The sequence below is a fragment of the Lacerta agilis genome, chromosome 1, assembly GCF_009819535.1.
Source record: "Lacerta agilis isolate rLacAgi1 chromosome 1, rLacAgi1.pri, whole genome shotgun sequence".
NCBI classification, from domain to species: domain Eukaryota; kingdom Metazoa; phylum Chordata; class Lepidosauria; order Squamata; family Lacertidae; genus Lacerta; species Lacerta agilis.
Window position 1 is genome coordinate 75,326,157 of NC_046312.1, and position 135,947 is coordinate 75,462,103.

Below are 135,947 nucleotides of genomic sequence, written 5' to 3' on the forward strand. Positions count from 1 at the left end.
TTGTAGAAAAACAGGCACCATTTGTGAAATAAGGTTGTCTCCTCCTGCACATACCCAAACCTGCCCTGGAAGGTTACGGTGACCCTCCAGAGCTGCTGGGTGGGGATGAGGGCTGCATGGGAAAGGAGAATGGGGGGGGGGGTGTCTGCTCGTGCAACACTGGATATTGCTCTTTCATTAATAAAATATATCTTTAAAATATTTTGAAAACAATTCTTAGAAACCTGTAATTCTGACTTTAACTGGGAATTAGGCTTATGATAACGTACAGCTAAGATACCAGTTTCAAGTAACTTTTAAAAGATTGTTACATTCTTTTGAAATTTTCACTATAAATGCTTATGCATAGTATGATACAGTACAATAACATGTGATTTAGTTTCACTGATTCCACTGTTAAGACCACTGAAATGAGTAATCACCTCAAAGAGCTGCAAAAATTAATCACAAGAGTCTGGCTATATTTATTTTGAGAGATGATTCAAGCTTTATGAAGCACTTTATTGCTACCTATCTACCATGTATCTTCCCTAGAACAAGAGGTCAATGCCTCTAATCATATGGTATACACACACCGGGGAACTGTGGGTAATCCCTAGGATCTGTCCACAGCATGAATTTCTACATTTGTAGAAGCATATTTTCCTTGAAACAATGTGGTGCTCACCAAAGGCAGGCAAAAGACAAACAGCAAGCTTGTCTGCCACAAAAAATGTGGATCAGCTTTGATTTGAGTATCAACATTTAACTCCAAACTTCAAAGCAGAGACCACCACTAAATAAGCTATGCTAAGAATAACCCTGCAGAATGTGTTATATGTTAGTTCATGATGGCCTCATGGAACTTTGCAATGTAGTAAGAACAGTTATGGAAGTGTTTATACTCGAGAACATCAAGTCCATGTACTTTTACAAGGATCAATTAAAAATCTGTATTTCTTCTTTTTGAAGAAAATACAGAAGATAGGTTCACCACAGATAACAACGTGAGTTAACTGACAAATGCAGCAATGGCTATGACTTGCAGGATTGCTTCAAGTCCACATGTGACAAGCAGTACAACATTAATGATGACATCTGCTCGCAGGACATATGTTTGCCACACCAGAAAGTAGATGGATAGGATTATGCTGCCGGCAGTGATCACAAGACTGATACCCAATGGATACTCTTCTTCTGTTAGATTCCCTTTGGTACCTAGCAAAGTTAAAAAAAAAACAAAAACACAAGCACAATTGACAAATGATGAATGTGATAGCTCACAAAAATACAAATTCAAAGCGACTATAATGGCCTTTTACTAGCTGCACCTAGCATGATAGCTATGATCATTCTTGGGCCAGGAGAGCCTTCCGAGGATAACACAATGTACACTGGAGTTTATAAGAGAAATACCAGTGCTATTCCTTTTTACAGTGCTTTTGTGTTGATATAGCTAAGAAGCAGAGCCTTCCCTTTCATTGTATCTTCCCCTTTTCAACCACCATGATCCACAGAACCCAGCAATACTCTCGGGTACCTAGTGCAGTAGGGCTGTTGCTGCACCCCCCCCCCTTCTATCAACAGCATTCCATCTACTTACCAAGAAGGGCAGGGCAGGGACATGGGCAGGGCTGTGTGGGCACACTGGTGAAAGCCAATTTGGTGCTTCTGCTACTAAACTGATACAGACCCAATCTCTCTGCCCTGTCTTAGTAAGTGGCAGTGGTGCCACTGCTAGGATAGTAATGGCACAGCACAGCCAGCAGCGGAGCATATGGCCGTGCTGCCCAGGGCAGGCGTACTCCCAAGGGGGGCGTGGCACAGAGGGTGCCCTCCCAGGCGTGGGATAGCCACTTGGTTGTGCATGCCCTGCAGCCAGGGGTGGAGCGAGCCGCCCACGGGGGCGGAGCAAGCTGCTTGTGGGGGTGAAGCGAGCCGCCCATGGCGGACATTCGGCACGCCGCCCACCCGCGACTCCCAAACCTCCCCCAAGCTGTCAAAATGGAGGAGGAAGCGGGGAATGCCGCTGACAAAGCAGCACAGCTGCCCCCTTAGGCTGACAGTTCAGGGTAAGCTTGGGAGTCATGGGTGCACCGAATGTCACCCCCTCAGTGAGGGCACCCAGGGTGGTCCGCCCCCCTTCCTACGCCCCTGAGCACAGCCTCTGGTCCTGATTTTTATGGTTTAGTAAAATTGCCCTCTTTTAGGATGCAACTGATAGACACTTACTTTAGAACTTACATCCAGGCAAACATGCATTTGACTGGAGTGTGAACTTGACAAATATATCCCTTATTTAACTAGCATTTAGCAAAGTCTCATTTGCACTTTTACCCATGTAGGTCAGTCAGCCATTTTAATATTTAACATTAAAAGTATTTAAATGTGTTGTAAAATAATTGGTTAGTTGTCATGAATCAGCATGTTCCAACATGTATCCTTACCAAAGGATTAATATTTAACCATGATTCTAATGTGCATGCTGCTATCCAACTTACCAAAGTATAGCCTGATTGCTTCAAGAACTGCCATAATGAACAGCAATATGAGATCAAGAGCTAAGAAATCATCTGGATACGTGAAAACCTGACCTGCCAATGAGCAAAGTATAAATGATGAAAAAAGACAAGTAACAAGAGGTCCATAATACAGCTATTTTAGCTGTGTATTTGAATTAACTTACTTTTATAAATAATCATCATCAGGGTTGCTAAAAAATAAAATATATAATAAACTACATTTAAACAGAAAAGAATCTGTAAGGGAACTGATGACAGCTGGCAGTTTCTGTCAAGGAAATTGGTTTTAATACAATCAGATCATGTCCCACCACACACCCCACACACTTCAGACAGCAACACTCCAAGGTTTTAGATAGAGAGGGGTTTCTTAGCCCTGCTAGTTGAGATCCTGTTAACTAGAGGTTGACCAGGGACCTCCTGCATAAAAAGCATGTGAACTGCTATAGAGCTATGGGCTCTCTCAAGGTATGACAATGTAAGCCTTCGATGAAACATTTATTGTGAAAACTGTTGATACAGAAGGTCTTGTTAAAGTTAAAAAAAGTTTTTAAAATGGTATCTGTATAAAACTATTTGTTCAAGCCACAGGCTTTGTTTTACAGGGATTTTATAAAGGCTGAGAACAAGATCAAAGGCAATTTAACTTTCACAGTCCATTAAGAGGAAGACTATTCCTGCAGTGGCTTTATGAAAATCCTGTATGATTTGGAGTATGAATTTTCAAGTGACAGAAGCCTTTGTTGGGTTATTTACACTTTCAAAATAATGTACACTGGTATTTCAGTCCTCAAAGTCTTAGAAAATAAAATTACTGGCCATGGACTGGAAATACCCAGGACTTTACAATCCTGGCTCAGCCAAATTCCTATTCTAATTCCACCCTACATCTTAAGATTCCAACACACTAAATATTATAAGCACCATTCTAGTTGTAAGAAGAACCACCCACCTACTTGAATTTTATTGACTAGTATTCAGCTAAGGTTTAATCAGAGTGGACTCACTGAAATGAACATGACTAAAAGTTAGGTTTGTTAATTTCAGTGGATCTATACCCAGAAAAACTGAGTTTAAATACCACCCATTAAACTTGCAATGTCTACTGACCGAGATCAGAAAAACCTGAGATGGCAGTGCTCATGACAGCTGGCTCATCAGATCTGTAACCTTGAAGCACATTAGGACTGGATTTGGAAGCTCCCAACTGAATCACTAAGCTCACCAGGTGGCCTTCAACACAATTGTTCTGCCACATTCTAACCTTCCTAAAGGAGTTGGTGTGAGGAAAAATAAACTGCATTGTATTTTATAGACTGAAATGTGCCACAGAACTTAATAGCAATCTAGGTCAGGATAAACTAAGGTTTCTGCAATACCTCCTATGAAGAAATGATAATGGTTTAATGTTTTTCTGCTTCTTCTAGCAATTGTAAATCCATAGATTTAAAATTGTAATACAATGAAATACAATATAAGAAATATAATAAGCAATAAAAATACAATTAAAAATCAATAGGCATATTCAATCTGATAGATGCGCCTTCTCCAACTGCAAAATCCACAGACATGCCGTGGAGCACCTGAATGAAGCTTGTGGTGGTTCACAGGCTGGTTTAGGAACTCCTGACATAAGAGTTTGTGTTGTATCTTCCAAAGATTTCTGTGGTGTTTTGCTTAATCGAAAGTGTGAGCTGAGCTGCATTCTAGCAGAGGGGACTGGTAATGGAGAGTAAATGATTCACATGTGGAGGGTTTTGCCATTCCATTCATGACAATGAGAACCACGTGTGCATTTCTCCATCCAAATGTATAAACCACGCTGAGCCCAGGTTCAGGGACAATCTATAAGCAAGGTTTTAACTGGGAAATGCAACTCACGCTATCATGCTAAGAAAATCTCAGCTAATTTCACACTAAGAGGTTGGGAATAACCCAGTATAAAGTGGAATAAGTTGATAACATCATGGTTATCTTATAAATTCCTTTTTTAAAAATTCAATCTTTATTGGTTTAAAATCAACACATACACACAAAGAAAGCTTAGAAAAAGAAGAAAAAGAAAAACAGAACAAAAGAAACACAATGCATCTCTTACAAACAAAAAGAAATAGAACAATACATCGCAAATGCACAAAAATACTCCAGCCCTCAACTTCCGACTTCCTTGATATGGGTTCTTTGTTTCCTTAAATACTTGCCTCTATTTATTCAATAAGCTTAAACTTTATTAAATCTTGTTTGTGTTCTTTATACCTTATTCAATTCCAAATGTTATTCAAAGCATTCTAAAGTTTTTATATGGGGACACTGTTCTTTTAAATATTGTCTGAAATCTCCCATTCCCTTTCTTACTTTTGGGTCAACCGATCTCTGATCTTTTCCTTCATATATGCTAGTTCCATATATTCAAACAGTTTTACTTGCCACTCCTCTTTTGATGGAATTTTACTGTATCTCCTTTCCACCCCTTGGCAATCAGCATCCTCGCTGCCGTTGTTACAGGCAAAAAGATCCTTCTTTTCTCTCTTGGGGTTTCTGGTGCCATTATGCCTAAGACACGAAGGCTTCCGTTTTTTTATTAAATGTTATTTTGAACAGTTTTAAAAAGTCATTATATATATACGTTCCCAAAAGCTCATTATTTTTTTTGCAACCTCACCCTATGTGGTACATCGTTCCCTCTAACTCTCTACACCTCCAGCATAAATTTGAGTTGGTTCTGTACATTTTGGACAGTTTGCTGGGAGTATGACCTGTATAGCATAGCATCTTCATAAAGTTTTCTTTTATAGTGAAGCAAGCCGCGAATTTCAAATCCCTACTCCATAAATTTTCCCATTCCTCCATTTGTATATTGTAAACAAAATCCTTCGCCCACTTAACCATGACTGATTTTACCTCTTCTTCCTTTACTTATCTTATAAATTCCTGAAGGACACCTGAAATGCACAAACACAAACAATTGCTGATTTCTGTCATTTTTCTTCAGTTCTATAAATCCAACAACAACACATAAGGAGTCAACCTTCCAAAACAGAGCAATGCTTAAATAGCTGAAGTGTGCTTCCTCTGCATTGTTTTCATGGTCCCTTTCTATTTTTACAGAAAAAAGCATATACACCAGTTTTGCTGGAACACATGAATTCCTGAAAGTGCTGTACTTGCTCTTGGAAACAATGCCTGTAGGCACCCTGCACACTCATACAGTCATATACGGTATTTATTTGAAAGAATGAATCTGAAGCAGCCATGCCCATTTAGTTAAGTCCCACTGACTGGAATGAGACTTATTTCTGAGTAGGCATGCATAAGGTAAAGGGACCCCTGACCATTAGGTCCAGTCACGGACGACTCTGGGGTCGTGGCACTCATCTCACTCTATAGGCTGAGGGAGCCGGCGTTTGTCTGCAGACAGCTTCCGGGTCATGTGGCCAGCATGACTAAGCCACTTTCTGGTGAACCAGAGCAGTGCATGGAAACACCTTCTCGCCGAAGCAGTACCTATTTATCTACTTGCACTTTGATGTGCTTTCAAACTGCTAGGTTGGCAGGAGCAGGGACTGAACAACGGGAGCTGAACCCGTCACGGGGATTCAAACCGCCGACCTTCTGATCGGCAAGCCCTAGGCTCTGTGGTTTAAACCACAGCGCTGTAAAAGACCTACAGATAATAGCTACATTCCAGCTTGTGGAGTGGACATCAGTTCTACTGAAACAGAACTGAGTATTCACATTCTCCAGACTGAAGGAATGAGAATGAAAATGAAAATGAAGGAATTGTAGCAGCAGAAATATTTGAAGACTGTCTAGAATGCCTTTTGGGGAACTTGTTACAAACTGTATCACCCATGTGTCCGGAGTGTTGGGGGACCCTCCAGAGCAGATTTGGGTGGACATGGTGGGGGGGGGATGACTGCAATGAGAGGAGAAATCAAAGAAAATTGCTTCCTGATCCATTCTGCTGATATAACCCTTATCATCAGCTGAGTAAGACCAATGGATACAACTCTATTTTATGGAGACCACTCTGATTATTTCATTTTTTAGTTTCCCAGACTATAGATTAATCAGGTTCTAGTACTTATACAGTAATCAGTGACAACATATACTGCTTTCGTATATATTAAATTTCACTACGAATTTACAAACTAAAACTTATCGGAGTATAATGAAACATAACAGTAGTTTTAAAACTTTCCACCTTCAGTAATAATAATTATTTATTTATTTATTTATTTATTTATTTATACCCCGCCCATATGGCTGGGTTTCCCCAGCCACTCTGTGCAGCTCCCAACAGAGTATTAAAAATACGATAAAACATCAAATACTGAAAACTTCCCTAAACATGGCTGCCTTCAGATGTCTTCAAGTAGTATTCCCCATGTCAATTTGTTTGCTACTGAATACCTGCATCACATTATATTCTGCAACATGCTTGACAGTCCATAGTCCTCATTGAGGAAACCCAAAGAAGCACCCACATAACACATTACATTTGAAAATCACAGATAGAAAGAAGCAAAATTATTTCATCATCTGAATGAATAAGAAAGGATACAACAGATGCTGCTCTTCCTGTATATAAGACAAAAATAATAATTAGCTGAGTCTATAATTTTTGGACCAAAGATTAAAAACCTAAGAATGGCTGAATACATGTTGTACAGCAGAAATTACTTTTTTTCAGAGCTACTGGGAAAACAATTTAAGCTATGACAGTAGCCAGTTAGAACATGAACAGCTCACTTCAGAGCTGTAAACACAATGCTGAAAGATGTATTTCATACCACCCCTACTCCCTGCAAGGATAATGCTGCAATTTACAAACCACTTAAGTCATCTTGGGCATATTTTTCAGTTTAGGGCTACAGTCCTAAACACACTACTGAAGTAAGCCATAAAGAACACAATGGAACTTATTGCTGCACAAACATGCACGGAGGTTATAGAACTAAAGCCTAAAACTGAGCAGAATGTTACGTTTTAAAGCAAGAAGTAACAAAACTAGGAAGGACATAAATAATTCAGTCATTCATCAATGTCATACATTATTACAGTGTTTTTCAACGTTTTTTGGGCAAAGGCACACTTGTTTCATGAAAAAAATCACGAGGCACACCACCATTAGAAAAGTGGAGGGTGTCCCCCTAGGGAGCGCCAATCGGCGCCCCTGCTGGCCAAGGGTGGGGTCAAAAACCCCACCCCCCATACCCAGGACACAGTCCGGCGCCCACCCAGTGGGCGAAAATTTGACTTTTTTTTTTTTTTTTTTTAAAAAATCTTTCGAATTTTTCAATTTTTCCCACGGCACACCAGGCAACATCTCGCGGCACACTAGTGTGCCGCGGAACAGTGGTTGAAAAACACTGCATTATTAGGCTTGCATAAAATGCTTGATGTAAAGCCTAGTTACACAAAGCAGTTCTCTATCCCCCTCTAGTGAATTAAGCATGCTATGGTTTCTAAGTCTGTGAATTATTTCAACAGGGGCCTAAGTCAGTCTTTAGGTTGAAACAAAATAAACCTTTAGATGTAGTTGAAGTTACACATTATAGTGCAAAAAATTCATAAGATGTGGGCATGACTGTAAGATGGAGGTGTAGCCTGAAATTATATTTAATGTAAAATAGCTTATGGTACACTATGTTTAAGCAACTGATAGGTATGGATACCCTCTCCATCTAATCAAACATCTACAGTCTGATGAATGCCACTTAAAAATAATAATACATATCTCTGTGAACAGTCCCACATGAGAGTTTATATTATTCATTACATTACTAATGCCATCTGCACCCCTCCAACCCATAACTATTACACACACACACACACACACACACAGCCCATGTATTTCAAGTACATGGTCACAGAAACACTCCCAATAAGAATCACAATGCCTGTGTTATTGGCTGAATTATTTTTGTGAACCCCAAGCACCTAATAATATAGTGAAGCAGCCATATTAAACAGCAAAAATAAAGGGCTAAGAGTAATAAGGGTTGTAACCAACAAAGTAATGTTGTAAGAGAAACTTCCACACATGCAGCAGAGCACCCCCTCCATCCACACCATTCCCTGATTTGCTCAGGGTTCCCTTCCACTGGCCCTCCAGAGCAGATATGGAGGAGTGTTCAGTTGTAGGAGAGGGAGCTCTGTTGCACAAATCAAAGTTGTTCTGCTCATGCAATGGCTTTGCTGGATTTGACCCACAGCCATTAATGTGTGGTCACTCTTGACTGCTCTGAAGTGACAAATGTGGCATCCCATTCAGTAAGCAGAGGGGCATTTCCCACAAATACATCTCATTTTGGGGGATACATATTCATCCCACTTTTTCTCCCCTGTGCTCAGGGTACATATCCTCTAGCCCAGTGTTTTTCAACCTTTTTTGGGCAAAGGCACACTTGTTTCATGAAAAAAATCACGAGGCACACCACCATTAGAAAATGTTAAAAAAATTAACTCTGTGCCTATATTGACTATATATAAAGTAATTTTTCCATTTTTCCCACGGCACACCAGGCAACATCTCGCGGCACACTAGTGTGCCGCGGAACAGTGGTTGAAAAACACTGCTCTAGCCCACCCCTTTTATCCTTACAATAAGCTGAGAATTAAGTTATTATGACAGCAGTTGGCTCAAAGTCACCCATGTTTGGACCAAGGTCCCAGGTATGTCCAGTAATCTATGCATCAGCCTTCCCCAACTCCAAGCAGCTCCAACCAACATGGCCAATAGCTAAGGATGGTGAGTGCTTGAGTGCTTAAATAGTGCAGGGGTGGGGAACCTGGAGCACCATAGGTTCCCCACCCCCACACTACTGTACAATTTTGCTCTCCAATAATTCTGTGTACTTTGAAAGTCAAAACTGCTTAGAATAATTGGATGCTTAAGCTTTGGTTGCTGTAGGCAACAGTCTACTTCATCACTCATAAAAGCTCACAGTAAACAGACTAGATAGTCATTCAAAAAGCTGCAGGCCTGATCACAATTACTAGGGAGAAAAAAAATCAATTTAATGTAATGAGATTTTGGCTCTGTTGTCACTTGAGGTGGCAAACCTGTGTCTAAGGTAGGGGTGGGGAACCTTTTTCAGTTTGAGAGCTGCATTCTCTCATAAAGAACCATCCAGAGGCAGGACACCAGTGATGGGCAGGGCAGGAGGCAAAAATGGGCGGAGCAACCGCTAGGACTCTCACTTTTGTACAGGCTGCATTCTAGACACACAAAAGCCAGGGGTGTACACACAAACACATACACCTTTCAATCCAGGCAGCCACAGTTCAAGGCCACATTCCAGGGAGGTAAAAAAAAGAAAAAGAAAAAAAAGAGGAGAGCGCAGAGCAGTGCCTCTGTAAAGGGTGTGGGCCCAAGGCTAGCTGCAGGACAGGAGGGCTGCATTTGACTCCAATGCTCACCACCCCTGAACTATACTGATTTAATTATGGCTGTAGGAGGGGGCTTTTGCAATTAAATGAATTACTTCTCGATACCGAAAATCCCCTCCATATAGAAAAGAAATGTCAGGTAAAAGGCTAAGCTGAAACACCACCTTTCACCCTGATATCTAGTTTCCTATGTAAAATAATTTTATGTTGGAGGGTGCCCATTGGAGAAGCATTCAATCAGGCTAACACTCCGCCCCTGTCAGAGGCGATAGCGCTCTGCTTAAGAGACTTGCCGCCTCAATGAGAACTAGACACCTAAGCCCTAATCACCAACACTTACAAAACGCAGAAAAATTCCTGCGTGGACGTACTTAAGAACGGACTGCGGGGTTGCAATCTGAGCCTCGTTTACTGAGGAATAAAACGCCACTCCGAGCAAGAACGCGCATTTTCGCTTCTCTGTTGCCATGGAAACCTAATACCAGGCAAGGCCAACGCAGCCCAGTGAGCAACCGGCGGCCTCGTCACCAGGCTCTGGAGCCGCGCGCATGATTAGGGGAACCGGGCCTGCCTCCCCTCACTCGCCCTGGTGATAATAGCGGCGCCTTAGCAGCACTAAGCTCACCTCGCCTGACGGACGCCATTTTTTCGCTCCCCCCCGCCTCCCGCTCGCTCTCCGCCCCGCCTCAGTTCCTCCAATATCCCGATAGTCCTTGCGCAGCCTCACTCGGGCCTCGTGAACCTCCGCATACTGCCGTTCGTTGCTTTTCGCGCGGGCGGGATTGCACAACAGATTTCGGAGCTCAGGCATTCGGGCTGAATCGGACAGCTCCGGTGGCCTGGGATTGTGAGGGGCGGGATTCAGAAATGCCTGTTCGGCCTTTCCCGCTCGCTTCCCGCTTACGCCCTCCGATTCGGTTATAGCCGGAAAGACTCGGGTCTCTTCGGCAATCGCCGTCGGTCGCCGGTTTTGAGAAGCCGAGACGAACTTGGACCAGTTCGGGCGCCTTCGCAAGCTTTCGGCCTCGTTCTAGATCTCTTCAATTGGGAATTAGGCTGATCGGAAGAGGTCGGCTTAGATCGGGAGCTATTCGGGATTTTTCGGGTGAGACCGAAGCGGGGCTCCGGAGGCCTCGGCCAGGGTTGCCATCGGCAGCACTCGGGAGGGTACTCGGGCAAGATCGGAGAGGGCCTTGGGCAGTTCGTTTCGTCACTCGGGAGCCGTCAAAGAGGCGCTCGGGTGAGATCGGAGACGAAATCTCAATCGGACGGCCTCGGCTCAGCTCGCTTCGCCCCCCCACCCGCGTCCCCCTCCAACACCCCCGGCTAAAGGCCTTTTCGGATGGAGGACTCTGACTCGGCCGCGAAGCAACTGGGCTTGGCAGAGGCGGCGGCGGTAGCTGCCGCCGCTGCAGTTGCTGCTGCGGCGGCAGCTGCCGCGGCCGCAGACGGGTCGGAGCACCAGCAGCGTGTGGAGTCAAGCAGCTCGGGGGCGGAGCCACCAGAGGAAGAGGAGGTGACGGCCGTGACCGTAATGGCGGCGGATGCCGAACACATCGAGATGGGAGCCGAGTCCCTGCCGAGCAGCGACGAGGCCACCGCGGCTGCCTTCGCAGGTCAGCGCACCCGGCGCATGCGCAGAGGCACCCACCCAGCCACTCTGTTCAGCTTCGTCCCTGACGCTTGGCTGGTTCGCGCTCGTGCGCTTCAAGGAGTGTAAATGGACCCCCATCTGTTTTTGTAACATCACGTTTTGAATGCTCGTATTGCATCAGACACCACTCTGCTCTGTGGAAGTACTTCGCACGTTCCTCAGCCGCTATTAGTCAAGTGTATAGAAATCACGTGTACACATGCATGTGTGAATCGGCTCCGATACATAGTAAAGTGGAGAAGTTGTCACTGTCATGGCTGCAGTGTTTCATTTCTACTGCTCCCTGAGTCATAGGGCTACTGGACCTTTAATACCGTGGTAGGGAGTCTTTTTGACCTTTTTGACCTTCCAGGTGTTGGCCCTGCTGTTTGGTGATGATGAGAGTTGGAATCTCAATGTCCGGAGGGCCACAGGTTTCCCATGCCTGCTTTGACAGCAGCTGGACAAGCAGAAATCTAGCAGATGTACGATTCCTCTATAGTTCCCAAGGGAGAGCTGTGCCTGTTTAATTTCCGCCTGTCAGCCAACTGAAGAAAGACACGGAGCCCTGCTTTGTAGTGGTTAGATGTGACAACCCTAAACACAGCAATATAACTTGTCTGTGCATTTATACGTTTTATTTTTTAGTTTGCCTCACTCAGGAATTATGGCTGGATGTCTGAAATGCATAAAATATCAAAGTAGCATACAATAAAGCTTTGCTCAGTTAAAAAAATAAACACTTGAAAAAGCAAGTGAAGTAGAAAGTTCTATAAATACTTGCATACATTGACCTCAGTCATACACTGGGACTAAATCTTGGCACTCAGTGGAATATATTTCTGAGTAGGCACACACACAGGACTGCACTGTAAAAGGGGAAAGTTTCCCACTGCATCTCACCACTTTACATTTAAGTGCAGTCACTATGTTTTGGATGTTTTACTGCATGGAATTTATCTGGTCCATGGGAGGCTGTAGCAGAAAATTAAACATTATTTTGGCCATATTTTACAGAAGTGACTACAGTAACTGTAGCCAACGTGGGTGCCTCTGCAGACAACGTATTCACTACTTCAGTAGCAAATGCAGCATCTATTTCAGGACATGTGCTGGTAAGGTCAGGATTGATTCATTCTTCTCCAGTATTTATTCCTTCATATTTAATATTTTGTTTGTGATAAGTAACATCAAAGCTGTGTTTGTATGTCGCTATGACAATTCATCAATCCAACTGCACAGATGTTGCTTTTATCCAGGGCTTGTGGGATAAATACATTATTGTGTACTCTTCCTTTTAATTACATTATGGGCAACCTTACACATTACACAGAGGAAAACCCAGGTTTGCCAACAAGTGTAGATTCAACATGAATCAGTGAGTAGCCAATCACTTGAAAATGTATAAAGCTGCCCTGATGTAGCCATTGACTCTACAATGGCCCCTTTTATATCACTTGTAAAAACTCAATAATGTAATACTGTTTAAATAGTTCATAATTTGCACAGGCAGCATCTAGAGTCTAGACTGTAAGATCCTTGGGACAGAGACCTCTCTCAATGTTGTATGCCAGGGGTCAGCAAACTTTTTCAGCAGGGGGCCGGTCCACTTTCCCTCAGACCTTGTGGGGGGCCGGACTATATTTTGAAAAAAAAAAAACATGAACAAATTCCTATGCCCCACAAATAACCCAGAGATGCATTTTTAAAAAGGGACACATTCTACTTATGTAAAAACACTCTGATTCCCGGACCGTCCGCGGGCCGCATTTAGAAGGCGATTGGGCTGCATCTGGCCCCCGGGCCTTAGTTTGGGGACCCCTGTTGTATGTCTTATGTTCTGCTTGTAGTTAGTTTTATTTACCTGTTGGCCCCAATCCAATCCATACTGGCCCAGGAATACTCTGGGAACTGTGTCTATGCAACTGCACAATGGACGCTGAGGAAGGGAGATGTAGATTTCTCCTCTCCCCTGTAAAGGTGCAAATCCACCTTAGATATTTCCATACTAACTTAGAAATCTATAGGCAAACTAATATAAAAGAATAACAACCCTTTCAAGTTGTATTAGCTAAAGCTCTTTCTTCTGCAGTCTGGAAGGACAGCTCTTCAAATTGGAGACAGCTTGAACACTGAGAAAGCCACTCTGATTGTGGTCCACACAGATGGCAGCATCGTAGAGACTGCAGGCTTAAAGGGCTCATCGGCATCTCTAGCATCAGGTATTATGTGGCCTTGCAAAGCTTTTTAAAGTGTCACTCCTCAAGTTTAGTTTCATGCCTTGCAATGATAAGGTTATTGTGACAGTTAACTCATCATGTTTGGCTTATCACCTCTTGACATTTTGTTGGTGTATTTTCTGACTGTTCACTTTTATATCTGAAATGACAGATGAAAGTACTTTGAGTTAGTTCAAGTAGCTAAGGGAAATTTCTAAAATGAGAGATGGAAGGCAAAGAGGATTTTGTGACAGGATGTTTATTGAATTTTCGCGAAATAAATACAATGACTTGGACCCACACTTCCTATAAGTGGATTTCCATTCATCGGATTCTCCCTTTGGGGAAAAGGGCAAGAGAGGTGATTTCTACAGATTCCTCCTTGCTCCTCCAACCATCTCTATACTTGGAAATCTTCTTTGGAGGTGGGGAAAACTTCTGGAATGTGTTGGGGCTGGAGGGGGGTACTGGTTAAAATCACCTGCCCCTTCCCCCTCTGTTGAACTGGAATCCTTCCCAGGAACAGAAGGTTCCCTCATGATCTATTGGAAGACAGAATAATAGAATTGTAGAGTTGGAAGGGGCCACAAGGATTATCTAGTCCAACCCCCTGCAACGCAGGAATCTTTTGCCCAAAGTGGGGCTCAAACCCATGACCCTGAGATTAAGAGTCTCATGCTCTACCGACTGAGCTATCCCACGGGTCTTGTTCAATTTAGTATTAATATAAATGTGCATCAGTATGTGTGTTTACTTTTTTATTACAATGATTACAACTATAGCAACGTAAATGTATTTCATATCATGCATAGAATATCCATCACAACTGTTTCCTTTGTCTAGTGTTGATTCCAATAAAGTGCAAAAGGACTCCAGATTTCCGGAAATGTCTCAATAGAGTTGATTCTTCCATTCCTTAATTATTTGTGTTGTATTATTTTATTCACTACTATTAAATCTAAAATTTTATTCTTCAAAAACTTACCCATTTCTTAGCCAGATATCTTCCAAATCTTATCCAGCCATCTTTTCCATTTCCCATGCTTCTGCAATCATTATACAAGCTAAATCTACATGAATCACCAAGATTTGTTTGTGCATGTGTTCTTCAGTCTCTCTCTCTCTCTGTGTGCTTTTATCTATAAACATTTATGCTTACAACTGTTAACTTACATACTTATTTTGTTGTTCTTTTCTGCTGTATATGTATTCATGTGAAACAATGAATAACAATAAGTAAAATGAAAGATTACTCAGACGTTATCATTGCGAGTACTATGTTTACGGAAACCACAGCTCAATTGGAGTTCTGTATAATGTGTTACAGTCAGGCTGTTAGTCCAAGTAAATGGGACTACAGGTATGTTGGCTTTGATCCAGTTATTCAGGTCTAGCATGTTTTTGGTAAATGACAGTTCCAGTAAATATTGGAAGCAGTAGGCTTTTGCAGGCTTGGAGAAGGACTTGTGCTTGCAAACTGTGAGTAAAACTATAATTTTGAACATTGAAGAAAAAGTATGGACATAACTGATAAGTTCTGTCTCTTTGTTTCTGTATTTAAATCCTTTTTTTCTTTTGAAAAGCCAGCAGGACTATCTAAATGACTGCAGGTGCCTTGAGTAATGACATGAAAGGAAACAATTCAGCTTCAATATCCCATTTGTACTGTAGTTCCAAGCTGTTCTTCGCCTGCTGTCTTATTGTTCTCCAGGTGGTGGTGCAATAGCTACTTGGAACACCCAAATGTTTTTTCTGTGCCATGCCTTTTTTTAAAGAAAAACTTCTCTTTCATTTGATGCAGTGTTATGAAATCAGTAAATCAGGGCCAGTTCATATGCTATGAGAACAATGTGATTGGCGCTTCTGCATGCTTGCATCCCATGTTGCACTAGTAATGGCCAAACTGGGGGAAACATGTGGAAGAATTGTATTGTGTGTCTCCTCTCTATGCCACTGTGGTTGAATGGAAAGCAACAATGACCTTTGCCCCATTCCACATGATTTCTGTATTTCAAACAGATATGCTGTTTGATATATAGAAATATTTGATTTAATATTTGTTTCCTCTTCTTTTGTTAAAGGAACTAGTTCCCAACTAGAGTGGGGGGTGGCAGGGGCTGCTGCAGTTGGACTGTCTCCACCACACCACAGAGTCCTCTTTACATTTTATATCATTTATTTGTTCTGGTACAGAGAGTCAGTTTGGTGTAGTGGTTAAGAGCGGTAGACTCGTAATCTGGGGAACCGGGTTCGCGTCTCCGCTCCTCCACATGCAGCTGCTGGGTGACCTTGGGCTAGTCACACTTCTTTGAAGTCTCTCAGCCCCACTCACCTCACAGAGTGTTTGTTGTGGGGGAGGAAGGGAAAGGAGAATGTTAGCCGCTTTGAGACTCCTTCGGGTAGTGATAAAGCGGGATATCAGATCCAAACTCTTCTTCTGCTACTGGGAAAATTGTGAACTGCTCTGGGTGCCTTGGCAGAAAAGCAGTATATGAATGCAATAAATAGTTGTTCCATTTTGTTACATTGGTCAGAAGTCACTTTGTGAATCCAGGATGTTCTAGTGGCATTTGCCTTCCTGTGGGAAAGGCAGGAGTTAGTACCTGAGTGTGCTGTGTGTGACTTCGTTTTCTTTCTATTAATCCATAGGTCCTCAGTCTCCTACTCCTTTAACATCTGGGCAAGAAAAAGCAGGAACAAAATACAACTGGGATCCTTCTGTGTATGACAATGAGTTGCCTGTGCGTTGCAGAAATATCAGTGGAATCCTGTACAAAAACCGACTTGGCTCAGGTAAGGTGTCTCTTCCTCTCTTTCTGATCTGAGGGTGATTATAAATCTTCTGTTTTCCTTCTTGAAGCCTCAGAGTCAACAGTGAGCAGTGTGGCTCAGCCTCAAATTCCTGTGGTTGTGGCAGGCCAGAATCTTGTTTTGTGAAGAACAGGGACTCAGCCCTTCCCTCTTCTCTGATAAAATCTGTTTTGAATGTCCTCTATCAGTGAAACGTACAGTCGTACCTTGGTTCTCAAACGTAAGCTGTTCCAGAAGTCAGTTCGACTTCCGAAAATGTTCAAAAACCAAGGCGTGGCTTCCGATAGGCTGCAGGAGCTTTCTGCACTCAGTCGGAAGCTGTGGAAGCCGTGTTGCATGTTCGGCTTCCAAAAAATGTTTGCAAACCAGAACACGCACTTCCAGGTTTGCGGCATTCGGGAGCCAAAACATATGAGTATCAAGGCATTTGAAAACCAAGGTACGGCTGTACAGGGACACTGGATGAGCGGAATATCCAGATTCCTCTCTTCTCCCTGGCTCATGAAGTTAGGCCAAGTGCCTGCTCTAGGCCCTTGCAAGATCTACAAATAGCAGAGAAAGGCTGTTTCCAAGCTCAGCTGGGCCATCTCTGCACAAAGCAATTCTTAAACAGGAGCTAAGCTTGTTGTTTTGCCCTCTTCAAGGTGGTCGAGGACGTTGCATTAAACAAGGGGACACTTGGTACAGCCCCACTGAATTTGAAGCCATGGCTGGAAGAGCCAGCAGCAAGGACTGGAAGAGAAGCATCCGCTATGCAGGAAGGCCGCTACAGTGTCTTATTCATGTATGGTGGACTCTCTTTCATTCTTTCTTTTATTTATTTCCTACAAAAGTCAGAAGCTCATTCCTCCCTCCCCCTCACCCAGGCACAGAGAAACTGGGCACAGTGGCAGTCCCAATTCTCGTCTCAGAAGAGTTACAACTCGACTCCCGAAAGACCACGTGCACATTTATAGACCTGTAAGATCACTTAGATCAATGCTTCCCAATTAGGGGTCCGGGGACCCCTGGGGGTCCACGGAATGCACGGGGGGGGGGGGGCTGCGACTCTAGCCCTTGCTTCTCCCCCAACTTTTTTGTCATTTTTGCATGGTAATATCACACATTTTATGGTCTGTTATAGCGCTGTGATTTTTCAATATATTGGCCAAAATCAGATTTGTAATCATACCGCGATAATGATTTCGACCTGGCAATATGCAGCAATATATTGTTCCTTGCACAAGGGAGAGCAGGGCAGCCAGTTTAAAGGCACCACTAATATCGCACGGTGATCACCTGAAACATGTTTAAATTTTTACTCTGCTAACTATACATTGGAATCTGCTCTAGATCAATATTGAGTAGTATTCCATGACACCCTCTAGCTACGCTCGTTCTACTTATTCTACTTATTCTACTTATTAGAATTTTCAAAAGTAGGGGGTCCATGGCTTGGCTTTTAAAAAAATAGGGGGTCCTCAGTAATTAACTAATTGAGAACCACTGACTTAGATCATCTGGGGAATTCTGCTCATGCCGCCACACCCTGCAGAATATCATAGGGTGGTTACCCGAAAGCAGGCATTTTCAGTTGTCCTTTTGTTTTAATGATATGCACTACTTAGAGATTGTTGAAATATTAAGCCGCTTTTAAATAAAAATAGAAAAAGAAAATGTTAATTCACAAGTAAGCCCCACTAAATGCAGTGGGACTTGCTGCTTGTTGTGTGTGCACAGGGTGGCATCAGTACTGTAGTAATAGTAGTAGTAGTAGTAGTAGTAGTAGTAGCAATAAAATTATTTATTTATTTATACCCCGCCCACCTGGCTGGGTTTCCCCAGCCACTCTGGGCGGCTTCCAACAAAAGATTAAAAATACATTAAAACATCAGTCATTAAAAATAATAACAATTAGTAGAGAGAACATGAAGAGAACAGAATGAGAAAGAACAGAATGTTAATTTTCTGGGCGGGTGGCTGGGAGGAATTCTAGACTAGGTCTTCTAGGAGTCAGTTCAAGAAGGTGCTGGGAACCCTGAACTTGATCTTTTGCTTTGTACTGTAGAGCATAGGATGGGTCTCCAGGCGTATTTTCCCCTGATACTGTTCTTTACTTTCCCCAATTTAGGATGGGATATTAAATCCTCATGCTGCCTCATGCACTTGTGCTGCCTGTTGTGATGACATGAGTCTGGTGAGTGTGCAGCTGCTGTTGCAGAAACTGGCGGGACTCTCTAATGGTACACTGTAGGGCCGTAATTTTATGTTATGAGCATCTCAAGAAAGGAATAACTGTAAACTTGATGGATCGAGGTGTGCTTTGCTTAGCAGGGAAAGGCAGAAAGGAAAGGTGGTCTTTTCATATGATGGCTCTTCACTGAGACTTTGTTATGATTGCAGTATCTGACTTTCTGATGGAAGAAATATTATTGAGGGTAATTTTTCTGTCAACGTACTTATTTAAAAATGCATATTCTATTTATTTATTTATTTATACATATATAATTTCTAATAAATTAATCTGTCAAGTGGCCTTCATTAAGAGTAAATTAAGCTTCAGCAATTATAATCTGTAAGCAACCTGTTCAAATGCACACCTCAGTAAGAACATTTTTACTATGTTTTCTAAAGATCACTTGAGATAAGTGTGGAGGCAGCAACAGAAAAATGCCTGCTTTCTGAGTCTTGTGTGATTGTATACCATGATAAGTGTAGGGTCCTTTCCCTAGGACTGTCCAGAGCAGGGGTGGTGAGCCTATGGGCCAGATTGGGCCTGCCAGGCTATTTCCCATAGTCTACTAGCCTCCAGATCAAATTTTACAATGTCAAGGTGGAAATCCACTGTGGCAGTGAAATCAGTCATCTTGTTTCCCTTTGTGCTACTGTTGCTAATAGGTTGGAGTGCTCTGGAAACAGGAAGGATGGCTCTCATCTGCTCCAGTGTTTCCTAGGAAAGGCTCAGGAATTTTATTGAAAAGATTGGGGTCTCTTTTCTGCTTCAGGAGCACTCTGACCTGCTAGCGATGATGGTGCAAAAGGAATAGAGGTGCCTTGCTCAACACTGATTCCACCATTGGTAGGAGAGAGGGAGGGAGGTGGCAGTGGTCTCGGACAGGACCGGGGTCTGCTCCTTAAAACAGGTTTTCCTTTCCTCAAGAAAATCACCCCCTCTCAGATCCAGCGGAAAGGTGGACTTTCTGGCTAAGGAAATGTTCCTTTTTTAAAACAAGCAAGCAAGCAAACAAACAAACAAACAAACCCTGCTTTCCACATTGTAAAGTACATTTGGCACTGAGGTCAAACACCACCACCCACAAGCATCTCTTTCCTCACTCTGGCAGCGCAAATACAATACTATAATGCTAAATTAAATAATTAGGGGTGGGATACAACATCCCACTATGACAAGCGTTACATCTGTGCAAACATTTCAGCTTGTCAAGCAGAATGACCCCCATCTCCTCCCACCATGTGCTGTTTTGGGGGTTCTCCCAACCCTTACAGGACCAGTTTCAGGAGGTGCAAGGGGGAAACCTCATTGCACAAGCAGAAGTCCATGTTCGGGACTTCCACTGGCAGGGGTCATTGGGTGAATAAAAACCAAATGCTGCCCTTGCATGATACCCCAAATCAGTTGCTTGAGACACAGAGCAAGACAGTTTGACAGAAACAGCCATGGCCGTGACAGAGAAGCTCTGAGCACCGGTGTTCTCTGCTTGTTACCAGAGTGGTCCTGTGAGACTCTTTGTGCCCTATAAAAGACGGAAAAAAGAAAACGAATTGCCCACAACTCCAGTGAAGAAGGATTCCCCAAAAAACATCACTCTGCTTCCTGGAACTGCTGCTACTACTTGTAAGTCATTCTTGGAATAAACAGCCTTGTCAAATGAATCACAATCATTCATATACGTATGTATATACATCCTTTGCCTGTTGAAATGTTAAAATAACTTTATAAATGTTATCCATATGAAATGTCCATCCTTCTTCTTTCTGCTTTCTCACTTTTATTCAGAAAAGTAAGCAATGTGAGGTTTTTTTCCCCTTCAGCAACCAGCAGATGGTCGTGGTATGCGTTGCAATGGCAAGCACATTAAGGAAGTACTAGCATAATAGATTATCTAAAATTTGAATATTTAGATGAAGGTTTTTTATATTAGCTTCTCCAGCTGGTAGGCCAAATTTGAGGTTTCCCTTCCAATGACTCTGTCTCTTTGTTCAGTGCAATTGGGAGGCCTTTATCCTACTTCTTCTGGATTGTTTCTTCTGTCAGTGGTGTCAGAGGAGGGCTGTGTCTGTTTTTTTCTGAAATGTAATGGAAGTTTGACTATGAGTTGGTGCAAGAGTGGCTGAGCTGTGCTTTCCAAATGTTGCTGGATTCCCAACTCCCATCAGCTCCAGCCAGCATAGCCAGTAAGTGGGGATTATTAGAGTTGTCTACAGATATCTGGAGGGCCACAGTCACCCCTGAGTTAGTGGGCTGGTTTCTGCAACTTGGAAGCAAAAATTAAGAGACCTCTAGCTGATTGGTATTAGCATTTCACTAATATTTGGAAAACGTTTTTACACTTTTTTTTTAGTCACCGTGACTCCTTCAGGACAGATCACTACCTCCGGCACGCTGACCTTTGACCGTACATCAAGCGTTGAGGCCACAGCTATTATATCAGAAAGCCCATCCCAAGGTGATGTTTTTACTGGTACGTCTGGTAAGTAAAATAAGCAATTGATGCATATATGCACATGTTATTGGGATACTTGAGTGGAATTATAGATGCCTAAGGCTTACATTTCTGATTTAGGGACCCAGCAAGCTGCTTCAGCCACTGTGATAAGCCACAGTTTATCCCACGCAACTCAAACAAGTTTATCCCACGCAACTCAAACAAGCCAAAGTTTGTTGTATCATTTGAACCTGGACCATGGTTTGTTTCAAACAGACTGCAAGGGATAAGCTCAGAAATAAACTAAGGGTTGCTCTTGGTTAATTTGTCCTGTACTGTTTGCTATTTGTGGTTTGCTTGTTTCAAAGGAACCATGGTATGGGTTTGAATGACATGAAACACTATGCTGTGGCTTGTTTGAGCCACATGGGGGGACCCACACAGCAGGAGTAGAGGTATGTTCATGAGTAAACCATAGTTTAAGACGAACTGGTTTAGACAAACCTGGCCATTGGAAGACAGCAGCTCAAATGACTTTACAGTGCAATCCTATGGATGTCTACTTAAAATAAATCCTAAACTGAGTTTAGTGAGACTTAATCTCATGGAAATGCATATAGGATTACAGTTGAACAGTGGAATCCTAGGGGAGTATATTCAGAAGTAAGCCCTATTGATTTCAATGGCATTTACTTCCAGGAAATTGTGTTTATGATTGCAGCCTTTAGCAATATCATAGTAAATATTATGCCCAATTTGCAAAGGACTTTCCCCCCCCTACATGCAAGCAGTCCTGACCTATACTGAGCCACATACAAGCCTGAGACTGCATGTAGTTGTGAAATTGGGTATATGAGAGCAGGTAACATTTTAATGAGTTGAAATATTTCTCCATATGCATGAGTATTGTCTTGAGACCACTGACCTTTATTGAAAAGGTTCTATGCTGTAAGGGTAAGTAAACTTAATAAAACATACTCCACATGAAATGTCAACATTTCAGAAGTGGTTGCAAAATTGATTTAGAATTGATAATTTTTTTAAAAAAATAGGGAATCTGATCAAATTTTAGAATGACAGGCCAGTGAAAGGGATAAAATTCTGGCTGTTTGCACAAGGATGTCTGCAAATCCTTAGTAAGTCATTTTGGATAAGCATTACCACTATTTTTTTTAAAGGAAAAACAGCAGATGCTAGAATTTTGGTATTTATAATAAGGAACTTATGTATCTGAATTTTTGATTGCCTACATTCTGAATTCCAGTTTTAATCCTCCATACTGAAGCTGGAACTTTATGCTAAACTATTAAACACATATTTTCAGTCTTGCTTGTCTTACAAGAGAAACAATTCAGTTCGTTACTGGTTGATTGCTGTTATGAGGGACCCAGCTATTTAAATAACACACTTTGCAAAGAAAAATCTGTGGATTCTAATCTAAGTCTTCACATTGCTCTTTAACAAAGAGTGATATGAGCTCTTCAGTTCACATTGTTTCCAGAATAATTCCAGCTGCTGCTCATTCCTTTTCGTACTGTAATCTTGCATCTTTGGTATTCATGTCAAAAGTGTAAAATCAAAACCAAATGATGAATTCCTTTCATGAGTCCTGATTTTCCTTCTCTCTCTCTCCCCCCCCCCCCCAGTAGTACAAGACACAAACGTTCAGCAGCCTTGCCGGGTCAGACATCCAGAGCCTCACTACCCAAGTTATCAGGACAATTGTCAAATCTCCGCATTCCCAGAAGCAGCACTGCCAACTTCTCATCCCAAAATTGGTAAGTTTCATCCCAAAGAGCCAAGGGAGAGATCAGGCATTGCAGAGCCAACAGGTGCAATGGAATTCCCCTCCCCCCTGTCGTTCCCCAGTCTGCATTAAGGCTGGGTGATAACTGCTTTCCAACATCGTAATATACTGCCAGCTAAACATTATGGTATGGCAAGTATATCACAATTTCAGAAAGGAAGTGGGAAGGAACAAGGCACTTGCTGGCCACCGCGCACAGCTTCTGCCTCATCCAAAGTGCCGTCTCCTCCAGCGCCCCCTGTCGCCCATGTCAAGGCAGCAGTGGATGAGGCAGGTGTGTAAACGCCAAGGCAGTGGCGGCAGCTAAGGCAGCATCCGCCGCTGCCTTGAAATGGGCGAGAGGCACAGGAGGAGGGATGTGGGGCTTGTTTGAGCTTCTTAGCCAGGGGTGGGGCAAGAAGCCTCCCGCTTCCCAGCTGAGCAGCCTCAATCCTTCTACTCACACGCAAGCAGGAGAAGAATCGGGGCTCCCTCAAATGGGGAGCGGGAGCACTTTAATGGAGCCCAATCCCGCTGTTGGGTCATGCGAGCCGGGGGCTAGTTGGGGGCTCCGTAAAACTGCTTGGCTAAGGCAAGGGCAGTGGCGTGCTCCTCAGCCAAGCAGTTCAAAAAAGCAAGGGAGGAACAAGCTGTATCAGCGCCTCGCCGATGCAGCTTGTTTCTCCCTCTGTGCCAGTATGAGGACTGACCGTGATGGCAGTTTAACTCAACAGTATATCGCTGGTAAAACTGCCGCTGTTCCTGAGTCCCTCTGCCTCCAGCACCTGGCTGCAGCGTGTTTCTCCTCTGGGTGCTGGTAGCAGAGGGACTCAGGAGGCAGCGGTTTCACCCATCATATACCGCTGAATGAAGCCATCATCACGGTCTGCCCCTCATACTGGTCCTGGGCGATATATTGATATATTGCCCAGGCCTAGTCTGCTTCAGGGAATTCCCCCCAAGTACCAGGTTTTGTGGGGGCTGCATTGGGAAGGGAGGAAAATTCTTGTCTGTGCAAATGGAAACTAATTGTGTAAGTGAGACATCTTAACAGGATGTGACCTTAGATGCATATGTCAATCTCAGCTTTCTTCCATAAGGGACTAGTTTGATTTTGATGTGTTTTCATCAAGTTCCCTTTTGCAAGTAATAAATAACACAACTTTTGGAGTGCTCAGTATGTTTTGCAGTGCTTGTTAGCTAACCTCTCCACTGATTGGAGGGGTGGATAGGGAATCAGGAGAAGGGTGGGGATGTGCGGGTACAGTTTCAGATACGAATGCAGCAGTGTTGTGGCCCAATACTTATAGCAGGGCATGTGCTGAGTGTTTTGTTGTATACTGGCCAGGAGACAGATGTCCTGGAGGCTAGAGGCCCTGTGACCAGGCTTTTATTGGGTTCAGACTGCTAACCAGCTCAAATATGGGTAACCTCCCAGCATCTCCAGCCACGCTGGCTAATGGCCAAGGAGTTGTAGTCAAACAACATCTGGAAGGCTATAGGTTCCCCTCCACTGCCTGAATAGGGAATCTCTTAATTTGGCCACCCCAGCGGATTTATGAAACCTGCCAGTTTCTGGAATACATTGGGGGCTGTTCCAGAGGTACCATTCTGTGCATTCTCTGGAGGAAACCTTGTTATTGATTCAACTGCATTTGGACTCTCTCCCACAAGTCTGGTGCCATGGTCTGTAGATGAACTGCAGGCTGAGGAGCAGTTTTGGAGTCAGCTGAAACATGGCAAAAATTCACACTGAGTCTGAGTGATTATGTCATAGAGCCCATAAGGTGGTGGTGGTGGTGGTGGTGGTGATAGTAAAGGGGTTATATTTTCTCAGCACCATGGCATTAGCAGAATCACATCCAGTCGAGTTCTTTAGGGTTATTCACTGAGCAAAGAGAGAACAAAAACCTCTGGTGGTGGCTATCCTATTGCACTGTGTGGATCTTAATAAGATTGTATTTCCCACATGACCTCTTAAACTTTCCTTTTTCATTCACTTCTGAGCACACTGTTGCACATTGGCTATTCTAAAGAGCAAGTGCCCTGGGGGGCGGGGGGGACCATTAACTGGGCATGACTACAGAAGTATAAACACTTATGGAAAGATCAGGCAATCAAATGTCAAGCTTTGTTCCTCACTGTAGATACTGGTAGTATAGTTGCTGAAAGCCGTTGCTTCTGCAGATATATGGAAGATAGGGATGTTTTCCTGAATCAAATTAACTACAATCCTATTTTGTTACTAAACAAAACATCTGTTACGTTTACTAACTTAATAAAAGCTTTGGGGTTTACATTTTGATTCTCTAATTCATGGCTTTAACTTTGAAACTTGCACCCATTGTAGTATAGTTAAAGTCTAATACATGCTAAATAATTGCTACACAAGTTTGTATTTAGAACGTAGTTAGCATTTTTAAATGATTTGGGGGAACTGGAAGCATACTTGGTGTAAATACATATTATTTCTTGCAGAGTTTTCTGAATGAAAACTGGAATTTTAAAATTGTTATTGATCTCTGCAGAAAGTGATTTCCAAAGCTTGGAAGGAACTACTGAGTATGCAGTAACACTTATAGTTTTGAAATCTGTGCTTCTGCAACTCACTCCAGGAACTGATCCTCACAGGTTTGCAGGTGGTATGAAATTTTGATTGGCCCTGTTTGTAGGTAATTCTGAACCTCTAAAGGGGCAGAGAGGTGAACCAAAGCAGTTACAGACTAAAGTTGCTACCATACAGTAAGCTTCCAATTAAACTCGAACCAAAGTATCCTAATGGATTTCTCTTGATTTTCAGTATTGACCTCACTTCCTGCCCTGGCTGTGCCACCTGCCACCCCCACCAAAACCATATCGGCTTCCGTGGTGAATGGTCTTGAAATGACAGAGCAGCGGAGTTGGCTGTACCTTGAGGAGACGGTCAACTCCCTTCTCAGCACAGCTCAGCAGCTGAAGACGCTGATCGAGCAAGCTAAGCAGGCCAGCTCTTCCTACAGAGAAGCTGCTGTCACTCAAGCAAAAATTCAAGCTGATGTGGAGAGGAAAGAGGTAACTATGCTTGTGGAATGACAACACAATTCTAGCTCTAAATCAGTCTGCAGCCGACTTGCTCAGGTGGCAATTTGATAACCTTCACAGTTTCTTTTATGCCATAGTGGAAGGCTGCCTATCATGGAACTTCTTAAATTTAGATTGTACTCTTCAGTTTGATGCAGAAAGTACCTGTACTTTGAATGACTGGAGTCTGATTTTAATGAAAATTGTAACACTGTCTTTAGCAATAATAAAACAACAACAACACCGTTTTTACATCAAGATCCACGGGTGTTTGCTATTTACCAGAACAGATCTAAGCTGTGGTCCACTTTCACAGAATCCGGCTGTAGCCAGAATAAATAATCATTGCAACTATTTTGCACAACTATACCATTTACTGAATATAGGCATTCACAGAAAATGACATTAATTTTTTTTTTTTTTACAAGGTTGGGGTGAGTGGAGCAGGACGAGGATGAGATGAAAATAGCCAGCACAGGGGAAAGAAACTATGTAATAGGAATAGGTTTAGGAACTATAAGGACACTACAGCCCCAGCCACTACCTAGTCCTAACCTTGGTCGTTTGTCCAGACGATTTGTGCACTCTTCTATGCAACCACGGTGGCTAAAACTTCATAGAGCCAGTGAGATGCAGTGGACAGAGTGCTGGAATTGCAGTCCTGTCTTTGGAGCAGCTACCAGCCATAAATCTTCCTATGCAGGGATATAAGACTCATGTCACTCCTCTTTTTGTACCAACTGCATTGGCACCTATTCATTTCCAAGCACAATTCTATGTGAGGGTTTTTGACCTATAAATTCCTTAACAAGTCGGGGCTAGGTTTCCTGAAGAATCACCTTCCTCCATATAATCCTGAGCTGAGATCTTGCTGTTTCTTCAGCTATCTGTAAGGTAACAGCATGCACAAGGCCATTTCTATGGTCTATCTGTCCCTTCCCACCCCACCTCTGGAACTACCACCTCCACAATATCTGAATGGCTACTTCGCTGCTTGTGTTAGAAGGACATTTTAACACTTTAAATATGTATTAAAATGCTTTTGAGCCCTCTAGGATTTTACTGTTTCTTGTTTTTGTTTTTTGTTTTATTTCAGGGCATGCCACTCTGAACTCCTATGGAATGGCATATAAAAAATTATTAATACAATAATAAACAAAGGTCACTCGATGGCCTTGGGCAGGGATGTCAAAGGATTGCTGACCAAAAATCCCCCAGGAACCTCAGAGGTCAGACGTGATGGTAGTTATTAGACCAGGAGTGTTTTACCTTTTAGGGGCCAGTGGTCTCAATGTCTTGTGATCAACCACCAGGGGCAAAGGGCTGTATGTCAAAGTGGGTGTGGTCATTTTTTTAAAAAACAGACGAACAAATCTAATGTAATTAAATTGATTGATTGAATAAAATGATAAAATTTGGGGAAGTCCTGGGTAATCACAAAAACATTTTGGCACCCCAGAATCGCAGTAGGGACCATAGGAGTGATCAGTAATTTTTTTAAAAAAAAAGTTGGTGGGCATTTGGGTGTGTGTGCAAAAAAAAAATGTTGGTATCACTGGGATGGGAGCATTCAGTCAGTAAAAAGTTTTTTTTTCTTCCAAAATAATAATAATAATAATAATAATAATAATAATAATAATAATAATAATAATACAAATTTGTGGGTAGGCTTTGAAGGTCTAAAAAAAACCCCTCCTGGTATCACAGCAGGGGACATACAGGAGTAGTCAAAAAAATGCAGAGGGGGGAGGAGTGGAATCTACCCTACCAACCCGACACAGAGGGCATTTGGGTTGTTGTTCGAAGACTGGTCAGCACATGCCTTTTTCCTCCCTTGAGAGTTGCATTGTCAGCTGATGCCTTGCACGTATCTCTGGGCATCGTGCCTTACATTGCACCAAACACAGGGCTTTACATTTGCTTCACAATTGTTGCTCCAGCTAGCCCTACACACGCAGCAGAATAAAAGGAAAGGCTCCTGGTAACGTGGGTTGCACCACTTGAGGCTGCAGGCACGGGGTATGCTGTTTTGGAATGCTCCTTTACATTAAAAACTTCCTGAAAATGGATAGCTAGCATGACAGGCAAAGGGACTAGACTTGAACCTTTCTCCTGTGCATTGGTGGGGAGCAGAGGGAAGTAATCAGAAGTGGCAGGCACACCCAGCCTGAAATCCCACCATATTCCTATTATACTTATAGACCCAGCTTAAGTGTGCAAGTGATGTGTGAACCATACAATGGCTTTTTTCCAGGATATTCATTGGCTTAAACATCTTGGATAGAAGAAGACAGCAACTCATGACCCGGAAATTTACGAGTCATATATGAAGGAGATAATATTGCCATGTAGATTAAGTTGTTAATGAGTGCAAATGAAACAAGCTGGTTTCATAAATGCAGGCATTTAATTGGAGGCAGAGAGAAAAGCTGCTCTTTTCTGTGCCACGGAAGTCATTTTCTCCTGTTTCGATACCTGGAGAATTCATACCGTCAAATGATCTTTTCTGCTTCATTTTATCTGGGACTCAAAAAAGATTTAATCCCGCTCCTTCCTGTACACATAAAAATATATAGCTGTCATTGCATAGCCCCCATTAGAGGATTTGCAGTGCCACATCACAATCCTGAACTTGAAAATTGTGGTTTTAAACAACAGAGCAGAGTTTACATTCATAAGGCCAGGGGTTCCTGCCACCCCCTCCCCATTGCTCTGGATCCTCCTGTGCCCCCTGGAAATCTGCTCCTGAGAGTTGGGTGGTCCTTTGGAATGTGTGTGTTGGGTTGCAGGTGAGGGGAGAGGCTGCAGATAAAGAGGAGAGCAGGAGGAAATCACCCACACATCCCAACTGCATGCAGTTCAAGAAATGTAAGACAATGTGCTTTATTACTGTGGTGGGACGCAAGTGGTGCTGTGGTCTAAACCACTGAGCCTCTTGGGCTTGTCGATCAGAAGGTCAGCAGTTTGGATCCCTGTGACGGGGTGAGCTCCCGTTGCTCGGTCCCTGTTCCTGCCCAACTAGCTGTTTGAAAGCACGCCAGTGTAAGTAGATAAATAGGTACCACTGTGGCGGGAAGGTAAATGGCATTTCCGTGCACTCTGGTTTCTGTCAGGGTATTCTGCTGCACCAGAAGCGGTTTAGTCATGCTGGCCACATGACCCAGAAAGCTATCTGTGGACAAATGCCGGCTCCCTTGGCCTGAAAGTGAGATGAGTGCCACAGCACATAGTCGCCTTTGACTGGACTTAACCGTCCAGGGGTCCTTTACTTACTTTTTTTTTTACTATTACTGTGGTGTTGCATTACATGAGGACTGTTAGAGCAATAGTTTCCTCACCAGTCATTCATGAAAAACATTGCTGCTACCCAGGCTGCTTCCTGTTAGGTTATATACCAGCTTGAGCCTGAGGATATGGTGTGTGACTGTTGTAATTACCTTCCAGAGTTATGTGCTTTAATAAAACAAAGTCAGAAACCGCCGTCCCAAGATAAGAGAAAAAAAGGTAGTTAGGTGACTATTCAATCTGGCATTTCTTTTAAACATTCCTCTATAGTATTTGAATTTTTCTAAGATAATTGAACACTTCATACATCTAGGCTTTCTGAAGGGGTAAATAATGTTTATAATGTTGGGTGGAAAAATCTGGACCATATTTTATTTCTGCCTCTGAGGTAAAAGCATTTCAGGGAGGAGGTGGCACACATTTCTCATCCTGCTCCAGCTTGATGTCGGCTTCTGCTGCAGGATGAGAAACGGTTTTCTCTTGTCCCTCTTGTAATAATCAGAGTTTTGCCTTGGTGGCAGCAAGAGATAGATGTGCTGGCTTGCATAGCTGGGCGACAACCATATTTGGCCCAGCACACTGTGGGTTTGGGGGGTACACTGGAAGAAACAGCCACATCTTGCTGGGGGTGGGGAGAGCAGAGCATAGGCATTGATCCCAGGTTGACCCTCCAGCTCAGCACCCAACATTCCTTGGATAAAACTGCATTTCTGCACAACAAATAGAAGCCTAGTGTTAACTGGTTTAACCATTATGGGTGTTCTAAAGGATGCCTGGGAACTGTGCATCTAGAAACTTCTGTGTCCTTCTGCATTCTAACAGTGACCCACCGGTAAATATTGGATTACAAGTGTCAAGGGATCCTCTATCTTCCAAGAGCTCCATAGCCCAGGAAAGCTTTTCTGTCAGGGCTGGGAAAATGCTTCTGGCAAAAATTTTCCCTGACTCAGGGAAAAATGACACAATTAAGGCTATAGATCTGTACCCACTTACATAGGTTCGGTCTCATTTAACTCTGAGACTTACCTCTGAGTATTTATGCATAGGATTGCACTGTTAGTCTGGAAGGGAGGTCTCATGAAAGAGAGATGCCAACTCCAGCACAGATTAGTCTGCACAGCACAGTTTGCGTGGATTAAAATGCCAAGCATCGTTATACGTAGCTGCAGAGAGGTAATTATAGGGTGGAAACACGATGACCACAGCTTTTATATATATTGGTTTTTTATTTCTACCCTCACATTTTAAGGCAATCTTGTGCAAACTGGCTGAGGATTAAAATGTTAAGAGCAATGCAACAATAGAATGGATAGCATATAATAACACAGCAGAGATAACATTCTATATAGCCACTAATAAAATCCAATAAAGGAACTCGGGATACAAAAAGTTTTTAGGGTCTGTTTAAAAGCCACAGAGTTCAGCTCTTTGGCAGATACGCATTAAAATGCATACATGTCACATATTTCCTTAGAGTTAACAGAAAGAAGTTCTGATTGAGATTCAGTTTTGTTTAATGTAACTGACACCCCTCCCCACAATCCTGAGAACAAATAGTTAACTGATGTACAGAGCTTGCTATGTAAGTGTTCAGGCATCCAAAGTTGAGGTACCCTTGAACCTAATGCCTCTCATGGGCTTCTCTTGCAGCATTTACAGTGAGGTCCAACACCAAGCCTTCCCACCATTTCTTCACTACAACTCAAGGATCAAGGCATTTCCATTATATGTACTGTGTTACCATTCTTAGAAAATAGCCTTACAAAAACTGGTGGGCAAACCCATTCCTTGCCAAGCAAAGCACAACTTTTACAGATTATTTGTTCTGACTAGCAAGCTCTTTTTGAAGCATAGAGACCAATATCAGGCCTTTAACAATTTTATTTATTTTAAAAATATATATGTATATATTGCTGGATCATAAAAATCTATCGCAGTGGTTTATAGAAAACATAAAACAGGACAGCAAAAATCATTAAAAAGTTTAAAATGAATAAAAAGCAAAAAAAAATGTTTTAAAACAAACATCAGTAGACCATTGTTAGGGTTGTGCGTTTCATTGCCTGTGTAGGCCTGGCGGAATAGGAAAGTTTTTAGCAGGCTTTTAAAAGTCTGCACAGAAGGCACTATGAACATATAAGACAATGATATGAATATATAAGCCAAATTATTAATACCAAGCAGCATCAAATCTGGTGTTGCTTAGGGATTCTAAGAAACCAACAAAACTGATTGCAGTTTTGAAATCAGTGGTTGAAATCAGTGTAGTTTGGAAAGTTTCCGTCTGCCATCTTGATTCAAAATGGCATCCAATTGTATCCCAACATGGCACAAAAACCTGTTCCTTGATCTCAGGAGCCATCATGCAAGATGGGGTTGCGGTATCTTAATAGGTGCCCAAATGGAAAGTGAGCAAACAACTTTCCAAAATATACAGTAGAGGCAGACACTACAACTTAGGAATAGTTATAACAATCAAATGAGTCATGACTGTCAAACCTGTGCTGGTAATTGGCTTTACTTCCTAGGCAAAAAACCAAAATAAAATCATTTTTTTTCTTGACAGTGCTTACTACACTTTAATGGCATTGGAATACTTGGGAGTGTTAATACTGGTATCTATGTTGCACAGTGTTTGAAGGCTGAAAGCTGCTTCTCTTGGCTTAAAGAGCAAGTATATCATAAAAAGTGTGAGATTTCCATCTTTTCCTCTCTGCCTAATGTGATTCTATGCCATGGTCATTTTATGTTCCTGTAAACTCACAACACTCCAAACCTTTAAATGCCGTGATGTCAGGTCATAAAGATGATCTGAAATTAAGCCTTTAATCTGCTTAAGTATTAGGTTCTACTCTTGGATAAATCTACTTTGCTTTAGATTGTTTTTGAACCGTTCCTCGGGAGATTTAACACCCTAGGCTGGTGCTGAATCTAATTTTGGCTAGTATCTCCAGTCTTGATACATTTAACTTAATTTATTTAGCACTGCTTAACAGAGTTCTTGTGCTTAGTTTAAGGCTCTCTGGAGCTTGCCTGCATTGTGAATTTATTGTGTGTTTCCATGCTGAATGAAGGGTATATAAATAAAGGGTTTGGTGTGAAAGGAATATTGAGTTAAGACCACAGAGGAAAGTGTTATAGCTCAAAAAATGTCCATGTGAAATTTTGCAATGCATTTTTGCCCTACCTTACGGCAAACCCAAACTTGTCCCCCTAATGAGCCAACCCCCCCCCCAGTTTAAGCCTTCCTATGGGTAACTAAGCCAAAATAAAGATGGATCACCCCAATGGCGGCAGCACTCCTTCTCATTATAAGCCTGTGGCAACTTGAAGCTTGTCAAAGGGGAACAGGTAGAGCAAAGAAAGAGTTCAGGAGACCTCAAAGCCTACTGCAACCAATCAATCAAATGTCTGGGGCAGGCAGGGGAGGAAGAGGACACCATATGTACAGATTGTCTGGATATAAATACATTCCTCCAAGATTAGCAAAGCTACAGACATATCCATTTCCTTTTTTTCTTTCTTTTTTTAACTGGAGGTGGGATGGTGGGGAAGGAGATTTTGTGGAGTAATGGAGAACTGGAATTTATGCAATACTTGATTTTCACACCTAAACTTCCTTTACCAGTTTAACTGCACAGTTTTAAAGCAGGGGAGGGGAATCTGGAGGCGGTTTGTCCACCTTATCCAATGCTCTGCCAGGCTGTCGTTGACAGATGGGAAGTGAGAGCAGTGGAACGCTCTCACGCTCCTCCATTCTTTTCTTCTTGATTTTTTAAAATTAACACATTGTGTCCCAACTACTGGAAACAATGGGAGAGAAGTAAAAATGCTTCCCCCCCCCCGATGCTAGATTACTATTGGGGTCCTCGTGGTTGCCTTCCTGCATCTTAAGGTTTTGAAGAGGTTCCAGACAAGGCAAGCTCAGGGGGAGGGTTTTATCCCTGGCCCTTTCAACCAAGGGGTCACATGTAGGAAGGTGAAAGATCCTGGAGAGATAGATTCCAGAATTGCTGCTGGCCACCATTGTCGGTAGTGATCTACACAGAGCCTGGTACCAAGGCAATGCCTTGTATCATCTTAACAACTTTCATCCAATGAATCAAAGCTGGACCAACAAGTAGAAAGCAGAAAGTCGCTTTCTGTCTTCTGTGTCATGATGCTGCTTCCCACGCTTGGCTCTTTAATGCTATTTTCTTGTTCTGGTTCTTTTTTTGCTTTGTTTTGTTTATGCATTTTTACAACTTATATATACACACCATACGGTATTCACCATTATCTCTTATCCTCAGACTTCCCAGTCCATCTCTCCAAGGCATTCTAAGTAGTCCTTTGTCAGCTGCATAATCTATTATTCCACCCTCTTTCATCTCAAATCTTCCTTTACTTAATGTTATCTGCTACTCATATGTTTATTCCTACTTTTAGGTTAAATTGACTGTTATACCCTCCACGATACTCTTCAAAGCAGCAAAGAAAGGGAGGGATATAGCAACCAATATAAAAGAAAGTAAACTACAGGCTGAAGATAGTAGATTAAAGGGCCCTGATATGGAAGAAGAGCACCAACTAAATTAATATAGTAAAAGCTGAGCTTCAAACCTAAAGGTGGAGCTTTTAAACTACTGTCTTGGGTGTCTCCTACCCCTTCAAAGAGAAATATAGACCAGAGAACGGTGAATCTAAGTACTTAAACCAAACTAGATGTATTAGAATGGCAGGAAGAAAAGTGGGAGCACCTGTACTCCCTAGGAAGCTCTCATTGACGGGAGAAGATGATAAAGATAAATCCTGAAATTCAAATTAACATTAATACTCTTTTTCTTGTTCTGAAGTTTATCAAATTGTGTCCAAATTAGCAGCTTTTGTGAGTGCAGCATTTTGTCAGCAGCATGTTTGGACGCCCTTGTGATTCCTTTCTTGCACACACACAAACCTAGGTACCTGCATCTTCCCCCCTGTGGGGCAAACAGCAGCTTTTAATCAGGTGATATTAAACAGCAGGTTCACTCCTGCTGCTAACCAATGCCTTGGCTCCAACCAGTGTCAGGTCCCTGCAGCTTCTATTCACTTTGCAAAGATTGCACAGGAGATCCTCATCACAGCCCTTCTGCATCACATCAAGTTCCCTTCTCACAGGAGTGTTGTTGTTGAACAGAAGATTATATAGCAGCAGAACACTTTAATGGGTTCATATAACTACACTCCAAAGAGCAGCCTGAGATGTCTATAAAGCTGAAGTTTGCAATGTCTTTTTCATTTTAGCAGTATCAGGGCCAGTTATTTCAACAAGCTGAAGATGTAGATGGAAAAACAGAAATCATCATTAAGGTAAGCACGAGGCACTGCTATCAAACAGCAGTTCAGGAACGTTCCGTTCTGTTCTGGAACAATTTTGTCATTGTCTGTCAATGTTATGCGTTTCCAGTTTTGGTTTGCTCCCCGCCCGCCCCCCCAATCCCCTGGTGGTACAGTGATGAAGTCTACTTGGGGTGGACTTTGGGACATTCTCTTACTCTGGCTTCAGTATCATGATGCTCTGCTGCCAAGACCACTGGCACAGTCACATAACACAAGCACAACTGGGAATTCCCTGTGACGAGCTCTGAAATGGCTGGTGCTCTTTGCCTCCTGTAACAGGCTTTGGGCCCCTGCTGCACACATGGCTCTGTGTGCTCAAAGTGTGCAGCCTCTTTCAAGTAATGCCCTCTGAAATTTGGGTACAGTGTAGATAGTAGCACCTCCTGGCGTGATGTATCACTTGATGAGTATTACGTTTCTTGCTTCTGCAGTTGCATGGAGGCTAAAACAGTGCATATGTGTCCTTTTTCCGACTCATAAGGAAACCACTCCTTTGCGCGTCCCACTGGCACTAAAGGTGGCAGAGCGGGAGATGTCTGTGCAATACTATCCATTCCCTGATCAGAGAACATCCCAGTTGCTTCCTTCAGTGTAGATCCCACCCAAACTCACAGCTCAGTGAGGATGAGGCAGCAGGCTGTTCTGCGGCTCTTGCAAGAGACAAATGCACTAGGGTGGGGGGCTTTATTCGGATTAGAGCTAGGGGGGTGTGTGTGTGTGTGTGTGTGTGTCATCCTTTCCATACAAGGACATTTTGCCCTGAGAGGCAAAGAGCAGAATTAAGGCTGTAATACCTATCAGGAAAATGGTACAAGGGAGGGTGAGTTTGAACCAGCCCGCCCAACGTTATAGCTTTGATCTACAGCTACATTTGCCTTTTTAGAAAACATAGGCGATCCAGTCTCGGGTCTCCTGCTGGCACATCTACTTTGGCCCTAGTCCCATATGCCGCTCCCATGTATATCAAACCTTGTACAAGCCGCAGTGTCAGGTTGTCAATGGCCTGCGTACATGAGTGGTTGCTGCCGTACCCCCCCCCCCCACTAAAATCAAGGTATATAATTCTCTGGCACCTGTTATATTTCAAGATTTGCAGATAATTTGCAAGCAGATGGTGCAAACAAATTAGGTGATAATGAGAGTGTGAATCAGTTGGGCCCGAAAGCTAGCGGATCCATCTGCACTAAATATGGCCTGTGTTAATGCTTTCACAGCATGTCAATTTATTCACTGCCAAGAATCCCTTCCTGTGCTGGCCTAGTTCAATTATACCAGGTTGTTAATCACACCTAGGTATGAGCTATAAGCAGATTGAGCTGGGAAACATTCCTTGCGTCCTTATTTTTGTTCAGGTTTTGAACAAGCCACCCCAGTACATAGAACTTGCTCACTTTAATGGGATCTTATGAACCAAAAGACATACTGACAGCTCTCCAAAGCAGTGTCCCGTTCCCCACCCCCCGCTGCCGCCGCCACCAGTTGTATTAAAAGTGTTGCCTGAGGATTTAATGCTTGTTTTTAGGTGAATGGGGGGGAAATGCAGTTATGCTTAATCAATTCTTTATTCTAATGCTTCCTCACAGCTCTCCCCCACCCCCTCCCTCATCACCTGCTCCTGGTTCTTCCAAGTGGCTGGCAAAAGGCAGATAGGGGGGAAATGGTCTAATGCAGAGCCTTCAGCTTAAAAAGTTATGACTCTCAGTATTCTTATTCTTGAAGTTACAGGTGGGTAGCCGTGTTGGTCTGCCATAGTCGAAACAAAATAGAAAATTCTTTCCAGTAGCACCTTAAAGACCAACTGAGTTTGTTCTTGGTATGAGCTTTCATGTGCATGCACACGAAAGCTCATACCAAGAACAAACTCAGTTGGTCTCTAAGGTGCTACTGGAAAGAATTTTCTATTTTGTTTATTCTTGAAGGATATTCTCCCAGTTTTTCAGTATTACAGACCAGGGAAAGGAAATGGTACGCTTCAGGTGTTGTTGGACTACAACTCCCATCAGCCCCAGCTAGTTTGGCCTATGGTCAGGGTTGATGGCAGTTGTAGTCCAACAACATCTGGAGGGCACCACATTGTCTCCCTCTGTTGTAGGCTCTTGTTACCTCACCTTGACGATCGAGAACTGTTGTTCTATTATTCACAGTTCAGCACCATATTGTATTCATGAGTTTTACTTATCTAATATATATATTTTTATTTACCCCTTTTCATATTTGAGCTCTCTCAGCACATGCTTGTGTCCCATAGTCAGAACTAGCAGTGCTCAAGAGTCCCTGAGAGCAAGTTACACTGGGAAAATGAAGCCTGAAGAGGTCATTTTTTTAAGATTCGCATTTTTGAAGAAAAATAAAGGATGGGTGATGACAAGGTCAATTCCTCCTGTTCTTTGGAAACTTAAGCTGTGAACCTGCAACCTATCTGCACACATTTCCCTTGCATGATGTTGGCTTTTTTTTTCTCTCAACCCCCCACCCCAAACTTTCTTTTTCATGAGGAAGCAAAGTTACAATTGATGTGTTTTTATCTATCTATCATCTATCTCTATCTACAGTATCTATCTCTATCTATCTTTTCCTGGAATTGGTATTTTGAGATGTGAAGAGGAGTAATTCATGAAATGAGCTTAGAAATAATGAGAGCTAAAAAAATAATAATCAGTTGGGACTTTGTGCTTGCCACTGTTTTCTGCCTCCCCCACAAATGGCCATGCGGCAAGCTTTTCTGCATCCATCATCATTAGAGACACGATGAAAGCAGGAGCCTAATGAGCCCTCTTATGGGCCGTCCTGTTCCATATATCAGGTTCAGGCTGCAGACCTAAGCACGTGTACTATGGAATAAGCCTCATTGAACAAAGTGGGACTTTTTTCTTTTCTTTTCTTTTGAGTCATAGACGCAGTCCATTTATTTATATACAGCATTTCCCACAAATCCACCTGTGCTCAAAGCAGCCAGACATAAAAAGCAATCTGAAACTCAGTCACACAATAACAGCGCATAAATTGATTGATTTAAGAAAATACATACAGCTAATTCATTAAAATAAATAAATCAAAGTGGTTCACAACAACTGTACATAAAGCCGTACAATTCTTACTTATTTTATATATAATATTTATATATCCCACTTTTTCCTCCAAGGCTCACCCATAAACATTCATAAGGTTGCAGAATTTGCATGAAATGCAATAGCTCTTGAAACCTATAATCAAGTTATATTTTTAATACGCTAAAACTGCTTGAACAATTCTTGCTTATGCAAACCTACCCAGTCATACAGAAGTTACATGTGTTTGATTTCTGTTTAGCTAGAGGTGATTTTAACCTTTTTAATATTTTTAATACCATTTTAAACTGTTTTCATATAGATAATTTCAATGTCTTGTTTTATATTGTAAATATAATAATAATAAGGCTATCAATGGCTACTAGCCATGATGGTTATGTTCCACCTCCACTGCCAGAGGAGCTATGCCTCTGGATGCTGGTCACTGAGTGTTGCAGGAGGGGATAGTAGTCTCACGCTCAGTTCCTGTTTGCAGGTTTCTCCACAGGCACCTGGTTGGCCACTGTGAGAACAGGATGCTGGATTGGATGGACCATTGGCCTGATCCAGCAAACTCTCCTTATGTTCTTAAATTAATAACATGTTTATTCATATCTAACCTTGTTTTGAACCATATGTGCATTTGAAGAAGTATTGGGATATACTGTTTCCTGCGTACATGGAATATTAAAGAAGATATGGTAAAAATCCACAATTGGTCTGTTGTATAAACACTTGAATATTTTTGGCTACATAAGGTCTTCACAACTGTAAAGTCAGAGGTATACCTCCAATGTGAAATCCACACACATATAAAAAAAACTTTCTGAAAAAAAATTTTTTTAAGCGTTTTAAAAAATACATTGAATTTTCCATTAGGCTCGCTATCGCCATCTAAAAAATAAAAAACCCTTCCAGTAGCACCTTAGAGACCAACTAAGTTTGTTCTTGGTATGAGCTTTCGTGTGCATGCACAGTTCTTCAGATACACACTGAAGAAGTGCATCTGAAGAAGTGTGCATGCACACAAAAGCTCATACCAAGAACAAACTTAGTTGGTCTCTAAGGTGCTACTGGAAGGATTTTTTTAAATTTTTTATTTTGTTTTGACTATGGCAGACCAACATGGCTACCTACCTGTAACATCGCCATCTAGTGTCACATTGTATGTTGCGCTTAAAACACACTTAAAACATTTTATTTTCAGCTGAGTCCCAAGTTGACTAGTATAGCCTTGGCTTCCTTGTGGTCCTTCAGAAAGACTGGATGGAACGGAAGTGCCGTTTAATACTTCCAAGTGCTCAGTTGCTGTAGGCAAGAGTCAATTTTATTTTTTTAATAAAAGTATTCCCTACACAGGACTCCTGTAATTGTGCATCACTTCTGCCCTTTATCATGTATATTGTGCTCTCAAGGCTTTGCAAGAGAGAGTGCTTCTTTCCTCCCCATTGACTTAGCCTCTGTGTCTGCATTGTCACAGCAATCCTGTGTAAACTGTGGTCGGGAAGCAATGAACGAGTGCACTGGCTGCCATAAAGTCAATTACTGCTCAACGTTTTGTCAGCGGAAGGTAATAAATTCCTTATACTCTGCACAGCCGGAGAAACAAACGCCCATGACCTCTCACTTTTCAGCTGTCACCACTCATTTGTTTCACTGGGGCTTGATCAGAAGGGCTGCTTGGTAGATTCCTTCATGAAAAACCCATCAATCTGAATGAAGGACCTCCTCTTCCCATGTGAACCTACCCAAACATGAAGATTATCTAGTGAGGCCCAACTGGCAGGTTTCATTGTCTGCTAAAAAGCCCATACCTTTTGATGGTAGCCCATTTAGGGAACAGTCCCCTCCCTAGTTTTATTCCCTGGCTCTTATCCTTTGGGAGCCACGTTAAAAATATTTTAGTTACTCAAGTCTTTTCATTTGGTAATTTTAGGGCTGCTTTTAATGTTTGGTTTTATTTTATTTTTAAGATGTGGGTTTTAATTGAATTGTTGCAAAATTGTTGTTTTTAGTTGATGCTCTTAAGTTTCCTATGAGAAAATGTTTTTTTGAGAGAGAGACAGGGTATAAATGGGATTTTAGTAGCTCCCTTTTGCTAAGTGATATTAGGATTCTGGTGTATGTACTGGGGGAAACTCAAAGCAGAATGTCACTTCATAAAACTAGAATTCCACGGCCCTTGCCCAGTGTTGCTACATTTTTCTTTTACTCGGTAACTGCTTTTATTTCACACTCTTTTCTTTTTGCCCCTCCTGTTCAGGATTGGAAAGACCACCAGCATATATGTGGTCAGGCAGCCACAGTTACTGTTCAGGCAGAAGAAGTGGATGTTGCAGACAATGTGATAGAGAAAGTTATTGTCTGAAGAGCCCTACCTCTTCCATCTATATGGACATGTGTTTGAAGCAGACTGGCTGGACCAGTAACCCTGCTGTGAAGTCCTACTGAACTGAACTCATCAGAAGATCAAACTGTGATGTTGTTTACATGTTGCTGGCCAACTAACTGTTCTCTAACTGTGCCGAAACTCACAAGACATGGACATGAGAACATCTAGGGGTTCTACACGTTTTTAAGAGAACTCTGGAACTTACATTATGTTTACAGTGCTCTGTGTGAAACCGCTGCAAAGTGTAGTTTGAATTGTTGTACCCTATAGCTCTGGTGGGTTCTTTGAAGTGACTTAAAAGGTTCTTTAAAGTGGTTTATGAGACCTGTTTTCTTTTGATGTTCCTCCAAAGTGGTCCACATGAAACTTGAATTGTTGCCATTGTTGTTCTCTCCCTACCTCTCATGTAACAAAACAAATATGGAACAGCCCAGCCCTTCAGTGGGTTTTGTGTGCTGACATTAGGGTATATACCTGGACTTTGAATCTATCACTGATTTTAGTTTTGGTTGTTGCATTCCTCCATCCCACCCCCTGCAAGACAAAGTTCTCCGACAGATTCAGAATTCTGTATTGTGCAGATATTGAGCAAACTGCAAAGCAGTCAGAAAACTTCCTGTAGCATTCACTCTGAGTGCAAATGCAAATCTGTGGTGTCTGAATGGCTATAAACAATGGTTGATTTGTCCAGTATCACCAAAACTTTGAGATTATAGCACAGCTAGACCTAGCCAATTCACACATACACACACCTCACATACAAAAGGCCAGCTTGTCTTGAACAAAACACCCTCTTATTTGCTCCTGAGGAGAAACTGAGAAGACTGCACTGTGCCGTACGGAGGTCACTATCATTTTAATTTTCACACGTCTGTTTGTTTTCTACCCCCACCCACTTCACTCCATAAAATAAAGGATAAAACATTCTCATATCTCCCTGCAAGAAAGAGCTCAGCACTAATCAGTAAGCAAATCAGTAAAACTAATACTTTATGAAGAGTTTACAGCTCTGATTTTGTGCTGCCAGAAATAAGTGAAAAGGTGCAACTGTGTGTTTCACTGTAGGAGAGAGGCTTCCATTCCTGCAATGGAATTGATTTGAAAGCAGCACCTTCCTGAGTGTTAAAATTGCAGGATATAAAATGAGCATTGGTTTTAGGCCATAGTCGTTCATATAAAAGGAAGAATGTTTTTGGTAGTCAGAGGAATGAGAGAAGCACAATAAAATGTTGCTGATATTGATAGCACTTGCCGTTTTCTTTCCAGTGTCTGTCCTGGTCTTTGTATTTATTTATAAATTTGCATTATACTTAAAAATAAACTTAATAAAATAAATACAGAGTGGCTGCGCACAATCAGATGCTCCCCAAATAGGGTCGTGCTGACTTTTGCTTCAGTGCAGCATTGAAAAGCACAATGTTACTCTGGCATTGCAAAGACATTCATGAGTGCTTTGCAAATGCATTCTATATATAGACTTTCAATTGCACCACGGTGTAATTTTAGGGAGAAAGGTTGTTCTTGATCATGCCAAATAACTCTGTTGCCAAATTTCCAGTCCTGGCTGCAAAGCTTTGAAAACTTCTAAGCAATGAAACAGCCCATCAGAAAGTCTTAAATAACAGCCAAATAGGGCATTTTTCTTTCATCCAGGGAAATCAGAGCTTTAAAAAACACGTCTCTGCGGTAAAGGAATTTTTCTTGCACCTTTTGCAGGTTAAATGTAATGAGCAGTATTCTCCTCGGTAGAAAAGTGTAAAGTAAGAGGAACTTGTGTCATCACCATTTTTGTCCTTATGCTGAGAGTAATAGAGTTTATAATCAGAATGTAGGGAAGTTACACATCTGTGTGTACTTGACGCACATCCCGCACAAGAGGAATGCTTCAATGTCACCTTGTCCATTTTGTGTTAACCACTCTTAGGGATATACATGGCAATAACATTACCTCGGTCTCCATTTCAGTGGGGTCTTTTGCAAGAAACGTTGGCTTGTGTCCAGTGCAGTTTCATGATTAGCAGTCAATGTGAGCAAGCAGTATGTCTCCAGCGTGAGAGGAAGAGGCAGAAACTAGGAAACGCCCTTAATTTGGATAAGGTAGGGGCTTTGCCTTGCTCTTCGAACTAGAATGTAAGCTCATGGGTGAATGGGAAAGCTATCGGCAAATGCTTTCAACAGGTGTCATCACTTTGTGATGAATCTTGAGCAGCAGGCTAAACTGGGCTTGTGATCCCAAATCACGAGGCAAAGGACAAGATGGCATCTGCCCAGTTATAAAATCAAATGGGACTAGCAGTTGAAACTTACTTGAACACGGGCAGTGGGGCAGCATCCTCTATCACACCTGGGACAGCAGGCTGTCAAATGTTTGATGGTGGGGAGAAAGAGGGAAGGGAATGGAAGAGAAGAGAGTAGCAAGGGAGGAACGTGTGCCAACGCATTTCCTTGGATGCAGATGAGGAGACATGGGAGAGTTAAGCAAGTGCTTCATGGCAAAACCAGGATTTGGAGGTTGAAAGAAGGGAGAGTCTTGATTTCCTACCTCTTTGGGGTTGTCTTGGTTATCATCTCCCTTCTGAATGGAAAGGCCACCAGTGCTATCTGCTGTGTTTGTGCCACCCTGACCTTTATCTGATGAAGATAAGAGCTGACTTCGACTCTTAATGGGTTGCAAAAGGAGATGGGCTTGGAAAAAGGAGTTGCTTCTTTTTCAGTCCCTTTCACATTCCTCATGTCTTCTGCTAGACTTTGGCCTTTTGTCAGAGGAGCAGTGCAATTCAGCAGGGAAACAAGACCTTTGCAAAGAGTAACTGGGTCCAATAGCATCAGGGTGACTGGGGAAACTGAGTTCAGCATCTCCCAACCTCTTCCACTTCACTATATCCATGATCATTATTTCTGTGGGGAAAAGTAATCAAAATTAAAATGAGACTGCCCTGTGTTAACTTTCAAGTTAACATCGCAGTGCCTCAGAGGAGCCATGAGATGCAAAGTTCCTGCATGGCCACTGGCATCTTACTGTGACACAAACACTGTTCAGCTGCGTGTCTAAAAGTCTCGTCCTTTCTTCTCCAAAGCAGTGTTATTTTTGCAGCGGGAAAGCAAAAGCAATAGTTGGCGTCCGTTTTGGGAATGGGAGGAGGGTGCCTCTCTTCTCCCTCACAATCACTCCCAGCTGGGTCTAGGATCTAGATTGGCAGTTCAAGTTAGACACAAGGAAACTTTTTTAAAAAGAGAGGGAGTTGAGTTGTTCTCTGCAAGAATTTTATTGTGCTGTTAGTTCTGCTAGAAGATCTGAAGTGGGAGCAGTGAGCTTTGAGGGTCTGTCGAGGCATTTCAATGCTCTACCTCCAACTATGTGCAACCAATATATTGGTAAGGTAAAGGTAAAGGGACCCCTGACCATCAGGTCCAGTCGTGTCCGACTCTGGGGTTGCGGCGCTCATCTCGCTCTATAGGCCAAGGGAGCCGGCGTTTGTCCGCAGACAGCTTCCGGGTCATGTGGCCAGCATGACAAAGCCGCTTCTGGCGAATCAGAGCAGCGCACGGAAACGCCGTTTACCTTCCCGCTGGAGCGGTCCCTATTTATCTACTTGCACTTTAATGTGCTTTTGAACTGCTAGGTGGGCAGGAGCTGGGACCGAGCAACGGGAGCTCACCCCGTGGCAGGGATTCGAACCGCCAACCTTCTGATCAGCAAGCCCTAGACTCTGTGGTTTAACCCACAGCGCCACCTGGGTCCCTAATATATTTGTAAATAAATGCAAATATTACAAAATGGCAGTTAGCCTTCAGTAACCTCGTTCCATAGGAAACCAAGCCCAGGGAAGTGCTAGAACCTCTTAAACATTTTGCCACCAAGAGAAGTGTAGCATGCAGAACAATATACTCCATGGCAGTTCAATCTTCCTTCCTTTCATGGTCAAGCATTTTCATGCACCTCTGGCTACTGACTTCCTTCTTACTTTCCTCTCCCCTCCTCTTTTTCCCAAGGCCCAACTTTTTCTTATCTGACCAGTTTAGGGGACAAAATGTCAGGAAGCGCCATGTAGCTTTGCCTAATCGCAACTCAGCAGTGCACAGCCTGTACAAGAGGCTAAGCGTCCTCGGGAACACACTTTGTGACTCTTCAAGGTGTCTCCCCTGCTGGTGCTGCCCTGCTGTGTAGTTCCGTGCTTACGCGATTATGCTAGTTGTCATTAGTTGTACAAAAAGGCAAGGCATGGGAGGGGGCCGCAGAATTATATGAGGCTTGAGTGTTGGGCATTAACAGAGGCAAATATTACCCAGCTTGTGTGCTGCTAGTTCTGCAGACTCTCCTTGACAGGAATCAATAGAAGCAAATAAACTTAGAATTGCTATAGTACCACCATCCAGTCTTGGGCTATGTAGACATTCATGTCTTAAAATGCAGCGAGACTCCTCTATTTCTCAAGTTGCATTTGCAACTCAGTGCACACATCAGAGAGGAGGCAGGGATGTCTTTACCTGAAGTCCCCTGGAACTCCTATTCATGAAGCTGTCATCTGCACATGTGCAATGGCTCTCTCAAAGGGCTTAGCCGTCAAGTGAATGTGGCTTACATTTTCAAATCAGATGGAAGCTGGTTTAAGGGGAAAATGCACTGAACTGTTGGCAATTTGGATGCAACTCAGCTTGCTGAAGAGAAGTTTGCATGGGATTAAGATAGAGTGAGGGACATCCACATTCCCAGACCACCCCTGATCCTTTAACCTATCACCTTATTTATCTCCTTGCAGAGTGATACATCTTACGTTTCATTCTGTTTACAGCTCCCTCCTCACACTTCCTCTCTCGGACCTCAATATTAGAAGTAATCTTTAACTATGGCTACCTTATTCAGCTCTACACTAGACAGACCAGAACTGGAAACTTTTCTATCCAAGATCTGTATTTCCTACAATAAACCACTTTATTATATTCTTACCTATGAGCATCTCTCTGTGTGTGATTGCAGTAGGTAAAAGTGTACACTCTAATCAAGATTCCCCAGATGAACATTGCTCACTCTGCACACTAAAGGGTAACTGGACCCTGTCACCTCAATACAAACAGTAGTAGTTCTCTAGAAACTGCAGGATAGATGTGGATTGTGGCTAATGTGTACACCAGGGGTGGGAGCATGCTAGAGTCATAGCAGACAGTCTTAATTTCTCAGTACGGCACTCAGTTTGAAGCTATTCAGAATAAATGTTGAGACACTGGAACAGATATAACCGAAATGATGTGCCATTTATTTGCCTGTACTGTAGTTTTTCCTTACATTTCTCCCCCCTGCAGTGGAAGCTGCAACAGGAGACCAACAGCTAGAGAAGGAAGGAAGTCTTACGGCCTCTTCCTGGATTTTTCTGCTAATAATTCATCCCTCTGCAGTGCTGCTTTTCACCCTATACTGTATATTTTTCTCCAAAGAGGGAAAATAGGAAGAGCAGTTTTAAGATCCCGCCTCCCAACACCAAAAAAAGAAGAAAAAGAAAAAACCTGGGTTAAGAAGCTCTACACCCACTTCCCAGTCTTCCACCCTAGTCTCAACAGCTACGTTTTGTAATTTCCAGCAGGGAACTGACTTCAATGTTAATTAGAAATCCACGTCAAATTGTCTTTTGATACTATCCCATTGGTACCATTGTGACACCTAAGCAATTCAGGAATCATCTCCAAAAGGATTCCCAAGGCAGAAGCTAGAAGTTATCATGGCTACAAGATTCTGTGCACATCTTTTACATGATTTGTGAACTGCCTTGGGACAACAGTCCTTGGTTAAATCTCTCTTGGTTGGCACATTCGAAGGTTAAAATTAGAACAGCAAACGTATTACAAAATAGCGACTTGATTTAATCACCTGCCTCTTAATTAATATCATTAGATGCAAATAACTGAATATATTACCTGGAGCTCCATAGTGTGTTTGCGTGTCTGTGTGTGTGTGTGTGTGTGTGTGTGTGTGTGTGAGAGAGAGAGAGAGAGAGAGAGAGAGAGAGAGAGAGAGAGAGCGCACTGGTGCTATTTAGGGAGGAGCGAGAAATTCAGTTCAGTTGCATTTGAAGGTTAATCTACTGAATTCAGACTTTTTGAAACGCTAGAACATAGCCACCTTTTGAAGTTTACATTCTTCCTATTTTGCAATGTTGGTCGCCAGCCAAGTAATATGTACAAAAATGCAAGTAGTGGAGTAGCATGTGCATAAAAATAACTACTGGGGGGGGGGGGAGACGACTTACAAACTGCATTATTTTAGGGGGAAATGCTCTCCAAAATGTATATGTTAGGCAAAATGGCATACAAATGTGTAATTGTGAGAAATTCACACTAAAATTATGGTGACTTTTCATGAGGACTTTTACACCACAAACTGATGTGAACTTGAGAACTGAATTTGAGATTGGAAAAAATGGGAAACTAAGAGAAACCAGAATTGACAGATTCTGCCATCCCAAGCATAATTCCAGCCAAACTGTAACTCCTATGTATGTATAATATCTGGAGATATTAGTCCCTGGGTGTACAAGAAAACCCTGCCAGGCTCTGTTTAAATAACCCCTGCTGGGCATGCAAGGAAGGTAATGAAGCGTGCAATTGGCCCAGCTTGAAAATTGGCTTGCTTCCCTTCTTTATTACCCTTCTGGACAGTCATGAATCAGCAGGAGTTCTCTTACAAGTGGATTGCAAGAGCTTATTGGGAAATAGAAACAGTAATTTTGAAATCTTCAGCAGGAAGCAGTACATGCCGGGGTTTATATGGAGTTAGTTCAGCAAAGCATGTCTTATAAACTATGTGTGTGTATGAGATTTTATCTTTAATCAGGCAGACATCCTGTTTGTGTTTTCATTTTGTCTGGAGCATCATTATATACGGTAAACTGGATGGGTTGACTTAAACTGTAGGGATAGAAATTCCAGGGATGAATGGAGTTTGATGTGTGGATTTGGGCCTTAGGAGAGCAGGGCAAACTCTACAAGGGCCTTTTTCTATATACTTTCAGTTTCTCGGCTCAGGTCAAAATTCTCTACTCTTGGTATATGGAGACCTTTATTTCAATATGGGGGAAAATATTTAAAAAAATATTATTTATTGATTCATCTGTCGAGTTCCTCTTTTTTTGCCCAGATTTTTCACATAATTTGTCTGTGATCATCAGGAAAAAGTCTAAAGATGCTAAGCAAAGTTTCCCTGTAGGATTTCATGATGAACTGGAATTCCTTGGACTGGGTGGGCTGAGAATAGGGCCGTCTCCTTGCTCAGTTGTTTTGATTCTTTGGTTCCAGCCTATTAACTTCCCACATGGGATGGTAGACTATCCATGGAAAGATGTCAAGAGGCAGAAATTAGAAGGAACTTTAAATTCTCCTAAAAGCCAAGCTAATGGAATATTACAAAAGGGGGAGGAGACTTTATTAAGTATGCTCTGCAGGTGGGCTTTCACAATGCTGGGTTTTCAGTATACTGAAAATATTGTGCATTTTAAAAAGAAAAATCAACTTTGTAGAGCTACTGCACAGCGTACTTAATACTAGAGGTCATCAGAGGGGTGCATCTGTCCAAGAATCTGCTCCTCTGACGACCTCTGTGTTGCAATGGGTCAGTGTATCTGGCTGTTAACCAGAAGGCTGGTGGTTCAAGCCCACCTAGGGAAAGCTGTGGGCAGGATTCCTGCATTACAGGGGGTTGACCCCCTCAGGGTCCCTTTCAACTCTACAATTCTATGATTCTTTAAGAGAAGGCATTCAATCATTTCCCTGGTCTATCTCAGGTTCTGTTCACCCACCACTTTTTTTTTTTGTCTTGCCTAGAATCATTCTGATGAGATTCCCAAGCAAATGAAGGGAAGTGGATGGGCCATAGCTCAGTGGCAGAGTACATCCCTAGCAGGTAAAAGATCCCAGCTTTCCCATCCCCAGGTGGGTTTGGGAAAGTCTCCTGCCTGAATTCCTGGAAAGCCACTGCCAATCAGGGCCAACAACAGATGGACCTATGAGCTGACTCAGTATAAGGCAACTTCTTACATTCCTATGAATTAATTGCTCTCCAGCTACCCTGCTCCAAGGATCATTAGCAATTAAGTGTCATGCCTGCACCATTCCCATAACATGTTCCACAGACTTGCCTTGTGGAGATCAATACAGGCAAAATAAGCAAAGCATATTAAACCTCAATCTCTGTTTTAATGCTGACGGCTGGCCTTCAGTGGCCACAATGTATGCAGAGGTGTACATAAACCCATATCATGCTTATCTGGACTCCACTGAACTAGGTTTTTTAATCACTGCACGCAGGTCAAACAGTGGTACCTTGGTTCTCAAACTTAATCTGTTCTGGAAGTCCGTTCCAAAACCAAAGCGTTCCAAAACCAAGGCGCGCTTTCCTATAGAAAGTAATGCAAAATGAATTAATCTGTTCCAGGCTTTTCGCCCCGGAAACAATAGCCGACAGCCGCATCGGACATTCAGCTTCCAAAAATCGTTCGAAAACCGGAACACTTACTTCCGGGTTTTCAGAGTTTGAGAACCAAGGCGTTTGAGAACCAAGATACCACTGTACATACATGACACACATTTTCCTGCCATGTGTCTTTCCCATGCTGCAGGGATTTTCAGAGCCTGGTGAAAATTGCGCTATGCTTCTGATCAAAGGGTGTGGAACTGGCCAATGTTGCAGGCTACAGTAGTGGAGGGGATAGATTGCTATAGATATGGTGGCTATGTTTGTTTTCTTCCCCCTTTGCTCAATTCCATAGCCCTTGTGAAAGGCCCCAGGCAGCGCTAAACATCTATTGGTGATTATCAGTTACATGGTAGTTATTATTTTATATCATTAAAATAAAAGGATTTTAAAACATAAGCGTTAGAACTAGGAAAGTTTTTATAGCACATCTGAAGGTGTTTGAATTCTTTTCTAGGGGAAAATTGTACCATAAATTAGGGTGGGGGGCAACCACTGCAAATGCTTCTTAGCACATGCTGGAACTTGGCATGTAGATGCACATTTGAAGGTGATACACAGGGGTGATGACACATTTGTTTTAGGCCACATCAGCAATCTCACCAAAAGTAGTAGCCTATCAGCAGTAGCCTCTCTATCAGCCTTCCCCAACCTGGTGCCCTCCAGATGTTATAGCTGCCAGCAGCTTTAGCCAGTATGATGGGAGTTTCTCTTAAAAACATCTGGAGAGCACAAAACTAGGGGAAGGCGGCGCCATCAAACAATAAAAGAGTTATTTGAAAAGATCATTAGTGCCGTTGATAAATGGCTATGTCCATAATTGTTGTGCATTCAAAAGAGAAACTGCATTGTTGTAGCATCTGTCTTCACCCAACCGGAGGAAAAAAGACTGAAGCACACAGTAATGTAGCAAGAAATAAAACTTTAATAAACTATACAAAGAAGTTAAATTTGTCTGACTCTTTGCCTTGTGTAGTACACTCTGTTCTATATTCAGAATCCATTTCTATGTTTAGAATCCAGCAGTGTTAGCAGAAGATGTGCAAAACTTTGCGGAAGTAGTTCCTAAATTCAGTGTTGAAGACAGTGTAGATGATGGGGTTGAGGGCACTGTTGACGTAGCCCAGCCATGTCACAATGCTGGTTACCTCGCTGGGGATGGTGCAGGAGTGACACAAGGCTCTGGTTATGTGGACCACAAAGAAAGGAGTCCAGCAGAAAAGGAACACACCTGTGACAGACAGAGAGACAAGGACAAACAAACTGAGTTCTGATGGCTGCAGGCTCCCCATGAAGCCAGAGGTCAGGTAACTTAAATCTTCAAATCTCTGTGCTTCCGTTTCTCTGATACAGAAGAGTTTCATTCAAGAATAATGTCAATTAGCAACTTGGAAAAGTGGAATGGATTCTACAATGCGAAGCGAAGTGTCACTAGTAAGCTCATGACCCCCAGTGCTATTTCTTTATAACTCCTGAATCAGGGGAGAGGCAGTGCAAGCCCTGGCTCAGTGTCTGGACCCAACGCTGGGCTGGATGAGGGTGAAAAAGCTGAGCCTTAACCCTGACAAGAAGGAGGTGCCTGTGGGTGAGCACAAGGCTGTCAACAGATAGATAGAAAGGGCTGGATTTGGTGGAGAAAGGAGCAGACCAGCAGAGGCCTCAGACTCTTAGCTTTATTAATTTTTTTTAAAGCAAGTCAATCAGGCAAAAATGAAGACAGCTCTAATGCTTCAGCATGTAGTAGGCAGCACCATTGCTAAGGACACTTAATCATTGTTGCTAAGCAATCAAAGGAAATAATGTTGACCCCTCCCAACTGGGAAGCTGATTGGAGTGAGATACTGGGGTATTTTGTTTTTGTTTTGTTTTTACAATATTGAAAGAATACAATTTATTTTGTTTAAATTGGTACCACTATCATCACTGCCACCTCAGCACTCAAATCCATACCTAAATAGCACTGAAGAGGCCACCACACAAGCAGAGCCACTTCTAACTCCCTGCCTAAGGGAACTCTTCTCATCCCATGTGTGAGATTATTAGCCATATCTTAGAGAATCCTCTGGTGTCTGGTTCAATTATTGCCCTGGGTGTGTAAAAACAACAAATCTTTTAGTGCATGTGTATTTCGCACATGCTCAGTGTCTTATTCAAACTGAGCCATTTTGCCTGTGCAAACCATAGTTTATTACTTAACTGAGGCAGGAATGGGAAACCTGAGCCATCCAGATGTTGTTGGGATTCTGTGTCTCACATTAACCCCAGCCAGCATGGCAAATGGTGAGGAATGGTGGGACTTATAGACCAACAACAACTGGAGGGCCACAGATTTCCCATACATGGCTTAAGGCATTTGTATACTGTCCTTCTTAGTATTTAGACCAGTAAGACTAATTGACTTGTACATTTTGGGAGGCAATTCCCTGAACACCAGCATAGGAATCTTATAAGCAAACAAAGGATCCGTTGGCAGGAGGATGCAGCTGGTAAGCACCAGCATTACAACCAAGTAGGGTTTTGGACATTATACACACACACACACACACACACACACACACACACACACCTGCATAACAAGAAATCTTCATTTAATACAAGCCAAGATCTTTGTGCTGAAGCCAGTGCACAATGGGGGGAGGGGGGAGATGGGGGAGATGTGCTTGAACCCAATAGTTGTCCCCAGCTTCATAAACCATTCTTTATAAAACACTGAATGACCACCTGAACCAGGTCTCTATCTTAGACGCAGGGGGCTGAGTCTTATTTTCATCCATGTGTGGACAATGAAGGCGTACAGGGGAACGGTGATCAGATTACCATATTCAACATGGAGCAGAGCTCCTACGCTTTTACAGAAGGGAGATGTAGTTCCTTTTGCTGCAGAAGAAGCTGCAACCTGCCCAAATCACTCTTGGGAGACTTGCTGAAGCTGTACACTGCAGGGATTCGTGGGAGAGGCGTCGTGACAGGTCGTAAAGGATTCACCCAACCCCTTTGTTTAGCCTGAGAGCTCTTCAGCACACAGGTACTCTTTACTACTCAACAGGAGGGAAGCTGGTTATAATTTTTAGAAATGGCTCAGAAAGATTGCGAGTTTAGCAGAAAAGGCTCCAAAGAGGCAAATTGCTGGTGGAGGAGAGGGAGCCCTTAAGCACTGAAGAGAAAGAAAAAGATTTCACAACTGCAAGGGTCCATTATGTGACCATTTTAGTTTGACCTGAATAAAGCTGGTCACAGAAAAAATGCATAGCCAGTCCTGCTACTGAAGGCAGGCTTCTGGCACAGCTTCTCACATAATTTCAAAAGGTTTTTTCCCCCGACAATAATGGATCCTATCACCACTCCCCCGCTCCAACCTATTGGCCCACCATTCTGCTGAATTTTCTCCTGAGATTGCTGAAATGTGCTATTGGTTTTCTCATTAAACACCTCCATTAAAACGAAATTTCCATTAAAACTTTCCTAATATAGCATTGTTGCTTGCCACCCCAATCTCCGAGCAGTGCAAGATTCCAGGGGTTCTAGGTGCTTACCCAGGGTTCGTGTTTCCTTTGGAATGAGGCACAGCAGAGACTGTGGTATCTTTAGAATAGATGGTTTATTTACACATATATACAACCTGAGCCTACGATGGAGGGAGGTCATAGCATTAACACCCCAAAGGGGTCTTGTTTCTGCCAGAACCACAGCAAAATTTGCAAAAGCTAGTGCACCCTCTGATAACAGGATGTAAATGCTCTAGTGCCTCAGTCAAAAGTCTCATGTATGCAGCAAAGCAAACAATGTACACAGCTTCCTCTGCACTGCACAGCCCTTTCCATGTACAGAACTATTCCCTTCACCACAGTGGATGTGGCAGCCCTTGTAGAAGAGGAAGCACCATGTGGGTGCCCCATATATACCCTCACCAGATCAGGTTGCTTCTCTGTAGGTGGTCTGACATTCTGCTAAGTAGGGTTTCTCAGCAGTTCTGAAATTCAGGCAATCAACCATGTCAAAGGAACTGTTATGACAGGCACTTTTGACAGATTTGAAAGGTTTTCGTTTTTGTTTTTCTTAAAAAAAAGCACACACTCAGGCTGAGTATGGTGTGTGTTCAATACAAGGGTGTACTTTTGACCCAGTACCTATTCTGTAACCACTTGGGATATTTCTAATGTCAGATATTATAGCACACAATCATTGACCACGGGTGCAAGCCAACCTACTATTAATTATACTATCCCTTTACAATAAAAATAAAAGAGATCCTCAGCTCATCCATACACTTATCTCCTTTGTCAGATAGCAGGTAGAGCTGTTCCCTTCCTCCTCAGCACAGCTGGGAATCTCTGCATGTCTTGAATGAAGCAAGAGATCCTAACAGCCATTCATGGAAGAGCCAGGCTAGCACATATGTTCAGAAGCAGAATGCCATTTATGGGTGGGGAGCCCTGATTCTTCTCTTTTGTCAGAGACTTAGACTTGAAGGCGAAGTCTGGATGGAGTCCAGAGGGGATGAATGAATCATGCAAGAAATTAAGCACAGCTGGCCTATGTTACTTGTGGAAAGATTCCTGCTACTTAAAAATTCAAATTGTAGCAACAAAGTTATGCTGTGCACTGCTCTGCCACGTAGGCCAGTTCTAACAGGACAATGCTGAGGAACCATTGGCCCTCCAGATGCTGTTAGACTCCAACTCCCACCAGCATGGTTAATGGTCAGAGATAATGGGAGTTGTAGTCCAACAACATCTGGAAGGCCAAAGGTTCCTCATTCCTGTAACAAGACATCCAGCAGCAAAAGGTGTGTCATATTCCCCCCCCCCCAAAAAAAAATATTCAAACAGGAGGAAGAGTTAGATTAAGATTCAACTGGATTTTTGTGGGTAAACACTATTATGTGAAAAAGGTGTTTTAGAGAAACTGAAATACTCTCTGAAAGGTGCCCACAAAAGCTTCCCCTTTTTTGTCTAATTTGCACATTATGCTAACCATGGCTTATTAAATTATATTTTATTAAACCATCACTTGGTGTTATGTACAAACCTTGCTGAGTGTGTTATTGTTGGTTTATGAATGTTGTTTTAATTATGGTTTGGAGCTACATGTGAACCCAGCACCTTACCTTAACAGCAATTTTTGGTTGTTGTTTTTTTGCTACCCCACCCCCAAACGCACCCCAGGCTACAAAGGAATATAGCAAGAGCTGCTGGGAAACAAAACAAAACTCTGAAGAAACAAGCCTTGGTTTGATCTGATCTCCTGTTGCACAATTCAAGGTCAACCCATTTAAATCAGTGCAACACCACTTTAAATAGTCATAGTTTCCTCCTAAGAATCCTGGGAATCATAGTTTCTTAAGGGTGCTGAGAGTTGTTAGAAGTCCTTGCTATTCCCCTCACAAATTCCAGGATGGCTTAACAATCAATTCCTCATCCCTGGGAACTCTAGAAAGGTTGGGGCTAGCTGAAGACAGACTGAGATAGGTGGCCCCATTTGCCCTAATGAACCAACCTCTGCTGCATGTGGTTATGTAGGTAGACATACAAAGGACCCAGTCTGCCACAGCTGCTTAGATAAGCAACACCCAATCCCATCAATTTGGTGCTTTTGTTTAACCAGCTATCAGCAGTGTGAGGTGAAGAAAGACAACAAGAGTAAACAAAATTAGGATAGATGTGCCCTATGGTCTGCATATTAGAATCCCAAATCCCACAACTGGTTACTGCCTGCTTCCCATTTCTGTTAACATGAGCCTTCTAAATTGTTTCCAATCCTGTTGATTCTCAGTCCTATTAAATAACCACTGAGCATTGAACACTCACCAACCACAACCGGCAGCACCTTCATAGCTTTCCTCTCTCTGCCATTGATCTTTGCCTGCTTCCTTTTGAGTCCTTTATGTGGTGGGTATCTGAGGTGTGGGTAGGACACAGTCTGAATCCCATTGGTCACGTAGTCCCTGGGAAAAGAGCACTCGGAGCAGGTATATTGGTTGCGCTCCTCCAACTTGACCTCAGCCTGCTTCCTCTCAATGACGGCGGGTGGACAATACAGTGGCCTGTTGCCCAAGTAGATGCTGCTCTTCAGCTTGGCCTTCCGGGCTTCCTCCCAACGCCTAAGTCCCTGGAACATGGCACAGTACAGGACCAGCATGACAGGGCAAGGAATGAAGAAGGAGCAAATAGAAGAGTACACAATGTAGTTGTTATCCTCCAGCTGACACAATGTAGGGTCCCGGTCTGGAACATTGTTGAGGCCAAAGATGACTGGGGAGGCCACAGCAAAAGCAAAGATCCATGTGGTGGAGATGAGGACCAGCTGCCTCATGTCAATTTGCCGCCGGTTATAGTTCAGTGGGATGGAGACAGCAATGAACCTGGAATGACAAAGAAGAAGGTGAAGCTGGGAGTAGGCTTGTGGGAGTGGGTGGCCTAGAGCATCTCAGTCTCCACCATCAGGTGGCCAACATAGTTGTTGCTGTTGACTCCAACTCACATCACTTCTGACTGTTGGGAATGTTGGTGGGAGATTAGGGGAGTCCAACAGCGTATGGGGGCACAAAGTTGGTACCCAAGCTCTAGGAATCCAACCAGGATGTATGAATGCACACACTGTCAGAGGTAAACAGCTTTTGCCCCATTAATCTGTTCTTATATCAAACATACCCCTGACTTTGTTTCTCCTGCTCCCATCAATCTATTCCCTGAAATTTGTTTTCTCCCTTGCTGCCCTCAGGAAACACTGGGAAGTGTTTCCTAGAACATCTTACTTCCTTCAAAACCCACCTTTTCTTTGAAGTCTTTGTCTGTACCCACTAGTCCCCATTGCCTGTTGTAGCTTGCCCCAACCTGGTGCCTTTCCGATGTTGTTGAACAATAACTCCCATCAACCCCAGTCAGCACAGTCCAAGCTTATGATCACCTAGAGAAGCCCCTTTCAGATGTTATCCCTCCACACACTGAAAGAACAGGTGTTGAGGAAAGAAGGTCCATGGGCACTATTCCTATGCCACAACATCCTTGCCAGCACCACACCAGTCTGTCACTTATTGAGTGGGAGTTCTGATGGGGGGTTCTATGTGTGTTTGGCTGATTGTTTTTCAGGTTTCCCCATGTGATCAAGAACTAGCTGCCTTGAATGGATCAAAGCTGCATGTTGGACTGTTGAAACTGATTAAAAAACAAACAAACCAGCATGTGCTGGACCAATTTATAATATATATCAAGGAATCAATGCAGAATAATTTGCTAAAAGTATTTTCAAGTGGATCGCCAAACAAAACAGTAAATTAACACTGGGAAATCTGTATCAATCAATGACCTAAAATGACTTCTGAACAGGGCATATTTGCTAATGGAATACTTGTATACTAGTTCAACAAAATTATAGCTTTTCAGTCTTTAGACAGGAGTTCTGTGGTCCAGAGGTAATACGGACAGATGCAGGCTCAGCACAAGCTTGGTTGACAGCCAGCAGTCTAGGGAACAGCTCTACTGAACAAAGGCTTTTGCTTTCACAGGACTCAAATTCCTTCTTTCCATTTGTGAAATCTGTGGAAGAGACATAAAGTGGTGCAATTGTATCAGACCAGCCAGCTCAAGAGCCAGCACAACTGACACCAGCACCAACCGTACGGGATCAAGCTTCAGCACCAAGATCTCGACCAGCTCAGAGAGGGGACCCTATTTGATAGATCACTGGTTTAACTGGTGGATTGGGACCCTTTGCCAGGACATGGCATAATCTAAGATGGGCTGCAGCAGTAGCAACACCATCATACAAATACATGGGTAAAAAGAAAAAGAAATGGGTCCCCAAATACATGTTTGGGTTAAATGTGAGTCTTGGATCTGAAAAGGCTGAAGACTACTGGGGTAGACAGACCAGGATATATCAAGTTCAGAATATACAGTGCCAGAACTCTGGATTGTCTAGATCAATCCAAGGATTTGAAAATGCTCCAAAATATATCAGACCTCCACTCTTGAAGCTACGCCATCAGTTGTACCCTGGGGACAAGAAGATTTTTAATCTGAAAGTGATGGTATGTATCCAAACTGTATTATTATAGGACGGCAAATTATTCCAAACGCCTTCTGAGGCCCCTACTGCAGTTCATGTGTTGTTGTTTATGAATGAAACTCAAATCCAGCTCGAAGCTGTTCAAGTGTTGGGATGTGAACACAGGAATGTGTGGATAGTGGTGGACAGGAATATAACGAAGCTGGGAAAACCCCAAAAGCTGAAATCCAAGGCAGGCAAAGGAGCTTACCGATCAACGCTGATTGCACAGAGGTTGAAAATGGAAGCTGTGCACAGCATCACATCCATGGTCATCAAGGCATCGCATAGGACTGTGCTCAAGGACCACACGCCTCCCTGGAACTGAAGACAGAGAGAGAGCATCAGCTGAGAGGGAGTTTTCACAGCACCAGCCATGACTAAGATGCCTACCCATATCCTCAAGAGATTCTAAGCTTGCTCTGCTACTTTTCTCCAAGAAAGTCCTCCTCAATGGTTGACTAGAGAGGTCACCAGAGTGCAACCAGGGGATGTGAGCTGCAACTTTAACACTACCAATAAAGTGAGAGGTAAAAGTAGCTTCTCCTGCACGTTCCTCGCTCAGTCCTTTCCTTCGGAATCCCATGCCCACTTTCCATCATACCCGCAAGTCCTGCTTAATGCAAGGGAAGGGATGGGTGAAAGGAATGGGAGGGAAACAAAGGAGAAGAGACTCTTCCAAAGAGTAGCCATGGCCGTAGTACTGCTTCCCACTTGACCAGTAGTTTTAAAGTTGTAAAGCAAATCTCCAGGTTGCAACCTTCTTAGCTACGGACAGGTGCCATTCCAGCAAAATGCAACCTTGCCTTGGGGTATATAAACCACTGCATATCTCACTTGCTTTGCATCAGAATGGGGGAGATTTGTTCAGACAGGGGTACAGGAGGCCATTGATACACTCAGTTGCAGAGAGAGTCTAATGCAATGGCTCTTCTGCTCCCTGCCCCCAACCCAAGATCAGCTGCAGTGGCACAATACTTCCTTTGTAACCAAGCAACCAGTGGTGAGCCCCAAAGCATCACCTCTTCATAAGATAACAGCATCCCAGAATCTTCCTTTTTCACCTTAATGCATATTAACAGGTCTCAAACACGCCTGCAAAATCTGGGATTGTCCTAGAAAGAAAATAAGTCACAAAACCCTGCGCTAATGTCAGCTAATCCTTGCTCTGCCGTTACTATATATCTCCCTCCGCAATGACGTTAGCGCAGGTGGATTATTCACACCTTTTGGGCTACAGCTTCCTTATCTCTTAACTTTCAAACTGACTTCAGGGTCAGGCTAGGTAGGAGAAGGTTAATGTTCTGCATAGCCTCATCAACTTCCCACACATTTGCAGGTAACGTAAGAGACTCCCAGGTTTGCTACACGCACATTAGCACAACTGCTTGTCTAGAACACACAGGTCCCTGTCAAATTAAAAGAATTCATGGAGCCAAGACAAAAATGTGGTTTGGTTGATATAGCTTTTACTTGTTATGTTACGTAATAGTTTGTTTTTAAAATCATGTTGTTAGATAAATGTTTCGGTCTGTGTAGAAGAGCTTTAAGGAATGGAGAACTCCCCCTTTACTTCACCAGTACATCAATTTTCTATGGCAGCCTTCCTCAACCAGGTTTGGACTGCATTTTCTTGGCCTGGGGCTGATGGGAATTGCAGTCCCAAACATCTGGAAAGTGCCAGGTTGGGGAAGGCCCTTCTGCGGGAGGCAGTTGCTGTGCACATGTTAGGCTTGGCGTTGTGCTGCTCCCTTGCTTTCTGTCAAGACAAAAGAGGGAGGCAGTGCAACAAGGGGAGAATGGGCAAATATGTCAGTTTGGGGGGCATTTCTTAGTTTCTAATTTTTAATTATTGTTATAAATTATTATTATTATTATTATTATTGTTGTTGTTGTTGTTGTTGTTGTTGTTGTTGTTATTATTATATGTATTACTTGCACTTCACCCCAAGTCTGGTTCTCCACATTTCTACATCAGTTTGCAAAAAAGGAAAGAAAAGAAAGGAAAGGAAAAGTACTCATTCTATAGACTCCTCACACATCCAGAATATGTTCTTGCTAGGAGAACCTAAGTGGAAGAGGCTGCTTTGATGCTCACTCTTATTAGAAGTTCAGAATTTGAAAGCAATTTCAGAAGTATTTTGAGCTTTTAATTAATGCACTGGTAAATTGTAAGGCAGTGTGCAGTTTGTGCTAAAAGAAATGACCAAAAAATATGTCCCAAGGTGAAGTAGGTCCCATGAAGTAGGTTAGACTTTGCATGTGTCATGTGCCCAGAACCACCTAATGAACTTTCCTTTGCTGAACTGAGGTTTCGGCTTAGTGCTTCCCATGTCCAAACTCATCACATTCTGGTGCTCATTATCAGTTGTAAACCACCAAAGCAATAAAATGCTGCTTATAGCAAACCTTCTGCACCCAAAAGGAGAAGCAAAATCCTGACAGCCCAATCCCCAGAGCTCTTTATATCCTTACCATTGCAGCACCAGGCTTGGAAATCCTTGCAATAAAAACTGCTGGAACCTGGGCAGCGCTTAAAGGCAAAGTGTATTGTGGGTCTAGAAGTAAAGCCTGCAGAATGAGCCCAAAGGTTTGGGGCATATATAACTATGGAGCCCCAGTAGCAAAGCCCAATGTGGTTTGTTCATCTGTAGCATGAGTGGAGAACCTGTGGCCTTCCAGGTTCTGCTGAACTCCCATCGCACCTGGCCATGGTCCATGCAGCTGGGGTTGAAGGGACCATGAGTATCTGGAGAGTCACAGGTTCCCCACCACTGACTTATAGTGTACAGCCAACAAACAAGCAGCTGAAGAGAAAACTGCCTAAAGGAGGAAATCTGGTCTCGCTCCTTGCTTTTCTGCAAACCAGCCCAAGAGAATTAAGGAAGAAAATGGGCAGGGGTGTGGAAAAAATTAATGTGCTTGAAGTGTAAATCTTCCTTCTCTCTTTTTAATCATTGCGTTGTTTCTTTCTTCTCAGCAAATAACAGACTCTTCCACATTCCAGCTTGCCTATCATGAAATACCCACTGAAGTCAGCCACAGCTGCCAAATTCATTTATAGTGAACATTTTTAGAAAAGTACTTGGCAAAGACTGGACTCTTTTCTTGGGCCTTGTAAAAGAGAAATGGGATCTAATTTGACCCGCACCTGGTTATTTTATAACAACACAATAGGGTTACATTAAGTTCTATAATTGGTTCTCTTGATAGAGCTATTGTAGTTTTAATCTCACCTTCACACTCCCTTCCTTCTTAAATTACATATTCTTTCCTACACTCTTAAAACTGTTAACAGGCCATTTGGTCAAGAGTCATTATCTGCGTTTCTCATTCTACTTTAAAATCCTTATGCTATCCTCTTAAATGGAAAAGTAAAAATGGTTTAGGCCTAGTTCTTCTTTGAGGTAATAAACCTGTGCCTAGCACTATTTCATTCAGACTGCAGTTGTGGGTTTCAGAAGACCAATTGCTCCTCCACAGAAAACTATTTGTTCCAGATAGAAAACTAGATATTAGAGAGATGGGTTTTAGGCTTCTTCCTGGCATGTTCGTTTCCTAGGTATTTTTTAATTATTTCAAAACATTTTTATACATCAAAAGCCATGTACAACCTTATTAAGACTGACTTATTGTTCAACCATATCACAATAATTCTAGTAATAAAACCAAATCTTCAGTAGGCAGCAGCACGTTCAGTCAATATCAACCATCAGGAAATGCCAGGGTAAACAAATGAGTTTTTAACATGCACTTAAAACATACTATGGACGGTGGGTGCTATATAGCCATAATAAGGCTGTTCCATATGCTTGGTGCTACCACCAAAAATACCCTTCTCCTGGTGGTCTGGAAACCAGGGGGTGGGGTACACCCAGAAGGGCTTTGTTTGCTGATCTCAATGTATGAACATGTTTGTAAAGGAGAAGATCTCAGATATACAGTATGAATGTGTTTTGTCAGTTTACAAAGCATGGTTACTAAGTACTGGTAACTTAGTTTGTGTTAGTGCCTATGAAATACAAAGCTCCAGTTATCACCAAGAATAAATAGTTTGAAATTGCTTTGGAGAGAGAAGAGAGCAAAGGTTCACAAAGCTGTTTCCTGCTTTTCGAACCATGGCTTACCACCAAGTATTATCTCTGTCTTTGTGCACCTGCACAGAATTCTGACCCTGTAGCAGCTTCCCCACCACAGGGGCAAAGCAAAAGGACAAGACCATACATACCGTTGTGATGATCTGATTAACTAAATCTGGCCTGAAAGGGTTTGGATGCAGCTTGAATTAGCAGAGACTAGAAAACGGGTGAAGGAAGAGGCAAGCAAAGGTGACTTTGGAAATGCATGCTACTGTTCATCCAAAAACAACCAGACGAAAAAGCCAGATGTTCAGCGGCCAGGTGCCATAAATGGCAACTGCCAAAACAGGGAATTGCACACACTGAGATAATCGGCTCTCATCTCCACAGGCTCAGCATCTGCTCCTCCCTCTAACCTTTCTCTATTGGGGGGCAGCAGTGGTTGAACTAGACAGGCGATCAGTTCAGCTGCAGATTTATTACCTCTGCCCCATTTTATTCTTAACCCAAAAACATTGCTGGGGGAAGCAGCTGGTTCCTCACTTGCAGCAAGCAATTCGTTTCCCCTCATCTCTCTTTCTCCAGGTCTCCTACAAAGACAGCCAGGTGCAGACAAGTCTAAGGCTCCTTTTATAAATCAGTGATGGTGGTCCCTACTCTCCTTTGCATTCAAGAAGTATAACCCAGTGGTGTCAGTCAGGGCCGTCTTAAGCATATCCGGCGCCATGGTGCAAAGATCCCTCCAGCGTAGCCCCCCCTTTCCCAGAGTTGTTAACCTTTTCCCAAGCCTCTGCGGGGATCGCTCTCCTCCTGCAGAGGCTTGGGAAGGAAGCTGCACACCCACCAGCCATATAGTTGGTGGGGCGCAGCTTCTATCCTAAGCCTCTGCGCAGCTTCCTTCCCAAGCCTCTGCAGTAGAAGAGCGATCACTGCAGAGGCTTCGGAGGCAAGCTGCACACCCACCAGCCATATGGTTGACGGGGCACAGCTGATGGGCATGCAGGAAAAGGGGAAGCCGCCAACAAAGACATGCAGCTCTCCCACTCACTGGGGTGCCCCTGAGAGGCCAGCGCCCTGGCACAATGCACCAGTAAGCCCAATAGGAAAGACGGCTCTGGTGTCAGTGGAACAGGGCAGGGCTGAAGTGCCACCCCTTATTTCACTCTGACAATCCAAAAGCAACACGGTAGGCTAATAATATACTTACAATACTTTTATATCACTACTGAATTATGTCTTAATTTACAATCAGATAATGCACAATATACACATAGTGACACCAACTAATATAAGTTAAGAAAGCGTTCCAAAGTGAGGGATTTTTAGGCTAGTATAACATCACAGAGAATCACTCAAGCTTGAGGCAACATGCCTTCCAGTCTTTTGCAGGGAGTGAGCTGAAGGTTGTTGGTGCTCCAAACACAGCAACAGGTCAGTCCTTCCAGGATAACCAACTGTTTCAATGTTCTTCCTCAGAAAGTAAAACATCCAAAAGGGTACACAGGATACATATGGTTCAGGTAACTGATCTCTAATATCAGAGACTTCATTTTGTACAGTGAGAATTTCAGCTTTCGATCTGTGTACCCTTCTGGACATTTTACTTGCTGAGGAAGAACATTGAAACAGTTGGTTACCTTGGAAGGGCTGTCCTGTTGCTGTGTTTGCAACACAGGGGATCTTTTTTGTTATCCCTTATTTCACAGCAGGGAGGAGGATGTCATCTCCTGGGGTGCTATTTGCCAGTTCCCTGCCAAATAAACTTTTCTCAGAAGCAAATCTGCCAAATAAACTTAAGCAGAGGAAGAGGTGAGTTGGTTGCATCAGCATTCATGGGTAATGGTGAAACTACCACTTCAGTTTTGAAAAATTCCCAAGTCACTTTATTATGACCAACCAAAATGTCACTGTAATGTCCCTCTAGTGGTCAATCTTGGTGTGACACTGAGAGATGCATAACTGGATCTCTTGCATTTCTCTCCTAAAATATGGTTACCAGACGTCCCTATTTCCCAGGGACAGTCCCTGGATTTAATTTTTTTTCCTCTTTTCAAAAAAAGAAAAGTGTCCCCAGATTCTGGTAACCTTATCCTAAAAGTAAAAGCAATTGGAAGTGTGTGTGTGGAATCAGATTAGGACAGCAGTATGCAGAGTTCGGGGGGGGGGAAAGGTTGAATCCTTCCTGCCCATGCCATTCTCCTGCTTTTATTTTTATTTCCCATAAAATACCTTTATGCGATTGAACACTAAAAACATCAGCAACAAAAGCAATTACAACTCATATGTAAACAATATTGTAGCAATTAAAAAAGCAATTAGAACACTTTTAAATATAAACACGGTTTTGACTCCAGTACCGGTACTGATATAGGCTGGGATAAAGCTCTCCACTTCAAAGACATGTTGGGAAAGGCAAAAGGTACTGCTGTGCCCCAATGCCCGATTCCTTCACTGTACAGAATGAACCTCCTGGTGAGATGGTACCTGCTGGAGGCCCTCTTCTGCAGAGCATGCTGATTGGTTGTGGGTGTGCAGGTATCTGAATTGCCCCCATTGAAGCTGTTTGCTGTATTGGGGAGGGGGCAGGAAAAAAAAGAGGTGCAGTTATCTGTATCTACCCATCCCCACACTGCAAGTAGCATCTCTGGGGAAGCAATTGAGATACCAAAAAGAAAGTCCTAGCGGAAAGCCCTGGCCCAGTAGGTCTACTGCAGCCCCATCAGACCCCAGCAGCTTTTGTGGGGGGGGGGGATACTGGAGATGCAACCATGGACCTCCTGACTTCAGCTGGGCCCTGAGACTCAAGCAGAACTAAAAGGAAGGAAAAACAAAACACCCAAGGTGAGAATACTGCATTCATTTCTAGCAGGCTATTGGGTTGCTACGGACAGGATGCAACTGCTGGAATGTTAAAAAAGAGAGGCCTGGGTAAATCATCATCACAGTTTACACCCCCATCATAATTATGGGCATTTTAACAAAGGCCTCTAAATACACAATGCGGGAAAGGCACAGGGGAAGAACATATGCAGCGCCATTACGAAGTTCAGACTCAAGAGATCGTGCCTTTGCTCCTGGGTGGCAAGAGAACGTATGGCATCTCCTCTCCTGCCTCTGTTCTCAAACAGTCTGGCCACAGTATCAAAGATCGACTGACTTTGCCTCCCACATGCAACATGGTGCAACTACAGCCCAAGAACCTTGTAGGTAAAAGGAACTGCTCTCCACAGGAGGTGCTGCAGTTGCATATTTCCTCCCTGTCCCAAAGTTCTTTAAAACTGCAAGCAGGGTCTGTAGGTCTGGACCTGATAATCATACAAGACAGCAAAAGAGCGCCTTGGAGATGCTGAGTCAGTGATCCATTCAGAAGGTGGCAGAGAGCTAGTAGGAACTTTTTGAGCACAATCAGCTTAAGAGTCCTCATGGCACTTCACCACCCTGCTTCAAGATGCCATAGCGGTGCACCGAGACACTGGCAGCATGTACTCAGCTCTGCGTTACAGTCACACCGGGAGTGTGCCTTAGATATATGCCCTGGAAGATATACATAGAGGAAGCTTCCAGGTATTTAAAATGGGTACAATGTATAATTTTGGCTTCAGATGCTTCATTCTAGGACACCTGCCAGTGGCATGGTGTCACGAGGCTTGTTCATTTTTAAAGCAATGTTAGTGGCAAAGAGGCTTGTCATAGGCAATTGGAAAGCTTCACATCCCTCATGCTCTCAAGTCTGGCACAGTTATTTGACTCTGGGCTCATCCACTCCACACTTCCACCTGTCCCACCACTTCCTCCTGGGGAAACTCGCTCCTTACCACTGAATCGGAACAAATGTCAACCTGGTTTTCCATGGATTGGCATTTGCTCCAATTCTATGCTAAAGAGTGGGTTTTCCTGGGGAAAGTGATGGGAAAAGAGAAAACCTCTCAGACTTCTGTGCCTAGAAAGCACATGACAAGTGGAAAATCTCTAGGACCTATGCTTTCTAGGCATGGGACAAGCAGAGTGTGGATGAGCCCTTATTAATAGGAAGGGGAGGAATAGTCTATAGCAAATCTAATAAACTGCAAACTTGCTCAGATACTGGAAAATCAGGGAAGGGGTTGTGAGGGAGAGGAAATGCAGGTTGCTGTTTTCCTTTTAGGCAACCTTTAGCCTTTAGCTAAAGATTTAACCTTTAGCGCTGTGGGTTAAACCACAGAGTCTAGGGCTTGCCGATCAGAAGGTCAGCGGTTTGAATCCCCATGATGGGGTGAGCTTCCATTGCTTGGTCCCTGCTCCTGCCAACCTAGCAGTTCGAAAGCACGAAGTGCAAGTAGATAAATAGGTACCGCTCCGGTGGGAAGGTAAACAGGGTTTCCATGCGCTGCTCTGGTTCGCCAGAAGAGGCTTAGTCATGCTGGCCACATGACCCGGAAGCTGTATGCCGGCTCCCTCGGCCAGTAAAGCGAGATGAGCGCCGCAACCCCTGAGTCGTCCGTGACTGGACATAACGTGGTCAGGGGTCCCTTTACCCTTTACCTAGCCTCCAGCCAGTCAGATATGGTTCATTACACACACTTCATATCTCTCTGTTCTGTTTCTAATATTTGGAAGGAAAACACTGGGTTAAGGCAAGGTACTGACTAATGGCGAAGTTATATAGAAGGGAATAACAACAAATGCTGTTGTAATGGGGTTTGCTAATCTGTCTGAAGCTATTTGTATAATGAAAATTCCAACACACAGTTAATAAAAAAGAGCAGAGGGTTTGCATTATGTTTGGGCATTTTCAAATTTACACAACTGTGATAAGGATGGTACAGATGCCTCAATAGTGTTTTGTCCCTACCTAATGCTGGCAATTAGAGAGTCATCAGAGTCCTGCTGCTCATTAATGTTTTGCAGTCAATTCTACAGACATTTATTATCATCTTCACTTATTATACACTGCTTTCATTTGTCTCAAGTGCATTTTTAATAAATAAATGTTGAGCTGTGTAGTGGAGTATTGAAGCCATTGCACATCCATCCTAATCCACAATAATCCCAAATTACCCCCTATCCATCTGAGAAAGGATGGAAAGATGGATCTAAGGAGGAAGAACCGGGTTCCCAACCACAGTCACTGCAAGTGCTGTTCTTGCTACTGGATTCCATACCACATTACAGGACTCTATGAAAGTGCTTCTCTTGTCTTAGTACTATTAAGAACATGAGAGCATGCAGCTCATGGACTGGTAACAGCTCTCCAGGGTTTCAAACAGGGAACAGTCTTACCTGGAGATGCAAGAGATTGAACCAAGGACCTTTTGGATACAAATCATATAATCATAGAGTTGGAAGGGACCCTGAGGATCATCTAGTCCAACCCCCTGCAATGCAGGAATATGCAGCTGTCCCATAGGGGGATTGAACCTGCAACCTTAGTGTTATCAGCACCAAGCTCTAACCAATTGAACTATCCAGGCTGACACTGAGCCACAGCCTTTCCCTGCACTAACACTTCCTCCACCCACAAACACAAGATGGATGTGAGTATTTCATGCATCCGATGCTGCAGATGTGATTGGTGTAATTCACATGCCTGTCTGGGAAGACCGTGGGAATGGAAGACAGCCTTATCTCTCTTCCATTGTGGGCACTGTTGGACTGTACTTTTGCTTTTACTTCTGTTCTGTTCTCTCCCGGAGCTAATGAGAGAGGATGCCATAATTCTTTGTCTGTACATAGTGTGTAAATAAATACGTAGATTAGCTCTATGATGTCTCACGCTTCTTGCTGTGTAATACTAGAAGACTAGTGTGCATATACCATCTGGTATATGTCGCTGAGCTTGCTGGAGAAGAAGTGAAATGCCTTTTCCAGAGCTGCGCAGGAGCACCTCAGGGCATTTTCCAATCAGCAGAGAAGAAGGGCTGGAAAGACCTGCAACCAAACCCTAAATTCCTACTTGTGGAGAGTCAAAAGCAGGGTTTGAAATTAGCAGGGCTCCAGGCACATTTTGCGCCTAAAGGTTCTCCATTTGCGAGCACCTCAAAAAGTCTGGGTATTTTTTTTTTTGCGCCTGGCTGACACTCAAGGATTACTGAAATGTATGTGCTTTGAAGCTTCAAAGTATATGTTAAGGATAGACAATATGTTAATGAGTTTAACAATAAAGAGTACAGTAGTGTGTTTTGAAAACTGAAGTACGGTACCAATATTTTTATTGCAAGCACCAAATTAAACATGTATTAACAATTTCTGCTAAAAATGTGACATTGTCAATGTGTCACTTACGTGAATTGCATATTAGTTCATGCTTATCAAAATAATAAATAAAAAGTTTTGCCACACACCCACCCCAGTGGCGACTAGGCATTCTGTTTGGGTGCCCACAACCCAGGTCCCAGAAGCCATGTGGCTCCTAGCTTTACTATCCCAGTTACTAACCTACTGGTCAAAAGTTTCTTGCTGCTTCCAATAAGAGAGGATGGCTGTGTGCTCCTGAGTGTGTGCTTTCTTGCACCATTATGACTGGCACATCACATTTCCTGGATTCTCAAAGCAAAGTATGCACTCACTGAACTAGCAGGTTGGGGGGGGGGCTTTCATAAATTTTATCTGGAAAGCTGAAGGAAATAATGAAACAATAATTGAAGACCTGACAAGCATTTTGCGTGAGCTGCTGAACTGATTTTAATGGCACATTTTGGCATACTGTATTACTAATCCATTCCTGCAAGTCAGAATTAGCTTCCAAGAAGTACTAAAAAGTAGCCCCAAATGAATGGCCTGGTAGCAATTCATTTATCATACATTAACTCAAGCTGTTCTTCTGCATATTTCCTTGATGCTGCACTATTCCAGGGTGACTTTAGACCTTAATCATATTCATATTTAGGATTGCATACACAGATCTCACTGCCTAATTCTCAGGGTACTGGATGAAATTCTCTCCCGATAATTGATTTTAAGTTACAATTAACTTACACACTCACAGCGCTCCGGTAGTCCTCTTTAGAGGAACTGTTCATTGTGTAATGTCATCACTCAGGAAGATAATTAACGGCATTTGCCCCTTACCTAAGACAGAAAACATAGGAATTGGTTCAGTGCTGATATCTATGGGTTGATAAAACTAACTATTCAAGTCAGAATCCATAATTACGGTGATAATAGGATAATAGTGAGTGCAGGCTTGGAGATTTTTAATCAGAGCTTAAGGATAAGAGTTCAGAGTTAGTTTCTTATCAAAATATTGTGTCTGCAATGACCTCCTAAAAATCTGACAAACATTAATTTCTATATACTACAGTCAGTATAAATCTCAAAATACTTCTTAATAAGCAAATAAGAAGATAGGGTCTGCTAATTTTATTAGTTTTCATGATCAATAGAGAACATCTTAGTTTTCAGGTATAAATTCCAGTTCCAAATCTATGCTTCGGTACGTATACAGGGGTTTGGGGTTTGTTTTGCACATAATGCAAAATGTGGTAAAATGTGGACTGGACGAGGTAACTGAGGTGGATTTGTAGCTGGTTGACTGATCAAACCCAGAGAATGCTCACTAATGATTCCTCATCAACCTGGAAAAATGTGACAAGTGGGGTGCCACAGGGTTCTGTCCTGGGCCTGTTGTTGTTCAACATCTATATAAATTACTTGAAGGAAGGAATTGATGGGATGCTAATCAAATTTGCAGATGACGCAAACCTGGGAGGGGTAGCCAATGCTGCAGAAGACAGAATCAGGAATCAATATGACCTTAAAAGATTGCAGAACTGGGCCCAAGCTAACAAAATGACTTTCAATAGGGACAGATATTAAGGTTCTACAATTGGCAGGAAGAACCAGCTGCACAAATATAAGACAGGGACACCTGGTTTGCCAGTAGTACCGGGGGTCTTGGTGGACCACAAGCTTAACGTGAATCAACAGTGTGATGCAGCAGCAAAAAAAGCTAATGCTATTGAAGGCTGCATCAACAGAAGTATAGTGTCCTGATCAAGGGAAGTCAAAGTACCACTCTATTCTGCCTTGGTCAGACCACACCTGGAGTACTGTGTCCAGTTCTGGGCACTACAATTGTAGAAGGAAACCAAGCCTTATGAGGAATGGTTGAGGGAGTTGGGTATGTCTGGCCTGAATAAGAGTAGACTGAGAGGAAATATGACAGCCATCTTCAAATGTCTAAAGGACTGTCATATGGAAGATGGAGCAAGATGGTTTATTCCTGCTTCGGGGGCTAGACTGCAAACCAATGGCTTCAAGTTACAAGAAAAGAAATTCTGACTAAACATCTGGAAGAACTCCCTTGGAAGGTGTTGGACTCTTCTTCCTTGGAGGTTTTTAAGCAGAGGTTGGATAGCCATATGTCATGGATGCTTTAGTTAAGAAGCCTGCATTGCAGGGGATTGGATGAGATTACTCTTGGGGCCCCTTCCAATTCTACAATTCTATGATTCTATGATCAAACTGAAAAATGAACAGCAGCCTTCAGAAACCTCTGTTGCAATTATGCAGAAAGCACAGGAAAGATGGTGGTTTGTATATTTCTAATTTCATCACTGCTTGGATCCAGGAACCAGAAACAGCCACACTGCAAATCAAATGTAGAAGAAGAAGAAGAGTTTGGATTTGATATCCCGCTTTTCACTACCCGAAGGAGTCTCAAAGCGGCTCACATTCTCCTTTCCCTTCCTCCCCCACAACAAACACTCTGTGAGGTGAGTGGGGCTGAGAGACTTCAAAGAAGTGTGACTAGCCCAAGGTCACCCAGTAGCTGCATGTGGAGGAGTGGAGACACGAACCCGGTTCCCCAGATTACGAGTCTACCGCTCTTAACCACTACACCACACTGGCTCCCAATCTGTGGTGTTTGAACAAAGATCCAACAAAGGCAGAAGTTTATTCCCAGTGTCAGTACACTAAATTCCTCTTTCAGTCGCAGATATACATCCCTATAACAGGTTCAATTATTACAGATACAAAACCAAGTAACAGATACCGACCCAAGTTCACATTGATATCAACTGGTCTTAAATGCAAACTAAACTGGACAACATTGCTCCAGATTGCATTCATTCAGAAAATGGTGCTAAGTAGATGCTGAAAAGAAAAAGGCTGAACATTTAAAAGGCCTGAGACAGATATACAGAACACAGCAGTTAGTTTTGAAAATCTTGGTCTGAGATTTTGGACACTAATTCTTTCCAACTGGCTTTTCACCATCATCACACACACCCCCAAGGGAAAAAAACACCTAAAGCAAAGTAAAGTTAGATCCCTTCTACCAAATATCACATATCCCCATTTTCCATGTTGTCTTTGAGGCTTTCAGGCAAGAAACTGTTTTATGCTTATTGCACTAAATGTATTACATGTTAACCAAAGCCACAGCCCTCTTAGATGCTTGACTAACTGGATTAACAGAGGCCAAACCCGCTTCAGCCTGGTCACATGGTTAATTGTTACCGATTATACTGAGTTGCTGGAGATTAGCATGCCAAGGTACACAGTGTAAAGCTTTAGAGATCTTAAATGTGCCAGGCCTCCTTTAAATAGTGCTCCAGAGCAAGAGATCCACCAGAAGCTCTTCTTTATCTTCTATTTTGTACAGCCAGAGTTTTCAGTGTTTCCATGACAAGCACCAATGGTACAGAGGCTAAGATTAGAAGGCTATAGCAAGTATTTCTCTGGGGAAAGGCACTCAATGAGACTCTTATACAACAAGCCTTCATGGAAGGGCCATAGCTCAATGGTACAGCACATGTTCTTCATGCAGAAAGGTCGCAGGTTCAGTTGTCAGCATCTCCAGGTAGGACTGGGTGGGGGGGGGACTTCTTTCTGAATCCCTGGAGAGCCATTGCTGAGTTAAATATGTTTCCTTCCTATTAGTAAGAAGTTCTACCATGCTGATGTTTTCCTCCATTCAAGCCCAAATCCTAGAATATGATATCTCTGATACCACATCATGCAAATCCAAATCATAGTTCTCCTGATGCAGTTTGTGGATGTCACTATTATTGGCTGGAAGATTTCATCTTTGTCACCTTTCCCAAAAGTAGCCAGTCCTCTCTGGATTTCACTGCAACTTCCACTCACCCACACCGGCCATAGGGAGGGCTGGCCCATCCATGAGGTGAGCTGAGCTGACTGCCTTGGCAGCAGATCCCAATGAATACCTTTATTCCCCACTTGTTCTTGATATAGATCTCACCCGTTCTTCCCTGATGAGGAGGGGGGCACCATTTTGCAGTTTGCCACAAGTACCAAAATGTCTTTGGCCAGCCCTGGTCACAGGCAGCTTCAGGGTTTTGTGTTCTCCCTCTAGCAGAGGGGTAAGGGAGCTCCAATTAGTTTCTCAGGACCCCAAACACCTATCTACCTCCTAACATCCAAAGCACATGCTCCTCTGGGCAATGCCTAAAGCTGACCCTCTTGCTGTCATGTGCCCACCCTTGGGATTACACAGTGAACTATATATCCAAGAGATATAATGTGCCCCAGATTGTATTTCCAAATTCCCTACATGCTGCAGTGATCCTAAAGCAGCAAAGTTTTCTCCTTAGACAACAAACACTTAAAGAAACCTTACTTTCCTAAACATTCCTTCCCAGGAGCAGGCTAGTCTGCACAGACAGAGAGAACATGAAGAATCTGTGAAAGAATTCATTAAGACTGATATTTCAGGTCATAATAAAAATTAGTTGCCACTAAAGAGAGCAACTAACTTATAGCTGTTGTCTTGCAAATAAAACACTAGCCTGCAACAACTGCATGCACCTATAAATTTTGATGTCTAGTGACTGAATCTTGTTAATTTCAGGTGGTTGATTAGTATATACCACCTCTTTTTTATCTCAACTGGCACAAGAGTCCTTCTCCCTTCTGTCACCAGACCAAGTGTGTATATAGAATCCTGAAAAAGCTGCCCTGTGCATCCCCCCCCAACTGAGGGAAGTTTGAGGAAAGCAGATGAATAAAGGTGGCACTGATGGATTCTCAGATGTGTGCTGAGAGGGAGAGACACAAGGAAAGCAAGCAGAAGCTTTGAAAAATGTGGCTCTTTGAAATTTCAGAAAGTGCATCACATTGAAAAATATCTTCAGAAAAATGACTATTCTGAAAGCCATCACAACCATTTACCAAAGACGTTCTGCAAACAATACAGACAATAAACTGATGAGAACACTAGGACTGTTAACTCATTTCATACTTCTTCAGAAGCAGAATGGAGAATCATTTGTAGATGGTGGCCATAAATCCCCTTCAATGCCTCTTTCTTTCAGGAATGTGTTATTCCTATTAATCTTCTTTTAATCTTCTATGAACTTTTAATCATTTGAGTTCAATCTGAAAGCTGTGGCTCAAAAGACTGTAATCCAAAAGTGAAGAAATTTAGAGTCCCAGGCAAGGAGTAAGTTATACCAGTATGCTGTTGTTGCTGAAGGAAGTACTAAAGGAAGTGGCAGAAAATTTGTATTTGCAATTTTGTAGTCCATATACAAATATCTACACATGTCCACATGTTGTTATAATTAATGATATCATTCATTTTCACTTGGGTTCCTGTAACTTTGTCTTTATATATATAACTTTGTTATTTATATGAACAGTAATGGAACAAGTCACCAAAAGTACCTAATCTCCAGGAAATAAGTTCATTTTTTAAAAAATTCTGTACACAGCAAAACCCATACATGCTACTAGGTGAGAAAGTGAATGGATTGGCTAAAGGAGAACCATGCCAATTCTTTATTTAGGTTTTTCAGAGATAAAACTTGTCCAACATGATGAATGAGCACTACGTGCACTTAAAAGGTTCCCTCTTATAACAAGTAATAAGAATAGTTGATGACAGCTTTGTTTAGAGCCTGCAATGAGATAGAGGAATATGCAGCTATTGGTTTAGAAACACATTGTCCCAGGTATCTGTTTTTAGTAGATAGCGGCCATGACAGATATTCAGAAGAAACTTGGAAAAAGGTCATTTTTGAAGGCCTATCTTCAACCATGCTGAATGAAGCAATCTGTTAGAAACATTTCCTTTTCTCTTCATTCAGTGACTTTTTAAACATATGCTTATGCAACAAAACTTGCTGCGAATGCAGTTAGCAGATCTACTTCAAAGCATGGTCACTTATGGGTTAGGAAATGTGCTGATCGAGTGAGATTTCTTGCAGATAAAGACTTGCAGAATGCTTTAACATGGCTGCAATTGTACATCACACTTATCTAAAAGTGAAAAACAGCAGCTGTGGAGCCAGGCATACACTTGGAATTAAGGAACAAGACACCTTAGAGAACAAGCTCAACCGAGGGATTTGTTTTCAGTACCACAACTGAGCTCACAGTTTTTGTCACTCACAAAACTCCTCATTTCCTCCCTAGGTTTTCTTCAATTCAATGGCCTAATTTGTGCTGGAAGAACCTTTCTCATTCACTGTCATTGATAAACAATTGGGACTCAGAAACTCTTACCTAGGTAAGCCCAGGTGAGCCTTGGACTCATACCCTCCTCCTTCTCTGCACTGGTACAGCTTTTGCATATCAGATTGTCATGTTATCTGAATTGACAAACTATGGCTAATGTTCATTATAATTTGTTTCAAACAAACCTTACTGAAGTCATTGAGTCAGCAGCTGACAAGGCTTACTGTCACCTCTCAGTTAAGAACCCTCAGTTGACCCTTTATAAAGGTTTGGAGGAAGATTTGCACATGGGGGGGTAGTATTAGTGAGGACTTCTCAAGGCAGATCAACAGATTGCCTGTAGCCATTTCAAGCATTCAACAGACTTTTGAAGCCAGTCCAGAAGAGCAGGACGGCAGATAAATAGATTCACTGGAAGGCACAAGTTCAACCTTTTTGTTTAAACCAGCTCTCAGGGTCCCATACATTTTTGTAGAAGAGGTGTGGTTTATGATGTCTTGGAGATGCTGATTCTGCCCTCAATTCAGAAGTTGGCAAAGAGATACTAAAAACCTTTAGAGCATAATCAATTTATGAGTCCCCATTGCATTTTGCCACCCTTCTTTTAAGATGCCAGAGCAATGCACGGAGACACCAGCAGCATGTACTCAGATGTGCATTACATTCACACCTGGAATGTGTTTTAGACATACATTCTAGAAGGGTACAGTTGTCCTTCTCTTTGGGGATGAAGTTTGCAGGTATTTTAAAATGTCACATTGGGTATAATGTATAATTTTCGCTTCCGATGCTTCATACTAGGACACCTACCAGTGGTATGATGTCACAAAGCTTGTTCAGTTTTAGAGCAATATCAGTGGCAAAAAGGCTTGTTGTAGGCACTTGGAAAGCTTCACATCCCTCAAGGCACTCAAGTCTGGTACAGTTAACTGATGGGAAGGGGAGGAATAGTCTATAGCAAATCTGATAAGCTGCAAACCTGTTGAGATACTGGGAAATAACTGAGGACATGCATGGGGAACCTGTGGCCCTCCAGAGTTTACAAGGCTACAGCTCCTATAATTCCTGACATCTGTCTATGCTGACTGTGGTGGATGGCAGTTGTAGTTCAACAGCATCTGAAGGTCCCTCACCCCTGACTAATGAAGGGCACCAGAATATAAGAGACTGATAAATTCCTCATTTATCAACTTTGATGCAACTGTGCTCCCTTTGTAAGAGACAGATTGCATACAGAGGGCTGCAAACTGCACTCTTCAAAACTACTTTTTCCTGTACAGTATAAGCATTGGGAGAGGGCCACAACCCAAAAACTGGAAGTTAATTTTAAAAAGGACAATACCCCATATCAAATTTTGATTGCCCTTATGCAAACACACCCAATATACCGGTAATTTTGTGTACATCCTATTGTCCTATCATGATAAAGCAGATAGGTAAAACAGGTAAAGGACCCCTGGATGGTTAAATTCAGTCAAAGGTGACTATGAGGTACGGTGCTCATCTCGCTTCAGGCCAAGGGAGCCGGTGTTTGTCCACAGACAGCTTTCCGAGTCATGTGGTCAGACTAAACAGCTTCTGGCACAATGGAACACTGTGACAGAAGCCAGAGCACATGGAAATGATGTTTACCTTCCCATTGCAGTGGTACCTATTTATCTACTTGCACTGGTGTGCTTTTGAACTGCTAGGTTGGCAGAAGCTGGGACAGTCCAACGGAAGCGTACCCCGTCACGCGGATTCAGCTGCCGACCTTCTGATCAGCAAGCCCAAGCAGCACCTTGGTTTAAACCACAGCGCCACCCTCTCCCCGAATCTACAGGTGAGCCAGGAGGGTGCACTTCAGCAAGGGAAGCCAGTGAGAGCTGTTTCAGGACCCTGGACAGAGGACAAGGAGCAGATTACGTGCTCCACAGAGAATCTCAAAAACAGAAATGATTATTGAGCACTAAGACAACATGGAAAAAGTCACCACCATTCAAACAAACAAACACACACACACACGGCAAATTGCACTCATTATGTAAACATACACAAAGAGAAAATAAAATAAAATATCCATAAAACAGCTTCTAAACACATTAAATAAGAAGAGTTTGGATTTGATATCCCGCTTTATCACTACCCTAAGGAGTCTCAAAGCGGCTAACAATCTCCTTTTCCTTCCTCCCCTACAACAAAAACTCTGTGAGGTGAGTGAGGCTGAGAGACTTAAGAGAAGTGTGACTAGCCCAAGGTCACCCAGCAGCTACATGTGGAGGAGCAGAGAATCGAACCCGGTTCACCAGATTATGAGTCCACTGCTCTTAACCACTACACCACACTGGCTCACAATGAAAAAAATCTAACTTGGCAACCCAACACAAATAAGCAAAACAATTGTTGAGCCAGACTATACTTCTCCGGCTCTGACCTTTTGCTGTGGAGTACACAAAACCTTAGTGGGGCATCTACTCCAAAGTCCAACATTCTGTCATCTCTACCAGGGGTGTTGCCTATGTTAACACACCAGCTCTTGGACACAAGTTTATCAGTTCCTTGATGAAACTAAACTAGGATAGGGTCAGGTATGAACTGTGGGGGTCTAGACTCAGAAGCTTGAGAGAAATGATGGTGTTCAGGCCCAGTGTTTCCTCAGTAGGCATCAATAAACTCTTGGTCTCGGTGTGTGTCACTGCTGGACTCCATAAGATAAAGACACCTATGAAGTCATAGGAGATGCACTTCACAATTAGTAAGGATTTCCATTCAACAGAATATGACTGCCTTATTATATACAGCCCAATATAACAAATATATTGCATGCTGAGTAAATTAAATTAAAATAAGAAAAGAAAAGAAATAAGACTAAACATGACACTGTTTTCTATAGAATTGGGAAAAAGAAAGCCCACCATTAGGCTGATGAGGCTTTCCTTGTTGAATGACAAATCAACCTCCACTTGTTAAAGAGTGTTATTGTGTCCCCTCCCAGCAAGCAAAACACACCAACCGCCCCCCCAAAAAAACAAGAGAGGAATCACTTAGCCAACCACTGATGATTCACTCTTACTTCCTAATGATCTGTATTAAAATAAGTAGCTAAGTGGTTAACCCTGGCTTGACTGAATAGGCAGCAACAACCCAGCAAAAGCTATAATATTGAGTTGACTGCCTGCTGGCATCACCTTTCATCCAAAACTAATAGAATTCACACTGGAGTTGATAGAAAGGGCTACTAGGATCTTAATGGAGAGAGAAAATCATCCCACAGTGCTCTAACTACTCCAAATGGTTTATAGCAGAATTTGTATGCTCTTGACAGAAGGAAATAAAAGAGACTACAGGGATATCGGCAGAGCTGACAACCCTTCTGGTCTGATTGCAACTCCAGAGGCACTGTGTAATTCTTATAGAGTTCCTGCTCCTGGCATGATATATAAAGAAACACATACATCAAAACAAAGGTGATGTTTCTGTGTGAGGTCTATAATTTTAGATCTCACAGGTGAGAGGAAGGAAAAAAATCCCTTAAAGAGTTCAGAAGCTGGGGTCTGGTGTAGACTAACACCAGTAACCATGGAGTTGACTATGGGATCACTATCCCTTTGTTGTAGGGATGGTTAGACTCTCTTGCACAAATTTCTACTCCCCATGGACTTCAAAGCAGCACCCTGGCACCAGAACTAACTGTGGTTGTTAGCACAAACCGGAGTAACCTTTTACCAGGATTTAAAGCTGGTCAGTAAGGACTTCCGGCGAGGACGCCATTGCGGGCGGTCGTGGGTCGTTTCGGCAGCGAAACGACCCAGGCCAGCCCGGGGGTAGGAGCCCCGCTACCGCACAGCGGGGCTCCGCTAAACCGCGGGTCGAGCGTCCCACGGCTTGGGCTCTCCAGCGGGCCCACTATGGCGCTGAACCCTTCTCCCGTGCCCCTTGTAAAAGGGGCGCGGGAGTGAAGGGACAACAGCGCCGGGCTGTGGAGGCATGCCCCAACCGGGCTGGTGAAGCGGCGGCTGCCGCCGCACTGAGCACGTTGTTCTACCTGTTCTGGAGAAATAAAAGAAGGAAACTGGAGGCCGTGAGTACGAAGTTAATTGGACTCAAAATTTATGGCATTTGGCACTCCGGGAGGAACGTGAAAAAGGAAGCCCGTTCCTCCCTTTGTTGATTTAAGAAGATAACACTGTTTCGATTCCAGGACTTCCGGCGGCGACGCAATCGTCGGGTGGTCGAGGGCTGCTTCGGGTCCGAAGCGCCCGGTCCATCCCGGGGGTTAGGAGCCGCGCTACCGCAGCGCGCGGCTCCGGTTGGGGTGCGGGAAGAGCGTCCCGCACCCTGGGCTCCCCGGCTGCGCCCGCGGAGGCTCCGAACCCTTCCCTTGCCCCCCCTGTAAAGGGGGAGTGGGGGTGAAGGGACAACGGAGCCGGGCTTACGGGGACATGCCCCAACCGGGATGTAAATGCGGCGGCAAAGCCCGCGGTGAGCGTCTAAGTTCTACCTGTGAAGAATGGAGCTAAAGGAACCCGGTGGTCGTGAGTAAATAATCTTGGCAGAAATCGTGTTTTTGGAACGATCCGGGGGGAAGGAGAAAGGCAGCCTGCCTCCCTCCCTTCGAGCCTAAGAAATTAACCAATTTGAGGGATTGCTGCCACAGAACTGGTTACAAAGTATTTAAAATCGATACATGAGACTGGCAAACTTTTTTCTTGGGAAGCTAACTAGCGGAAAATATCTCCATATAAAGTTGCAGTGTTTGCGCTCCAGCTTAGGAAAATGGCGACGAACAAAGAGACAGGGGAAGAAATATGATACCCATTTCCTCCTCCTCTGCCAGTATGTTGGGTTTCGTCCTTGAACTGGTATTGAACTCTGGACTAACAGATGAACAAAGGCTCACTGCCCTGAATGTGGAATTACTTTATAGAAAAGTCAAAGTCTTGTGTGGGGGTCTGAAATGGAACCAACTGCCCACAGAGGAGGCTTACAAAACTTTTGACACTTTGGAAGAAAGTCTTGCCAAAGAGCTGAGAGGGTGGATGGAAAGATGGAAAGAAATGAGTGAGCTACTTCGGAGAAGAAATTCGCTCTTTGGGGGTGGCAGCCCCAAGGCGATGTCAAGATTTGTTATATCCAGTCCCCGAGGTGTGAGCTCGGGGGCCAGGGACAGAGAATTAAGGTATTTACAAGAAGAAAAGGAATGTTACAAAGAACCGGAGAAGCTGAGAGAGGAAGAGATGGATACCTCGGAGCTCGTGGCAAGGAGAGTTTTGGATTGTGCCCGGATCTGTGGACGTTTGGAGAGGGAAGCTGCAAGGAAGTTCAGTGCTGATGCCATCAGGAGAAGAATAATGGACAGAGGGGGTGTGGGGTGAAGCATTAAGTAAAATCTAAAGCAATCTGTTATGGTATTTTGAAATCGGAGGGTGAACACTGTCAACAATAGTTTGTTTTATTATTTGTTTGAACATGAAAGGAGATATTTCAAGTTTTTATGTTATAAGCAGCAGTTTAAAGGATAGAAGAGATAGATTTGATGAGGATGATTTGTGAGGATTTATGAGGATGTAGTATAAATAAAGTCAATTTAAGTGGTTAAAGTTTATAGATTAAGACGATTAAGATTAAGATGAAGATTAAGATGAATGTTTTACTTTATATATATAATTAAGATTAATTTTTTAAATGAAGAGGTTAAAAAGTAGATTGTGGATATAAACTCGAAGGTGAAAAGGCAGGGGAAGTCAACTGTCAAGATTGGAAAAAGAAATTTTTTTTTTGAGATGTCTAATTAAGAAGAAAAATCATGGCAATTTTTGTATTAGATGTGTAATTGTATTTGTTTTGTATGTGTATAAATGTAGGTGTGGTTAAGGTTGTATGTTGTTATAAGTAAAAATGTCAATAAATTCTTATAAAAAAAAAAAAATAAGAAGATAACACTGTTTCGAGCTGCTGCTGCAGTAGTGGATATAAAGTTTCTACGGAGCTTTTGACAAGTGAGACTGGCTGAATCCCCTTCAGGGGAGTTAAGTGACTGGAAATATCTCTTTCTGGAAACTGTTGGATTATAATCTTCCCACCCTGACCCGGGGGAAAATGGCGGCTAAAATTTATGGATGAAGATGGAAAAGTACTGAAACTTGATACCCTCTGCCTACTTCTACCATGCTTGGTTTCGTTTTCAAACTGGCGTTAGATCCGGGACTGACCCATGAACAAAGGATTATTCTTTTGAAGTTAGAATTGTTAAACCAAAAGCTAATTTTGCTGAACCAGGATGTCGAGGAAAAGTTATATGCTACAGGAAAGACTCTTGAGAATTTTGGTAAATTGGAAAAAAATCTTGCTAGGGAACTTGAGGAAGTTTTTGAGAAACAAAGTACAGTGACTGCGCAACTCCGAGAAGATGAAAAACCCTATTGGTGTGAGAGACCCAGGGTTGGAATACAATTTATATCCAATTTCTGGGGTGAGAGCTCAGGAATGATGGGTAAAAGATTTGTGAAACCACAACTACAAGATGACTGGAATTGTGAAATGGAGATGCTGGAAGATGATGATGTGAGTTCCTTGGAGTTCCCTGCAAGGATGTTTATGGACTGCGTCTGGACCTTTGGCTTTAAAGAAAAAGAGGACATTCTGGACAATGTTGTGGTAAAAAGATGGAGAAATGTCTGGGGGGCGATCCCGAGATGGCGAAGGAAAATGGTTAGAAGAGGGATAGGGTGAGAATATTTAAAATATAAGTAGGATGGCTCACCATGGTACCCTGAAGTCAGTGTGTTAAGAGTTTAAGATTTTGAACTAGCCAAGAGATATTTGAAATGTTTATTAGCAGCAGTTTAAGTAAAATAAGATGCAAGATTGGAGTTAAGAAGTAATAGGTTATATTATGAAGTAAAAAATGAATACTAAGAAGTTTGTTTAGATATTTTGGATGTTTTTTTTAAAATATTAGAAATGAGAAGTTATTAAAGTAAATTAGAATTGGAAACAAAGGAGAGAAAACGGGGGAAGTCACCCGGTTAGACTCAAACAAGAATTTTTTTTCTAGGTAAGGAAAATAAAATTGGTGTTTCAGTGGTGGTTTTTATTTGTCTTTTATTTGTCTGTTGTATTGTTGTATTGTCTTTATTATGTGAAAACCAATAAATTTTTATAAAAAATAAATAAATAAATAAAGCTGGTCAGTAAATCCTGATTGCAAGGAATCCTAGTTACGGTATTACTACTAGCCAAGATAAAATCTGGTGACAATGAGATCCTTAACTCTAGTTATGATCAGTGGGGCAAGGGAAAGAGAATTCCTGCTAGTGAGGAGCTGTGAAGGGATTGGGGTGGGGAGGGGGGGGGAGCTAAAAAACATGTTACTCTGCAGACCTTTCCCAGACTTGAATGTGGTAAAGTGACTGCACAGTGTTACATTAGCACTAGCTCCAGAAGGCACATAAAAGTAATTCAAGATCTTGACATTATACACAGATGTTCAAATCAATCTAATGATTTATGCATCTTGCAGCTACAGATCTCCATCTCCTGTTTGTTCACTCCTTCGCTGAATGATAAGCCTCTGGTGAAATGCTCTGATTATGCTCAAATTATAAGCATTTAACAACCGCTTCTACTTCCAAATATGGGATGTTTCCATTTTTATGTTCCCATCGCTAGATTAAAAAAAAAAACCACAACAACTACTGGGTTATAGCTTATTCTTCTCATATGCTATCAGTGCAGCATGATCCAATTGCTGTGGACTTGTGGGAATTACTCTAGCTTTTTTGCAGTCCACAAAGCAGAATCTGGTACACTTTGGGAGCAACTGAGAAAGGGAGGATTAAAAAAGCCTAATATCATCCTGAAGTGGTCAAAATATGTATCATTATATCTAACTATTCAACTTCAAATATTGTACAAGTGAGGAAGCTGATGCACCCAATAGTTGTGCAAGAGGAAGGCAAGCTAGCACAACCAATGTTTGTCTTCCCCTCTTCCCCCTACAAAGGGGGTGTCTAACCTGTGGCCTTCCAGATGTTGTTGTGCTCCAGCTCACATCAGACCAAGCCAACATGACCTACAGTCAGGGATGATGGAGACTGATTTGTAATCCAACAACATCTGGAGGCCACAGCCTCCCACCTCCAGCTGTGGTTGGTTGGCATCCGTCGAGAGACATGGGAGAGTGCCTCTGGGGGGTGAAGTCAAACCACTGCATTAGAAGCACCGAAGCGGCATCCCTTCCCCTCCCCATCTATACATGATCATTTATTGAAATTATTGTACTTTTCCCTTCCATAAGACATCTCTTGTATTTTCCATCTGAGGCACCAAATTTATTTCTACCATGGGATGATTGGCACCATCATAATAAACTAATTAGGCTCATTTTTAAACAAGAGGAAAAACCAGAATCTGATCACCAACCTTCGTTAGATTTTCAGTGAGCTAAACCTGTCACCAACAAATTATTCACCTTAAAATAATCATTAAAAGCTATGATACAATTGCTGGAAATATTTAACATATTATTGCCACGTGGTGAAAAGCCCAAGGAAGGGGAAGGATGAGTGCTTTCAAGCATCGCTTGACAGCAGAAGTCACAGTGGCATATGTCTAAAGGACAAAGCAAAGGTAAGAAACCCCACCCCCCCTTAATAAGGGTCTAATATAGAGACTTAAATTGCAGCTCATAATTCTTCTTGGCGCAATTAAACTAAATCTGTCAGAGATTGAGGAACATGGCCAAAAACCTATGTGTGTTGTCACTGCATGCCAAAGTTTATTTGCAACACATGCACCCCTCTTTTCCTTGGCTATTTTGCCTTTCCCTATCAGTTGGGCAAGGTGGGTTCTGCCTATCACAGGGAGGCACATTTCTGTTCACTGTGCTGCAGCTTATGGAGAACCTTCATTGTACAGACATATTGTGTCCTTAATGGGCACAACGAACACCGTTTTCAAGGAACACATGGGTCGTTACATCAATATTGGGCTACCCTGAATGAGGTGGGCAATCCTCATGCTTCAGTAGGACAGGGAGATATCTGTTGCTATCTAAACAGCTTCACATCACATGCACACAAATTTTGAAAATGTACCGGTATGTACCGGTACTTCCATACATGGCTTCGCTAGGGTCTTATGCCCTTGTTGGAATATGAACGCCTGCCAATTCAGCAGAAAACAGCTACTCTCTGAAGGCGAAAAAAGAAAAGCCACCACAGTTCCTCTTCCTTTACCATGTGTTGTATTTGCTATGACATTGTATATCTCCTAGTACAAGCCTGTGTAGCCTTTGACTCACCAAGCCGAATGCAACTACCAGCAACAAATTTAACCTTAAATTTTTTTTGAGCTGCTACCTGCCCAGAAATGTGAAAACAGGGAGCCTGTCTAGTACCTTGGACGCGACAATAGATGGGTAGTTAGCTACATTCAGTCTTATAGGTCATGAGTCGTGCATGTTTGCTCTAACATTTCCCTGCAGTGCCACAGTTCCCAAATCATCCAAACACTCCCATCTTTTCCAGGCCCTGTTCTGCTGCCCACTCTCTACTTCTAAGCCATACTACTCTCATAAACCATTCGGAAATCCTGTCCGCCTCTTGCTCTGGATTTTATGTGATGTATACATGTGTGGGTCTTCTTACCCTGTTTTCATAGCTTTTGAGTACCACTGACTGCTGCATATCTATTTGCCCTGGGATGTTTGGGAAATTCCATTGAGCATCTCTCTTTTACATAAGCCATGCTCTCCTGCTAACATTTGAATAGTAGTGTTTCAGGATTCACATGCAAGAATATATTGCTCTTCAAAATCTTTCTCAGCAATTTGCTGAGTCCTATAATGGCTAGTTGCACAGGTTTTGCATTCTGTATATCATAATAATCAGCCAAAATAACTCCCTACCCTCCTTGCATATCACAGGTTTCATGGATGTTACTACTTCAAACTTTGCTGAAACCATATTGTTATCATCATTTGGCAAATGGAAAAAGGATAAAGTATCCCAAAGGGTCAGAGATACAACAGAACCAAGGACTCAATAATGTGTTCCTCTAACCATTTCATTATTTGAAACTGAACAATATTAGACAATTTGCAGAGAAAACCAGTACGAGTCTTTAAGAACTGCACATGCAACAGAATAGAGAGCTAAATACAGAATTGTGCGCTTTAAAGCACAGATATGCAGAGAATCAAAAGCCGGTGGGTATTATTTTCCGATTTACTTCAATGGACTATGAGATCAGGAGCCAAGCAAGCATTACCCAAAAGCTACATTCACTTGCATGTAAATGGGAAGAATGTTTTAGCTCAAAAGGCTTCTTTTCTTCTTTAAATTAGAGGTACCCTTGGAAACATAAGTGCTTTTTTCATCTAATAACAGCCTGCTAAGATAATGGATAATAATAGGGTGTGGTATGTGTCGCATCACTGTTTCTAATTCATATTCTAATACATATTTCTGACATTCAATCTACTCCACATTTAGCTCCTCTCACACCTCTGCTTCACAAGACTTCCATTAACTCCAAATGACTTTGAATCAGATCTAAGAGGGAATGGCACACCTACTTTGAACATTAATTCTTGGTTATGCTGTAAAACAGAGACCTGTGACACACACATATATCAATGCCCAACAAAATAACCCCTAGCCCCTACAAGTAAGTGAACAGCAAGGCAAATCATCCTAATTCAAGCTGCCCATGGGTTTTATCTTCTAGTCTTCCTCAGATGCCACTCAAATTTTCAATGACAAAGAAACCAGAGCTAAACAAATGTTCAGCTCTGGAACAATATGCTTTCCAAATGTGCAAGAAGAAGCACTTGAATTTCTGTTTCATCTGCCAAACATTTGCCATTTGGGCTAATCTGAGATCCACCTGGACACTGTAAATCTCCCATGTATAAGTTGGCTCACTTAACTAGCAGTAACAGTGCTCTCATTTATCTCAACTTCTGATTTTACATATGTTTTGCATGAGATCAGCACAGAGTGGCCAAGCTAGATAAGTTTAGATCCTTGACTTAATGGTCTTATAGGCACCCCCCTCCCCTCCACAAAAGGTGGCTGTGTATATTACTTCATCTGGTAATACATCTCTACTTGCCCTCCTCTGCCATTCCATGCTGTACAACTGATTGTACATTCCTGACATGTTAGGACAAAAAGCAAACAAAAAACAGTTTGCCAACCCTGATTAGTTTCACGTTTTGAACTCATTTAAATCATAACCCCGCTGTGACTGCAGGAACAAAATGGAGCTCATTTGTGCTGCCCTGATGGTAAAGATGTTTGCATGAAAATAAGCACCACATTTTTGTAGAAAGATAATATATTTACTGAAGTAGAAACAATAAAATGAGCATCAATGACAAGGTATGTGTCTGCCTGTCTGGTCCCAACTACATATTTTGTTAAAAAAAAAGGAGGAAGAAAATAGGGAAGATGTTGCAACAATGACCATCCCCCCGGCTGGCTTTAGCACGCCTGTGGAAATCCTAGTGCCACTGCCACCCCCACCTGTCACTTTCTGGGAGTTCCTTGGTGAGCACCCTTGGCTGAGGAGCCCTGAGCTTCAGCCCTAAGGTCCGGCCCTACCTGCAACCACTGTCCACACACTGCCTCCAAACTACCCAAAACCACAAAAGTTTAGGCTGCATTCCTTAGCAGATGTCCTAGAACCTTGTTTGAACTTCTTCAGGATAAACCTTATGTTTAGTTTCAAGCCATGACTCTATGTAACACAGTTTATGTTACATAAATCCATAATGCCCCATGGTGCGGAAACTTGGATAGAAAGCACATTTTGTTTCATTTCCTAGCTAATTTCCCCAGGTTATGAAGACACTTGCAACTTTAGTATCAGATTCTATGGTAAAATTGTTGCAAATTAGCTATTTAAGATTACTCAGTAGTGAGGAAATGTCTGGTTTGGACCAAAGAGATCTCAGCACAAATATCACTTCTATACCAGACATACTGAATAATTTGGACAAATCCCCTACTTACATATGTCCACTCCTCATATGTTAAAAAACCCAACCACCACTGTCAGAAAGAAGAACTACCGTATTTTCCCGTCTATAAGACACCTCCTATTTTTCAGGACACCAATTTAAGAAAATGGGGGAAGATGGCCCCTGTGTATAAGACACCCCCACCTTTTGGACATTATGTTTTAGGGGGGGGAAATCTAGTCTTATACATGGAAAAATATGGTATATACTCACAGATGACATAGTAAACAAACCCATCATAATCAATAGGCCATTGCTCCTGTATCACCCTTGTCCTGACAATATTCAACCAAGGGCCAGACCTGTGGCTGTGTAATATGCCTTTATCCACCTAGCATTACATATTGAAGTGCCAACAATCATACCATTAGCAGAAAACTTCAAAGAAATGAGGACACCACAGAACTGCGGCATCTGTTCTGGTCTGAACACATTTGCACGGGTCTTTCTCAACCACTAGACAGAAGGTACAGAAGGTAAAGGATCTCAGTCTGGGCTGAGACACTGTCCACACAGCAGCTGCAAAGATTGCAATGTTGGTTTGTGCTCTCTGCTCCCAGCTAGCCCTGCAGGCTCACCTAGACAGCACAACACCCCCAAACTCCATGCAGTCCCACAGCAAGTCCCTGACAACTATGCACAAGGTCTAAGCACTGAAGCAACATTTCACAGGCTTTCCATTACAGGATCCCAAACATGCTCACAAGGCACGACAAGCTTTCCTGCAAAGGCTGCCCTGTGGCATTCAAATCTGCAATAGTCGACAAAGATTTGGGGACCTTTTGGAGAGTTGTGCGAAAGAGAAATCGCCACCGGTCCTGCTTTTCTCCTCGGGCAACACTAGGACTCAGCAAACTGCACCTACCTTGAAATCCCCTCCTCCTGCACAACTCTCTTTAAAGTCCTGGCCACTCGTTGCACCTTACCCTCTGAAGTATATATAGTCGTGCTTCGAAATAAGGGATATTTATTAACATAGGTGGTGCCTACTCCCACCCCTTCGAATAAAGGTTGCATGGAAAATTAACTTCGCGAGGGGAAAACAGGAAAGCGAGGCGAGAAGAAAAGGCGATGGACTTTACCTCTGAGAAGACGTAGAGAGGTAACACGAGGATGGCGAGGAGCAGGTCTGCCACCGCCAAGCTGACGATGAAGTAGTTGGTGGTGGTCTTCAGCGCTTTCTCGGTGCACACGCTGAGGCACACCAGCAAATTCCCGCTGATGATGAAGAGGATGAGGAAGACGCCGAAGACCAGCGCGGCGAAGTTGTAGTCCGGCTCCTCTTCCGGAGTGGGGCAGGCGTCGGTGGAATTGAAGCCGGGGGTGCTGTTGGCCCCCATGGCTCCCGCTCGCCGCCCTTTCACTTAGCACCCGCGCCCCGCCGACGGTCGCTTCTGCGCCTGACGAGCTACAAGGCCGAAGAGCTTCCCGGGCTCATGGTCCCTAAACGGCAGGGCTCGGCTGGCGAAAGAGAGTCACCTCGTCCCGGAGCTGCCTGGGCGGGAACCAGCGCCCAGGCTGCCCCACTCCATCGCCGAGCCAGGAAAGCGATCACAGCGAGCGAAAGGCGCGCGGGAATCGGGGCAAGAGAGACGCCTAGGCTCGGCGCCGCCCGGTGCCTGCTCGCGAGGGACTTCCCAGCAGCCGGCGCGCTTCGCTTCTCGCCTCACCAACGCAGCGCGGCCCCTTCCCCGAAGTTTTCTTTCCCGCTCGACCCTCGCCACCAGCTGGGCGGGAAGAAGGAAGAAGCCCTCGAGGCTTCCTTCCGCGCGCCTAAAAGAGGAAACGCGCAACGCACGCGCCGGGACCCTTGCAAGTCCCGCTCACTTTTTTCTCCCGCTCGAGCCCAGCTCTGCTGCCCCGGCGCGAGCTACAAGTGGGTCACCTAGAGGAGAGGAAAGTGAGCTGACTGGACGGCGGGAGGGAGGGAAGGCGCTCTGACGGGGAGGCCGGGCTGGGCCGCGTGCGAGGAGCCGACGTCCAATCAGCAGCGCCCTGCGCGGCGCAATCCAGGCACATTTGGGGAGCGGGAGACCCGTGGTTCAATCCTCCGCCTCACAGCGCCTGGCAAGAGTCCCAGACGACGACGCGCCAAAATCTGCCACCGACCGCCCCGAGCACCCTGGCTTGAGCGCTCTCACGTGCAGCTCCTTAGAAGGTTTCTCGGGAACGAAGTTGTCACAGGAGCAACGAGGCTGCGGGGAACCTGAGGCGTTGCCAGACAATCGAAGGTCCCGAGAATGTCTGATTTTGCGGGATTCCCACCCAGGGCCGTTACCGCGGTAGATGTCGCCACGTGGTAGGCTTCCTACAAATCTGATAAAAGGGAGAGGGCAAATAGCTACTGGCAAACAGGGTCAGGGAGAAATCTGCAAATAAAGGAATTTTCTCCCCTCCCGGAGTAAAGTTGCCTAGAATGGCTGGATGGCTGGTGATGGGCACAGCCTTTCTGCCTTTGACCTTATCTTTCAAAACTGCTGGTGGATAGATGCAGCCGTGCTGCACGAAAATGCATTGCCTTCCATACACTTTTATTTTTCCCCTCTTTTAAAGATGGGTGAAAAAGTTCAGGTTCGCAACCCTGCAGCTATTGGAGAGAGCAGTTGTGTTGCGTCGTTTGTGACATCACAGATAATATCCAGCAGTTACAGGTGGGTAGCCGTGTGTTGGTCTGCCATAGTCAAAACAAAATCAAAAATTCTTTCCAGTAGCACCTTAGAGACCAACTGAGTTTGTTCCTGGTATGAGCTTTCGTGTGCATGCACACTTCTTCAGATACACTGAAACAGAAGTCACCAGATCCTTAAATATAGTGAGGGAGTGGTGAGATTTATGGACTTCCATTTCATGCGGCTCAATGTGGTGCCTTCCATAGTTCCAGTTATATCCAGCAGGTGCCTGTGTGACACTGGTGCAAACTATACTCCAAAGAACAATTGCAACAGGCACCTCTGTGGGAAGATAAATTAAATAGCTTTCTCAGGGAAGACAAGCATACAAACTCCATACAAAATATAACATGTTCCCTAGCACTTTCAGTCTTCAAACAGAATAGCCCAAGGCACAGCCAGAAGCAAAGATGTGTGGACTTTGCAGAGCAAATGGATAACTGTATGATTAAAAACTGATAATAATTTTTACTATGTTAAAGGAAGTTTCTAGAGGCAATATTTTCTGAGAATGGGGCATTTAGTGCTCTAAGTTTTATAGGGCTGGATTGTCATGTTTAGGGCCTCAATGTAATTGGTTAATTTAAAATATTTAAATGGAGCTGAAATATGCCCTTGAATGATCAGGTAGCAAATTTTGAAGAAACACTGTTAATTATTTTTAATGCAAGTGCTTACAAAAACTGTGGGTGGCAGACATGGGCGTAGTCAGGATTTTTGCTTGGGGGGGGGGCAGCCAAAGTGGTGGCAGATGTTGCTATGGCTTTAAGAAGGTGTGTTTCTCCTCCTGTCCTGCAGGAGGGAATGTCTCCTCTAGGAAGGTGCCTGCTGTGAAACATGAGTGCATCATCTAAAAGCAAAGGAATAATGCTTTTATTATTTTATTCATGAATGCAGATTTAATCAAATAATTATAACTCGTACGGTTAATGAATAAACTAATAAGCTTATCAGTTGAAGGACCAGAAGCACAATAAGTGATTGAAAATGAAAGTGCAGCACTCATGAACTGAGTTGTGCAAAATCACAAGAAGAATGTAAATGCAGCTAACATTAATTTAAAAATTAAGTTAATGTAGGAGTCAAAATTGCAAAACACTTTTTGGTGTTTACTTTGTTGGCATACAGCCTGAGTCCACTTTTCGCAAGGGCAAAGAGTCTTAACCCTCAGTCCCCCTTGGAAATTCTGTTTCTTCCCTTCCATTTGTTTCTTCCCTTCTAGCACAAAATGTGAACTGGTCATTGCAAAAAAAGCACTTTGTGGAAATGACCTTTTTATCGCCACTCTTATAGGACAGATAACTTGTTTCTTTACAAGTAGCATCATGGGAATTAATGGATTCCTCCAACCCCACCACTTAAAAAAAGAGAAGAAGCTGGAACAAATGATTCCCTTAACTATTCTGTCCAAATAACTTTTGGGGAAGATTCTTGTTTGTCTAACTGTCTGTTTGATTAGTATCTGAAGGTTTTTGTAGGCTACCTTTCATCCAAATGTATCCTGGGAGATGGGGGTTCAAATTAGGGAATTATGGTAACATACAATTATGTAATGGGTAAAATATTACCCCCAAAAATCAATTATTAGGGATGGAACACTCCTTCCCTTTCTTTTCAACATATGGATATGAAGCAGATGATTTTCCTAATTACCGCTTTGGAAAGATATCAGGTATTATTTCGAATATGATCTTTCATGATCACATATGAATATGACCAGTGTGGTATAGTGGTTAGGAGCGGTAGACTCGTAATCTGGTGAACCAGGTTCGCTTCCCCACTCCTCCACATGCAGCTGCTGGGTGACCTTGGGCTAGTCACACTTCTCTGAAGTCTCTCAGCCCCACTCACCTCACAGAGTGTTTGTTGTGGGGGAGGAAGGGAAAGGAGAATGTTAGCCGCTTTGAGACTCCTTCAGGTAGTGATAAAGCGGGATATCAAATCCAAACTCTTCTTCTTCTTCTTTCCATTTGGGGGCTCTGTAGAGCCATGTGGCAGGATTTTATTTCTATTTCTATCAGCCACATAGGAAGCTGGTATAGTGTGATGTAGTGGGAATGCACAAGAGTTAAGATGTAGAAAATCCCTAGGATCCCTCTGCCAATTAGTCACTAGATAGGCATAGGCAAGCCTCTATCTCTCAGCTTTAGCCCCACCCCCAACAGCAAGAGAACAATAACGCTGACCTTGCCTTCTTGTTGCAAGGATTACAGAGATAACGTATGTGAAGTATTAAAAAGGTAAAGGGACCCCTGACCATCAGGTCCAGTCGTGTCCGACTCTGGGGTTGCGGCGCTCATCTCGCTCTATAGGCCAAGGGAGCCGGCGTTTGTCCACAGACAGCTTCCGGGTCATGTGGCCAGCATGACAAAGCCGCTTTCTGGCGAACCAGAGCAGCGCACGGAAACGCCGTTTACCTTCCCGCCGGAGCGGTCCCTATTTATCTACTTGCACTTTGATGTGCTTTCAAACTGCTAGGTGGGCAGGAGCTGGGACCGAACAACAGGAGCTCACCCCGTCGCAGGGATTCGAACCGCCGACCTTCTGATCGGCAAGCCCTAGACTCTGTGGTTTAACCCACAGCGCCACCTGGGTCCCTTTTGTGAAGTATTAGCCCAAGACAAATTGCCAAGAAAATCCAACGCAGTCACAAGAAGAAACAATATTAAAACACAAAAGTGCATAACATAGTAGCAAACAAAAACAATACCACCCCCTGCCCCGTTAAAAGACTATAGGCAGTTAAAACAAAATAAATAATAATAATAATCCTTCCAGTAGCATCTTAGAGACCAACTAAGTTTGTTCTTGGTATGAGCTTTCATGTGCATGCACACTTCTTCAGATAGGCAGTTAAATTAGCAAAGGCCTGGGAGAAGAGGAATGTTTCCCCCCTATACTTAAAGATATGTAATAGAGGTGGTAGGGGAACTTCCCTGGGGAGAGCGTTCCACAGACAGGGAGCCACTGCAGAAAAGGCCCGTTCTCGTGTTGCCACCCTCCAGACCTCTCATGGAGGATGCACACAAAGTTCATATGGAGAGAGGCAGTTCTTGAGATATTGTGGTCCTGAGCCGCTTATGGCTTTATAAGTCAAAAACAGCACTTTGTATTGGACCCGGAAACCAGGGTGGATAAAAATCAATGATTTTTTAAAATAACAATAATAATCAGATTTTTTTACATTTAAAACAGTTTTTTTTTAATTTAAATTGGATTTTTAAAATAAAATGCGTTTGGATGAAAAATCTTTCTAACGATAGTTTTCTATTTAAGTTACATTATAGCCCAAAGGCTATTCAACAGGAAATAAGGATTTGTTTTAAGTTTTTCATGTGTGCTAAAACTCAGTCTAAGGTGTTTAAACAAAAATTGTTTAACCACATCAGTTAGCAAACATGGATACATATGCTATGATGTTATTGTTTTAGTTAAATAAATTGTTTAAATTGTTATTAAGGAAATGATAATTTTTCTCCTTCCAGTAAAGTACAGCAGAAAAGTTGTCCAAATATAAACAGTTAACTTATTAAACCTCACAATAATTTCATAATTATCTGTCAATGTATTTCTAATAGTATAACCAGATCAGAAATTTTTTATATAACTGTAAAAACTACTCTGAAAATTTATTATTCCAAAAATGAAACCTTCATCTGGTTGTAAATATTAAGATTATACCAGCAAGAAAGAGTCTTTCTGCAAAAAAATTATGATTTAAATCAAGTCTTACTGAATAGTGATTTAAATCAAGTCTTACTGACTTGTGATTTAAATCATGATTTAAATCAATTTGATTTAAATCAAATCCACCCTGCTGGAAACTAATTGGTGGCCTGTGCAGTCAGGCCAGGATTGGTGTTACATGCTCAAGTCATCTTCCCCCAGTGAGCAACCTGGCCACTGAATTCTGCACCAGCTGAAGTTTTCAAACCATCTTCAGGGGCAGCCCTACATACAACACATTGCAGTAACCTAATCTAGAGGTTACCAGAAATTTGATGTAAATTTTCTCTCATGTAAATATCCCTAAATTCAGGCTACCCATGCTAAACATGCCCTATCTTATTATATCAGAACAATTTAGGAATGGTCTGGTGGCAGATCACTCCATGGTAAATACCTGTAGTTATGGGATTTGGAGTGACTGTGAATAGCATATATTGCCTAAATTCCCATTCCTTCCATACACACACACACACATACACACACACACACAACTTATGTAGAACTATTCTGTTTTGAAATAGGAAAGCAAAATGCCAGAGTTCTTTTTTGACAATGTTATATTTTTCTTTTATTAGCTCTGCCCTTCTGTGTATAACAGGGATTGATTAGACTGTGTGTCTCTACCATTCATCATGTCCTGAGCACTTCATGTCAGAACATAATGTCGTTCCTTTTTGCTGCAGTTTAAGCTCTTTTAATATTCTTTTGAAAGCCCCAAATATATGAAAAAGTTAATTGTAAAGAAATTTCTTCGAGAACACGACAACTGCATTTTAGTTCACTGATGCCTAGGATGTCAATGTTTATTCTTGCCATCTCATTTTTGACCACATCCAGCTTACCAAGGTTCATGGTTCTTACATTCCAGGTTCCTATGCAATACTTTTCTTTACAGCATTGGACTTTCCTTTTGCTTCCAGGCATATCCGCAACTGAGCGTCCTTTCGGCTTTGGCCCAGCCGCTTCATCAGCTCTGAATCTACTTGTACTTGTCCTCCGCTCTTCCCCAGTAGCATGTTGGACGCCTTCCAACCTGAGGGGCTCATCTTCCAGCGTCATAACATAGCACAGGCTTTGCATGCAAAAGGTTCCAGGTGCAATCCCTGGCATCTCCAGGTAGGACTGGGAAAGGCCCATTTTGAACTCTGAAGAGTTGCTGCCAGTCAGTGCAGACAATACTGAGCTTGTGCAACTTGCTATAAGGCAGCTTTCTGTGGTCTTCAGCCTTGCTTTGCCTACGATCCGCACACACAACACCTTTTTAGCAAACCAGCCCCTTTGGAGAGGGGTTTCATGCTGTAGACAAATTCTCAGCCACTTAAAAAAGAGTAGCTTCCTTGAGAGGGTAGGGCAGGTCTTTCTCAATTTCAGAAGGGACTGTGTATGTTGTTTGCCCATTTCCTTTTGTCTTATTTGAAATCGTAACAGAGCTTAACCCAAGACATACTGTCATGTTGCTGGCGATTACATGGAGACAAAGTGCAGGCAGATTGCAAATTGAAACACATTCTCTAAATGATGTTTACCAGATTGTTGTGTCACTCCAGCTAAAAGCATCCCTTTCCGAAATTGTCTCAAGCACTAGAAATGTTTTATCCCTTAAAAAATTGTTCATGTTCCATTTTTTTTAAATCTCTCCCCTCCTGACCTGTTCTTTTCATAACATTTACCATTAGTGTAGCAATATGAGTGTGTAACAACGAGAGCATGGGGCAGGTAAACAAATAAACAGAAGTGTGGCATTTTATTTTATTTTAAAAAGAGTCACAAGGACTGGGAAACAAGAACGAAATGAAATAAAACACAGGCTGTCAATTACTGTAACTATTTGCATGATAACATTTCAGTAGTGCCAAGAGCTTTTTTTGTTGCTGATGAATAACTACAGGCAGCATCCAGATTTCTTAACCTTGGGTCTCCTGGCTGTTGAGCCTAATACCACTGAGAAAGGCTAATGGAAGTACCGGTAGTTAAATCCTGTGCCCATCCTTCCTTTCATCCTTGCTTTCATTTGTTCCCCTGTCCGGCAGCCGGAATGCCAGTCAGATGCTGCCCCCTCCTGCAGGTATCTAACCTTCACACACAATGTATGTGTCCTTGTTTGAGAACCTGTATAGGTTAGGAAGAAAGATGTGAAAGTCAGAGGATGAGATTTAAGAGTCCTGAGTCCTCGCATTTCCAGGTGTTCAGAATAACGTGTGTGAAGAATGGATCTTTCAGACTATATGTAGTAACAAATATATTGATCTCTTACTGAAATTTGTTTGAACTACTTGTGCATTCATGCCATTTTTATGACTTTTTAAATACATGATCCACACCAAGCTCCTCACAACCTACAGCTGTGTAGGAAATTAATAAATGAGGACAAGATTGAGAGGACAAATTCACCATGCACACTTTTAGTTCCAAAATTGCAAAAAAAATAAAGAAAAATAAGAGGCATGGACTCAAGCTCACAGTGAGGTCATCTAGCTTAGTGATAAATAGGGGTTGGGTTTTTTTTAAGACTAAAGCATTTGTGTGGTTATGTGAAGAAGAGCTGTATTATCATTCTAGGTTGGGTGAATAAGAATTTCATGGTGTGCATGAGTCAAAGATCACTTAATCTTGCTGTCATTTTAAGTACTGTATGCCCCTCGCACCTTCACTCTAAAATAGTCAGGGTGCCCAGTAAAGTATTCAAGGCAAAAGCTTAGGCATACAAGGAAAGAAAGATGCAGTGTGTCCTTCCTGACCTCTACTTATGCTAATCGATATGAAGGTCTCTTGCCAGCATGCATAATAGTGTGAGACCTCCAGAATATGCAGATGCCTTTCTCATTAGCTACTCAGTAAAGTTATGAAACTACCCAAGGCACAAACTGATTTGGCTTATTCAGAGCCCTCTCAAAGAGCTGCTATGCCTCAGGCAGTGCAAACCAGTGAATTCACTCATTGGGATCCATCTGGGTCAGATGCTTCCACCAAAAATATGCACGTGGAACTTGTTTTTGCACACCACACACCTGTGTATTTATCCTCACGTTATTTATAGATTTTGTCTGTTCTGTATCTTTTCAGTGATGGCCCCCCCCTCCCAAATTATTTCAGTACATTATGGATGTTTTCATAATTAAGTAGTTGTTTTTCAGTGAAAGCTGCTCAGTTCTGATGGGCAACATGGCTAATAATTTCACTAGGTACAAAGGCTAAAAGGCAAAGGTAAAGATAACCCTGACCTTTAGGTCCAGTCGCAGACAACTCTGGGGTTGCACGCTCATCTCACTTTATAGGCCGAGAGAGCCGGTGTTTGTCCGCATCCACAGACAGTTTTTCCGGGTCGTGTGGCTAGCATGACTAAGCCACATCTGGTGAACCAGAGCAGCGCACGGAAACACCGTTTACCTTCCTGCCGGAGCGGTACCTGTTTATCTACTTGCACTTGGACGTGCTTTCGAACTGATAGGTGGGCAGGAGCAGGGACCGAGCAACGGGAGCTCACCCCATCGCGGGGATTCGAACCGCCAACCTTCTGATCGGCAAGCCCTAGGCTCTGTGGTTTAGACCACAGCGCCACCCATGTCAAAGGTTAGGTATACTAAAAAGATAACCTCATCTATCAGTACTTAGTGGATTGTTCCCCATGTACCATTGTCTACATTTAGAAATGCAAATATGAATTAGTGATTGCCCAAATTTATTATATATTGGTAGTATCCCCATTTACCTCATAGTCAATTAGCTTTTTCCAAACCGTTCAAAGCATTTTGATCACCTTTCTAATTAGAACAGAACAAGCTGGAGGAGGGGAGAAGGGTGCCATGCAGAAGGTGATTTCCATTCATCAGGAATTAACTGACCTAGGTTTTTTTCTCTCACTGCTGTTAATCACTGCGGATCAAACCACCATGAAAGGCACAAGAGCAGGTCAATGAGTTGACCACCCTATTGGAGCTCATTTGGCCATTTCCTCTTCAAGAAATATAGCACACAAGCCATACACCTTTGCCCCGTATTGCTTCTTTAAAAACTGGTCCTTTGGAAGCAGATGTGCGCGTAATTAAAAACTGAAATGGTTTTCCAATAAGCCAGCAATATATTAATCAAGCTGCATTTACCCAGCATGATTAATTTCCACCTGCAGTTTAGAAGGCAGTAATCTGCATGCAAGAATAAATCCAATGCCTTTTTATTATTCAGTTAATGCCCATCTTTCTCCCCCCTCCCCATTTTTCATGTTCAACTTTTGCAATGTGTTCTCATGCAAAAATGAAGTTCCATGAGCATTTCCTCAACCACCATCAAGTTCTGATGAAAAATTTATTTTAATTATCTCTCACACTTATCCCCGGATGGAACTAAGGTCGGTAATATACACATGTTCTTTCCAAGCAGTCTTCCATCTAGGCCTTCAGAACATCCTGTGGTCTGCTTATCAGTATTATTCACACTATACTATTTATACTAGTCAGAGAAAGGATAGCCTTTGCTTGAATATCATAGAACCATAGAGTTGGAAGGAACCCCTGAGGGTCATCTAGTCCAACCCCCTGCAATGCAGGAATCCCAACTAAAGCATCCATGGCAGATGACTTTCCAACCTCTGCTTAAAAACCTCCAGTGAAGGTGAGTCTGCCAGTTCCCAAGGGAGTCTGTGCCACTGTTGAACAGCTGTTCCTGTCAGAAAGTTCTTCCTGATGTAGCTAGCCTGTGGCCGTCCAAATGTTGACTATCATTCCCATCATCTCTGCTGGGGCGGGCTGGGGCTGACAGAGTCCAACAACATCTGGAGGGCCACAGATCATGCAGTTTAAAACATGGGAACAGAAAAAGTGAAACACCACCATATAAGAGCAGTTCACAGAATTAGAAATAAGCACAAAGTAGAATAAAAGCACTGTACAGAGCATTTAAAGGGAGCACCCAAAGGAGGACATTTGCTGGAGGTCATTAGGGGAAGCAGGGAAATGGTGGAGATGAACCTCTGCACTACAAGCGGAAGTGAAGCTCTTTATTTGAGCTACCTCACTTTGTAGCTTGTGGGCACTTTTCCATCTGAGGAGGAATTGCTGAATTTCTTTCACACATTATTTGGGGGGGCGGGGAGTGCTGGTCTCTGGGCAGACCTTTGCTTCTGTAAACATGGAGAAGCATAGCAACTGACAAGCTAAAAATGAACATCTTTTTCCAGAGCAAATATAACCTATACCTTCTCAGCTCCTAATTGCATTTCTCAGTGCTTACAGCATTTATAAGTCACACAACTGGTCACAGATTTGTTGGTCTATTCTGAAACTAATTTCAGGAAGTGCCGAATTCAATACAGTAATAAACAAATAAAACAAAAAAGCAGTCAGCAGTCGGTAATAGGTTCAGCCGCCACCAAAGATGAATTATTCTTTAAACTACTTCGCTGCCTCCATTTGTTTCAATAAGTGATGGTTCAGCTTCTGTTGCTCTTGTTGCTGACTAGTGCTCATTGCCAGGCACATTACGCTTATTCGAGTATTTTTTGGAAATAACAAATGCAATAAACAAACGTGGTCAGTTTGAGAAAAATGAAACACAAAACACATTAAGTAATCATCACCAGTTAGCAAAAGCAACCAGGCGGATCACCATCGTCAATATAAGGAACATGCCTGGTTGCAAACTTCTATGAAAGAGGGGGGAAATGGGAACCACTTAGTGAGGAAGTGATTTTGGTGATCGTTTCCCCCAGATTTGACAGGTAATTTTGGGCATGATCATGAACTCCTGTTTTTTATTAATCCAATATCATGGGGGATAGAATTGCTGTGTTTTCTCACTTACTGTATACCTGAAGGAGTGTCTCCACCCCCACAGTTCTGCCCGGACACTGAGGTCCAGCGCCGAGGGCCTTCTGGCAGTTCCCTCACTGCGAGAAGCAAAGCTACAGGGAACCAGGCAAAGGGCCTTCTTGGTAGTGCGCCCAACCTGTGGAACGCCCTCCCAGCAGAGGTCAAAGAGATAAATAACTATCAGACATTCAGAAAATATCTGAAGGCAGCCCTGTTTAGGGAATTTTTTAACCTGTGATATTTTAATGTATTTTAATATCTGTTGGAGGCCGCCCAGAGTGGCTGGGGGGGTACAAATAATACATTATTATTATTATTATTATTATTATTATTATTATTATTACTACTACTACTACTACTACTACTACTACTACTAATTACCTACACGGTTTTAGCAGCAAAGAAAAGATGATGGAACAAATTATAATGATGAGAGATAGGGGTTATGTGTCTCCATCCTGTGCTGTAGGCTTCACATTTCTTTAATACTGTGACCCAAAATCCCTGTGTGTCCAGTGTTGTATGAAAGGAGAGAAGGTTAGCACTCCCCTTGATAAGGATGGAAGAGGTCCTTGTGGCCTGTACAACACGCATGTGTGTCCAGGCATGCCCAACAAAGGTGACAGAGAAAACTGATCCGTGCATCGCCTTTCCCGCATTATAGGAAATATGTTGCATTAACTCTGTGTATTTTGGCTGCCATAATGTACCATCTGGACATTAATTTAATTTGAGCCTCCAGAAAATTAGTATTAACTGTTTACTTGAAAATAATTCACCATGCCCTTTTGCAGGATTTGGTTTCTGTATGCACATTTGGATTACAAGCCAGGAAGCATTGTTGCTTTGTGGAAGACTGGGAATTATTTCTGTGTGAGGTCCCTTGGTACATGTTTGATATTTGGCTGCATTGGCGAGTGTTTCAACTACATGCTGTAACAGTGGAGTATTCATTTCACCTCTTTTAGCTGGATTTCCTCTTTTGACAGCACTGACTTTATATCGCATAATATGCAATATTCACTTTGGGGGTCCTCCAGTTTGTAGACTATCTTGGAGTATTGTGAACCATAAATTCAGGGACATATGAACTGAAGTTAAAATAGAAAGAACAGAAAGTGCTATTGCCCTCCATTTGTCCCATTTTGTGAAGTACTGAGGACCACAGGATGCTGTGTAGCCAAGTTTCATCTACCTTTGGCAACATAATCTACAGGAGCAGTGGGGATAATTCAGTCTGCTCAACTTTCTTCCAATGTATATGGTGTGTGTGTGTGTGTGTGTGTGTGAGAGAGAGAGAGAGAGAGAGAGAGAGAGAGAGAGACGGTCTGCTCACTGTCATAAAAATCATATAATCAAATAGTCAGATAGTTGCTTTTCAAATCATGGGTGACCCACCCTACATTAAATCATGATCTCTGCAATGTAGTTTTCCTGGTTCAAAGATATGTATGCACCCAACACAAAAAATGACTGTATTCTCTGGAGAGTTGTGCCATAGCACCTTGATGAATACAAAGGTTCCATTTGGTTTAATTATTTAGTCCTTGAATACTGTATATTAATTTGCATGCATTGGCAACTTCCCTGCTACCTTCTACAAAAGGAGATTGCAGAACAAGGGATGTTCCAGCCCATTTCTTCTCCTGCTTAGGCTTCTGATTCTCCTGGAACGGTACTGTCTCCATCCTGCCTTTATATATCAGAGATAGGACACACGTCACCCTCCAGATGTTGTTGGGCTCTACCTCGCATCAGCCTCAGCTGGCATGGCCAGTGATCAGGAACAATGGGAAACGGAGCCCAGCAGCCTATGAAGAGCCACAGCTTCCCTTCTCTGCTTTTGGTAATGATAGGATTATGGCTAAGCTCTGTCACATTGTATGTCAGGAATGCTTTGATGGTGTTTCCTGCTTGGCAGGGGGTTGGACTGGATGGCCCTTGTGGTCTCTTCTAACTCTATGATTCTATGATTCTATGATAGAATCTTTGGAGGGTCAGCCAGTAGTTTTATAAAATGGAAAACTGCATTTGGGGAAGATCTTGTTCTTGTGGTCCAAATAAAGGCCTGAACGTCTTGGCTCACTGATGCAAATATGCAAAAATTTAAAAGTACACTTTTTTAAAAAAAGGGAAAGTATAAAATCAAAGTGTTAAAAACTGCTTTTGAATATTTTAATATTTCAGAGTAGTTTAATTAATAATCAGAAATAATTTTAAACTAAATGAAACAAAACATATTGTACACAAAATATAGTCCCTCCTTTTTAAAATGTATTGTAAAACAGTTGTACAAAAACACCCCTTTGAAGCAAGAGGTAGGAACCTCAGGCCTAGGAGTCAAATGTGGCCCTCCAGGCATCTCTCTCTGGCCCTTGGAACACTCCAAAGACCACACACCTCAGGGGCCCTGCTTCACACCCTGAGTGTTTTCTCCTGGCTGGAAGTTGATCGTGCCTCTTCTTTTAGAGGATGAGAGGATAAAGAAGTTGTGTGTAACTGTACAAAGAAAGTAGCCAACTGTACAAAGGTAAAAGCTGCAATTTTTGCACCAGCCACTTTTTCCTCTGGCCCTACAAACTGTTGGCATGTGGCCCTCAGAAGTTTGCCCTGAAGGAAATGTGGCCCTTGCAGTGGAAAAAATGTCCCTGTCCCCTGTTTTAAAGGCTGCATACACCTAACCAGGAAGTCCAGCTAAAGACAGCAGAACTTTGCATTGCAAATGACAGGAATTTTGATAGTGAAATGCGTTTCATCATCTAAATGAGAGAACTATCTAAGCCAACATTTAAACTTGGGGCAGCGGTGATGATGGTGGTCTTCTGAAATAAAAGCGCTTGGGAGCGAAGAAGAGGTCCAGAAGCTCTGACCTAGCACTTACAAAGCAAAAAAGCTGCTCAGATGGAGAGTGGATGGTGACAGATCTCACACCTCCAGTAGTAATTTCCTGCCCGTTCTTCCTTATTCATTTCCAATGCACCATTTCCAATGCGCTATTCTCCTTCCTTGAGGTTCTGTCTCTGTTAGCTAAGCAGGAGAGACATACAGTGCCCTAAAGGAACATTTAAAAAGCTAAACTCTCTAATGCCCTTGTTCCAATTAGGGTCCTTTCTCAGGCAGCTGCTGGACATTTTCACCGCTTCCAAAACGAGAGCCATCTGCTGCTAGGAAAAATCAGAACCACTGCTAGGCTTCTTGCAGAGAGCTGCTGCTTTTTATTTTTATTTTAAATGAAACGAAACACAAGCTTTCCTTCTTCCTTGTGCTCTGTAAGCTGATTAAAGGATATTTTACTTCTATGGGCAATGGATTTAGCCAGGCAGTCCCTAGTACCATCTGACCTCAATTTGCTCTGCTTCGCATGTGGTGGCCACATCTTTAGGGTAGGTGGAGAACCTTACGGTGGATTATTTGGAATTCCCCATGGTCATCTGCCCCAATGAATCATTGTGCCAGTTCCTGTACATACACATAGCAGGGCTTTCTTGGCAAGGACGAAGATGGAAGGATTGGAGAAAGTCAGGGGTGTATCTAATGTTAGTGCTATGCAGAGCAGATCCATTGGAATTAATGGAACATAGCTAACTTGGATCCATTAATTTCAATGGGTCTTCTCTGAGTTCAGCTCAGATGAATTCAACCCCAAGCGAATGGCCAGTAGGATGTGCCTAAACTGATGCTGAGGAGAGGATAGGGCTGTTTTTTTTTTAATGGTGGTGGAAGCATGGTGGATGGTCTAGTGTTGCTTCTGCTTGTGAACAGGTTTGTGTTGTAACTCAAGAACCAGCAGCCAAAGTTGACCGTGGGACAACAGGAAAACATGTTCCTATCAAGGACAATGTGCCTCCATCATATGCTGGAAGAGTGGCGGTAGGGGGCTAGTTCCTCCTCTACTGCAAGGGTGGGGAATCCATTGCCCCCCAGATGTTGCTGGACTACAGCTTCCTTCACCCTAGACTATTGTTCAGAGAGATGCTTCTTGGCCCATAACAACTGTCTGATATAAGCTGTGTCTAAATCTCCTGGTCTTCTTGTTTTTCACTTCAGGGAGAGGGTGTGAGCTCTTTCCCTGAAAACCACCCCACAAAGCTGCTATTTGATCTATCACACAGAAAAGACCGCCTGCCTCATGCACTGCTCTGACTTGTCAAGAGCTCTCTCTCTCTCTCTTGTTATTACTCTCTGCTGCCATCGTGGGGCTGTTTAGCCAATCCTTCAATCATCATCATTAGGAACCTTCACCAACTTCCTTGCACCTTTCACACAAAAGGGTTTTAGAAAGATGAAGAACTTTCTGCAGAATGTTTTGGGGTTTTTTGCATGTAAAGTTACTAAAAACATCTCGGCCTTCATTATGAGCTCTTCCCCAGGAAAGCTGGGGTATCTTCTGGCATCGAAATGGTGAAATGTGCCAACTATCTCAGAGAATAAAGCCTATCATACGTGGATCTCTTTAAAGTGGGCTCTGGAGATTAGATACCCATGTGCAATAGGGCTTGCTTATGATCTTGGAGCCCAGCTAGGAAATTTGAGGTGGGGTGGGGGGTGACCTCCAAAGCATTTGCAGGAGAGAATTGGTGGGTGGGAGAAGGATTAAGCACCTTCTCCTGCTCAACAGTTCTCCCATGCATACACCCCCTCATTGCCACTTAAGGTTAGAGGGAAAGCATGATAAGTAGTTCTTTTAATAAGTAGTTCTACCACTAGGGTGTTTTGTTTTGTTTTGTTTTGTTTTGTTTTGTTTTGTTTTGTTTTGTTTTGTTTTGCATTTGAGGCCTAGATCCCATTTGGTTCCAGTTAGTTTGCAATGCTAATATGAAACCTACATTGGCTATAACATACTTTTAGCCAGCATGGCACAGTGGTAGAGTGTTGGACTAGGATCTGGGAGACCCAGGTTCAAATCCCCACCTGGCCAGGAAGCTCACTGGGTGACTTTGCACCTGGTCACTGTCTCACCTACCTCACAGGTTTGTTGTGAGGAAGAAATGAGGATGGGAGAACTATGCACACTGCTTTGAGCTCTTTAGAGGTGAAGGTGGTATATAAAACTAAGAAATACCAGTAGATAAATCCCACATGAATGCCATTCATACGTAGCACAAATACTGCTAGAGGCTCAAAACCATCCGCAAGTGCATATAACTGAACCCCAACCATAATTTATAAATGAAAAGCCGCTTTAGGAAAAGGAAATTTATTTAGAGTAGAGAAGGGATACTTTCCCCTACCTTCCATTTCTCCACAGATTCCCTGCTCTGGCGCAGTTCCAAAAAACAAACACCTTGGAGAATACGATTCAGAAAAACTGCTTGAACATTTCAATAGCTGTGTTGTTTAACAGATCAGAAAGAAAGAAGTTTCAACTGATTTCATTACTGCCAGAAATTTAGAAGACAGAATGATGTTCAGCTTTTATTACATGCACAAAGTGCCTCTTCAGAGGGAAGAGGCGAACGCTGGCGCATATTTCAATATTTATAAGAACTGCAATCCAGATAACACCAGAGGACAGCTTTCCCCAATAAGAATTTACTTGAGCATAGGTAGTGTGGGTTGGAACATTCATGTTCCCTGCTTTCAGCACAGTCACTTTGCCATAATTTTCAGTAGTTCAGCTCTTGTCTAGTCTAGAATGCATCTAAAACAGTAATGGGAAACCTCCAGCCCCACAGACCCCATAGGGCCCAATTTAGCCTGCAAGGCCATTTCCCCCAAGCCATGTGCCATATGTGATGACAGATGAGGGGCAGGTAGAGACACAGCTGCCAGTGCCCAGTTGGGAGCCTTGGTTGAGCACTGGCATGGGAGGCTTGCCATCATGACCAGCTGGAATCAGCTTTGCTCCTGAGTTCTGCATGGTGAACGCTGTAGTGCAGTAACTCCCCACTGGAAAGCGGAGCTTGAAGTCGGCACCTAGCACCTGATAGGTTCTTTCAAACCTGCTGGGATCAGCTGATCTGCTGCTTTCTCCATGGGGCACTCCATAGTGCAGTCACCCCATGTAGAAAGCAGAGCTTGGTCAGCACTAATCAGCTGATCTACAAAAATGCAAATGCAACATGCAGGCTAATAACTGTTAGTAAATATATAATCAGTTACGATGTCGTTCAAAATATACAAATAAGCCACTTCAAAATGATGTATATATCATACAACACATCTCACAAAATATACAAGTAAATTACAAGTTGTTATATGTATCAGAGTTAAACAAAGAATCAAATAAATCAATGAATAGCGAGGAACGCCAAACCCTCTCTCAAAGGAAGACATCTCACAAAAGTCTCAAAGGAAGACGTCTCTCCAAAGTCTCAAAAGGACAGTATATCTGGAATAGTTCAACTGTTTCGGAATAAAGTCTTCATCAGCTGGAAATGGAATATAAGGCATTGCAAGCCATGAATGACAACAAAACTGAGCAACCCCCATGTAAGTTATGCAGTAGAACAAAATATATAAAGAGGTAAAGGTAAGGGGACCCTTGACCATTAGCTCCATTCGCAGACGACTCTGGGGTTGCGGCGCTCATCTCGCATTACTGGCCGAGGGAGCCGGTGTACAGCTTCTGGGTCATGTGGCTAGCATGACTAAGCTGCTTCTGGTGAACCAGAGCAGCGCATGGAAACGCCGTTTACCTTCCCGCCGGAGCGGTACCTATTTATCTACTTGCACTTTGACGTGCTTTCGAACTGCTAGGTTGGTAGGAGCAGGGACCGAGCAACAGGAGCTCACCCTGTCGTGGGGATTCAAACCGCCGACCTTCTGATAGGCAAGCCCTAGGCTCTGTGGTTTAACCCACAGTGCCACCCGTGTCCCATATAAAGAGGTACATACTGAATTATTATCAATGAAATATTCATACTAGTGGGAATCATGCTAGTGGATCAGTGCTCACTAGATAGTGTAGCTGCTGATGCTTACAACACAAATGCATAGGACATATAAAGTTGACCACAGGTGTCTCAAATAACAATTATTGCAGACAATGTAAAGAGACTTAAAGGGATCGGCTGATCTGCTTTCTCCATGGGGCACTCCATAGTGCAGTCACCCCATGAAGAAAGCAGAGCTTGGTCAGCACTAATCAGCTGATCAGCAGTAACTTCAAGCCCCACTGGAATACAACTCCTGTCTTCCCTGACCACTGGCTATCCTTTGCTGGCATCATTCAGGCCACCCAGTTCTTGGTGGTGGTGGTGTCCTTCTCTCCCTACAGATTTGTCTTCCTCCATACACAACCTAGGAAGCAGGGAACATCCTACAGTTTGATAACTTGGTTATTAGGAGACAACAGGAGGTTCCTGGAGAAATTCCAGAGAGAATTTCCTCTCTCTCAAAAACATGGTTGATCAAGCCAAGCTTGTCAGGTAGCTGCAAGCCATCTGGAAGAGGAAGGAAGGTGGATATTTGACTACCACCAATGCTTCCATTGTAACCTCTATGATACACCCATCATTCTAAGTCAGCTCTCGAATGTCAAGAACATTCCTAAAAGACACACACATTCATCCTGGCAGATAAAACCTAAGCAAACAAATATATGTTTTTAATTCCCATCAAATAGGGTAATTTAAAGGTGAAATAAGAGATAGCAGTGCCATTCACAGAAAATCAATCACTCTCAATATGCTTGCTATCACTCCAAGGATGTTTGCCAGACAAATTAGGAAATTAAAAAGGCATTCTGGTTTATTTGCCATTATTAAACAGTACCCTTATTTCAGTCTTTACCTAACGATTACTGATAAGAGCAGAATATTTATAGGAGAGAGGCACAGGTAAGAGTTGGGCAGTAGCACTGCAGGCAACAGCTGAGAGAACTTTCACTTGTCCCAGAGCAGCATCTTTCAAAACGGTAAGTATTTTGACCTCCTGGCTGGCATATTTATGGCAGAGTCCTTGTGGGGTTCACATTTTTTTTTACTATGGCTGTGGCTCTGGGGTATGGTTCCACAGGATGCAAATAAGTAAATTTGTCCAACGTCACAAGGGAATTTAGCATCCGTCATAGCACAGCAGGTAGGACTGGGTTATCACTAGATTCCCTTTTAGCAATTCAGATCTGTAACCAGGATAGAAACAGTAGACAATATATCTTCACACACACAGAAAGGAGTTGCCAACTTCTTCTTCACTGCAGCCGACACTGACCTAGAGTGTCCTTGAAGTTTAGAGTGGCTTCTCAGGGAGCTTAAGGACACAGCAGTGGGAAATGGAGGGCTATAAAACCTATGTACATGCACACCCCTTTGGGTTGCTGGCTGGTGGGTTTTAAGCCTTAGTCATGTCTGTCAGCCACAAAGCCCAACATCTAATTATTTTTATGACTCATCTGAAAGAAACTAAAGACTAATTATGTGTGAATTCACAGCAGAAACCTGCTTCTAGGACGCTGTTTTAGGAACTTACTGGTATTTTGTTTTCCTGTCGCAATAGAAAGCACTTGAGAGGCTTTTTGTCTTTTTTTAATAATAATAAAATCCATTAAGGTTTAAGATTGGTGTTGTTGTTTTTTAAAAATAAATTGCTACATGTTTAATTTTATTCAAAGTATTACTAAGTGAAGGAACATATATTATAGCTGGCTGCTTGAAAGAACAGCGTAACAATCCACACTATTCTCTTTTTCTTTCTGTTGGTGTCAAAAATGATGCCAAAGCCATGGGGAGGCTGTTCTATATGCAGACCTTTATTGCAGTGATAAATTATCTTTCTAGACGATGTCACATGTGATGGCTACCTCTCTCCGTTCATTTGTTTGATGTAAAGCTCTTCTGTTCTCTTTTCTGTTGTTTTAACATCCCTTAACACATGTAGTAGGAAGAAGCAGCACAAGGCTTGTAGTTTAACATGATGTTTGGCAAATTAGATGTAAATCAGCGCAAGGATCCTATGCCTTTTAATAGCTGTGGAGAAGAGAGAATTTCAGTAGTGATATGCAGTGGTGAGAAAACTCCACTCATCAAGATTCCCTCTTAAGTATACAGTCATTAAAGGACATGAGACCTGTCAGAGACAACCGTAACTGTGTGGTGAAAAGGATTTTGAACAGCAGAGTTAAAATTATCATTTTCCAGGTTCCACCTGAGGTTCCACCTTACTGGCATACATGAGAATTAGGTGGCACAGTGGTGAATGGACTGGCGTTTTGTTTTGTTTTTCTCTTCTGAAATGAAATCACATGACTAGGGAAGCACCCAGAGCTTGAGAAGAAAGGAAGGGTGGAGAAGTGGGTGGTCTCTTTTGTTTTGATGGACAGGTTCAGCTTTAAATCACACTGAATTATTTCTCCAGGGCACTCCAATCAGAGTGATCTGAGGGAAGGATTAAAACCTACATGTTTTATATGTGAATCTGTGACTATAGAGATCTCTCCATTGCATTCCCCAAAATCTGAAAGCCACCCTCCACCAATGACCCTTGGGGTAACAGGATTGTTGCTGAGGGGATTATACCTCCCCTACTCCAGTTTTCTGTGGGGATTCATGCTATTACCCCACTACCCCCTTCCCTTGTGGACATCAGTGGATAGATCTCTCCCAGGGAGAAGTAACTGTACCTCCCCTGAAAGACTGCTCCTCACCAATGACCCTGGGGTTAGCAGGGTCCTTGCTGGGGATCCCCACCACCACTTCCATGACTCTTATTGTACCAACCCCAAAACAGTAACATCTGCCCTTACTGGAGGCCCACTGCAGTTCTGAAATGTAGGGGGCTTCGTCCTCTCAGAAGGGATGACCATGCTTGCAAATCGTATCTAATTCTGATAAAAAATGAAAAGGTTATAGGCTTCTTCTTTTTGTTTTTTTAAATCAAAATTCAAAGGTATCCTACACAAACCCTCTGAATGTATCTGCCTGCAGTTTGGCAGGCTTAATCCATGCAAATTTCATTGTATGAAAAGGAACAAATTTGTAGCTGTTTTTAGATTCCCCCGCTATAGTGAATGGCCAGGGAGGAGAGAGGCAAAGCTTCATTTTTAACAGAGGTAATTTTCTCCCAAGTAATGAGTGGAGTTAAAAAGACACTGCTGCTCTGAAACAAATTTGGCTGCTTCCAAAAGATACACGTTAATTTTTTCTGGCCATTGCACACTCCTACCTAATGAATGCAGCATAAAAAATAATAGGCAGAATCAATAAAAATTTAAAAGCCTGGTAGAAAGCCTTTGCCTGGCACCAGAAACAGGGCATAAAAATGGGCTCCAGACATCCCTCTCAGGGGAAAATGCTCCAGCTCCAGGACGTCACCAACATTCGTAGCCATTATTTATGCGACACAATAGACAATCTGTACCAATAAAGAACTGCAGCCTTTCTGTTACTCATTAAAACTTGTTTCAGTTTTAAGGGAGGAATCATGGCTTCACTGATGGCTGGACTGTGGCAGCTAGCTACTGTGGTGATGATCTTGTCTCACATCTCAGCATCACTTCCTTCTCTTGGGAGGTAAACATATTTTCTGTGTCTCAGCCCTTCCTCCCCCCCCCCCCTTTCCTTTCAAATTGTATGATCTCAGCAATTCAAAGATTTCCCACTTTCAACCCTCCCACCTCCGGTGACTCTTCCCCTCCCCCTCTTCATCACACATGCAGTCCTCTAAAGAAAAAGTGGGACGCAGATCACTTTTTGGAGAAATGGACAGTTGCAATGACAAGTGCAAGCTTCCTTAGACACTTCTGAGATTGGATTGACAGCTAGTGCTTGTTTTTCTACAATCTGTCCTTTTTTAAAAAAAATGGAAGGAGCATAGGACAGAACACTGTGCAGTTCTGCTAGTTTAGCAGACATGCAGAGAATGTGACCACTGTTAGGACTTAATTTTATTATTAACATTCAAGTTTCAAAATTTAATTAAAATTAACTGTCTTTGAGATGACATTGCATAGCTAATGTGTTATAAATAAAGGTAAAGGTACCCCTGACCATCAGGTCCAGTTGTGTCCGACTCTGTGGTTGCGGTGCTCATCTTGCTCTATAGGCCAAGGGAGCTGGCGTTTGTCCACAGACAGCTTCCGGGTCATATGGCCAGCATGACTAAGCCACTTCTGGCGAACCAGAGCAGCACACGGAAATGCCGTTTACCTTCCCTCCAGAGCGGTACCTATTTATCTACTTGCATTTTGATGTGTTTTCAAACTGCTAGGTTGGCAGGAGCAGGGACTGAACAACGGGAGCTCACCCCGTTGTGGGGATTCGAACCGCCGACCTTCTGATAGGCAAGCCCTAGGGCCTATGGCTTAGACCACAGTGCCACCTGCATCCCTAATGTGTTACAAATACATCTCATCAAAAACTAGTGTTTCCCAACAAGTCTCATTTCCCCAATTTCCCCCAGGAAAGCCTCCAGTAATTATTATCTTTCTTAGAGAATGCTCACTTGTCTCATTCCATGCTGCGGCTACAACAATCAACATGCTCTCTGCCCCAGCCCCAACACCCTCACTCTCAGTAGAGCAACAGGCAAGATGGCCTACCCTTGGGCAAATGATAGATGACTTACAATGGAATTTAATCCATTTTATGTTAGCTTGATTCATTAATTCTATTCAACTCTACAGTTCTATGATTCTCAACCCTAGGCACCAGAGGCAAATCGAGCTCAAATTGATGCATGATGCGGGAATGAGAAGAGAATATGAGAAAGCTGCCAAGTTGCTACAAAACCTGATGAACTACAAGCGCAGGTAAATTCAGAGATAATGCCTAAAAACGCTAAGACTGAAAAGTCATCAGGGGAAATAGTATTTATTCACCTCACCATTTAAAAAGATCTCATATGTGAAGTTCCCAGACAATAGGTCAGGAGCCTATGAAGGGTTGTCATATACAGTATGTGTAGGCTGATTTTAAATGCTGGGACTCTCTTGGAAGATCAGAAGCGGGAAATCAGTAGAAAATTAGTAGATAGTGTTAGGAGTGTAGTGCAAATGTGTATATAAGGTGCATGGAAATGGGAGGCAGATTTTAGAACTTTCAGAATTATTACTTAAGCAACGAACAAACATTAAAAACAGATATAAAACAAGATAAAAACAAACTAAAACACAAGAATAATCATAAAAGAGCCAGCTCAACCCCACCCCACTAAAAATATGCTGAGAGTTAAGCTCCAAAGGATTTGTAAAATAAACATGTTTTCAACTGGTGATTAAAAACAGATGGCACCAGTCATGCCTCCTTGGGGAGAGCATTCCACAAATGGGGAGCCACCACTGAGAAGGTTTGTTCTCAGGGCTGGTGCAGCCATTAGGTGGAGTGAAGCCACCGCCTCAGGCAGCAGAAGCCCCCAAGGCAGTGCCTCTGCAGGTGATGCCTCGCCCTGCCACCTCTGAAGCAGTGCCAGCAGCTGCAAAGTGTTACTTCTCGTTTTGCCTCAAGCAGTGAAACAGAATGCCTTTGCCTGTTCCCATGTTGCCAGCCTCCGAAAGTTCCTTGGAGGTGGGAACGCAGGATGAATGCAGACTCCAGGTTGGTTCATGTAAGGAAAGGCACACACAAGGTAGGGATAACTGGGTGTTACATTTTCCATTTCTGCAGTGTTGGCTCAAACTGATGTCACAGTTAGACGCCACATGTGAACACTCATAAGGAAATTCTGATGGGTCACTTTATTGTTGCAAAGCACCAGCAGGAGGGAAGCAGAGAAGTGGCAGGATGGGAAGGGTTTAGCTGATCCCTGGACACCTTGCCCATTTCCTTCTCCCTATGTTTTGCTCTGCCATAGGGTTTCAGATGTATGTTTCACCATTCACACATGCACATAGACTCCTGGGAGGAAGAGCAGATTGGGGTGAAGTGGCAGCCAGGGAATCATAAAACACTATCTGCTTTTCTGCTCCATCTTCCCTTCCCTTGCATTTTAGCATGAACACTTCTCATTCATATATTTATTATTATTTTAATTGAATAGGCATTCAGAAGGATACTCAACTGTAGGAGTATATACACAAGAATGGCAAAATATAGTGGCCAGAACTGATTGAGATATTTTCATCCCAATACACTTTAGGCTTTTGTGGACATTAATCGGTCTTCAGAGAGAGGAGAAATTGCAAGGTTAAAAGTGGCCTCTTAGCAGAATGTGCCCTCTCATCTCTGACCTTGATTTCTTGTGCATTAGTGTCTCATCTGAAGTAAAGGATGCCTCTGGCTTCATTGATAAAAACACAGGTGACTTGTGGAGTTCAGAAGAGAAACCCATTAAACTGAAGACTTGTTTGCAATTTGTACAGAACCTTGATGCAAGGTGAGACTTGGAAGCAGCCAATGGAACAGCATTTTTTACAAAGGGATCCAGGTGCCCAAGTTTGCTAAATTGTTCAAGGTTATGATTTAAAAAAAAAAAAAAGAAATTGTGAAGAGCTGCAAAAAGACCTCTCCAAACTGAGTGAATGGGCAGTAAAGTGCCAAATGCAATTCAAAGTGAACAAGTGTAAAGTGATGCATAGATGCTCTTTGGGTCTGAAGTGGCAGTGACTAACCAAGAATGAGAACTTGTTGACATCATAATGGATAGCTTGGTGAAGATGTCTGGGGAGACCCAGCCAGATGGGCGGGGTACAAATAATAAATTATTATTATCTTATTATTATGTCTATGTTGTGTGTGAGAGCTATGAGAAAGGTAAATTCCATTCTAGGGATCATTAGGAAAGGAACTGAAAATTCAACTGCCAGTATCATAATGCCATTAAACAAATCTATGGTGCAACTGAATTTGGAATACTGTGTACAGCTCTGGTCATCTCACCGCACTATTACACTATTTCCTTGGCCGATTTTACTGTTAATCTGAAGCATGGGTAGGCAAACTAAGGCCCAGGGGCCGGATGCTGCCCAATCGCCTTCTAAATCCGGCCTGTGGAATCAGCGTGTTTTTACATGAGTAGAATGTGTCCTTTTAATTAAAATGCATCTCTGGGTTATTTGTGGGGCCTGCCTGGTGTTTTTACATTAGTAGAATGTGTGTTTTTATTTAAAATGCATCTCTGGGTTATTTGTAGGACATAGGAATTTGTTCATTCCCCCCCCCCAAAAAAAATGGTCCGGCCCCCCACAAGGTCTGAGGGACAGTGAACCGGCCCACTGCTGAAAACGTTGGCTGACCCCTGCTCTAGAGGGTTACCGCTCCCCAACCTTCTCCCCACAGCAGAAGTGGGAAGCAGTGCATTGCTACATGTGCTTCAAGTCAGGAGCAGTAGGGGGCGAAGGAAGAATAGATGTTAAAGTGGAGGGAGGAAATACTAAGAAATATAAAAGGCAATGGGGGGTGGGGAAGATGGCAAGTAATTTTTTGATTCTGAGCGTGAAGGATGGGTAGATTAGGTCAGTCAGTTAGAACTCATTCATAAGACTTTCCAGATTCAGTGAGCAGATTCAAGAGGCAATGTTCCAGGAATGCTACTCAGTCAGTGAACTATTGCATGATATTTTACCTGCATTTCTCTCATGGCAGTTTTTCAGGCAATGATGCAGAGGATGTCACTCAGATAATTAGCCGCTTGGTTTGCCAACTGATTGCAGAAATAAATGAAGCAGTATCTGGAGCAACAGTAGATGAAAATCAGGAATGAAGCATCCAGCTCTGTGAGGATCTTCAGAAAAATAAATTGCAACTTCTGTTTTTCATGTGTGGATTAAGTGATTGGGGAAAACAAACTGTGGAAATAAGTTAGTAAGGATTGCATAAATCAAAAGGAATGGGACTTAGAATGAAAGACTCAGGCATTTATATGCCTCATGGTAGTGTCTAAAATTATTTATCTTCCTCTTGTCTTCATCTTCTCCAAAATCAAATAAAGAAACTATAGCACAGCTCTTTTGTTATTAGTATTCTATTTTATTTTTGCATGTGACAGTTATCTTATAAACCCAGCTGCATTTTCCTGGGTAAATTAGACTTTGGGAACATTCCCTCATGTGGAAGAACCCTGGCATTGAAAGGTAACAAAATGTATAATGTGAACAGATGTTCTCAACTACCTGGGAAATCATGAAAAACTGCTTCAAGCATGAGAAACTATCAATGTCATCTGTATTTCATGCTTATATGCATGCCGGGTAAAGAATCTCAGTCTGGGGTTCAACAAGGTTCCAGGGGGTTGCAGATGCTCACCCAAAGTTTGTGCTCCTTAGGAGAATTGAAGACGCAGCGGAGATTGTTGTAGCTTTAAGAAATATGACTTATCCACCTATTTACACTTTCAGTTTGCATGGATGGAGTCCAGATCTCACAACATGGTCATCTCAAGCAGGGCTTGTTCCCCCACAGCAGTGCAGCCCTGGAGTCAAAGGCATCTCTCCCAGGCTTCAGCCATCCTGCCCAAGATGGCTCTCCCTTCGTTCTGCCCCTTCTTCCCAGCACACCTTGCTAAAAACTCTATTTTCCTGCTACTTCACACTCAGTTACCATGGCAACCTTCCATACCCCCCCCCATTCAGACCTCAAGGGGGAAGGACAGTTTTCTTGTACAGTATTGCCAATGGCTCTGTTTGTTTCTTAATAGCCCTAACTTGGCCAGGTCATTTTGCATAGGCTAGCTCAGGAATTCCTCTGCAGCTTGTATTTCTCCCTTCACATCCGAAATAATCAAAATTCTAGCATTTATTAATTTCTAGGATTTAGAGGCCACCTCAAATCTGCAACAATATATAAAGAAACAGCAAAAAGCACTTTAAAACATGAAAATATTGGCACAGCATAGGAGAAACAAGCGTAAGGCTTACCCCACAGCACATATTAAGGCCTAACTACAGAGTACAGTAATGACAAAAGTATTCTCTTAGGAAAATATTTACTATGAAAAAATAGCAACAAAGTCTCCTAACAGAGAGGAAACTTTGTCATGCTGGATGATCACAAGCACTGTAATGACCTTTGCATCCTATTCTGATAGCCTTGTGGAAAGAGAGAGAAGAAATGATCTGCCTCCCTGGCACAGAATTTCAAAGCACTTCACAGTTGCTGTGATCTAAAGTTTGAAGATCAGAGTGAGATTCACAATCCCTCTCTTTGGAAATCTTCTAAATGAGAAACGCTGAAGTTTTGCTGTCTCACTTTCCTTTTCTTCTCAAATATGTTACTAAAGGTCAGCAAAGGCACTCTGCACATGCCCAGAGCAATATTCCATCTTTGTTATTACTTTATGAGTTCTTGGGGCTTAGCTTGGGTATTAAAAACCTTTGAATAGGTCCCTGACTCTCTCTAAATGGCACCACACTGTCTGGTTTCAAGCATTGTTTGAATATTTTTGACTCCCTGTGTAGCCCATTCAGATATTTTTTGGGAGGGAATGTGTGAAATGACTCGCTGTCTTCCATACTGTACAACGGCCCACCCTCTTCCGTTCAGCATCACCCATTACCTTTGGTCCTAGCCACATGCAAGTGATCTCTAAGGCAGGAACAACCCAACGTGTATCAGCAAAGCGGGACCATCCACTTACCATATCTCATTCAGGAACTGGTAACAGTAAGCAAGTCATAAATAAGTGAATCAATAAGCTAGGATGCAAAGGTTAAGCGACTGTGTCAGCTCAGTGTCATTTGCCACATTATTTCCTCATGGAGCAGTGAAAGGAAGATAGATTGCAACAATTAACGAAGAAAAGTGGATGGTCCGCTTTCCTCAATTTTTGGATTTCTTTTCCATCTGCCCAATGGCTCTTTTCAGGCAGTCCTGTACCTGGGTGCTTTTCCTCTTGCTGTCAGCAATTCATGTTCAGGCACAGAATTCAGGTCAGTATGTTTTCTGGGTAGGAGAAAAAACTTTGATTTGCGTTGGTTTGATTTTTTAATATAAAATGATATACCAGTAGAAAAACAATTGCCACAGGTGTTCTCAGTATGCAGCACAAGCTGGTACCTGTTTCATTGGAAGTATGTCCTACCACATAGGACTCTTGGATAAGTGTGCCTTGGATCGCAGCCTGAATGCCGTGCGTATTCATAGGTTGTAGCATGGTTTGGTTCCTGTCAGCCAGAATCTATATAACCTTTCCAATATTCTAATGAAAGGTGTATTTTGTAGCAGACCTTTGAATGGTCAAATTATCACACAGGCAAGAAGGTGGCCATTTCAAAAGAAGGGGGTGTTTTATTGTTAATTACCATTTGAATAATTGATTTACAATTAATTACATGGACAAAAAAAATTGGGGTATGCATGGATGAGGTGCATGATGGCACTTTTTTTTACTATGATGTCTGAAGTTTACTTAAGAACTGGAAATCGGTTAAAGGAATTAATGATATGAAGAGGAATCCTTTTACATGATGTTGGGTTTGTCTCAAGTTACATGGTTATAAGATGTTGACAAAGTTAACCATTTGCTAACATTTGAAAGGCTATACCTTGACATGCATATATCTAGATATCAAGTGGGTAAGAAAGATTATTAGGCAGATTGTCTTACACTTGCCTGTTACTGAGTTCAGGGGCGAATCTGCTATGAAACTAATGAAGCTTAAGACTTCAGGGCCCCTAATCCTGGAGGGGCCCCAGAAGCAATTTAAATCCACATTGCTTAAAATCTTTGGGTCTAGTAGACCCAATTTGAGTTGCATGACTCTAACTGATGATGATTATGATGATGATGATGATGATGATTTATTATTAATATATATTTCAACAATCCCAATGTTTGATAGTGAGTAGCACAGATGTTGTAAAGGTGTGGTGATCTGTTGTGGAACCTCGTTGAATAAGATAACAGGGGTTACCCAGACCTTATTGCCTGTTGCAAAGGGGGCCCCATGACAGTTCAAACTTCAGGGCCCCCAAAATGTAAGTCCACCACTGTCTGAGTTACATGATATTACCTATATATTTGTCCCAGACAAATTATTGGACTAGAATACACAAAGCACTAGTTGGTCTTATGCCTTCTTTTCACTAAGCTTGTGCTTTGGGAGACTTAAAATATTGTCTTTTGTTTCACTAGATTGTGGTGTGCAGGATAACATTGTTAATGTCCAAGAGAATAACCCTCCTATGGCTTTGATTACCAACATTACTGCAGCTGACGGTGTCACAGTAAAAATTAACCCATCGGTAATGAATGGTGACCAGTTTGAGATTCAGAACTCACAACTTCTCCTGAAAAATTCAGTGGATTATGAGGTAATGAACTGGTATGAAAAAGATGCAGAAATATGGCTGGGGGGTTAATGGCATAGAATCAGAGAATCTTAGAGTTGGAAGGTTCCCCAAGGGTCATCTAGTCCAACACCCTGAAATGCAGGAATCTCAGCTAAGGCATCTGTGACAGTAATTGTAGCCAGTCAGACTCCTATCTAGAAACATGGTAAGGTGAGGTGGAAGTGAATCAGGGAAGTACAGTCAGAACCTAAATATAGCTATCCAAATACGATAAAGCTATTTAATAGCCTTAATTAAAACACTGAAAACAAGTGCCTTGCAAATGTCGATTCTCTTTGAGCTTTTATATTCTTTTGGCCAGAACAGTGTAAGACAAAGGACTTACTTTGTTGCCTGAGGCAACAGACAAGATGGCTTCCCCTCCCAGTTCCATAAAGTGTTCCTCAAAGTAGTAGATAGGCAAACAGGCTTTCTACCAGGCAGCATACACCATGTGATAGATTAAAGCCAATTTGCATGCCATCATTACATGCAAACAATGCTTCTTCATTTGAAGGCTATGGGGTATTTTCAAGTGTGATATTTAAACTGCCTCTGAGCACCTCTTTCACTTTTTATGTATGCATGAGATAGTTACTAAATATGGAACTTAGAGTGGAAGAGAGGCTTTTGTAATTCAAACAGGAATTCTGGTCAATGTAGGGGTTTTTTAGTCACATTATAAACCCATTTGGGCGAAAAACTTTTGTGTGAAAACTACCAGCAGTGATTCTTAGTACAGTGGTACATTGGTTCTCAAACTTAATCTGTTCTGGGACTCCATTTGACTCCCAAAACCATCGAAAACCATGGCACGGCTTCTTATTGGCAGCAGGAGCTTCCTACACTCAAGCAGAAGCCGCAGAAGCCACATCGGACGTTCAGCTTCCGAAAAACGTTCGGAAACCAGAACACTCACTTTCGGGTTTGTGGCGTTTGGGAGCCAATTTGTTTGGGCGCCAAGCCATTCGAGAACCAGGGTACTACTGTATAAACATTTGTTTAGTTTATTCTGATGTACGCCATCCTAACAGATCAGGATAGGCAAAAAAAGTTTTAAAAATCGAATTTTTTATTATTATTTCACATATCCTCATAGCTAATACTTCAGCCATCAAATGCTTGGGTGAACAGGAGTGCTTTCATATTCCTCCTGAATGTTAATAATGATGAAGGCAGATGTACTTCAGGAGGAGGGCATTCCATTAAACAGGGAGCCACTACCAGAAAGGCCCTATCAGGCAGCACCGAGAGCTAAAATAAAATAAAATAACAAATCAAAACAAAAATTGTGCCACAAAAGCATGATTTAATTGAAATAATTTGTTTTTAATACAGGTTTCAACAGCACTAGTTGTAGAACTACAGTGCTTCACAGCGGATGTAGTCGTGAGTAATATCTGAAATGTTACTTTGTGTTGTTAGATGGTGCACAAATATAGTGGGAGACACTTCTCTGCAAGGTCATCCAGGTCCAGAGTTTTTTTCCCCCATGAGAACCACATTCCCTCAGCAACTAATCCGCCAGGGGCTGCATGCCAAGTGTGGGTGGGGCTGAAGCTAATGGTAGACATTGGTCACCCCCACCCTCTATCTCTGATACACCATTTGCCTCCTTCACCCACTTCTCTTTCTCTCCATCCCTTGTCAATGGCATGCCAGGGGTGGGGCCAGTGCTCCCCCCCCCATCTCAATTTTGTTTGATAATTTCAATTTTCAAAAAAAACAGGTGTATTGTATTAAAAAAATGTCAAACACAAAACACTTGAAACTGCTAAATTTATTTTATTTTAAATTGCAAGAATAAGTAATGCAACATATTTGAATTCAGTGGCACTTGCTTCTGCAGACATGTCTTGGGTTGAACTTTTTGGATTATTGTCATTTTCAAGCGTAGTTCATGTTTGAAGCCAAGAGAGCCACCCAACATTCCTTTTGTTTAAAGACCATAGTTGTAACATCACCAGCCTCACCCCTGATTTTCAGCATTTCAACATTCAATCAATTACTAACATTATTCTGCTTTGCTCACCACCAGGTAAATAGTATTATGGTTGTAGTGAACATTATCAATGTGAACGACAACCCTCCTGTGTTTCCAGAAACCAACATCACCGTCAATGTTCGAGAGGTATGATAATGAGGATGAGGATGTCTCTGCAACAAGTCACAATGGGTTGTAACTATAATTCTGACAGAACCATAATCTTGGGAAGAATGAAACCTTGTGTGAACATTAAAATACAAATATTAAGCATAACACAATGAAATAGAAATGATACTTAACCATAACATATTATTGCTGTTTCCAATTTAACTCCAAAATAACAAACAAATATCTAAGACAGTTAAGAGAGAAATATAGATTAGAACTCTATTACACTATTAAGCTCACTAAAATATTTTCTTTGAAACAAGTTCATAAAAACTGCTCAAACAGTAATGTCCACTTTGTTAGCCATAGATACAATTGTATGCAAATTAACACAACCATTGAGGGTGGGGGAATATAGAAGATGCCAAATACATTTCCACCCTCAGGTTTCCTTCAGTGACTAGTAGTTACAGTGCACAATGGATTTCCAACCTCAAATCAAGAAGTTCGTTCAGAAAATAGGGGTAGCTGTTCATTTAAAATACTGTCTGCAATGTTCAATCAAACTGTTTAAATAACTCTATCATATTCCTGTTTATTTTTATTTAGCAATATTTCTAAAGGGATAGCATCCTAATCTGGTACTAGTATTGTAAAGAACTCATATGTTGTAATTTATAATGCCGCCTACTTCCTTTGCCAGCAAAATCATGTATCTGCAAAATCATGTATTTTATATTAAATAAAGGTTTTACTCCTTTATTTAATATAAAATACAGAAAACTCTTCTTATAGCAATTTAAACATGAAAAGACTAAATGTAAAATTAGATAAAGGTATCCCCTTTACAATAAAGTTATTAATAGTCAAATGCAAGCTTCTCCTATTCTGACTGAAGTGAACAATAACTCTCTTTTACACTAGATAAGATCCTCATCATTATCCCACACAGAATCTCGTCACACTGAATCTTTAAAACGATGAAGCCAAACATATTCAGTTTTAAAATACAGTGCAAACTCCCCTCTGCATATGATAACTTGTTGTATGGTTCTATTCCACTGTGCCTTATGTGATAAACCATTAATTCTCTTGGGGTTTTTTTCTCTCACTTAGTGCAAGGTATAAAGAGGCCAATGGGGGGATTGGTTAAAGACTAGGACTGGACTGGGGAGACCTGGCTACAAATCCCCAGCAAGCTCATGGGGTGCACTTAAACCAGTCACTCTCTTTCCATCTAACCTGCATCACAAGGTTATTGTGAGGGGAAAATGTAGGTTGGGAGGAGAGAACCATATGCTGCATAGCGACAGGATGCAAATACAGTGGTGCCTCTGGTTAAGAACTTAATTCGTTCTGGAGGTCCGTTCTTAACCTGAAACTGTTCTTAACCTGAGATACCACTTTAGCTAATGGGGCCTCCCGCTGCTGCTACCACGCCGCCGCCATGCGATTTCTGAGGTAAAGTTTTTTACCTGAGGTACTACTTCCGGGTTAGCAGAGTCTGTAACCTGAAGCGTTTGTAGCCCAAGGTACCACTGTACAATATTAAAAACGGGAAAGCATATGTCGATGTGTGTATGCATTTAGTATTGTGCCAGGCTAGATGTGAAGCTATAACTATATGAACAAAGTCAACACACACATTTTGGGGGGTTATGGAAATCCAAATAACAGCTGAGGAGGATCCTGCACAGCTTCCATAGGCAGGAATGGAAGTGTTTTGAAAAAATGCCAACAGCAGCTTAGGAGAGGAAAATAGAGAGAGGTTGGAGAATGTTAAACTCCACACCTCACGGCTCCATGGTCCCCAAGACTCCTTAGGCTTCCTCATCACTGGCTTCGCATTATGAGAAAAGTATACATGTCAATTGTGGTCCCTCTCATTTTGGTCCAGAAATCTGCAAGGAACTTGTTGCTCCTTTATTCTAGATTGCATCTGAATGTTGTGACCTACAGTACATTGGTTCTTCTGGGGAAATTGTGTGCATGTTACTTATCTGCCTAGCTATCTATCTGCTGTAAATTACGTGTGACAAAAAAATAGCTTAAAATGATGTTCCTTTTTTTGTTTTGTTTTTCAGGATCTAACAGTGAACACAACTGTTGTGCCCCAGGCTAATGTAACAGCTAAGGACGCTGACAAAGACACAATATATTACAGCCTTACAGCAGACCCACCAGTTAGTATATAATTGGGTGGGGAGTTGGTATAGCCAGTGGTGCAGACAGGTAGTTTTAGTGGAGCTCTTTCAGTGGAAATGTGTATTTGTTCACTTACTTCAAAACATGCTGAGTTTGAGGGCCCTCCCACTCAGAGCTCATCCAGACTTCCTCTTGTCCCACCGCTTTCGCCCAGGGAAACCCAATGTTTACTGCCAAATCTGAGTAAACATCATTTGGGTTTTCTCCAGACTGACATTTGCTCCGATTTAGAAATAAAGAGCAGGTTTTCTGGGGAAAAGCGGCAGGGCAAAGGCAAAACCACTCAGACACACCCAGGCCTGGAAAGCATAGGAGAAGCAGAAAACCACTCAGAGCCATGCTTTATAGGTATGCCACAAGCAAACGTGTGAACAAGCCCTCAGTCTACAGAATGGGGTCCCGAGATTCTGCTCCAAAGCCCTGCACTGATGGCACGTCTGAGTATAGCCTCCCTTAGGACAGAGGCTGTTCTTCTGTGGGATCCCTCCAAAATGTACAGCTCTAAGCATCATTGCATGCCACCGCAATCTCTGAGTGATGCGAGATTCCAGGGGTTCCAGGTTTGCTTACCCAGGGTCTGTGTTTCCTTTTGGAAAGGGGGCACAGCAGAAACTGTGGTGTTTTTAGGATATATGGTTTATTTGCATGTATATTCAACCTTAGCCTATGATGGCAGGGTTCAAAGCATTAACATTCCAAGAAGGTCTTGCTTCTCCCATAGCTGTAGTCATGAATCCAAATAAACATAAAACATTATGCTCTCTCTCTCCACTGTTTTACTATCTGTGTTACCACACTCCTAAGCTTCCAGCCTACATTGCTTCTGTTGCTTCCACCCTTTCTTTATCTGTGGAGGATGGGGACCCTACTCAATTGGTGTCTCATCCCCAGTTCCTTTGATCCTTTGATGTCCTAATGGTCCATTACCCCAAGCTATCACCTCACACAGGAGGCTAGTCCTGGCTTAATTAGCTTTTGACACAACACAGGAAACATGACCTTGGCATCATTAGCTTTTGATGCATGCTGATTCCAGATAATTAGAAGTGTCTAATACACAGTTGCTCTGGTCCATGGGGTCACGAAGAGTCGGACACGACTGAACGACTGAACAACAACAACAATACACAGTTAAAATACACATGGCTCTAGCACAGTTTTCACACTCTAAGCCTTAATTAAAAGGATTTAAATTAAAACTCCATTGTACCAGTAAGAAACCAGAGATCATATACTTTCCATAACCCAATCACCTCAGGTGTCAAAACATGCAACAATAAGTAATACCTTTGACATTTAACAGTATTTTTTGAAATGGCATTAGGCTTCATATCTGTGATGAAGAGTGTGTCACTATCTTTTCTTGTCTTCTAGGTAGGATTGGAGTATTTTAACATTGAAGGAGTTAATAACCCGGAAATTTACTTGCTCAGAACCCTGGATTATGAAAAAATTAACTACATGCAGTTTGTCTTATATGCCATGGTGAGTTTTATCATGAGCAAAATATGTGTTTATTTGCAACTGCCCTGCTGCATGTCTGTTTCCATACAAGTGTTTGCAGAGCTTCCCCCTTCACTGAAATGCATAAGAAAGATCATGCTGAAAACCTACTTGTTTTCCCAGGAGTTACTTCGCCATGAATATTGGCTGCTGCATGTGGCCAGCCACTGTGGTTATTGTATTATTGCAAATGTTATATCATAACAAATTGGGTCTTATTTTCTGCACTGGGTGGTATTCAGCTAAGGGCTTCCAGAACAGTGCAAGTGGGGAGACAAGGAGGGATCTAGCAACCCCAAATGCTTGCCCTGATTGAATGACTTATCTCAATGTTGAATTCCTCCCACTCTTTTTATTTCTGTACATTGCATTCTGTTTTTAAGTATAAAGCGGTATACCAATGCTTTAAATAAATCAAATCACACATTGGTGCAGGACTATCAGTGTCCAGCAAGGTGCACATGTGACCTTTGATCAGAGGTATTGCCTTTAAATGAATTTATTTAATTTGGCTGGTATGAATCAATGCAGCTACTTGAACTCAGAACTTCTGACAAGGGTAACCTGGCCTGCTGGGTTTTGCAAGTATAGTGCTAGGGATTGTTTTGGTGCTGCTGTTATAATGGACATGTTCCCATTCTCGTTTTTGTCCTTCATTTTACTTTCATATAGGATGGGAAGGCCAGTGAAGCTCCACACACAGCCACTGCAACAATAACCATACATATCCTACAGGCTGACCGGAGACCTCCCTGGTTCCAGCCATGCACTTCTTTTGGAGGGAATATAATGTGCATCAACCACGGCTACACTGGCAAGGTCAACATCTCGGAGAATATGGTATGCACAAGGAACACTTAGCCTGTGTCCACCCCAGGATGCCTCACTTAATTTCTCTTTGCTCCTCTTGGTCCCTATAGGACTCTTTTTGTCTTTGCAGTCTATGGACTCAAAGATCAGCCCAGGAGTGCCCTGGAACTAAGCAGCACCTCAGCCTGCCACATCAAACCCAGAACAGAATTGGTGCCAATACCAAGAGGGCACTGGCTATTCCCAATGAAAGCTTCTATGCAACATTACAACTTTTACAACCCAACCAAACACACTTTGCATGAGGCTCAAACTACACCTTTGGTTCTTTCCTCCACTTTCCTTTAACCCATGGGTAGGCAATCTAAGGCCCAGGGCCCGGATCCAGCCCAATCGCCTTCTAAATCTGGCCTGCGGACGGTCCGGGAATCAGCGTGTTTTTACATGAGTAGAATGTGTGCTTTTATTTAAAATGCATCTCTGGGTTATTTGTGGGGCATAGGAATTCATTCTTTCTTTTCCTTCAAAATATAGTCCAGCCCCCCACAAGGTCTGAGGGACAGTGGACTGGCCCCCGGCTGAAAAGGTTTGCTGACTCCTGCTTTAACCCATTGCAGTCTGTGGCAAAGGATGTCTAAGCCAGGGGTCAGCAACCTTTTTCAGCCGTGGGCCGGTCCACCATCCCTCTGACCATGTGGCAGGCCGGACTATATTTTTGGGGGTGTGTGTGAATGAATTCCTATGCCCCACAAATAACCCAGAGATGCATTTTAAATAAAAACACACATTCTACTCATATAGAAACACCAGGCAGGCCCCACAAATAACCCAGAGATGCATTTTAAATAAAAGGACACATTCTGCTCATGTAAAAACACACTGATTCCTGGACCGTCTGCAGGCTGGATTGAGAAGGCAATTGGGCCGCATCCAGCCCATGGGCCTTAGGTTGCCTACCCCTGGTCTAAGCAAAAAAGCGGCAGACAGAAGCTGCTTTGCCCATTCCCTCCTTTCTTAAAAAAAAAAGAAGCTCAAAAACACGCCCTTGTTGCTTTTTTGCCCCTGAGGAAGAAAGAAATGGGGTTCTCATATCTTTCCCCTGTGTCTTTCCCTCCACATATGAAAAGGTAATTTGGGGAGGGCAATACTGAGCCAGAAAAGTAGCAGAAGGGGGAAGGGTTAAGCAGTCAGCCAAACCTCCTAACTTGTTACCTGCAGAGAAGCCTATTAGCCATGCTAGGGCTGTTGCTCCTTAGTCTTCTGCTTCAATCCAGGTCAATGCCAGCAAGTCAGAGTTTGAATCCAAACAGCAACACAATGAGGAGTGTGCTTTCATACAAGTGGGTTTCAGGAGCAGATTTTGCCTGTGGTGGGTATGCTATGAGCAGCCTACCCCTTCCAATAAGCATCTTCTTACACATACGAAACGGCAGTGACAAAACAATACTTCTACGTGTCATGAAATTAGCTTCTACTACCAGAAAATGGGACTCTTTTTCTTGTGGCTGCCGCTCCTTTAGGCTACAGTGGTTGCTTCTTGCTCATGGACTTGTTGTTCGCTAGGAAAGCAATAACCTACAGTTTGGTAAGTAAGCACACAGCTTGCATTGAGGCTGGAGGCCACATGCAAAATGGCAGGTTTCAGGTCAAACTTATTAGATAATCTCTTTAGCATGAGAGATAGAGAGCATCAATGGTTGCAGGCTGGTGTGAGGAGCAAGCATGGGAACAATGGGGGTACACAGCATCTTCAAGAGGCCAGGACCTTCAAAACAGCCAGAGTGAATGTAGCCACATTATTATCATCATCATTAAATTTATATCACTCATATGTGTAAAAAGGCTTCATCCAGTTCATCATCAGCCAGCTGCAGCATCAGTTTTATAATTTATAATTTGTTTCAGATACAGTGGTACCTCGGGTTACATACATTTCAGGTTACATACGCTTCAGGTTACAAACTCCGCTAACCCAGAAATAACGCTTCAGGTTAAGAACTTTGCTTCAGGATAAGAACAAAAATCGTGCTCTGGCAGTGCAGCGGCAGCGGGAGGCCCCATTAGCTAAAGTGGTGCTTCAGGTTCAGAACAGTTTCAGGTTAAGAACGGACCTCCAGAACGAATAAAGTACTTAACCAGAGGTACCACTGTATGTTGTTATTGTATCATCTTGTTAACTAAAAGCCAGACTTGTAACGGCTGAAAGTACCTGAAGTGAGCAAATGCTTTGATTTTTGGAAACATCTGAAAATGATTTACCTTGTTTATTGCAGAATGAGTCTTTGGTCTTGGAGCCAGGACCCCTCTATGCTATTGATGGGGACAGAGATTTGAATGAAAAAGTAGAGTATGCAATTGCTGATGGTGAGTAGATTACTCCTACCCACAGCAAAATAAAAAAAAAAAATATTTTGGCTGCCAACATTTTCAAGTAAATCAAGGCTTAGTGAATAAATCCCTGCAAAGCCTTTTGAGTTTCTATATGTTCTAATTAAACTACCCCATGTGTTGGGTAGATAGCCTATGACAGGCACAGGTGTGTACACACACGCATACACACACACACACACAGAGAGAGAGAGAGAGAGAGAGAGAGAGAGAGAGAGAGAGAGAGAGCCTTGTATCGCAGCATGGGTCATCAGCTACATCCAGCCTTGGATGTGATGGTATCAGAGCCATGGGGATAGCCTGGATTTATGTTGGGAGGACAGAACTGAGCTATCTGTGACACAATTATTTAGATAGTTAAGTATTTTTATTTATTTACTTGATGGGGGGCAGCTCCCCCCTCCCCAGCTACACTCCATCCATTCTTCCTTCCGGTGACCAGAATTTCCGGTTACTAATTTTCTCCAATTTCATTAGGAAATGATGACACATTCTCAATAAACAAGGATTCTGGGGAAATAACAATGAACAAGACTGTTAACACTCTGAAGACTTTCATGTTGTATGTTGTGGTAAGTCTCTTGGTGATCTTAGTACTGTGTAATAATAATGATAATGATAATGATAATGATAATGATAATTTATACCCCATCCATCTGGCTGGGCTTCCCCAGCCACTCTGGGTGGCTTCCAACAAAACATTAAAATACAATAATCAATCAAACATTAAAAGCTTCCCTAAACAGAGCTGCCTTCAGATGTCTTCTAAAAGTCTGGTAGTTGTTGTTCTCTTTGACACCTGGTGGGAGGGTGTCCCACAGGGTGGGTGCCACTACCGAGAAGACCCTCTGCCTGGTTCCCTGTAGCTTGGCTTCTCGCAGTGAGGGAACTGCCAGAAGGCCCTCGGCAAAGGACCTCAGTGTCCGAGCAGAATGATGTGGGTGTAGATGCTCCTTCAGATATACTGGACTGAGGCCGTCTAGGGCTTTAAATGTCAGCACCAACACTTTGATCAACTCCTGGCTGGAATAGGTGTTTACCAAGGAGAAAAGAGCTAGCTCAGCTTCCCTCAAACTGGTGCCCTCCAAATGTTTTGGACTAGCTGGGGCTGATGGGAATTGTCATTCAAAGGATCTGAGGGCACCAGGTTGGGGAAGGCAGAGCTAGGCTGTGAGAAATGTCTCTTAGCCATTCATTAGATCAGGGATATTGGGGAGTTTGTCGTTGTCCAGATGTTGTTCATAGCAAGCATGGCCAATGGTCAGGGATGGTGTGAGTTGTAGTCCAGCAACATCTAGAGGGCCACTAGTTCCCCACTCCCACATTTAATCCATGATAAACTGGATCTAATCCTTTAGGCCTTCAGGGGTGGGCAATCTCAGGCCCACAGCTAAATTTGGCCTGCCAGGCCTCCCCATTTGTCCCACAAGACCATTTTCCCCAGACCATGCTCACCTGCCCCATGCCTGATATCATCTGCTGGGTTCAGGGGTACAAGGCAGCTTCCTGCAGAAAGTGAGGCTGAACTGCCCATGCATCAGCTGAATGCGTGCAGTTTTGAAACCAGTGGTTTTGAAAGGTTCAGTTTGCTATCTTGATTCAAAATTGTGTCCAAACATAGACAAAACCCTGCTCTTTGATCTCAGGAACCATTATGCAAAATTTGCTTATGATCATGTTATGAGTCTGGGTCAGGGTAGGCTTGTATGCTGAGAGACCCTCCTGGATCCAGCAAGTGTTAAAATCTAAGCAAGGATTGAAATTCTTGGAATAGCCAGGCTAGTTTCCCCATGAGGTAATGGCCTAAGTTAGGATCGTTATGGTAACAAAGGAAGTGGCTCTGTGCCAGACAGCAAAAATGGGTGGGGCTCCCTTCCTCAACTCTCTGGTAATTAGAAATACAAATGCCAAGGTGGAGAGTGGAGTTATGTGTGCTAGAAGCTGGAACATGCAAGGCTGCAGGCTGGGCAGGTAGGAGACAGAGCTATGCTTGATTTCTGTTGGAACCCAAGGTTATGGCTACAGTAAAAACAAGACCCTTTTTGGAGATCTTAATGCTGTTGACCCGTCCATCATAGACTCAGATTGTACATATATGTGTGTAAACAAACCATATATCATAAAGATGCAACAGTCTCCACTGTCCCTCAATCAAAAGGAAACAGGAGCCCTGGAACTCCTGAAATCTTGCAGAACTTGGAGAATTGGGGTGGCATGCAACAATATCTTAAGTCCAAGTACATAGAGTGGTATTCAAGGACAGGGTCTCAACTGTGCAAGGATATCCTCTTGTGAAATGAGGTCTCCCCCTCTCCCTCCTCCATACCCTTCCAACTCTACAGCTGGAACTCTATGATGCTTTGAAACATGCCCCTGCCTTGGAACAGATTCAGGAATCCCTAGAACAGAATTAGGGTGTGCACAGATTTCTCCTTGTGTAGCAGCTTCCCAAAATATGTAGTAGGAGTTCAAGTGCTTGGTTAAAATGTTGCTCACCTCAGTTCATTAGGTTAAGAAACACAGGCTACAAAACTGAATTTCTGCAGTTTGGGCATTTTTGCCAGAATGCCAAAAGGGTCAATCCTGTCCCCACAACAGTCTGCTAAAAGGCAAAGCACTCCACACTCGGTGACATTGTAAAAGCCAGTGGCAGAGAGTGGAAGAAAAGCTTATCACCCCAGATCTCAAGCACATACTCCACCCCACCCCACACACCACCCCGTGCTTACTTTCCATTAAGTCATTTTGCATTTTATCCCTTGAGGGGACTGACTGTTCTTGTGCTTCTTGCTCTCTCTTTCTCCAGGCTTTCCAGACCAACAATCCATACAGATATTCCCAAACAACAGTGGAAATCAAGGTTGTGCGTAGAAATGACCACAAGCCGCACTTTGAGAAAACCCTTTACGCAGGAACTGTGTCTGTTGGCCTGCCTGTTCCCAGCCTGGTCATGGAGGCTGGGAAACCTTCAGTGCCCCTACGCATCGTTGCAGTGGATGATGATTTCACTGATGTATGGAACTTTAGATGCCTTTGAAGGTCACTGGGGTGCCTGGCAGGGGGAGGGGCGGGAAGAGATGTTAGGATACTAATAATGATATCAGATATGGTTCCTATGTGAGGTTCATGCGAGTTAATGCATGGAGGGTTAGAACGACCCTCATATCTCTTTTAGCATTATGATCTCATGTCTGTACTTGTGCAAATCTTCAAACCCCTGATCTGCATATGACCTGCCCACTTTGCCTCTCATTTACCTGTCTACAGTGAAATAAAAAACACCTGGATCAAGCAATTTTTTGCAGGCACCAAAAATATTTTTTTTAAAAAAAATCTGTCATGGTCCCCCCCCCCCCAATTAAAAATTATTTGGTCAAATATTTATTTACATTTTATGCCCTCTCCTTTCTTCCATAATGAAATGCAAGGCAACACACATGGGGCTCCCAGGCCATCTCCCAGCCAATCACTGGCCAGTTGAGCTTTTACAGCATAACTGTATCACATGCCCTGAGATCATGCCCTGGGACCATTTACAATCTGGACGTTTTGTCAAATACATAATGCTCTGAAATTATGTAATTCAGAACTTCCTGGTAAAGTAAGAAGTGGTACAGTTTATTTAGTTATTTTATCTTATTCTGTGTTGAAGGGGTTGCAGAAATGAGGATTGGAAAGGTGTGGGCAGATACATACCCTACAACCTGGAGGAAATAATCGGGGCAGGCTGAAAGGAAACATGTTGAAAATGTTGACAATAACAGGGAAGCCAATACAAACAAGGCCACATCCAGGACATTGGCACTAGCGACTAGGTGCATATTGCATAGCCAGAGTGGGAATGGGAATGGGGTGGAGAACACAGGGGCAAATTGTTGTCTGGCTTCCATGTACTTGATTAAAGTCTCTTTTTATATTTTCCATTCACAGAAATTCAATCCTGATATCAAATACCAAATCCAAAACAGCACGAATTTCACAGTTACTGTAGATGGATTTCTCCTGACTGCTGTAGTTTTGGATGCGGCCTCCACTGTCACCCTTTCGGTAGGTGATCTTTCCCAAAAAAATTGAGTGCTATATTATTTTGACTGTAATGTCTGATGTTAGAAAAAGGCACCAGAGGCCCCTTTTAAGCATGGGCTGCTATCATCATAATTTCTCTCATTGTTATTTCTCGCTCCAAGAGAGTCTGGTCATGGATAATTTAAAGTGGACAAAACAACAACAACACAGAGATGGGGAACGGGACGCGATAGTTAATAACATTCTGATCAGGATCACATTTGTTTAAAAAATGTAACAATATTGGCAAGCTTTTGGTATATTTGTTCCAAGCACTCTGGAAACACAAATTAGGAAAGATTATGTATCTTTTATTAGACCAAGTTCTGCAAGCTTTTGAAATACACAGGCATATATATATGGTAAGATTTCTGTGTAACTCAAAAGCTTGCATTCCACTGCACAAATAGAATATTGTCTAATCTTCTATCTTACCTATATTGTGTTGCTTTTCATAATAAATAGTGGCCTTGCTCTATTTGAGTGCTGTTGTGAGGATATTTTAATGAAGGCAATCAACAAAATGAAACAGGAAACCCTTTCATCCTAATTTTATAAGTGTGCGTGTAGGAGTCATAATTGTGCTGCCTGCCTAGCTTCACACTCTTGCCAGACCTATCTATGCATTGCACATGTAGACATCAGCTGAATGTTCTGCAGAACTGGAGTGTACAGATTACACATGCATTGACTCCAATGCACAGAAGCTTGAAGTGTTCAGAGCCCTTAACTAATTTGGTGCCTTCATAAATGGATTGACGGAATAAATGCCTTTATGTGAAGGGTTAACATCCACTTTCATGTCTGCACAGGCTATTGCTAATGACACAGCTACTCTGCAAGAGGACAGCACCCTGATAACTGTAGATGTCAAGCCTTTGGAAAGTAAGTTAGCACATACAGCATAGATGAAATATAAGGATCACAGATATTGTTCAAAAAGACGAAGGCAAAAGTCTGCTTCTAGATTGTCTCTATTTGGGGTGGGAGGTTCAACCACATACCAACAAATTCAGATTACATATTGAAAGTGGTGTGTGTGTGTGTGTGTGTGTGTGTGTTCTTGCTCAGCAAACATACTTTCAAAACAATGGGACATACTGCCATAAGGAAAGTGATAGGAAAATGCAATAGAAAGTGCAGGATAATAATTGCTTGGCTCAGCCAATGTAAGAATAACTACTACTTATTTTATTTTATTTTATTTTATTTTATTATTTTATTTTAGTGTGCCACCCATCTGACTGGGGTGTCCCAGCCACTCTGGGTGGCTTCCAACAGAATATTAAAAACATGATAAAGTTTGATACATTTAAACTGTACCAGGTTTACCACTGCCTTGCCCCTACCCCTCTACCTCCTGGTAAGCAGCAGTAACACAACCAGCCAGAGGTCAGGGGAGCGCTGCCACCCCGCCATGCCATCCTCTTCTGTCTGATGTGATGTTGTATATGACATTATATAGCCACCCCAAAAACTTTGTGCAAACCAACCAAGATTAATGCTCAATTAACAGGCCATCTGGAAGTTACCTCAGGGAAGGCATTTTGTGCTAGTGGCATGTTGTGCTAGCCAGTGTGGTGTAGTGGTTAAGAGCGGTAGTCTTGTAATCTGGTGAACTGGGTTCGCGTCTCCGCTCCTCCACATGCAGCTGCTGGGTGACCTTGGGCTAGTCACACTTCTTTGAAGTCTCTCAGCCTCACTCACCTCACAGAGTGTTTGTTGTGGTGGAGGAAGGGAAAGAAGAATATTAGCCGCTTTGAGACTCCTTTGGGTAGTGATACAGTGGGATATCAAATCCAAACTCTTCTTCTTCTTCTTCTTCTTCTTCTTCTTCTATATGGCTTAAGGGACCTTAGCCTTATTCTTGGCCCAGCAAAAAATCAATAGCAAGCCTGAAAGCCTAATTTGGACAGTCCAAATGTGCCCTTACAAAACTTTTGGTCTGTGATTTTGAATCTGAACTAGTCACTAACCCCTTTTCCTAGCATAAAACTAAGGGCATAGGGTATTTTTGCCAACAGCCACAGGGGTCTGATAAGATTACCATAGGGTTCTGATAAAAGACCTGTTGTCATGATTTTGTCTACATGGGATCTATAAAGGTTCACCATCTAGAGGCTGTTACAATATTGTCCCCATTTCATAATGGTTGTGAGCCTTAATCTGTGTACATTTCATATGAATAAGGTGCTCAGTTTCTTGGTGTAAAGATACAACACTGAAAAAAAACTAATACCATGGCCTAATGCATTTTCAGCTACAACCATTCTTCCTACAACCATCACTACCACAGGGGCAGGGACCACTATTTCAGATATTTCAGATTTACCACCGGGGACAATCACTACTCTTCCTGTAACACCTTCTGCAAGTACAACCAGGAATACTGCCATTACAGAGAAGCCTGCAACAGGCCCAACATCTGACTCAATCATCCCTCCTTTTGTAACTACAACAAAGTCTCCCATAATCACAGGTAGCACTTTAGAACCTCAGACCGCCAGTTCTCCCATCACTGGGATAAGCCAAGCAACAGATAGGACTGATGAATCTACTGCTGAAACAACTTTTCAGTCTGGAGTAACTGAGCCTTCCATATCCACGGCAACAGGTGGAACGGTCCGAACTGTTACTTCAGCTTCTTCTCAGACTGGAACCACCACCACCCCACATCCCATAACAGATATAAGCCCAGGAACAGATAAACTGTCGACTGCAAATACACCTTCTCAGGCTGGAACTACCACAAAGCATCCCATAACAGGTGAGACCCCAGCAACGGATGATATAGGGCAATCTACTACTAAGGCACCTCAGACACAAACCACCAAAGTAACTGATACGACTGTTTCTTCCACTGTTCCAACACCTCTCTATAATGGAACAATCAACTATGCCACAGGAGATGCAACTGGAATAGCCACCCTATCGATAACAACTTCATCTTCTGGGAACCAACAAGGTAATTCATCTCATAGACTATCAGAACCTGTGTCTCCTCAAACACCCACCACCACAAGTTGCCCAAGACATAGAGTAAACATGTTATTCAGAGGCAGACTATACATGACATTTGTCATGTGGTTTGGTCCTGCATATGTGGTTTTCTTTCACAAATAGCCAGCATAGGGGGTGGGGACCCATGATACATGAGAATGGTGGATTTAACAGTCCCTTTTAGAATCCATCCCACCCAGTGGCTGTTATCCATCAATGGAAGAAAGCTTCTTGAGAATGGTTCAAGGAGTTGTTGTTGGAGAAGTACCTAGGTCTGGGGCCTAGGCTATGACATTAGGTATTACATGCAGGGATCCCAATACAGCTAAAACTGATAGTGAAAGACTTGAAACAAATGCTTAGTCATGGCTTACTAAAATTCTGCTCCTTTGAATGGGGCTTTAAAAAGTCAAAAGACCCCTGACAGTTAAGTCCAGTCGCGAATGACTCTGGGGTTGCAGTGCTCATCTCGTTTTACTGGCCGAGGGAGCCGACGTTTGTCTGCAGACAGTTTTTCCAGGTCATGTGGCCAGCATGACTAAGCTGTTTCTGGCAAAACCAGAGCAGCACACGGAAATGCCGTTTACCTTCCCGCTGGAGCAGTACCTATTTATCTACTTGTACTTTGACATGCTTTCGAACTGCTAGGTTGGCAGGAGCTGGGACCGAACAACGGGAGCTCACCCCATTGCAGGGATTCGAACCACCAACCTTTGGGCTTAGTCATGACTAATTTTAGCTGGATCAGGGCCAGGGTGACATCAAAGTGATTAGAGATAGTGTTGCTCGCATTATTTCTCTGTGTAAGGTAAGACCACTATACCTCCTGGTGCATTTGAGAATTGGTTCACACTGAAGTAGTAAACCTGTGTCTGGCCTGTACCATTTCAGGTGGGGAAGGGGTGGGAGGAGACTCACGTGACTGAATGTTCTGTGAGACAGAAGAGGCTCAGGCAATGAATCCTACTGAAACCTGGCAGAACTAGCCTAGCAGGAAAAATAGCAGGGAGTGTGTATGGATTGGTCAGGTAGGTAGGTTACCAGGGGCAGGGAGTGGACCAAGGAGTCCAGCTGGTCAATGCAGAATCTATTAGCTCATATGGCATGTTAAGTCAGGTGTGCCCAGGTGTGAGGGCTCACCTCCTCCCATTTGTATTGGGCTTTGCCCTAGAATTCAAGCCTGGGATCCCCTGCATGTGAAACATGAGCTATCCATCCCAAATAGGGCTCTTTCTAAAGCCCCTGAACCCCTGGTATGTGTGATGGGGTGTTGGGGAAGTAGGCGGAAGGAAGATAAATATCCCATAAGTGTCTAATGCTTGGGTGTTGTGTGGAACTGCATGCAGTGCAGGTTTGAGTCTATTATTTCTTTATTTACCATGCAAAAGATGAGTGGTTCAGTAGGGTCTTTCTCCCCCGGGCGGGGCTCAAACTTCTTTCTCCTGCTTCTTTGACATGAACTCCACTGGAAGCTGTTACTTGTTATTGTTTGGGCTTCATGAGATATATTTTTTTGCAGATAGAGCAGGGTAGAAGCCAGTTAAGAATGGGTAAGAAAAGAGGCAGCAGAAAGCAACAGACTGAAAAAATTATTGACTGGTAGGACAGAATGTGCCAGAGACTTTTAAAGTGAAATAACAGGGTCAAATGAAGTCATAGAATCATAGAATGGTAGAGGTGGAAAGGACCCCAAGGGTCATCTAGTCTAACTCCCTGCAATGCAGGAGTCATGGTAGTTTTAAGAGAAAGAAGGAAAGCAATGTCAGGAATGGGCATTATACCTTTCTGGAATCCAAGGCACAATACATTACCCCTGGGAAAATGTAATTCTTCTGCCATCAAGGTGGCCCATTGCTATCTGAATGCAGAGTACAAGAATGTAGTTGCATATCACTGCATATACACCATACATTTAAAACACATGCCCCCCCCCCAAAAAAATTATGGGGATTGTAGTTTGACCCTCACAGAGCTACAGTTTCCAGGATTTGGTGTGTGTGTGTGTGTGTGATTTTAAATGTATGGTGTTTATTTAGCCTGAGTCAGGGGCTGACATCAGGAACACAACCCCACCCTTCCAAGGCCTGCGTCATTTGCTGACCTTTGAAAAGTTTTGTTTTCCATAATTCCCCACCCCCCACTCCAACTTCCCTTTTATAGGAGAGAGGAAGGGGGAAGGTAGGAGGGCAATAAAGTCTGCATGCTATTGAGAGACTGATTTCATTTTTTAAAAAAATCAATAGAGGCTGAGCTCTCCATTGTTGTATCACTCAAACACAGGAGTGCTCCTTTTTCTATCTTTAAAAAGAAGGACAGTGCAAATCTCCCGTGCTCCACCATTTTGTGGACCAGTTGCCTGGTTCCTCTTTAAACGTAGTTCTCCGAAGGCTTTGCAGTTCCTCCCTAAAGTGGATTTCTCTCTCCCAGGCAGCAAACTCAAGTATTGCTAACCCACTCCCTCTTGGGAGTAAGGTGATACCTCCTATAGGAACATAGAAAGCAGCCTTAGGAAGTCATACCACTGGTCCCTCTAACTCAGTATTGTCTACACCATACTTGGGTCTTCAGCTGCTTTTGGACTACAACTCCCATCATCCCTATCTAGCAGGACCAGTGGTCAGGGATAATAGGAACTGTAGTCCAAAAACAGCTGGAGACCCAAGTTTGGGAAAGCCTCGTCTGCACAGACAGGCAGCTCTCCAGGATTTCAGGCAGGAGTCTTTCCAAGCTTTAGCTGGAGATGTTGAGGGCTACATTTGGGGCCTTATGCATGCAACATAGCCACTCTTCCATAGTCATAGCAAAGCATGCCTCCCATCAGTGTTGCAGGCAATGGGATATTGTAGCATAGGTTTTAGATGGGAGCTGCTTTGAGTAAAGCACCAGGGAAAACAATGTGTCTGGAAAGATTTTGTACCTAATACTCCTGTATATTTTTAGCTGCTATTACCCCTGTTTCCAATGGTACAATGCCAATGGATTCATCTGTGAAGGACCAAAATGGGTGTCCCATTTTGACTCCCATCAGAATGCGGCAACAAAAGATGCCCATTTGCGCGCGGGGGGGGGGGACGGGGGACACACACGCTCTTGTGTGAGTAACAAGGCTGCAACAGCATGACCGTGAAAGGCGTGTGTTCCGATTTTCCTCTGTGGCGCATTGTTTGAACTAATGAACTGTCAAGAGCAGTGGTCCATAGGTTACGTTTGCTGAGGCTGATGGGAACTGCAGCTCAGCAACATCTGGAGGGCCAAAGGCTCCCCATATCTGCTCTAACCCACCATGGTTTCCACCTTTGGCTGACTGGCAGTGGCTCTCCAGGGTCTCAAGTTGGGAAGTCTTTTTGGACCCTGGTGCTGGAGAGCCTTCAATTGCATTTCATTTGGGGCCTTCTGCCTGCAGAGTATGTCATTTGCCACTGAACTAGGCATCCCACTTCTCCATTAAAACTGAGCCACTCTTCTGGCTTTTGCTCTCTCCAAAAGATAGTTTTATTTTTAAAGAGGGGGAAAAGCCCTAATTTAATAAGTAACAAGAAATAAACCACATAAGCAAAATGCATTTAAAGTGGCAAAACAATTGTACTATCAACAACAACAACAACAACAACAACAACAACAACAACATTTTATTATCTTGGAACTTAAGGTTCCAGAACTATAAAAAGTGCAAATTTTTAAATGAATTGATTGGGTTGTTTCCAAAAATGGCTTCTCGTGAAGACAGTTTAAGAATTCATGTAACATACTGTATCAATTTTTCCTAAACCAGTTAGCAAGCAGTAGCTTGATTCCAGCACTTCTGAAGTTGTATGACATTGGCTATTTTTGAGAGGTAAAGTTTAATAAATGTGCTAGTCCTTTCACTTCATATTAATGATAAACTCTTAGAAGTAATAGAAACCTGCAGGCAACAGTCAAAGTCCACGCTGCTGGAGATTACAGACATGAAACTAATAGCTGTCATGGTTTTACTAATCGCCACAAAGCTTTAAAACGATAGCTTGGTAGTTAATAGGGATGTGAAGTGTGAAATGAGAAAGGACAAATTTCTACGGCAGGCAAATCCAAGTCAAACTAAGAAAACCCAGGCATGTGTTTCCGGTTGGATAGAAACTTGGAGCATAGCCTGTCTGCTGGTGACTAGTTCAGTGTTAGATACATTAACTGAAAAGCTAGGGATACTTTTAGATATATTGCGTCATGGAATCTGGAAGGAAAGAGGAGGAAGTAATGACACTGCAACCTCTTAAACCTGTTATCCACATCTACCTGCCTTAGTATTGACTTTCAGGAGGATTCCCCCTCGCCCAATGATTTTTTTAAATTGTTTTTCATTTAAATACAAGAACAACACCTAACCACAGTAACTTGTTCAGTGGTACATTCCATTTGCAGTACCTAG

General features: G+C 42.7%; 5 protein-coding genes and 1 non-coding gene across 13 annotated transcripts in view; 3 read left to right on the forward strand and 3 right to left on the reverse strand.

Annotated features, from left to right (window-relative positions):
- Positions 1-762: 762 nt before the first annotated feature.
- On the reverse strand, positions 763-11,205 carry TMEM80 (transmembrane protein 80). 3 transcript variants are annotated; one of them, XM_033155790.1, is made up of 5 exons: positions 10,522-11,205; positions 7,066-7,082; positions 2,666-2,759; positions 2,481-2,573; positions 992-1,197 (listed from the first exon to the last, which is right to left on the reverse strand). In XM_033155790.1, exons 1-5 carry the CDS (start codon positions 10,538-10,540, stop codon positions 992-994), a joined length of 429 nt encoding a protein of 142 aa, XP_033011681.1. In that variant the 5' UTR covers positions 10,541-11,205. The 3 variants fall into 3 exon arrangements, with proteins under 3 accessions (XP_033011689.1, XP_033011673.1, XP_033011681.1); XM_033155798.1 differs by lacking the exons at positions 2,666-2,759; positions 7,066-7,082 and having other exon boundaries at positions 763-1,197; XM_033155782.1 differs by lacking the exons at positions 2,666-2,759; positions 7,066-7,082; positions 10,522-11,205 and adding an exon at positions 5,403-5,817 and having other exon boundaries at positions 763-1,197.
- On the forward strand, positions 11,206-42,307 carry DEAF1 (DEAF1 transcription factor). Of its 6 annotated transcripts, none has more exons than XM_033155734.1 (13): positions 11,206-11,512; positions 12,547-12,644; positions 13,622-13,751; positions 16,398-16,541; positions 17,204-17,343; positions 18,670-18,735; positions 20,268-20,394; positions 21,122-21,250; positions 22,855-22,983; positions 25,792-26,042; positions 34,602-34,667; positions 39,225-39,314; positions 40,008-42,306. In XM_033155734.1, exons 1-13 carry the CDS (start codon positions 11,239-11,241, stop codon positions 40,110-40,112), a joined length of 1,749 nt encoding a protein of 582 aa, XP_033011625.1. In that variant the 5' UTR covers positions 11,206-11,238; the 3' UTR covers positions 40,113-42,306. The 6 variants fall into 6 exon arrangements, with proteins under 6 accessions (XP_033011625.1, XP_033011634.1, XP_033011643.1 ...); XM_033155743.1 differs by having other exon boundaries at positions 21,122-21,241; positions 22,852-22,983; XM_033155752.1 differs by having other exon boundaries at positions 21,122-21,241.
- A 7,195-nt stretch (positions 42,308-49,502) lies between these two features.
- DRD4 (dopamine receptor D4) lies at positions 49,503-57,021 on the reverse strand. The gene is made up of 3 exons (XM_033139323.1): positions 56,855-57,021; positions 54,405-54,958; positions 49,503-49,828 (listed from the first exon to the last, which is right to left on the reverse strand). The coding sequence occupies exons 1-3, from the start codon at positions 57,019-57,021 to the stop codon at positions 49,626-49,628; spliced, it is 924 nt and encodes a 307-aa protein (XP_032995214.1). The 3' UTR covers positions 49,503-49,625.
- Positions 57,022-85,811: 28,790 nt separating this feature from the next.
- Positions 85,812-87,007, reverse strand: LOC117041073 (D(4) dopamine receptor-like). Its single transcript, XM_033139457.1, has 2 exons — positions 86,214-87,007; positions 85,812-85,910 (listed from the first exon to the last, which is right to left on the reverse strand). The coding sequence occupies exons 1-2, from the start codon at positions 86,469-86,471 to the stop codon at positions 85,812-85,814; spliced, it is 357 nt and encodes a 118-aa protein (XP_032995348.1). The 5' UTR covers positions 86,472-87,007.
- Positions 87,008-97,848: 10,841 nt separating this feature from the next.
- On the forward strand, positions 97,849-97,986 carry LOC117061578. Its single transcript, XR_004428103.1, has one exon. It is a non-coding gene; the product is annotated as a U6atac minor spliceosomal RNA (small nuclear RNA).
- A 15,983-nt stretch (positions 97,987-113,969) lies between these two features.
- CDHR5 (cadherin related family member 5) overlaps positions 113,970-135,947 on the forward strand; it is a 23,629-nt gene continuing 1,651 nt past the window's right edge. The window contains exons 1-14 of the mRNA XM_033139588.1: positions 113,970-114,074; positions 115,280-115,458; positions 116,815-116,865; positions 117,515-117,607; positions 119,656-119,754; positions 121,151-121,261; positions 121,952-122,119; positions 124,363-124,453; positions 124,955-125,049; positions 127,284-127,490; positions 128,408-128,524; positions 129,355-129,427; positions 130,803-131,664; positions 134,483-134,576. Coding sequence (XP_032995479.1) covers positions 113,996-114,074; positions 115,280-115,458; positions 116,815-116,865; positions 117,515-117,607; positions 119,656-119,754; positions 121,151-121,261; positions 121,952-122,119; positions 124,363-124,453; positions 124,955-125,049; positions 127,284-127,490; positions 128,408-128,524; positions 129,355-129,427; positions 130,803-131,664; positions 134,483-134,576 — 2,319 coding nt within the window. The 5' untranslated portion in view covers positions 113,970-113,995. The remainder of the gene's footprint in view (positions 114,075-115,279; positions 115,459-116,814; positions 116,866-117,514; positions 117,608-119,655; positions 119,755-121,150; positions 121,262-121,951; positions 122,120-124,362; positions 124,454-124,954; positions 125,050-127,283; positions 127,491-128,407; positions 128,525-129,354; positions 129,428-130,802; positions 131,665-134,482; positions 134,577-135,947) is intronic.

What these genes read in the sequence shown, in the direction of transcription:
- TMEM80 (XM_033155782.1), bottom strand. Translation starts at nt 5,619, where the DNA reads ATGCTTTTTTCTGTAAAAATAGAAAGGGACCATGAAAACAATGCAGAG. An exon ending in GATAAGTAAAGGAAGAAGAG is followed by an intron (nt 2,574 to 5,402) that starts GTAAAATCAGTC and finishes GCTCATTGGCAG; the next exon opens with GTCAGGTTTTCACGTATCCA. An exon ending in AGCAATCAGGCTATACTTTG is followed by an intron (nt 1,198 to 2,480) that starts GTAAGTTGGATA and finishes TAACTTTGCTAG; the next exon opens with GTACCAAAGGGAATCTAACA.
- LOC117041073 (XM_033139457.1), bottom strand. Translation starts at nt 86,471, where the DNA reads ATGGGGGCCAACAGCACCCCCGGCTTCAATTCCACCGACGCCTGCCCC. An exon ending in CTCTCTACGTCTTCTCAGAG is followed by an intron (nt 85,911 to 86,213) that starts GTAAAGTCCATC and finishes ACTCTCCAAAAG; the next exon opens with GTCCCCAAATCTTTGTCGAC.
- DRD4 (XM_033139323.1), bottom strand. Translation starts at nt 57,021, where the DNA reads ATGGCTGGTGCTGTGAAAACTCCCTCTCAGCTGATGCTCTCTCTCTGT. An exon ending in TGTGCAATCAGCGTTGATCG is followed by an intron (nt 54,959 to 56,854) that starts GTAAGCTCCTTT and finishes TTGTCATTCCAG; the next exon opens with GTTCATTGCTGTCTCCATCC. An exon ending in GGTGCTGCCGGTTGTGGTTG is followed by an intron (nt 49,829 to 54,404) that starts GTGAGTGTTCAA and finishes TGTCTGTCACAG; the next exon opens with GTGTGTTCCTTTTCTGCTGG.
- DEAF1 (XM_033155725.1), top strand. Translation starts at nt 11,239, where the DNA reads ATGGAGGACTCTGACTCGGCCGCGAAGCAACTGGGCTTGGCAGAGGCG. An exon ending in TGTTTTTACTGGTACGTCTG is followed by an intron (nt 21,251 to 22,851) that starts GTAAGTAAAATA and finishes CCCCCCCCCCAG; the next exon opens with TAGTACAAGACACAAACGTT. An exon ending in AAACAGAAATCATCATTAAG is followed by an intron (nt 34,668 to 39,224) that starts GTAAGCACGAGG and finishes GCATTGTCACAG; the next exon opens with CAATCCTGTGTAAACTGTGG.